The 131,255-nt window shown below is 35.0% G+C and overlaps 2 protein-coding genes across 4 annotated transcripts; both read left to right on the forward strand.

The window, feature by feature from the left end:
- The first annotated feature begins 3,378 nt into the window (after positions 1–3,378).
- On the forward strand, positions 3,379–30,260 carry Ccdc112 (coiled-coil domain containing 112). Of its 2 annotated transcripts, XM_013364820.4 has the most exons (10): positions 3,379–3,678; positions 14,155–14,276; positions 18,339–18,460; positions 21,650–21,739; positions 23,406–23,481; positions 23,844–24,234; positions 26,299–26,712; positions 28,108–28,203; positions 29,375–29,493; positions 29,700–30,260. In XM_013364820.4, the coding sequence occupies exons 1-10, from the start codon at positions 3,562–3,564 to the stop codon at positions 29,728–29,730; spliced, it is 1,578 nt and encodes a 525-aa protein (XP_013220274.2). In that variant the 5' UTR covers positions 3,379–3,561; the 3' UTR covers positions 29,731–30,260. The 2 variants fall into 2 exon arrangements, with proteins under 2 accessions (XP_013220274.2, XP_040128622.2); XM_040272688.2 differs by lacking the exon at positions 18,339–18,460 and having other exon boundaries at positions 3,380–3,678.
- A 4,259-nt stretch (positions 30,261–34,519) lies between these two features.
- Positions 34,520–94,235, forward strand: Pggt1b (protein geranylgeranyltransferase type I subunit beta). 2 transcript variants are annotated; one of them, XM_005339483.5, is made up of 9 exons: positions 34,520–34,691; positions 39,834–39,952; positions 55,193–55,260; positions 57,383–57,534; positions 58,698–58,830; positions 64,643–64,688; positions 82,369–82,553; positions 87,701–87,809; positions 89,658–94,235. In XM_005339483.5, the coding sequence occupies exons 1-9, from the start codon at positions 34,552–34,554 to the stop codon at positions 89,837–89,839; spliced, it is 1,134 nt and encodes a 377-aa protein (XP_005339540.1). In that variant the 5' UTR covers positions 34,520–34,551; the 3' UTR covers positions 89,840–94,235. The 2 variants fall into 2 exon arrangements, with proteins under 2 accessions (XP_005339540.1, XP_077904953.1); XM_078048827.1 differs by lacking the exon at positions 34,520–34,691 and having other exon boundaries at positions 39,834–39,956.
- The last annotated feature ends 37,020 nt before the right edge of the window (positions 94,236–131,255 follow it).

The raw sequence follows: 131,255 nt of genomic DNA on the forward strand, positions 1-131,255 counted from the left end.
TGTGGCATCAAATTTTTGTTCCCTGCTGGGTCATTCCCAACAGCAGACAAATACACTGAACCAATCCCCTACATGGGAGAACAAAATAGCCACAACAAAGACCCTCCTCTGATTGCACATCTTCCTCCAGCTATTACCTTATTTAAAAATATATTTTATTTATTTATTCTTTTTAGAGTTACATGACAATAGAGGATATTTTGACATATTATACATACATGGAACATAACTACTCATTCTTGTGGTTGTAAATGTTGTGGAGTTACAGTGGTCACGTATTCATATGTGAGCATAGGAAAGTTATGTCGGATTCATTCACTGTCTTTCCTATTCCCCTCCCCTGCCCTTCATTCCCCTTTGTCTAATTCAATGAACTTCTGTTCTTTCCTACCCTCCTTATTGTATATTAGCATCTGCATACCAGAGACATTCGGCTTTTGGTTTAGGAGGAACATTGGCTTATTTCACTTAGTATGATAGTCTCCAGTTCCATCCATTTACTGGCAAATGCCATAATTTCATTCTTCTTTATGGCTGAGTAATATTTCATTGTTTATATATACCACATTGTCTTTTTTTTTAAGAGGGGGGGAAGAGAGAGAGAGAGAGAGAGAGAGAGAGAGAGAGAGAGAGAGAGAGAGAGAGAGAGAATTTATTTATTTATTTTAGTTCTCAGCGGACACAACATCTTTGTTTGTGGTGCTGAGGATCGAACCCGGGCCGCACTCATGCCAGGCGAGCGCGCTACCGCTTGAGCCACATCCCCAGCCCATACCACATTGTCTTTAGCCACTCATCTATTGAAGAGTACCTAGGTTGGTTCCATAGTTTAGCTATTGTGGATTGAGCTGCTATAAACATTCATGTGGCTGCGTCATGGTAGTATGTTGATTTTAAGTCCTTTGGGTGTATAATGAGAGTGAAATAACTGAATCAAATGATGGTTCCATTTTTTCTGAGGAATCTCCACACTGCTTTCCATAATAGTTGGACTAATTTGCAGTCCCACCAGCAATATGTGAGTGTACCTTTTTTTCCCAGATCCTCGCCAACATTCTTATATTCTTTTTTTATTTTTTATTTTCAGTTGTAGATGGACATAATACCTTTATTTTATTTATTTTATAGATGGTGATGAGGATTGAACCTAGTGATTCAAACGTGCTAGGCAAGTGCTTTACCATTGAGCCACAATCCCAGCCCCTGCTACTTATATTCTTGATAATTGCCATTTTGATTGGAGTGAGATGGAATCTCAGTTTTTGTTTGGTTTGATACTGGGGATTGAACCCAGAGACACTGTACCACTGAGTGAGCTGCATCCTCAGCACTTTTTTTTTTTGTAATTGTAGGTGAACAGTCTGCCTTTATTATATTTGTTTATTTTTATGAGGTGCTAAGGATATAATCCAGGCAAGTGCTCTGCCACTGAGCTACAGCCCCAGCTCCTCAGTGTAATTTTAATTTGCATTTCTCTAATTGAGAGAGGTTGAACTTTTTTATTCCAAATATTTATTGACCATATTTCTTCTTCTGTGAAGTATCTGTCCAGTTCCTCTGTTCCATTTATTGATTGGGTTATTTGTTTTGGGGGTGTTAATTTTTTTTAGTTCTTTGTACATTCTGAAGATTAATGCTGCACCTGGGTGCAGGTGGCAAAGATTTTCTCCATTTTGTAGGCTCTCTCTTTATATTCTTGATTATTTCCTTTGCTGTGAAGAAGATTTTTAGTTTAATACCATTCCATTTATTGCTTCTTGACTTTACTTCTTCTGCTTTAGGAATATTGTTAGGGAAGTCAGTTCCTAAGCAGGCATGATGAAGAGTTGGGCCTACATTTTCTTCTAGTAGGCACAGTGTTTCTGGTCAAATGCCTAGGTCTTTGATCCACTTGGTGTTGAATTTTGTGCAGGGCAAAAGACAGGGGTTTAATTCAATTTTGTTATGTATGGATTTCCAGTTTTCCCAGCACCATTTGTTGAAGAGGTTATTTTTTTCTCCAATGTATGTTGATAGTGTCTTTGTCTAGCATGAGATAACTGTGTTTAGGTGGGTTTGTCTCCTATAATCTAATTTCTCTGATCCCCTATACCTCAAATCCATCAAAATAGTTGTCAATACACAACATTTCTACCACCTCTCCTCCACTATTTCCTCAACCCACTCAGCCAGGCCTTGGTCCTCATTACCCAGTGGGCCCTGCTCTTGGCACACCGAACAATGGCCTCTTTATTGCCAACCCCAACTCTCATTTCTCTGTTCTCTTCTCATTCAGTCTCCTGATAGGAGACGACACAGTTGACCCTTCTCTCCTTGAAACACTTTCTTTCAGAGACTGGTTTCCTTCCTCCTCACAGGCTTCTTCTAGGTCTTCTCCTCCAGCCTGTCAACATCTACACTAGATGGCCCTAGATTCCGTTATCAGATCTGTTTATATACTCCTTGGAGTACTCTCTATCTTATTTTAAGTATCTCCTATATGAAGATGAAGGCCAAATTCATATCTGGCTTTAGTCTCTCTCCTGGGATCCAGAAGTATCTATATAACTGCACTATAATGTTTATACAAGGGTTCTCTGGAGTCAGGCTAACTTCCTCCTGTGTGGTCTTGATTATTCACTTATTTGTGAAAAAGATATCAACATTACATAACTAGGTTATTTGTGAGGATTAAATGGGAAAGCACTTGAAGCATTTATAATAGGCTGGCCCAAAATAATTGCTCAGTAAAGACCCAATTTGTTTACTTGTTTAAATTTTTTCCTAGAAGTCATGACAGAAGAAATCTTGTATGTGTCATTGAGGGATGAATTCCCAAGGCCTGGAATGATTTATCAATGGATTCATTTAAACCAGGAAAAGGAAGAACCTATAGAAACTAGATGCACTGCCACAGGTTGCCTTAATTGAAGGAGTCATTCAGGACTTTTTTTTTTCAGTACAGTGTCTTTGGAATCTCTTTTCATTGACCAACTCCAAGAAATGCAACTATAGCATTTCTGCCTCTGATATCTTCTCTGGGATTTTTTTCTTAGAAAATGTAAAATATATTGCTAGAACCCATCTGCAGTGTTTTTTCATTTGCATTCATTTTCATCAGCATTTATTGTAGTAGAAAACTAAAAAGCAGCTTTGCCTTGTGAAAAAAAATATATATTGAGCATGGCATGAATAAAATTCAAGGAATACAATGCAATACAATAGACTTTCTTGGCAGATATAGGGTTGAACGGGCACTGCCAGATACCAGCATGTGAAAAGGTTATACAAACCGCAAGAGGGCAGAACGATCCCGCCCCCACAGTATACTACACTCTGGACCCACCTCTCCACGGTCCCCGCCCTTCACCCCGCCCCTTCTACCATAAACCACGCCCACACTCCCGCCCCACACCTCGGCCTCGCCCTACACCGCTGCTCCGCCCCGCGTCTCGCCCCACCCTGCCCCGGGCCCTGCCCAGCGCCTCGGCCCCGGACTGAATTCCGCCCATCCCAGTGGCTGCTCTAGGAAAAGTCTGCGGAGACTAGAACCCCCAGGCCCCAGCAGCTCCAGGAGGAAACATGGCCGCCCTGACTACGGTCGTGGCGGCTGCGGCGGCCACCGCGGTAGCTGGGGCGGTTGCGGGGGCGGGCGCGGCCACCGGGACCAGCGTGGGAGCGGCGCCCGCGCCGCAACAGGTAAATTGAGGACGGCTGGAAGCTGCTCTGGTGGCGGGCGTGGGGCTCGGGGATGTAGGCCCCGGGGGCGGACCACGTCTCTGGCCCTGGCAGAACAGGTGTCCTCTGCAGCGCCACCCGGGAGGTGCCGTGTTCTCGTCCCTTGGTGGAGGCCTGGTACGCCCGGCGGCGTTGCTCTTTGTTGTTATGGGCGTCTAACAGCCTTTATAAGCCGCCTCCCTGCAGTTTTGAAGTCGAGGAACACCGGGTCGGAAGCCCTGGGCTTTGCCGCTTCCTAGTCGTATGATAGGAAAATGTCTGGGCTGCTCAGTTTTCTCTCTAAAAATGGGTACTAATAAATAATACGCTTCTCCCTGAGCTGTGGGCATTCTGTCTGGGGAGACCCTGACATGAAGCTTGGTTGGAGGGAGACTTGGCATCCAGTAATCATCGCCAGCTCTTACTGTGCAGGTGCTAGGAACACAAAAGAGGAATAAAATGTGGGAGGATAAGAGGCAGAGGTGTTTCCTAGAATGGGCTTAAGGACCATTTTCTCCACAGCGAAGACAACCGTACCTTCCAATTGCCATCAGCTTAACGAGACTATTCCTTATCCCTCTAAACTAGATATCCCCCTTATACCCACTACACCCAACGTCTTTTCCCAGTTTTATGTTTTTCTCCGTAGCACTATTTACCATATGATATATTTTTTTTCATTCTCTCCCCCCTCCCCTCCTTGAGAATGTAAGCTCCATGAAGGCAGAAATTTTTGAAATCATTATTATATTCCCAGCACCTAAAACGTGCTCACTTTATAGTGCCTAGGACATAGTAGGCGCTTCCCAAATATTTGTAGATCAGTGCAAACCTGGAGGAAAGCTGTTGTGAACTGAGGACAGGCTCTATAGTTTTAATCCTCAAAGGAAATACGGTGTCTTTTCAGTTTTGCAATTCAGGAAATCCACCTCAGGCAAATTTTCTCCCAAGTTCTATGTGATTCTATTCTAACTCTGGATCAAGTTCATCAGGAAAAATATAAAAATGCAAAATAGAGCAAATGTTTTTAAATATGGACTAAAACATGCACGGTCCTGTTAGTTTGTCTGTGTTGCTGGCTTTCTCCATGAAAACTTTTCAGTTCAGTGTGATTTGTTCTCTAAATTCTCATAGCTTGTTTTACCTCCTGATTTACATTTTTTACAAGCTACCTAATATCTTATTGACAAAGCCAGTGAGTCTACTATAGTGATTCTCAGAAGTGGTGTTTGCCCCAGGGACTACATCAGAATCATATAACCTATAGAGTTATTTCAAACATTATATTAGTTCTCAGAGAGCACTTAGCAATTTCTGGAGACTTAGTTGTGACAAAAGGGAAGAAGTTTTGAGGTGCTGCTAACATATAATAGGTAGAGGCCAGAAGACATCCTCCCCCCCAACAGCTATCTGGTTCAAAATGTTAGTAGTACTGAGGTTGAAAAACCTTGCTTTATAAACCTTTCCACCACTTTATTAGGGAAGGCATAGTTTCATAACTGAGAATCAAAGCAGGAATGTAGAAATCGTCAAGTGTGTTTGGCTTAAAAAAATTAGAATCACTGCTGTACTAATTCCAAACCTGAATATTTGTCATTAATGAATATTTCTGCTCACTAATACTGAAACCAACTAATGTTTCTTGAGATGTTTTTTTCTGATAATCTTATGATATTGTAAGTATCTAAAAGATATCTGAAACCTAGGGTTTCCATAACAGAGTATCACAGATTGGGTGACAAAAACAACAGAAATTAATTGTCTCACAGTTCTAGAGGCTAGAAGTCTAAGAACAAGGTGTGTTAAGATTGAATTCTGGTGAGGCATCTTGTCCTAACTTGTAGACATGTATCTTCCTGCAGTGTCCTCACAGGGCCTTTCCTCTCTGGGCCTGCAGAGGGAGAGAGGAAGGGAGAGAAAAAGAGTGAGAGAGATGTATCTGAGGTCTCTTCCTCTTAAAAGGGTATGGGTCCTTTTGGACTAGGGTTCTCTTTTATCACCTCATTTAACTAATTATCTCTGGAAAGTTGCTCTCCAAATATAGTCACTGTGGAGCTACAAGTTCAACATTTAAATTTTGGGAGGAAATAATTCAGTCTATCACAGTTCTCTTAAATTATTTTGGAATAATTATCTCTGAAGTTTCAGAACTATTGTATCTTGTATTTTGTAATCTCCTTGGGGTGTGGAATGTCATAAATTTCTCACCTATTATGAAAAGTAATAAGGTACCCTATCTATGCTTTTTGATGCTTGTATATGTATGATTCAGCCACTACCTTTCAAGACTGAAGGCCACAAATCTTTTCACCTTCTCTTAAGTGCCCTTTCTCTCTTAATCCTGGAATTTGTTCACTTGATCATTTTAGTTTTGAATTATGAGTTTTTTAGAAGTACCTCTAACTACCATGTTGCTGGTTTTATACCAAGATAGGACTGTGTCTTCTGCTTTATTTCTAGTGATTTTTTTCTCTAATGACCTGAATCTTAAGTCCATTGACTGCCTAGATTAGGCTTTTAGTAATAACTACATTTCTTCTCAAACTTTAAATGGTCATTCAAAATGGACTTTCTCTAAAAGGTCATGCGTATGCATTAGGCTATGAGTATGTTCAGGTGTAGTAGGCTGAAAAATGTTTCACCAGGGCATACATCATAAGGGTCTTTGCTGATGTGATTAATATCTTAAAATAAGGAGATTTTCATGGACCTTCTGATGGGACCCATTGCGATCACATAGGTCTTTCTAAGATGGAAGCAGGGTAATCGGTAAGTAATAGGAGATGTGATAATGGAAGCAAGGGGATAGGGTGATTTGAGGAAGGGGTCACGAGCCAAAGAGTAAAGGTAGACCCAAGAAGTTTAAAAAAAAAAAAAAAAGGTAAGGAAATAGGTCCTCCCTTAAAGCCTTCAGAAGAAATGCAGCCTTGCCCATACCTTGATTTTATTTATCTTTTATTAAGATTATTTTTAATGAACAAATCATTATGTTGTAGACTTACAGTATACATTGTGATGTTTTGATATGTGTATACAATCTGGAAGTAAATCTGGATTAAATTGAGCCCATTTAAATATGACCTCACTTCATTTTTTGTGGCAATACATTTGAAAATATTATTTTTTTAAAAAATTATGTATTTATTTTTAGTTGTAGATGGGCACAATACCTTTATTTTACTCATTTTTATGTGGTGCTGAGGATTGAATCCCGTGTCTCACACGTGCTAGGCAAGCAGTCTACCACTGAGCTACAGCCCTGAAAAATGCATTCTTAATAGTTATTTTGAAGTATACATTTTTATTGACTGAAATTACCTTGCTGAGTAATAGGTCTCAAAACTTATTTCTCATTTTCCATCCTGACTTTGTACCTTTTGATCAACCACTTCTCATGCCTTTCTCCCCAGTTCCTTCCAGACTGTGGTAACCATTATTTTGCTCTTTACTTCCATGAGATCAACTCTTTTTTTTAGATTATACATTTGAGTAAAATCATGAGGTGTTTTTCTTTCTGTCTGGTTTATGTCACTTAGCATAATGTCCTCTAGTTTCACATCATGAAATTGAAAGAGAATAAATTTGTAATGTTTAAACTAGTAAATTGGTGGTAGACGAATCTATGATAAATTTGTTACAGAGGCAAAGGAAGCATAAGGATAGATCTGAGATTCTTTATTTCTTTAGGGGGTATCGAAGGATAGATCTGAGATTCTGTATTTCTTTAGGGGGTATCGGGGATTGAACTCAGGGGCGCTTGACCACTGAGCCACATCTCAGCCCTATTTTGTATTTTATTTGAAGACAGAGTCTGACTGAGTTGCTTAGTGACTCACTTTTGCTGAGGCTGACTTTGAACTCATGATCCTCCTGCCTGTGCCTCCCGAGCCACTGGGATTATAGGCCTGCACCATCACACTGGGAAGGATAGACCTGAGAAAGTCCTAAGTTCTCATCTTTGACTGACCTTGAAGTTCCATGTAGAAAGAAAGTAAAGGCTGAGGTAAAGTTGTAAACTTCCTGCCTGAGTATTGAAGGTGTGCCCCAGAATGCAAACAGACCCCCTTACCCAAAGATAGCAAAGACTAGGACTTATTGTTTAAAAGCATTTCAGGAAATTTATGACCACTTATTACTGACAACTTGCTAGCCAAACAAATTTAAGTGCTATACCCAACAAAGAATATATAATTCAGAATAGTGAGTAAACAAACAGAAACAAAACAAATCCTAGGAATCTTGTTTTCAGAGTTGCCACATTTAATTATTGTAAATGTCCAATTTTTAACAACAACAAAAATATGAAACATGCAAAGAAATAAGGAAGTATAGTTCACACAGGGGAATAAAGCAGAAAAGTGGAGGACTAAATACTGGATATACTAGATAAAGACTTCATATCAGTTACTTTATTATTTTTCCATATTTAGTTATTTTATCTTTTAATTAATTTGTTTATTTATTTAGATAGCATTTCAGTGTTCAGTGTTGCCTAGGCTCATCTCAAACTATGGCTCCAGTGATTCTTCACCTTAGCATCCCAAGTAGCTGGGGCTTGTGGTGTGCCAATGCACCTGACTCAAATAATTTATTTTAAATTTATTCACAGAACTAAAGGAAACTAAAAGAAAATATGAGAATAATATGTCACCAAATAGAAAATACCTATAAAGAGATAAAAATTACAAAGAAAAATCATATAGAAATCTTGGGGTTAAAGTACAAGAACTTGAATGAAGACTTGACTAGAGAAACTCAACACCAGGTTTACTTGGCAAATAAAAGAATCAGCAAACTTGAAGATAGGTCCATTCAGATTATCCAGACTGAAGAATAGGAAAAATAAATAAATAGATAGATAGATAGAAGAAGAAGAAAAATAAAGACTCAGAGATCTGTGGAATACCATTAAGCATACTAATATGAATAATGAGAATTTTGGAAACAGAGAAGCAAAATATACACAAAGAAATGGATATTTGGGTGATGTCAGAAAACTTCCCAGATTTGATGAAAAACATTAACCAACACATTGTTGGAGCTCATCAAAACTTTCAAATATAAACAAGAAAAATTTTGAAATCTCCAAGAAGCAATTGAATACTTAGGAGGGATCCTCAATAAGATTAGCACATCAAAAACCCCGGGCATATTATTCTGTTTCTGTTGCCATTAACAAAATGCCTGAGGCTAGGTACTTATTGAATAAAATATTTATAATTAATTCACTATTTTGGAGGCTGAAAGTTCAAGATAAGTCATCCCCAGCCTCTCCTAAGGGCCTACCAGCCTGTGTCACAGTGTGGTAGATGGCATCATGACAGCATGTGTGAGAGGGAGAGAACAGTCACATATTGAGACAGGAAGTAAGGGAATGACCGAAAATACAATAATATCACAAAGAGTAAAATACACAGAAGTGAATTTAATGAAAGAAGTATAAACTTTAAACATTTTTGAAAGAAATTAAAGGTGACCTACATAAAGAGATATTTCATGTTTATGAATCTGAAGACTTTATTCTGTTAAGAATGGTATAGTCTCCAGAGAATCCAACCCATCTGCCCTTTTTTTGCAAAAAAAAAAAAAATTTACAAGCTGATCCTAAATTACATACAGAAAATGCAGGATATTATTTACCAACTAGTAAAAACAGCTTAGAAGAAAGAACAAGAGTTGGAGTGCTCACATTGTGTAGTTTTGAAACTTATTTCAAAGCTACAGTAACCAATGTGTACTGCATAGACATAAAGATCAGTGAGAGTCAAGAAATAAAACTACATTTGTGGGCATGAGAAATGATTTTCAATAACACAATTCAGTAAGAAAAGAATAGTCTTTTCAACAAATGGTACTAGGACAATTGGATATCTGCATACATAAATTGAGCTCCTACCTCACACCATATATGAAAAAATAACCCCAAATAGAGTCCAACATGTGATATATAACTCTTAGGAGAAAACATAGGCATGAATCTTCATGACCTTTGAATAGGCAGTGGTTTCTTCTATAGAAATCTGAAGCACAAACCAAACTTAAGTAAGATAAATTGTACTCTATTAAAATTTAAAAATTGGTGCCTTAAAGGACATTATCAGGAAAGTGAAGAGGCATGGGGGTGCAGCTCAATGATAGAGCGTGTGCTCAGCATGCACATGGTCCTTAGTTTAGTTCCTAGTACCAAAAAAGAAAAGACAAATCAGAGAATGTGAAAAAATACTCGAAAATTTGTAAAGGTTTTATGTCTACAATATAGGTTTAAAAACAAAATTGCACAACTAGTTTAAAGATCATATTGACTTATTTGCAATTCATGAATTGGAAAAGTATCTTGTTCTATAAAACAAAATAAGAACTCTCACAGGGCTTCACAGAACAGTGTTCCATTGTTGTTGTTATTGTTTTTCTTTTAAGGTGGGAACTAGAAAACGAGAAAAAAAGCATATTAGTTAACATCAGGTTGCTTCAGTTTACTTTTCTTGTGAGAGTTAAAGAGGACTCACTTATTTGACTCCCTGAAGACTGGTAAAGCCTTTCTGATTGGCTGCTGTGAATGTTAGGAAAAAGTAGTCTGTTTGAGGATCTACTGCCTTCCTTAGAGTTTCAGTTTGATTATGCAGCACTTAGCATAAATGACTCCATTTTGGTTTGGTCTGGTCTTTGGGGACTTAGTGTAGGAGCTCAATCTAAAATAGTGCCCTCCCATAAAAATGAACATACATAAGCAGCTCTAACAGTTCAACAATAAAATGACATGTAGCCTATTTTTTTTTTTAAACGAGAAAAGGCAGAAGCCACTAGATTCTTTGTTTTTTTTTTTTTTAGACTCTATGCCACTATTTATTTATTTATTTATTTAAGTTATTGTTGGGCACAATACCTTTATTTAATTTATTTATTTTTATGTGGTGCTGAGGATCGAACCAGGGCTTTGCATGTGCTAGGTGAGTGCTCTACCTCTGAGCTACAACCCCAGGCTCCCCCCCACCCCCACCCCGCCACTTTGCATATGTAATGCTGCAGGAAAGCCAAAGTCACACTTCTCATGTGGCCCTTCAGCCAGGGGACTCTTCAGAAGAGAGCTGCTCCCTGGGTGGTACCAGCAGCTTTGCTACCAGCAACATTGACTTCCCCGCTGCTCCACCTCCCGGCAAAGTCTGATGCCCTCTGGTAACTACAGCTTGGTGAGGTCATGTACACTGCTGTCAAGCACACATAGGGCCAACCATCATTAAGGACTATAGTGGAAGAAATAATGCTAGGCCCTCAGAGTGTGACCTTATTTACCAGGAGTCCAGGGAACTGAGCAAGCACAACAGCAGCAATTTGGTGGCATTTGCTTTTATGAGATAAAATAGTTTGGGAATTATTCCTAGAACCAAGGTAATGTTAAGCCATTGTAATGATTTCAGTGAGGTATTGAGGCAGTGCAGACTTGCAATAGACTAATCTAATCAAGAAATTCAAATTGAAGAGATAGAAAATCAGCACTGATGACCAAATTACTTGAGCATAAAAATGTAACTGGTAGTGAAAATATCAAGTTTTCAGAATGGCAATGGAAGAGGATGTTCCAAATATATAGAGTTCATTGAGATGGTATAAAATTGGGGACTGGGCAAATGTTTGTGTGGCCACAAACCAATCATGATATTATTGTTTATGAGTTAGTTAAAGTTATTTTCTTCTAAAACAATGAGAAAAGATTTAAGTAGATAGATATTCCTCAATAGCAGTGACCCATAAGCATATGAAAAAGATGTGAAACATCATTAGTCATTAGGAACTAATCAAAGATTAACCACCTTAATGCTATTTCACAGGCATTAAAATGGTTAAAATAAAATAGACAGATAATAGCAAGAGTTGGTGAGGGTACAAAGAAATTGGAACCCTTATGCCGTGTTAGTGGGAATGTAAAAGATACAGCCATTGTGGAAAACAGTTTGGCAGTTTTTCAGAAAACTAAAACCTTGTGCATAAGAGGCATTACTAAAGACATGAATAGATAACTCAGAGAAAAATATCTGCCAATTACATATATAGTAAGATATTTACATTCAGAAATAAAAAGAATGCTTCCAACTCAATAATAAAAGGACAACCTGTTTGTTGTCGTTGTTGTTGTCTTTTTGTGGTGCTGGGGATTGAACCCAGGGCCTTGTGTGTGCAAGGTAAGCACTCTGCCAACTGAGCTATATCCCCAGCCCTCAACCCAGATTTTTAAATGGGAAATTAAAAAATAGAGCTACCTTATGAGCCAGAAATCCTGCTATTTACCCAAGAGAATTGAAAGGGTTGGTTGTGTAGCTCAGTGATAGAGTGCTTACCTAGCATGTTTGAGGCCCTGGGATTAATCCCCGGTACTACAAAAATAGGCAAGTTAAATTCACATATAGATGGTCATGGTACCATTATTTGTATAGGCCAAATAGTAGAAAGAAACCAATTGTCCATCAGCTGATGTCCAATGAGTTGGTAAACAAAATGTGGAGGATCTGTATAAAGCATCACATTTCAGCCACAAAAAGGAATGGAGCACAGATTCATGGTACCACATGGATGAATCTTGAAAACAATGTGCTAAGCAAAAGAAGCCAGACAGAAAAGCCTACATGTTGTATGAGTCCATTTAGCTAGAATAGGTAAATTCATAGTTAGAAAATAAGTTAATGCTTGCTTGGAGCTGGGAGAAGGGAGATGGGGAGTGACTGTTAATGGGTATAATACTTCATTGTGGCATGATGAAAATATCTCAGAACCACATAGTGATGATGGTTGCACAACTTTGTGAATATACTAAAAACCACCAAATTGTATGTCTTAAATGGATATTTATGGTATGTGAATTATATCTCAACTTTTTAAATATTTCCTGTGGGAGGCCAACCTTATGGGTGAATGAGTTACAATCCCCAGCTGGGTGCTGAGGCGCTCAGTCACAGAAATGGGTGTGTCTTGCTACAGCCCCATGGGTGAAGCTATGCTCACCTGTTCCTTTGTAAAATAACCCCTTGCCCTGTTTAGGATAGAATCTTCCATGGAAGTGCCTTGTGTGTGTCCCCTCCTCTTACTGTGCCCTTGGGTGTGGCCTACCCAGGTGTCAGTCGGCCTGCTGACAGTGGACATCATGAAGATAGACTCAGCCCCCTGAAACCTGACCCCTTGCCTCATTTGAATAGCTTCTTCCTCAATAAAAGGGGTCAGTGCATGCTCTCTCTCTTTCTGTGGACCCTTAAGGTCAGAGGAGCCGTCACAGAAACCCCAAAGAAAAAGGTATTTGTGTCTCTTGTGTGGTTATTTCGTGCAGCCCAGTTAGCCCAGTTTAACTAGAGTGACCCCTGAGCCTTTTAGTCTTGAGAACAGAAATCCGGCAATTTTCTAAATTCTTTACTTTGTTCTTGCTCTTAGAAATATAGAACCTGTATTTCCCTTTTTCTTCATCTCTCACATCCCATTGTTCAACAATTCCTTTTGGTTATACCTTCAAAATAAATCTAAGGTTCTTAACTTCTTTTAATTTCTGTCACCTGGGTAGTCCTGAACACTCATTCCAAGCCTGTGTTGCTTCATCAGCTACTCCACTGATCTTGCTTCCATTCGTGCCTCACCCACCCTCACACTTCCCACCGATTTATTCCCCAAAAACAGCCAGAATTTTTTTCTTAAAGAATTAAATTTACCATGCATTTCTCTGTTCAAAACCCTGCAGTAAAATCCACTCAGTGACCTAACCCATCTGTGTGTTTGGCGTGTACCTCCCTGTTGACTTTCATCTCCCATCAAGCCCCCTACGTTTACTAATCTCATGTCATATTGCCTTTTCTGTGCTTGAACTGGCCAACGTCTTTCCTGCTCTTGCAAGTTTGTACAGCTGATCTGTAGATCTGGCACACCATTCCATGCTGCTTCTGGCATGGCTGATTCCATTCTTTCTTAAATGTCACCCCCTCAAATAGAACCCCTGCAGCTATTCTAACTGAAAAGCAAGCCTAGGTTAATATTTTCCATGTTAACACTAGTTCCTTAATAGCACTTATCACAGTTGGTGCATTTTTATTGCTTGTTTCATATTTTCTCTATAAATCTGTTTCCCTTCAATAGACTTTAAGGAGGGGCCATATTAGGATGGATCATTATTGTTTCCCTAGTGTCTAATGCTGCCCCTGTCATAGCATACATAGTGTTCAGTCTATAGGTGACAAATGACTGGTAAATGAATTAGATCTTTTTTTTAAAAAATCTCTGGATTATTATTATTATTATTATTATTAATTTATCATTTTAAGATAAAAATTCCTTCTTCCACAAAAATGTATTTTTTAAAAAGTTAGATTAGCCTTAAAACGAACTCAATAAACTCCAGTATTTGATGTTTTAGTGTCGAAAAATAATTTCACATTATTTCTTACTACTTTCATTATGGATGATAACTTCTTGTTTTTTTTTATACAGAATGATGGCTGTTTTAGTACTTCGGGTGGAATTCGTCCTTTTCAGCTTCAAAATTGGAAGCAGAAAGTTAGTCGGACTAAGAAAGCAGAATTCATACGCACAGCAGAAAAATTTAAAAATCAGTAAGTATGTTTTGTCCAAATAACAGTACTAGTCAATTTATTATGAACAATATAAAATTAATTCAATTTCACCTGCTAAGTCCCATATTATTAGAAAATTTTAGTCACCAGTTAAATAGAACAAAGAAAGTGGCAGGTATGAATGGACAGATGGTAATACAATATTTAATATAAAAATTATAAGTGGAATTGTTTTATATTTTTTTACCACTTTCAATTTTTATTTTAAGGAAAATAAAACAGCTGCTTCTTTAAATTTTGTATATTAGATAAAAAGATTGAGTGCCTTTTCAATTTACAACTGCAGGTAAACATTCAGTAAACATTTTTGAATAAGTGAATAATTTGAGGGAGTTTAAAATATATATGTATGAAAGTGCTTTATAAATAAACATCATGTATTTAAATTGCTATTTTTCCTATTTTGCAAACAAGGGTGATTATAGAGAGTAAATATCTTCCCATAGGTTATCTAGTTGGTAAATGTTTGATTTAGTGACTTTTATAGGTGGCTTCAGCCACTCTGAAAGCCACTGTTCTTTTTAATTACCAGTGCTGTTCTTCAGGAAAGCCTGTTTGAGTTGTCAGTATATCTCATTGAAGAAAGCAGTGGCTAGTTTTCAAGAAAAATCTATACTCTTGAGTTAACTTTTTTTAAAAAATAACTTGTGGTCTCTGTTCCTCTCAGATCTATTCTGTACATTATGATGAAATTGAGAAGTTTCTGTTTATGTTTCTGTTTAAATGTTAGTATATACTATATGTATTTATTCCTTGAAGAAGCAGTGATATTCATTGAATATTCATTGTTGTCTGCAGCATCATGATGTAACTATGAAGAATGGTGATAATTAGAACTCAAAGTGCCCCATTCTACTCTGTAGTTTTTTTTATAAACATACTGCTTTGAATTTAGACACTATCCATTTACCAAAGAACTCAAGAAAAGGAAACTACTGTAAGGAATAGACTCTGGAACAGAATTAGTGACAGGTCTCTTCAGAAATTCTACCAGTGAAAAAAATATACTATTTGAATTTTGAAAAGTTATACCATCTGTAGCTTTGGAAGATTAAATTCTTACTACCCTTATATAATACTTGTCTCCCTCCCAGCTTTATAATTGACAAAAATAGTATATGTTTAACGTATACAACATGATGTTTTGACACATGTATACATTGTGAAATGATTGTCACCATCAAGCTAATTAACATATTCCTCACCTCACATAGTTACTGTGCACTTGCATGTAAGATCTGTTCTTTCAGCATATTATACTAAATGAAACAAGTCAAATTCTGAAAGATGTACATGGCATGATCTCGTTTGTGTGTGGAATCTAAAAGAGTTGAACTTATAAAAACAGACCAGAGGGGTAGATAACAGAGGTGGGCGTGAAGGGTAGGGGTAAAGATAATGGGAAAATGTTGTTCAAACACTATGTGTGTCAGATGGATATGTTCTGAAAACCTAATATATAGCATGTTCACATTGGTTAATGATAATATAATTTATTATTATACTATAAAATATATTTGAAAAATATAAATACCATCTCTGTAATACCAAGAATTCAAGAAAATACAATTTATTTATTTATATATTTTTTTCAAAAATGCATTACTCTAGGTAGAATTGGACTCTAGTTAGGGTTTCTGGTTTGTATTTATCTCTAGATGGCATAATGTCCACTAAAAGGTTAAGGTCTATAATACAGCAACTCAATGTATTTCTATTCAATTCTTCTTGAATATTGGGGAAAAAACAATTTGTTTCATCATTCTGTTATTTTTAGAGTAAGAAATAAATTCACATGTCTCAGAACTCTAAACAATATCAAAGGGTACTCAATAGAAAGTCTCAGTTTCACCCCTAGTTCCTCTCCCCTCAGGCAACCAGTAGTACTAGTTTTTTTGTTTATTCTTCCACAGATTTTATGTGTTTATTAGGAAATGGAAATATATATTCACATTTGTCCCTTTTATGTAAATGGTAGCATACTCTACATACTGATTTGCATCTTGGTTTTTTTAACTTCAGAGTATATCTTAGACAAAAAGGAGTTGTTGATTTTGTCAGGTTCTGTAATGGCATGGTAGTTATATATATCAAATATCCTTAATTTACAGAGATGCACATGGTAGTATGTTGGAGAAAAACTGCATAGAGGATTTACTTCAAAATACTTGAGCAAAGGAAAGAAAGAATAGATGAAAGGAGAGGTAAAATTACTGAGTCAGTGCTATGAGGGGCACAGGGCACATCATGAGTGTAAATGAGGGGTCAATTTACTCTTTACTTGTGGGCATGTTTGACATTTTTATATAAAAACATTGTTATAAAGAGGTTCTTCTTGGAGAGGTTTCCTATTCTGTACATGGGACACCTGCAGCATTATATACTGGCATTTGAGTGTAACATGACTTATTTAGCCTGTCCTAAATTTTTGGATGTGTAAGTTGTATTGTAACAAACAATGCTGCAATTAATTGCAGCATCCTCATAGGTCCACGTTATTTTGCACATGTGTGAGTATATCTTGGATGAATTCCTAGGAGAAAATGCTGGGTCAAAGGTATATGAATTCATGAATGTGGTAAATATTGTTGCATTGCCATCCGTAGGCAATTTACAATGCATGAGAAGATCTGTCTCCCCACAGTTTTAACCATTGGAATATATTATTTAAACTTGTGGTTTTTTGGCCAATCTGATAGATATGCAGTGTTCTTATGATACGTTTTAATTGCATTTCTCTTAATTTGAGTTTAAACATCTTTTCATATGTTTAGCAATCTGTCGCCATTAGTACATTTTGAATGTCTTTACACGGTAGTATTTCTAGTCTAGCAATAGCAACATGTAACTCACTATCATATTGTATCCTATGTCCTTGGCAGACGTTTCTATTTGATCATAATATTATCCCTGCTCCCCATCCAGAGCTTTCATGGGATTCCCAGTTCTTAACACACAGGACTTAGTAGTGACCCTCAATCTGTTAGAAATGCCATGTGGAATGAGTCTGTTCAACCTCTCTGTTCCACCTCTTGCCTCCTCTCACAAACAGCACAAGCTTCCTATACACACATGCTGAGATATAATCCCCTCTGCCTTTAGGGCCTGGGGCAGTCTCCTATTGTGCCTCATAAATAGTAAATTTTTCTCTGTGTAGCAAAGTGGAAAAGACTGATAGTTGCCCCTCAAGTTATATGAAATTAGTCAATGGCCAGAGATACCCCAACATTCATTAAATCCAGGATTAAGGAAAAGATATTCATATTCCACTTTGTAAGAGAAAGAAAACTAACATTAACAAAATTCATTTTTTTTTTGCCCAATCAAAAAAAAATTTTCTTAATAGTATATCTTTTGTTTTGTTTTATCCAAGGGCTCAAATTAGCAATTAGAACTACTTACTGATAGATGGACTAAGTCCAAAGAGCAATAATAAGATGAAAGAAGCTTTGTAATGAATGAAGACAATATCCTTGAAATATACTAAATTTCCTGTCTTTGTAGATTGTTTACCTCTTGAAGTTTAGTATTAATATCAGTAACTTGAATTTCCATAGTACATATTTATATATTGTACAAAAATCCCTCACATACTTTATCTCATTTGATGTTAATTATAATCCTGTTAGGTAGTAAAGAGCTGTTATTAATCCTGTTAGCCATGAGATGAGTCACATCAAATGAGGTTAATGACTTGGCTAAGGTTACAGAGTTAACAGTATCTACTACTAAAAGCAGTGACAGCCCTTTTCAGACCCCAGCAAGATTGAAATGGAATCCATAGCCAAAGTCCTGTGTATTTTCAAAGGAAATTCATATATCCACATTTTCTTAAATTATCATTTTTATAATTTAAGTAACAATTCAATACAGTTGATTTTGGTTGCACTTATTCCTATCTATTCTTTTGACTCCTTAATCTCATTAATCTAAGTAATTACATTCTTTTTAAATGAATTAATCTATTTTGAGTGTCTTCATATTTTAAACAGTTAAAATATATTTAAATCATATTTATACCATTTGTTTCTTTTCCTAAAGAGTTATTATCATAGAAAAAGATAAACACAGTCATTTCTACAACCAGAGAAGTGACTTCAGAATTGAGCATAGTATGCTGGAAGAATTGGAAAATAAATTGATTAACAGCAGGAAAACAGAAAGTAAGTTGAGTTCATGATAAACTAAAGACTGTTGAGTGAAATAAAGTTATAGTTTTTCCCTGTCTTTGTCTTTGTGCATTGACTGTATTGGTAGTAAGTTTGTCTTTTTAGGGACATGTATTTATTCTCTGAGGTCACTGTTTAGTCATTCTAACTGGATTGTTTTCTAAGCATATTTCTTCAATTTGATAGGAAAGAGAGGGTTTTGGTGTTTTGGTTGACAAATTAGTAAATGCTATTAAAATTTCCTGAAAAGAAAAAAAAATTGGTTCCTGAGCTATCTGATCTTAGCTCATCACCCTGGCATTATAAACTGACCTCTGAGAGGACTCAGTAAGTATTAGCAAATTTACAATCTGTACTTTATGAGGAGAGCATGTCACATAGTTATTTAAACCTGAGTTTCCTCATCTGCACTTTGAAACCTACCATTTCTACCTTGATAGAGATAATATGTAAGAAAGTGCCTTATAGATTATGGTGAATATGTTCTATTGTTGGTTATGAAAATTAATCATTTCAACTGTATAGTAAATGCTAGGCTTAAAGAATTCTATGAGAATACCCTGTAAAGTTAAATTTTTATGTTGAGAAATCTATTTAATAGAAAAGCTATTTAGCATTGCTTATAGGAAAAATAATGGTTATCAATCAATTAGCTAAGATTTATAACATGTTGACTTACTATGTAGAGATTAGATTATTCATGGTACTCTTATCACCAATTAAAATAAATTCCTAATAACTAACTTTTCTCTTCCACAATACAAAATTATACTATTTTTAGAAGTCATCTTTTGTCAGGTAGTGACAAATTATTCCCTTTCTTCTATTGGAATGACAACAGGATCTAATATTGAGAGCACTTTTCCAGTTCTCTCTTCTTTGAGTCATACAGAAATTTAGACTTTGCTGATTTAATATTGATTAATATTTCTTAGTTTTTTTTTTGGCAGGCAAGTGGGAAGCTAATCTTTCATGTCTTAGTTATAGTCTTTTTAAAAAATTTTATTTATTTTATTCATTTTAGTTATTGATGGACCTTTATTTTTTATTTATATGTGGTGCTGAGAATTGAACCCAGTGCCTCACACATTTGAGGCAAGCACTCTACTGCAGAGCCACAACCCCAACCCCTTGATTATGTTCTTAAGTAGAGTATCTCAATTTGTGCATTTTAAAAGGCCGCTTGATTTTCTCTTTTTAAAGACAACTTTGTTTTTATCTTTTTATTTTCCCTTTTTCTATAGTTTTGCCTTTTGTTATTAAGACTTTATACATACCTAAGAGAGGAAAGAATGGGTTGTTTTAGTATAAAGATTTAGAAACTTCCACTTTATAGATCATAGCTCAGAAATACCTATTCCTTATTACAAATATTCATGCCTCAGTTTTAGCCTGAATTTATATTTTGTTGCTCTTTGGCTATGTAGAGTATCAGTTCCAAATGGATAAATAAAATAAGGTTGTTTGCCCTGTAATGATTTTTGCTATAGTTGGTCAAGCTAATAAAACAACAAAAAATTCTTTCCTAATTATTTAAACTTACTAGAGAAGTTTCTTGGCTTAAAGTTTCAATAGTGATCAAGACTATATAAAATAAATGTGATAAAATGTCTTTTATGGAACACTCAAATGTTAATTAAAAAATAGAACAAAGCCATATAAATATTCGGAGCCTTGTTCTAGATATTAGTCCTGGCTCTAAGACTGTAGATAAACTTAAAAATTAATAATATTAATAATAATAGTAATTGCCAGGGCTGGGGGCATAGCTCAATTATAGTGTGCTTGGCTTGCGTATATAAGTCCTGAGTTCCATCCCAACATTGCAAATAAATAAAATAGAGTGCCTTTAAGGACAGAGCCTTTTGATATTTCATGCTCATTTATCAAAAGTTGCAAAAACAGCTGGGCACGATGGTGCACACCTATAATCCCAGTGGCCGTGGAGGCTGAGGCAGGAGGATCACGAGTTCAAAACCAGTCTCAGCAAAAGTGAGACTCGGAGCAATTCAGTGAGACCCTTTCTCTAAATAAAATACAAAATAGGGCTGGGGATGTTGCTCACTGGTCGAGTGCCCCTGAGTTTAATCCCTGGTACCCCCCCCAGGGGGTAAAAACAAAAAGAAGAGGGTGCATAAAGTACCCAATGCTGATAAAATAATAATATTACTGTTATATGAATATGTATCCATGAATATGAATATTTACAACATAAGCCTACTAAAAAACAAGTATTAAAGAAAATTACTACTTCAGAAAAGAATATGAAAGAAGAATCTAGTCTTTCTACTACTGATCAAGACCATTTGAAAATGGTCTTAACCTGTTTTCCAGACTTTTATTCTGGGCCTAACATTTTACTTCAGGATATTCCTTTGGTGGAGCTTGGCACCTGAATCATAGATACCACTTAATGGCACCTGAGGGACCTCTTCAGGGGCATGACAGTGACACTACTAAGTATCACTCACCTTTGTCTTAGAAAATGCATTTAGATGAATTTAAACCTCAATGGGGAGTTTGTCAGTATCCATAGAATTAGTACTGGCTAGATAGTTTTAGTATTCCCACAAGATAGTTAAGAGCAAATTCTATTTCCATAAATTACAATAAGTTAAAAAATGCTTTTAGCCAGGCCCATTGGTGTTGTCTGTAATCCCAGCAACTTGGGAGACTGAGGCAAGAGTATTGCAAGTTTGAGGCCAGCCTCAGCAATTTAGGCCCTCAGCAACTGAGCAAGACACTATCTCAAAATAAAAAATAGAAAGGACTAGACATATAGCTCAGTGGTAAAGTGCCCTAGGTTCAATCACCACTACCAAAAAAAGAAAGAAAAATTATTTTAAAGAACAAAACATGCTAAGCTTAAGCTTCTAATCTTGCATTTAAAACAATGTGTAATAACTCAGTCTCCACAGAGGGGAAAAAAAGACATTTCCTTGGCACACATGTATAATAAAATGTAACACACTATGCTTTTAAATATTGGAGAAAATTAAGAGATGCTTTATTTAGAGAAAAGGTACCTAAAGTATTCAGATGACTTTGATATAAACATCTTTTATTCTTTAATTGTTCTTCACTATCTTTTGCTAAATGATTGTGATCAGTCTTATGTGTAGAATCCTAATGCAACTACATTTGTCACAAAGTAATTTTACAATATGTATTTCTTCCTTACAGGAGCAAAAATCCAGCAACAATTGGCCAAAATACATAACAATGTGAAGAAACTTCAGTATCAGTTAAAAGATGTGAAGCCTACACCTGATTGTAAGTAAATTCAAATGTTAGAGTTTTTTATATATTAATATTTTCCTCTTGCTCATTAGAAAAATTTATACTTTTCTAATATGAAATGTCTATTTTCCTACTTGGCGTTAATGAGGCTATACCTACTTTATTGGTTGGGAATTGATAAGGTCATTTTGGAGAACTGTAGTACCTGGCATTTATATAGGCTTTTTATTTTTTTAATCCTTAGAGTGCTATCAAATCCTTAAAAATTATAAGGTAAAATACCTTATATTATTGTCATTTGTAAGGTAGAGAACTTATGGTACAGGTAGTTTAGATTGAGTTAATTAAGGGGGAAAAATAAGGCTGACTTCTGATTTCTAGTTTAGTGCTTTTTCTGTCATTTGCTTTTTGAAATAATTACCTTTCAGAGGCATTTCAAATATGTAAGAAAAGGTTCAATTGTTTTAGGGCAAATGCTAGTTTTAGGGGAAAAAGTTGTATCCTTGTCTCCTTGTTTATATCAACATTGATTTCCAAAGGTTCTAAGCAATAAAGGAAAGTGCTCAAGATTATGGACTAAGACAGATGTTGATCAAACCCTTGATCTGTCATCTGTTATGTAATTTTAAATTTTAGGAAAATTACTTAAACTTTCATTTTTTTCAGTTCTCATGGTGTTATGAAGAGTGTAGCTATTATTCATTAAATTTAATAAAACCAAAAATATTAGAATAGAACATGGTTTAACATATTTATAATCATATTATGTTTAGAAGGATAAGAACAGAATATAAAGAAAAAAGTACTTAAAAAAACTTAAACCTATAAGCAAACGTGATAAACAAATTAGAAAAGTATTAACAATATATAATTTAAAAAGCCAACATCCATAATATATATAGAATGCCAGAATTAGAGCAACCAGGATAAACAGCCTAATAGAAAAATTAGCATAAGATTTAAGGTATACAGGAATTCAAAATACATATAAAAATGCTCAGGCTTATTAATGATCACAAAAATGTTAGCTAAATCAGTGATGATAAATTTTTGCTTCATTTTGGAAATGGTTAAAAGTATATAGGAAGGGGCTCTCTCAGAAACAATGAATTGGTATAGCATCTTTGAAGAACAAGATGACAGTATCTAGCATATTGTAAACTTTTCTGTTTAGCATTTCAAGTTTTATCAGTTATTCTCTAAGAGCACTTATTTGAGCATGCTAAAATATATATGCAAGGATTTTTACTATGGTATTGTATATATTTAAAAGAATATCAATTGGAGAGTAGATTAAATGAATTACAATAGATGTAGCCAAATATAGACACAGAAAAAATGAGATAGTAATGTGTGTGAAAAGTTAATCACAATATTTTGTTAACTGCAAAATTTTATTAAATGAAAACTGCAAGTCAAACAACAGTATATTTTGAAATTTTTTTATAAAAACTAATATTAATTATAACATTTAATGCTATGGGTGCATAGGAAAATTATTTGTAATAAAAAAATTGCAATCATAAAAGTTTACTTTTGAGCAAAGGTTTATTAATTCCTTAGGCCAAGAAGTATCTTTAAATTAGGGAAACACTCTACTTTTTTGTCTTAATTTTTAAGACAAAATTCTTAATTTTCAGCTATACTGTATAACAAAATAATTTGTTCATGGCTTTGGTTTTTTTTTTTCTTTTCACAGTTGTTGAAAAGCTCAGAGAAATGATGGAAGAAATTGAAAATGCAATTAATACTTTTAAAGAAGAACAGAGACTTATGTATGTTTTAAGCTCATTTTAATATAAAATCACGGACCTTTAGTTTTCAGTAACTCACCACTAGTTGTTGTATACAATCATATTATTGTTTGTATTTTAATCTTACACAAAAGCAATATAACACCTCTCCTTTTGTCTTAGGGTTTATTTAGGAAATTTTCATTCATATTTAGATACTATAAAATGTCAAATAAGAATCGAAAGATTGTTTTTATCTTTGAGGAAACTTAAGGCTTAGATTTATAAATGTTAATAATGTCAATTAGGGAAGACGATATGAAGAATCAGGAATAATTGAATTTGAGGGAAATTGGAATATTAAAATGGTTTGATTTTTATCTTCAAACTTTTTAAAATTTTAGATATGAAGAGCTTATTAAAGAAGAGAAAACAACGAATAATGAGTTGAATGCCATATCAAGAAAAATTGACTTATGGGCTTTGGGTAATTCAGAAACAGAGAAAGCTTTCAGAGCAATCTCAAGCAAAGTTCCTGTAGACAAAGTGATACCAAGTACTCTTCCAGAAGAAGTAGTAGATTTTGAAAAATTCCTTCAGCAAACAGGAGGGCGACAAGGGGGTTGGGATGACTATGATCACCAGAACTTTGTAAAGGTGAGAAACAAACATAAAGGGAAGCCAGCATTTGTGGAAGAGGTTCTTGAATACCTTCCAGGAAGAACACAGGATGAAGTTCAGCAGCATGAGAATTGGTATCAAAAATTTCTGGCTTTAGAGGAAAGAAAAAAAGAGGTAATAATAATAGCTGTTATTCATTGTATGTTTCTCTGTTCTAGGCACTGTTCTAAACTTAACTGTCATTAACTATTATTAACATTGTAGCAACCCTGTTAAGTATGTTTGTAGTTGTTTTTACCCTATCTTACAGAAGATGAAACTGAGCTAATAAGAAATAATTTTACCTAAGTAATGGAACTACAGTTGGGCTTCCTCAAGGCCAAACATTTCTACCCCTAAGAAACCACACAAGGGGCATTAAAACTAATAACTGTAGGCAAAACACTTTGTGTCCATTTCCTGGAACTGTATAATTCAGATCTACCCAGACTTTTGAAAATCATCTTACCAGCAAAGGCCACATTATCTTGGATAGAAAATCAAGAAGCAGAGGAGAAAGTACTTTTAAGTATTAAAAGTTTCTTTGAAATTTTTTGTTTTTGCAGCCTTCAGCTCTGATGAACATTAACTTGCTTTGTTTAACAAAAAAATGCATGTCTGTTCAACAGATGACACACCTAAGGAGCAGCAAAGAAATATTGATTCATATAGCTACATTTTTCATTGTTGTTGTCATTATCCCCCCACCCTTTAAATTAAATGCATGTAGGGAGATTGATTCAGGGAGTTTAAGAAATATTTTTGAATTGTAAGTCATTTTTAGAGACTCAAGAGAAGATTAACACTTCTGTCTTCCACTTCCTTTTGTATAGCCTGTGTTTTGTGTGAATGAAGATAACTTACCATTTTCAGACATACTCTGAACTTTTTCAGTGCCCTCCAGTACCTTGTTCTTACTTTATGTGCCTCTGTTCTTTTGTCCTCAATGCTCAGCTTATCAAAATCTGTGCAGAGCAGATGCTGCCTTCTCCTTGTCCACCCAAACATAGTCATCCTCCTCACACTTTCACTAACACAGTGTTTATACTTTTTTTTTTTTTAATGATGTGCTATGGCATGCTCATGTTGTATCTCCCCAAGAATAATGCTGCTTAAACTTGGTCCATGAACTGGATATTAGTTTGTAAACTTACTGGTTTACAATGAGATAAGGTGATTGCATGAAAATCAGTTACCCAGTAAGCACATTATTTAATTTAGTTGATTTTTTTTCCATAAAAAAATTTGCTCATTGAAGGCAGAAGTGAATTGATTTACATTGTCATGAATCTCGGATTTTTTTTGGATTGTCACTTTGAGTGCATTATACTAAATGGTATTTGGTATTGTCTAATCATCTATGGATACTGTCCCATTGCCTTGTATATAATATACATTCCATATGGATTTAATGAATGAATGGCACATGGTGAGATGACAATGGTTTCCTGACTTGGGGGGAAGGTAATGCAGCAGTTATATCCTATGTGGCATTGAGAAGGCCATTAGAATTTTAAATAATCTTTCCATAACCAATATGTACAGATATTGAACTGTTTTATTATTTGTTTTTTTACACTTATGAAGCACTGTGGTTCCAGATACTGCCTTATTTAGTCTTCACAATAGCCATGCGTAATAAGTACCATCTGCTACTTTACTGATGAGCAAAATGAAAACAGAGTAGTTTAGTGATTTATCCAAGGTCACATCTAGTAAATGGCAAAGACAAGATTTGATTCCAGGTAGTCTGACTTCAGGGCTCTTTACTCTTAAACTACCTCATTTTTATTCCTCTTCTGATATTTGCCCAGGGAAAAAAATCACTCAGAATGTAGGCTAATTCTAGAAAAAGAATTTGTAAGCAGAAGTGAAATGATTAGAGGAAAGGGATTTTGCCCATGAAAACAGAGCAGGTAAAGAGGAGAATAAGTACAGTCCTTGTGAACCTAAGGATATAGACAGGAAAAGGAAGGCCAAAAGAATGACCTACTAGTCAGAGTTTTAAAATGGTAATATTTTTAAATGGAAGTAGAAAAAAAATTTTATTGATTCAAATAAAACAGAACTTAAAACTCTAAGCACTCAGCATCCTATAATTGTTATTATTTCTAGAAAGATGGAATTGTAGTTGTATTTTAAATTACTTTAGAGTAAACGTTTTTCTTTTGCTGTCTTTTTTTTTTTTTAACTATCTAGTCTATTCAGAATTGGAAAAGTAAAAAGCAGCAAAAAAGGGAGGAAATTTTCAAGTTAAAAGAAAAGGTAGACAACATACCTGTGCCCTTTCATAATAAACCAGACGATAATCAAAAGCAAAAAGAACAAAGAAAGAAACAGAAATTGGCAGTTGAAGCTTGGAAAAAACAGAAAAGTATAGAAATGTCAATGAAATGTGCTTCTTCCCAATTAAAAGAAGAGGAAGAGAAAGAGAAAAAGCAGCTGAAAGAACGCCAACGCCAGTTTAAACTAAAATTACTACTAGAAAGTTATACCCAGCAGAAGAAAGAACAGGAAGAAGTTTTGAAGCTTGAAAAGGAGATAAGAGAAAAGGCAGAAAAGGCAGAAAAAAGGAAAACTGCTGCTGATGAAATTTCCAGGTTTCAAGAAAGAGTGAGTAAATATATTTCCTAAATAATACATGGAAGTATTATTTCAAGATTCAATTAAGCAAAAGTTGAGAAAGGCTTATATATCAAACCTGTGCTTCACATTACCATACTAAAATAAGTAAGCCATGCTATCTAACATCTAGTGGGTTAGGAGATTCCACTGTCAAGTGGTAAATAGTGCAATGATTGAGGTATGGACAGAGAACTTTAGGAGGTGGATACAGGGCTGTTTCCCACAGCTATGAGAGTTAGAAAGAAGTTGATGCTTGGGTTGATTCTAGAGGGAGAAATCTTTCCTAGTCGAGGGAATACCATGAATAGCATTTTGGAAGAGTGTAACAGCATGGTGTACTATAGATACTTGATATATACTTATTCTATTTTGTCTCATCATCCCAGATGTGAAACGCCTATAAAACTTAAATTAAGCAGCAAATATACCACTTATGGTAACTTTGAAATTATATTTGCAGAATTGAAACCTTGGGACTTAATGGGTTAAAAAACTCTTAGGTTATTGCTAGTTAATAGGACTGTAGGTAATTTTCAACACATATATACCAGAAAAAATGTTAGTAAAGACAAAGTGGAATACAGTCCAAAAAGTATGAAGACAAAGCAGGGTTTTTAAAATGCAAAAGGATGCAAGTAAGATACAACTTATGCATGTAACTTATGCATTATTATGTGCATCAAAATATATAGCAGCAACATTAATAAAGCAAAATTAGTGGAAGTATAAATAATAGACAAATACATTCATATTAGAAATTTTAGTTCATTTTTTTAGTCTACCTATAAAATTCTTTCTGAATAATAAAAGATTTCATGCCTTCTCACTCCCCAAAAAGTTAATTAGGGCACATAATGAAAGACTTAGAAAAAAGAAAACTAATAATCTAAAACTAGACATATCTGTATTGATAAATGAAAATGGGCTTAACTTATGTATTATAAGAAAAGGAATTTGAGCTGGGATTGTAGATCAGTTGGTAGAGCATTTTGCCTTGCATGTGTGTGAGAGGCACTGGGTTCCATCCTCAGCACCACATAAAAACAAATAAAATAAAGGTATTGTGTTTGTCTCCAACTAAATTGTGTGTGTGTGTGTGTGTGTGTGTGTGTGTGTGTGTGTGTGTATAGAGGGGGGGGGGAAGGAATTTTAGGTTGAACCTTAAAGTGAAACAAGTTAAAGTGACACCTAAAAATATACATAAAGGATGTACATGTTATAGTTATGTTTAGAACAAATAAAGTTTTTAGCCTTTGTTGGAAAAGGTGAATATTGAAAGAGTATTGATAGTTAAGGTAATTTATTTTATTTTCCAACAACTAAATTGTAAACAAATTCAGGTTAATTTCATTTTCTTAATATAATCTTTTTTTTTTTTTTTAGGATTTACATAAACTTGAATTGAAAATTCTAGACAGACAGGCAAAGGAAGATGAAAAGGCAGAAAAACAAAGAAGAATGGCAAAATTAAAAGAGAAGGTACTCTGTACTGAAGTTAATTTCTTTTTAAAGAAACTACATGAAAATGTAAAAATTATTAATGGGGTGCCACGTGCTATTTCAGTACATATATACATTCTGTAAAGTTAAATAAGGTTAAACAGCGATCTCGAGCATTTTCATTTCTTTATGACAAAACTTCTGAAAAATTCAAAAACAGTGCCTCACACATGCTAGGCAAGTGCTGTGTCACTGAGCAACAACCCCAGCCTGAAAATTCTTTCTTTTAACTTTTTGAAATGTACAGTTATTGACAGTTACCCTACTGTGCACCAGAGCTTGCTCCTAACTATTATTTGGTATTCATTGATTAACCTTTCCCCTCCCACTCCTATCTTAATTCCTTGGTTTATAAGCATACTGACATCATATGTATTTTCTTCTTATGGTTTTTATACTTAAATACTTTAAATTTCCTGTTTATATATTAGAAAACATAGGCATATGATTTTAAAACTATCATTTGAATTCTATCATTTTACATTCTTTTTAAAAAATATTTATTTATTTTAGTTTTAGGTGGATACAATATTTTTATTGTATCCACCTGAAACTGAGGATCGAACTCAGTGCCTCACATGTGCTAGGCGAGCACTCTACTACTTGAGCCACAACCCCAGCCCTCTATCATTCTAAGTAACCTTTTTTTTTCACCCTGAAATCTCTCTCTTCCTACTTGCTGTTCTTTTAATCCTTTCTATATGAACCTGTTTTTTATACTTGTGGCAGCTGTGAGCATTTTGAATCTCAATGGTAATACTCAGAACTAAAGACATTGATGACCCCTAAGGATTAAGCAGAGGATTCACTTTATCATAAATTTATTGTCTGGCTATATCAATATTAAACTTAGCTATATAAAAAGTTATATTTTTTCTCATAGTAGAAAGAGAAAAAATAGAAAAAGAACAAAATAATAGAACTAAAAAAATAGACTAATGTTTTATTAGTAAATTGCTGTAGTCCAAATTTTATTTTAGAAGTTTAAATTAGAAGTTTACTGAACAGGTTAACAGTTTTATTACCATTTAGCTGATATCAAGTAAGTTTTTTTAAAACTGCTTTATGTTATGTTACTAAGGATCTTACTCATTGAAATACAAACTTAGTTCATATAAGTTAATTGGCATTATTTTGCTTTTGATTACAGGTTGAAAATAATGTTAGTAGAGATCCCTCTAGGCTTTACAAACCTACCAAAGGTTGGAAAGAGCGAACCAAAAAGATAGGACCAACAGGCTCTGGGCCACTTCTACATATCCCACATAGGTAAAAAGGGGTTAGAAGGGATGGTCACTTTAGAGAAATTTCATAGCTGCATGTTTATATTTTATACAATTTCTATATTATATTTAGTTATGAGGTTGATAAAGTAAATCTATACACATTTTTAGCAGTTAACATATAATTAGATGTGTTTAGGTCTTTAAATTTTTTTCTTGTATTTGTGATTGCTTTTTTCTTTTTCTTCATAGGGCTATTCCAACCTGGAGACAAGGAATATAGAAAATGTGAGATAACTGAATTGCTATTTATGTTTCGAGGATATTAGCATATTCAGTTATACTAAGAGAATAACTAACCATATTCTTTAAATATTACTAGCTTAACCAGATTGATTATTGTGCTGTACGTGAATTGAGAGATATTTTTAAGTTTCATGCAGCATTGTCATTAGTATTTCCTGCTTCTACTAAGAGGACATTTAAGGTGTATGTTGGCCTATTATTGATGTAAAAGTTATTTAAATAAGTTTATGTTCAATCTTTATTCCATTTAAATACTCAAAACATTTCAAAGTTATTTTGTTTTTTTGTCATGTGTAGCAAAATAAATTGGGGGTAATCATAGACATTTTTTAAACCAAAATTTTATAATTTTTATAACTTGAAGTAAGTTAGCTTAAGTAACAAAAATATAAAGTGTCTTTTTTTAAAGAGTTATGATATAACTTAGTATTTTTTTCTAAGTTTAACAGATTGGTAGTTTGTCAGTTATTACATTTTTGTGTAATAAACATTTTGTATTTGTTTGAAGCATGCATTGTTTTATATAGAGAATACTTTTAAAATATACCTTGCACCTCAAATTCCCTATTAATTGTATTATTGCTATCATCCTTTTGATTTCCTTTAGCTATTCCCAATTGCCATTCACTCTTTCTGAACTTCATATGTTTATAAAATCTTTGTGTCTTTCACATCTTACTGGTTAATGCAGTTTTATTTCTGCTCTGTTTGCCTCAAAATAGAAACTTTTTGTTCTGAAATATCATCTGAAATAAGCCAGCTTTAAAATACTTTTTTTCTTAGGTAGCATTTAAAATGTTTCAAAATTGCTAGGCAAATATATTGGTCCAAAGAGTTTATTTTTAAATTTCTAAACTTTTATAAATGAAAACACAATTTTACTGAATTCAACTTTTCATATTATAAAATCTTAGATCCTAACCCTAATTAGTTTTCATCTTATAGGAAACCTGCTGTATTCATAAAACTACCAAAAAGTTGTTTCTTATAATTTTCTCTTAAGGTATCTTTTTTTAATATTTATTTTTTTAGTTTTAGGTGGACACAATATCTTTATTTTATTTTTATGTGGTGTTGAGGATCGAACCCAGCACCCCATGCTTGCCAGACAAGCGTGCCCCCTCTTGAGCTACATCCCCAGCCCTTAAAGTATCTTTTAATTTTAATTTGTTACAGATGGGCTAAATGACTCATAGTGGTCAAAACCTTTTCCAGTATAACAGTTAATATTTCAAAGTATGTAGATTCCAAATTTTAGAAATACAATTCTAATTGTATAGTTATTGGTATTTATGAGAAAACCAATTCAAACAATCTTTAATTGGAAATGTCCATTGTATTTATATTATTTGTTCCACATAAGTCTTTTAGATGATTTGAAGTAGTTCAAAAATAAAATGTGAAAGATAGGGAATTTAACAACAGAACTGAACCAGCTACAAGATACATAAAAGTAAATCTTTCTTCCATTGCTTTTTGTTGTACACAAATGCAGCATTCAGTTTCCTACATCTAAGCTAAGCATTCTGATTGATGTGTTTCTTGTGGCTTTTGTTTATTTTGGGGTGTTTTGTATCAGCACTGGAGATTGAACTCAAGGCCTCAACCATGCTAAGCACATGCTTCCCTACTGAGCTATACTCCCAACCCTGTTCTATTTTATTTACCTGTTTATTTACTTATTTTTAATAAAGTATGGATGTTTCTCTGAAGAAAATCAGTCTTTCTGACTGAATTTGAAGTAAATGAGGAATTTGTTATATAGATCCCTGCATAAAGAATGTAGGATGGCAGAGTGCTTGCCTAGCACACACAAGGCTCTGAGTTCAGTCCTCACACTGGGGAAAAAAAGAATATAGATAAACATAATCTAAAATGTATTTAGTTATAGGTTCATTGATGAGATGTCAAATATACATTTCTTACCCTGGTTTAAAGTATACTAATAATAAATGGATGGAGTTAGAATATCATGCTAAGCAAAGTAAGCCAATCACAAAAAAACAAAGAGCAAATGTTTTCTCTGATGAGTGGATGCTAATCCATAATGGGGAGCGGGGCATGGGATGAGTGGAGGAATTTGGGGTGGGGCAAAAGGGAGCAAGGGAGAGGCATGGGAATAGGAAGGATGATGGAATGAGACTGATTGCATGAATGGTGTGACTCTACTTTGGGTACAACCAGAGAAGTGAAAAATTCTCCATTTGTGTACAACTAATCGAAGAGCATTCTGCTGTCATGTATAACTAATTAGAATAAATAAATAAATAGTATATTAATAAGAAGTTTAGAAAGAAAACACTAAAGAAATGTTACAAAGCATCTATAATACCAAGACAACAGTTTTCTAAAATATAACAATATGTATTTTACAACAGATACATGGAGGCACATATCACTTAATACATTATGCATATTTTCCACATAATTCTAACTTTTTTTTTTTTTTTTTTTTTTTTTGGTGCTGGGATTTTTGAACCCAGGGACGTTCTGCCACTTAGCTACATCCCCAGCCCTTTTTTATTTTTAATTTTGAAACAGGGTCTCTCTTAGTCATCTAGGCCAGCCTCAAACTTGTGATCCTTCTGCCTTAGACTACCAACTCTCTGGGTATGCACTGACACCCTACCTGGCTTCAACATTATCATTTAATGGCTAAATAATTGATTTATAGATACTGTGTCATAAGATTTGAGCTATCTGTACTTAGCTAATTATGTACAGTGGCATTTTATGTGGAAGTTAGATTCTGTCGTGCATATACCAAACATTTTGTATAGTCAGAGTCACTCATGAAAAGGCTTTTACTTACTTAGGAGATGTATTATATCTTTCAGTGAGTCCAGCATAGCAACCTTTTACTTTAATTTCATACTAAATTGCTAGCTCTTGAGCTTAAGAACAAGATGAAATATTTGGCTTCCCTAATTTAAGGATTATGTTGATGAGAATTGCCAATCATGTATAGAGCATGCACAGTTGATTCTAGTAAATTAAATCAGTGTTGTGATTCAGTTTTTAACATCTTCAGGTATCTATGTATGTGTTGTATGTCATGTGTGTGAGAGATCTTAATTGTAATAACAGTGAAAACTCCTGTCATAACTGAAGGACAGGGACTGTGAGCTCTATATTTGTAGCAAAGCACCAAGGTCAACACTGGGACCATCATGCTGTTTGTCAATGCATTATTTATTAAAGAAATACAGGAATGCCTGTGAATAAGTAGTTAATAGTAGCAAAAATCATTCAAGGAGCCTTCAATTGTTGAATAAATAAAACACCAGCCATTAGGCACATTTTTAAATAAAATATTTTCTAAGAAAGCTAACAAAAGTATACCCAAATTTCTAATAAGAAAGTTAATTTTAAAGAAGCTGTTTAGACTTGATCCTTCTCTTCCCCAAGAATGTCTCATGAATGAATCATATATATACATACATATACACATACACACAGATAATATATATATTAGGAGGACACAATACCTTTATTTAATTTTTATGTGGTGCTCAAGACCAAACCCAGTGCCTTACACATGCTAGGTGAGCACTCTACCACTGAGCCACAACCCCGGCCTCTGCCTCATGAATCTTTAAAGGAAAAAGTACATAGTAGAGGTAACTTAAACCCCCATTTTTTGAAAAATGAACCACCTTATTCTGTCTTTAGTATATGGTTGGAGAATATGTTGAGCTTATTTTGCTGTTGGGAATTGATGCAACAATGACTCCTGATGACACTTGGACACAGGTGTTAAATATGTAAGATTTGTGAAAGAAAAAAAATGCAGTCTCACAAATGATTATGTAAGTTATGTATAAGGTGTGTATAGTGCATATATATAAGTGCTCTATGATAGGATTACATTCCAATAAACCTTTTTTAATGCAATTAATACACCTAATTTGATACATACTAGCTTGGCACTACTATGAATATTACACTATGTATTTTAATACCCTAAGAGTGTTGGTTGGTCCTGACTGACTATGCCTCCCAACCCTAGGCCCAGCCTTAGGAGAGTATCCTATTACATATTGCTAAGCTGGGTTGTGGAGAGGTGGTGTCAGAATTTAAAGTATGATTTCTATTGAAAAATCATTTCGTCAAACTTTGGTAAGTTGAAGATTATACATTTACTTATTTTTTTTTAGTTGTAGATGGACATAATATTCATTTATTTTTATGTGGTGCTGAGGATCAACCCCAAGGTCTCATGTGGTGCTAGGCAAGTGCTCCACCACTGAGCTGCACCCCCAGCCTTATACATTTATTTTTAAATGATTCTGGTCATTCCAAAGAAAGTTAGGTAAATCTCAACTTCTGTAGTGCTCACAATTACATAAAAAGCATGTTTATATTCACCATTTTAATTAGGTTTAGTTTCCCTGTTAAGCTTAAAAATGTGTTAGCCCCCACGCTGCACCCCCCCAAAAATGACTCTTATTAGCAAATTTATGCTGATCCATCCCTATTTTCAGAACTACCTTTTAACATTCTCTAGGGCCTGTACTTTGGCAAAACGAACTTGAAGCTCTTGTACTTGCCCTTCCTCCCAAATATCCCACTAGGACCAAAGTTTTAACGAATTTACAGGCTGGATTCTACAAGACCTAACTATTTGCGAACCTCTGCGCGCTCAAAGTAGAAAATGCTGTACATTTGCAGTCTACAGTATATGGCTCCCATCATCTAGTTGGTCTGCGACCCAGTACATCCGGGTCATTAGTGAGGGCTTGATTACCCTTTACGAATATTGCTTCCTGGTCGCGGTGGACATCACTTCCGGGGCAGCATGGCGGCCACGGAGGATGAGCGGCTTCCTGGTAGCGGTGAGGGAGAGCGACTGGATTTCCTGCGGGACAGGCACGTGCGGTTCTTCCAGCGCTGCCTACAGGTCTTGCCGGAGCGCTACTCTTCGTTGGAGACCAGCAGGTAATTCGTGGTTACAGTCTGGAGGGCGTACAGCGCAGCCCGGCCCCTTCGGAAAGACGCAGTGGAGGGGCTGGAATGAGAACTGGGCGTCTGCAGGGGCTACACTGCAGTCCAGCGACTCTGACCGCTCCCACCAGTCTCAGGCGGAATTGCAGTCACCCTTGCACCCCCGAAGTACGGCTGAAAGTTTTGGAAAGCTCTAAGTGGAAGGTTTTTGGGAATCCTAAATTTCCGTCTTGTTACACAGCCATTTTTTTGTTTATTCTGAGCTTCCTTTTCACTCGTTTCCCAGATCCCTTGATTCAGTTTGCTTCGTTATTTATGGTATAAAAGGAAAACATAAAGCTCCTATGCTTCTCTTTCTTCTGTAGTCAGTATCGCGTAATTGGAAGTAAATGTAGTTTTGGTGTGTAGGAGCAGTGGCGAGCCTGAGTAGAAATTTACTTTCCAGGAATTGTAAATCCAATGGTAAACAAAAGAGGTGCAGTGTTGCGTGAAACATTTCGTTAAGTGAATTTGCAATTGCCTTTGGTAAAGTTAGAGTTAGCTAAGGAATGTGATTCACAGTAAAGCTGGGGTTGAGAAAGCGAAAGGAAGAGGTGATACTTGGCTCCGCATTGCTGCGTTTTAAAGTGAGGCTTCAGAACTGCATGGGACTGGATGAAAAGAAACAGATTGGTATTTTGAGTACTGTACTACTAGATTAGTTTGGGGAATTACAGATTGCTTCTGCACACGTGGTCAAAAAATATATTTATTATGGTAGGTATTGTAATACAGCTAAATAAGACAAGTTCCAGTAAAGTTGTATATTAGTGTAGAGTTCATGGGAGCGTATAGAAGGGCATGTATCTAATCCATGTTTTCTTAAGAGAGGCCTCTGTGATCACCACTTGATATGTATTTATTAGTTTATTTATTTACTAACTTTGGGTCACACCGAATTGTAAATTCATGAAGGCAGGATTTTTTTCTATCTTGTTTACCTCTATAGCACTTTGGGACTGCCCTGTCCCATAAGGGATCCACTAGACACATTTTACTGTTTTGTTTTGAGTCAATTAAGTCAAAGTTAAAAATCAGTTCCCCTATTCCAGTAACCACCACATTTCAAGTGCTCGGTCACCATATTTGCCATTGGCTGTTGTTTCTTTCTGTTTGAGCAATTTGCATCCTCTCACCAAGACCTGTGAGACTGCATTGCACTGGTGCCTTGAATGGTATCTGACATATAATAAGCAGTAAAGAAATATTTGTTGAATATGTGAGCTGAGCCTAGAAGGATAAACACATTCTTGAATGTCATTTATGTTATTTTCTCCATCTGTAGGACTGGCTAGTAGAGCCCATATCTACACCTTAAAAATTGAGATTTCAAGGGCTGGGTTCAATGGTAAGGGTGCTTGCCTAGCATGCATAGGACTCTGGGTTCAATCCCCAACCATGCACAAAAGGAAGGAAATCAAAACTTAGTCCATTTGGTAGTGATCTGAAATGTTTTAAAATGTTAATAGATCAAATTTATGGGGATTGATTTTATGAAAACTCAGAATTTGGATAAAAAAAAATTATATCCTTTTGTTACATTGTGACTTAAATAGTCCAGCTTTGCTTGCTTATAGCTCTGTGGGTTACATTTTCAAGATGCCACTGTGTTTGATCTATAAAATTCCAGCTTATACAAAACCATGCATGTTGGCATTAAGTTGTATAATTCTGCTCACAACATAAGTAAAACAACAAAAATTGCCAGACTTAATAAATTTTACAGTTTATTTAATAATTTTTAAGTAAGTTCTACACCAAACCCTTGTATGTTAGAGAATAGATACCACTGTTGCAATGGTTAAGAGGGATTAATTGTATTCTTTTTATATTTAGTGATTTGTCACTTGCATAGAATTTTTTTAATCATTCTTAGTTTTCCTATGCTCACTCGGTAGCCACATTTAAAGGTAATAATGTATCAGATTTTGTAGTTAGTTTTGGTTTTTTAGTTTCTCTTTCCTTGTGTACTGTTTTTACCTTCATTTATCATTAAGGTCTTTTTGTGATGTGTGTGATTCATAATTGATTTTAAGGTGGTTATGAAGAAGCTTTAACCTTTTAAGCAAAGGTGACTGATCACAAAATTTCTACTATGTTAGAGTTTTAAGATGAAAACAATGCATTGGGGAGCTCACAATTCTTACCTAGTATTGCACTTCAATTCCACAAACATTAATTGAATGACTACTAGGTATCTAGTAACAGGAATACAGTGTTAAGCCAATGACTGAGGTGTTCTCTATTCAGTTATTTTTTTGTAGATAAATTTGAAACTTTGACTTGTAAGGCAAATATTGGACCAGATATTTAGACATTATTTTCTGCCCCTGTATTTTGGAAAAATTATTCCATTTCCTATTTCATTTAGTATGACAAGAATAAATGATTTTTTACTTTTCTAATGACATTTACTTCATGAAAATAAGTATAGTGTTTGCTGTTTCTTCTGAGGTTTTTCTTTTAACCTTGGAAAAGTGGTAGTTTCTAGTTAAGTGACCTCAGATTAACAGCTCTTTTTTGTTCTTTGGGCCTGTCCTGGGTGTTGGAGGACTTCAGCAGCATCCATGGCCTTTACCCAACAGATGACAGTAGCATCCTCCTGTAGTTGCTTGATTAGCAATCTTGCTCTAATAAAGAACCACCTGGCAGCACATTCAAATCATCTGGGAAGTTTGAAAACAAAAATGTGCCCAGACCTTAACTTCCACCCTGAGATTCTGATTTAGTTGTGAAGTGAGGCCTGGACTTTTAGGTTATGTTGTGGTGTTTCAGCCTTTTTTGTTTGTTTAAGCTGATTCTAATGTTCAGAAGGTTTGAGAAGCACCTCTTTGGGGAAGAATACTGCACTGAGACTCAGATTTCCTTTTAATTAATTAACCAAAGCATAGAAATCTAATTTAATCCTTTGGATTTTATTGTCTTCAGTATAAAAATAAAGAAATGGTCTTGATAATTTCTGAAGTTTTTAACTTAGAAAAGAATACCAAGTTGTTTTTATAGCCTTTTGTTTTTTTCAAGATGCTATGGTTGGAACCCAGGGTCTGCAGCATGCAGGGCAAACACTAACCATTTAACTATACCCCCTTTCCCTAGCCTTTTGGATGTTTTCTTACTATATAGCTTTTACTGACTAAAAGATCTTTGTTAATTCCATTTCCAACCTCAAGTCCTTCATGGTTTTTCAACTTTTATGTCTCTCCTCCTTTTGCTTTTCTCTATAATAATGCTTTAATAAACTATACTATTCAATATCAATTTTATCTAATCATGATTATTTATGGGTTATACCAAAGCTGAAAACCCTGTTAAAACTGTCAGAGAACATTAATAGTATTTCAGGTCTTTTATTTGTTAACAATAAATATTTTAAGTAATATCACCAGAAAAGTAGACCTTTTCACATAAAACACTTACGTGATTTTCAAACTCAGTTGCTGTTATGTTAGAGGTTTCCCCAGTGTCTAAAGAATCATTTGGTTTTGGAAAAGAGCCTGCCTTTAAGGGAAAAGATTGCCAATCAAGGACATGGAGAAAAGGCTTGTAACACAGTGTGATTAAATCTTAAGGTTATTATTATTCCTTTCCCTCCGTGTTAGGATAGACATCAATAATGATGGTTTCTATTTATTGAGTGCTTGTTGTAGACAGGTAAGCCCAATAACTCTGTGATGTGTAATGATGATTTATATCATTACTGGAAGCTAAAACTTAGGAAAGGTAAAGTATCCTGCCCAGAGTCATGTGACTAGCTATTGGCCAAGTTAGAATTTGAATGTAACTCATTTGACAGCAGAGTTTGATCTCTGAATTATAGCATAGCACTGTTTCCTACACAAGAGGGATCCACTTCCCTTAATTTAATCCTGATCTTATGCAGGTAAATAACCTAAATTAGATGGATCTCAATGGGTTGTTAGATTCAAATTGATACATTAATAATTTTCTAGTTCAGTATCCAATATATGGTAATAGTTTCTAAATAATATTAGTTTTCCCAAATGTGTATTTTTCTTGAGTATGTCAGTATCCTTGGTTTTAGTTTTTGCCTGTTAGGTTTAGTTGGAATTAAATTATTGTGATTTCTTCTCTTACCTAGTAGATGCCAGCCTTTTTTTTTTTTTTTTAAAAACCAGGGATCAGAGAGAGAATTACGCTCTAAAAAAAAGATGAATATTTTCTCATTTCTCTTAAAGTTGGTAATACCATTCTAGATAATTCTATCCTAGATGCATAGTTAATGTATTACATACAGAGGGCTTATGGCATGAAGGCTTAATTTTCTCTTGGGACCTTCCCAAAATGTTACAGCATGCATCAGATGGCTTTGGTATACAATATTATACCAGATAATTTGAAATAAACTTTTATAGAGATATTAAACTGTGGAAATGAGTTAATGGTGCTCAATCAAGCAACATTATAGACTTTCTCAACTTCAAAGGAATTAAATTATGTTAAAAGTAAACACTAACATGCTGACTTTTATACAAAAGCACAAGTTTTAGAGTCCTGATTTAGTGCACAATCTTGAAGGAGAATGACGTTGCCGTATAGTTTTTTATTCTATCAAATAATGTTCCTTGCTGGAAAAATGGAGTTGAAATGCATTTGTATTTAAAATATTTCTTCTTTTCCAAAATTCATATTTTTTCACAAGGAATCACATTTATAATTGGTATATTCCTTAAGAAGTAAGCCTAAGTTATAAAGCACATTTCTGCTTGGCAAATAGTAGAAATTGACCTTTTTATACACTTTCCTAACGTTTTTGGCTTATTCATACTAAATCTGCTTAGTCTTTGTGCTGTTTATATACTAGATTCACTTGTGCTTCAATTGAGGATTGGTTTCTTTAGCCCATAAATGGTCCCCTTTTTAAAAAAAAAAAAACTAAAGATTTGACTGATACTATTTAATTATTAAAGGTAAACTATGTGGAGGGGAATTTATCTTATTATTTTACTTTAACAAAGTGAGAGTACTGCTTAAATTGTTTAAATGTTAAATGAGGTTTTTTTTTTTTTTTTTTTTTGAGCCATAAAGAGTTCAGTTGTTTGATAGTTAAGGTGGAATCTTACATTTTTTTTCTTTTAGGTTGACAATTGCATTTTTTGCACTCTCCGGGCTGGATATGTTGGACTCCTTAGATGTGGTGAACAAAGATGATATAATAGAGTGGATTTACTCCCTTCAGGTCCTTCCCACAGAAGACAGTGAGTGAGTTTTTAGCATTTTATTTTTAGTGTGACTAGTTGTACCTGACATAACATGTGTTGAACTAGTAAATTTTATATTCACTCATATAATATTAACATATTTTATACACCTGTTTCCATTATAATGTGGCATTCATTCCCATTCTGTTGAGATACAACACCTAACAAGTCTAATCAGTAATCTCTGGAGAGAACAATTTAGAGTCGTCAGAGATTAGAGAGTCACAGTTGTAGCTCTGCATTATTTCGTACACTTCCATACTGATGACTGCTTGCCAATTATTTGTATTCAGTGTTTATGTATGATTAATTCTGTAGCCTTCTCTGTCTTCATTCCTAGCCATTCGTTTTGTCTCTTCAGTGAAAAACTCTGCAAGCAAAAAGTTTTATTTCAGTCTCTGGTCATGTTTAACTAGCATTTTTAAATGGTTTCTTAGAGCTCTTACTTATATGTCATTCATTTTTATACTTCTTAAAACAAAAAAAAATTGATTATCTTTTCAAAATTCCTAAATTACATGATCAACTAAATATACCCATTTTATAAACTCTATTAGATTACTCTCAAGTATAAAAGAAAAACCCTAACAGATGTAACTTATACATTTTAGAAAATGTAACCTTAAAATGATCCAACAGGGCTGATAATGTAACTCAGTGGCAGAATGCATGCTTAGCTTTTGTTATCTCCAGCATCATATGTGTACCAAAAAAGATTAAGCAAATAAACTTTCAGGAAATCATGCAGTTTGTCAGTGATCACCACTTTACTTGTGGAAGTAAGCATTTATCAATTCAAAATATGATTCATTGATTGAAGTACTTGTATAAATCTCATCCAATGGTCTTTGGAGAAGTAAGCTAAAATTTTATTTAGAAAGAGGTTTGGAGTGGAAATGTGATTCAATAATAGATTGCTTGCCTAGCATTTGTGAGACCCTGAGTTTGATCACAACGCTGACCAAAAAAGAGAGAGAGAGATGACCTTGAACGTAGCTTGTGGCTTTCTACTTTGTTCTAAAAGTTCATAGCTTTTTTTTTACATAATTTAAAAACTCAATACATATTTACCAGTTCTTGTTAAAAAATTAAGCATTTAGAACTAGATCTTTCAGAATAATATATAAATAAGTCACTTTCCACCAACTACATGAAGTATATGTGATAATTTGGTCAGTAGTTATAGATTTCAACATGTTGGTTAGTTAGATTTACTGAATTTTTTGTTAAGAATACTCAGCTAAATCTATAGAAGAGTTTTGTGATAAATTACAAGATATAGTCCTTAGTTTCTAGGAACCTGTGGCTGAGACCAGTCATACTTAGTCTTAGTAACTTGCATAAAGAAGTAACTTGTGGATTTCCATTTTTGCCAGGATTTTTTTTTTTCTACATAGTTTTAAGTGCAAGTCTAGAATTTTTTTTTTTTAAGTTCAGTGTTACACAGATGTAAGATAATATTACAAATTCAGCTTGGTTTTTTTCCCCCTAAAATTACATGCCATAATTATAGACTACAGTTTCTTTAATGTATGTTACATAGTGAAGATAAGTAGTTACACTGTAGCACATAAAAAAGCTATTCTGTGACTTTTTATTGAAACATACTTTAGTATTGCTTTTGTTTAAAAATCGGCTGATTCATTCTCTTGAAATAAAGTGACAGTTGTCTCTATGTAGCATAACATTTTAGTGAGAGAATTTATGCCATCCGTTAGTTTCCAGATAATTAGTCACTTACTTGTCTTGTTTCCTATCTTCTGAATTTATATTTTCCTCTGATTTTAAAGATTATTTGGTGACTCCGTGATTGACCTGGTTTTTGATCTGTTATTTAGTATGTTTACTTCCCCCTAGCATTTTATTAGTGAAATGAAGTGGTTTTTGTTGTTGTTGTTAATATAACACTTTAATACCCACTTTTTAAAGACTGCATGTTTTTTTTTCATTTTTTTTCATTTTCATTTTTTTCATTTAATCTTTGTTCTAAGAGATTTACAATTATTTAGGTTTGACATCTCTAGTAATTTTGCTTGTTCCATTTCTATTAGAATAGCTTAAAAAGGGAAAGATGAAAAGTGTTAACAAGAATACCACAAACTGGAACTCTTAGATTGTTGTAGGAGTTTTATAATTACTTTGGAAAACTAGGGCTAGAATGTAGCTCAGTTGTAGAGCTCTTGCCTACCATGTACAAAGACTTGGGTTCAATCACTAGTACTACCAAAAAAGAAAGGAAACTATTTGGCAGTAGTTATGAACATTATACATCCTGTGACCCAAAATTCCACTCCTAGTGTATTCTCAAAGAAATGAAAATGTGTTTACCAAAAGGATGTGTGCTAGAATGTTTATAGCAGTATTTTTCATAAAATCCCTGAGCTAGGAACCATATAAACAACTATCATTGGTGTAATGATAAACTGGCCTCTTCACATAATGCAGTAAGGGAATGAACAACTATAAGCAGTTCTTGAAATGAGTGTCACAAATGTGTTTTGAGAGAAAATGCGTGGTTTTCTTTTGAATGCTTAAAATCTTTTGAAGTTTGAGTTGCAATTTACTGTGACTTAGAAGACCTATTAGAGAAATTCTGTTTCCTGTTGTATTGTCATTTTCATCTGTTCCATCAGTTTGAAGCTCTTTGCTAATTTTTTTCCTTTAAGCATTGCTACTTAAAATATTTGTTATTTCTATCTGAATTATAAATGCTCAGAGCATTATCTGGCTCCTCAAATATTTTCTCATTCATAAAACATTTGCAAACTGAGTAAACTCTGCAATTTATAGTTCTTTATTTGTCCTACTTTGTGATGTCACCAAAAAAAAAAAAAATAGGGAATTTAAAAACATAAATGTTACACAAAACCTAGAGATCCCAAAGGAAATTTTGGTCGATTTGACTAAATAAATATTTAGAAATTTTCTGTAGTGAAAGTTAATAATTTATATAAGTGACAGACATGGAGGAGATTGTGGCTATAACAAAATTAGTAGCCACACCAGGAGGAATTCTTAAAGAGCAAAGAGAAAAAGGCACACCATCCTTTAGAAAATGACAGAACTTACAGCTTGTTAACAGAAGAAGTACAGATAATCAGTAAATACATGAAAAGATGATTAATATTGCTAGCAATTGGGGGTATGCAGATGAAATAATGGTATTACATTATTTTTTACCTACATCAGTTTAGCAAAAGTTTTTAAGAGTTGTCAAAGATGTGGGGTGGAGGCACTTTAATGTTCAGTCGGTGGAAATAAAAATTATTACAGAATTTTGAAATGCAATTTAGCAGTTTAATTCTTTTTTATCCCATCTGACATATTCTCATGTATAGTGGATTGAACGTTGGCCTGATAAGTTCTGTTCACCCAGAACTTTACAATGTAACCTTATTTGGAATAAAAATCTTTGCAGATATAATTATGGTACAGATCTGGAAATGAGACTAGTGTCTTTACAAGAGAAAGAAAAGGGAGATGAAACCACAGGGGGAGGCTATTTAAGAGAGGTGGTTTAGAGTAATGCATCAACAGCCTAAGGAATGCCCCCAGCCACTAGTCAGAAGACATGAAACTATTTCTCCCTCAAAGCCTCCAGAAGGAAGCAACACTTGATCTTGGATTTCTGGGCTTTACAACTGTGAGAGAATAAATCTTTGTTGCTTAAATCACCAAATTTGTGAGAATTTGTTACTAACTTTGGGGAAACTAAGAAGAGTGTTTATTTGATATTTTGTTACAGTAACAAATTAGAAGCAAAATAAATGTTCATCAAAGCAGAACAGTTAGCCAGACATGGTGGTGCATTCCTATAATCCCAGCAGCTCAGGAGGCTGAAAGAGGATTGCAAGTTAAAGCCAGCCTTAGCAATTTACGGGGACCAAGACCCTATCTCAAAAAATAAAAAGGGCTAGGTATGTGGCTCAGTGATTAAGTGCCCTGGGGTTCAATCCCTGGTACAAAAAAAGGTGGGGGGGGACCATTAAACTTCACTCAGTGAAGAATACTGCATAATAGTAAAATAATTGAGATAGATCTGTATATGTACTGATAAAATTCTGTCCATCATACATAGTCAAATCCTAATTTAAAACATGCACAAGAGCAGGGGGTGGTGGTCAATACATGAAGGATCATGTGAGCCTAGGTGTTTAAGGCCATCCTGGGCAATATAGAGACCCTGTTTTTTTTTTTTTTTTAAAGAAAGATGTGTTTTTTTAATAATCTATGAGTATAAATGTGTAGGAAAACAAAAAAGTATACGTAGAAAAATTTTGTGGATGGTAGGAAGATGGGCGCAGAGCCAGGATATAGCAAGAGAAGATACTTTAATTTTTTCTATATATTTGCATTGTTTGTGTACAGTGCCTTTTTGTATTTAAAATTTTAAGTTAGAAAAAGCCTTAGCCTGGCCTCTCTTCAAAACAATGAAAATTAAACAGGTAGAAACTAAAAAATTATGTAGTTATAGACAAATACTCATTATTTTGCTAATGGCAGAAATGATGTACATTTTAAAATATTTTATCATTTTCATAGCACTGAAATAATCATATTTGTTCTTTCACTCACTCAAAAGAGGAAATTAAGAAGCTAAGTAGATAGATAACTGCCTAAGACTTTTCTTAAACAGATGTTGAGATAGACTTGAATTAATATCTCAGGATCTTGACTTGAAGTCTCAGTGCTGTTTTAATTACTGTTTAAGCATGTAGGTCCCTAGTTGAGACTATTATATATGACACCTTCAGACATTGTCAATATTTAATAAAAATGAACCCTGGTTTTCACTTAACTCCAGGATTATAAAGATCCTCCTAGCAACCTGGTAATAAGTGTGAGGTTAGACCATTAGAGCATCGGGCCTTCTTATCAACCTCAGGAGAAAGTTTTAGGAAACACAAGGGATCAGGCTAGAAATTGTGTGTTCCCGTTAGTATATCTTCACAAATAAAGATATTTTCCAGAGGAAAATAAAGATATTATCCACAGTAACACAGCTAATTAATGTCAGAAGCAAGACTGGAATGAAATTTCTATTTTCTAGTCCTTTGGTATTTTTATTAAATGCAGTAGATGTTGTTTATTTTTCTATGAGATGTGGATTTTATCATGAGAACTCGGTGTCTTATGGCTTTAAAAGAAAATAAATCTGATATCTTTCATTAGGAAATCCCATAATATACTAGTATTCAGTGATTGTAAATAATGGATAAGAAGGTTGAATATTAAAAGGTAAATGTTCAATTTTTCTAGTTACTCTGATGGGACATCCCACAGATCCTTCACAGCCCACATGCAATTCTAAATTCTCAATGTGCTATTTTGTTGAAGGAAATACTTTTTTGTCACCTACCTTCTCTTTAATTGATCTGATCCGAAAATTAATCTTTGAATATCTAGAAAATAAGATATGGAAAAATATCATTTTTTTAAAATTAATTACTTTATCTGAGTCTGTCTTGCCATTCTTAAACAAGGAGTTGAGTAAGATGTGTCCTCTTACTAAGAAATCTTGGGGCTGTAGCTCAGTGGTAAAGCACTTGCCTCGCATGTGTGTGAGGCACTGGGTTTGAACCTCAGCACCACATAAAAATAAATAAAGATACTGTGTGTTCATCTACAACTAAAAAAAATTTTTTTTTAAAAATATTATGTTTCTGGGGATGTGAAGAATTATTTATATATTCATAAAACATTAATGTTCATTTTTAAATTACATTGCCACATTCCCCACTTGAATTCTTTTTGCTTAATGCTAACTTTTAAATTAGAAATCAGAAAGTTAAGAGCATGATCAAATCAGGTTTTGAATTACATTTAAACAGCACAACCACCATTTTTAATAGTGTGGTGACATTTTAGACCAAGAGTTCCCCTTTATTTATTGAAATACCTAAGTATAATTTGAATGTGTTTTTATTTTATCTTTCTTTTTTTGTTTTAATTTTTATTGTTGGTTGTTCAAAACATTACATAGTTCTTGACATATTATGTTTCACACTTTGATTCAAGTGGTTTATGAACTCCCATTTTTACCCCGTATACACATTGCAGCATCACATCAGTTACACATCCACTGTTTTACATTTGCTATACTAGTGTCTGTTGTATTCTGCTGCCTTTCCTATCCTCTACTATCCCCCATCCCCTCCCCTCCCATCTTCTCTCTCTACCCCATCTACTGTAATTCATTTCTCCCCCTTGTTTTTTTCCCCCTTTCCCCTCACTTCCTCTTTTATGTAATTTTGTATAACCCTGAGGGTCTCCTTCCATTTCCATGCAATTTCCCTTCTCTTTCCTTTTCCCTCCCACCTCTCATCCCTGTTTAATGTTAATCTTCTTCTCATGCTCTTCCTCCCAACTCTGTTCTTCGTTACTCTCCTTATATCAAAGAAAACATTTGGCATTTGTTTTTTAGGGATTGGCTAGCTTCACTTAGCATAATCTGTCCTAATGCCATCCATTTCCCTGCAAATTCTATGATTTTGTCATTTTTTAATGCAGAGTAATACTCCATTGTGTATAAATGCCACATTTTTTTTTTATCCATTCGTCTATTGAAGGGCATCTAGGTTGGTTCCACAGTCTTGCTATTGTGAATTGTGCTGCTATGAACATCGATGTAGCAGTGTCTCTGTAGCATGCTCTTTTTAGGTCTTTAGGGAATAGACTGAGAAAGGGAATAGCTGGGTCAAATGGTGGTTCCATTCCCAGCTTTCCAAGAAATCTCCATACTGCTTTCCAAATTGGCCGCACCAATTTGCAATCCCACCAGCAATGTATAAGTGTACCCTTTTCCCCACATCCTTGCCAGCACTTGTTGTTGTTTGACTTCCTAATGGCTGCCAATCTTACTGGAGTGAGATGGTATCTTAGGGTGGTTTTGATTTGCATTTCTCTGACTGCTAGAGATGGTGAGCATTTTTTTATGTACTTGTTGATTGATTGTATATCCTCCTCTGAGAAGTGTCTGTTCAGGTCCTTGGCCCATTTGTTGATTGGGTTATTTGTTTTCTTATTGTCTAATTTTTTGAGTTCTTTGTATACTCTGGATATTAGGGCTGTATCTGAAGTGTGAGGAGTAAAAATTTGTTCTCATGATGTAGGCTCCCTATTTACCTCTCTTATTGTTTCTCTTGCTGAGAAAAAACTTTTTAGTTTAAGTAAGTCCCATTTGTTGATTCTTGTTATTAACTCTTGTGCTATGGGTGTCCTATTGAGGAATTTGGAGCCCGACCCCACAATATGTAGATCGTAGCCAACTTTTTCTTCTATCAGACGCCGTGTCTCTGATTTGATATCAAGCTCCTTGATCCATTTTGAGTTAACTTTTGTGCATGGTGAGAGAAAGGGATTCAGTTTCATTTTGTTGCATATGGATTTCCAGTTTTCCCAGCACCATTTGTTGAAGATGCTATCCTTCCTCCATATCATGCTTTTAGCCCCTTTATCAAATATAAGATGATTGTAGTTTTGTGGATTGGTTTCTGTTTCCTCTATTCTGTACCATTGGTCCACCTACCTGTTTTGGTACCAGTACCATGCTGTTTTTGTTACTATTGCTCTGTAGTATAGTTTGAGGTCTGATATCACTATCCCACCTGATTCACACTTCCTGCTTAGAGTTGTTTTTGCTATTCTGGGTCTTTTATTTTTCCATATGAATTTCATAATTGCTTTATCTATTTCTACAAGAAATGCCGTTGGGATTTTGATTGGTATTGCATTAAACCATTTTGATGATGTTAGTTCTGCCTATCTATGAACAGGGTATATTTTTCCATCTTCTAAGATCTTCTTCTATTTCTCTCTTTAGGGTTCTGTAGTTTTCATTGTATAAGTCTTTCACCTCTTTTGTTAGGTTGATTCCCAAGTATTTTTTTTTTTTATGATATTGTGAATGGAGTGGTTGTCCTCATTTCCATTTCAGAGGATTTGTCGCTGATATACAGGAATGCCTTTGATTTCTGCGTGTTGATTTTATATCCTGCCATTTTGCTGAATTCATTTATTAGCTCTAATAGTTTCTTTGTAGACCCTTTTGGGTCTGCTAGGTATAGAATCATGTCATCTGCAAATAGTGATAATTTAAGTTCTTCTTTTCCTATTTTTATGCCTTTAATTTCTTTCGTCTAATTGCTCTGGCCAGTGTTTCGAGAACTATGTTGAACAGAAGTGGTGAGAGAGGGCATCCCTGTCTTGTTCCATATTTTAGAGGGAATGCCTTCAGTTTTTCTCCATTCAGAATGATGCTAGCTTGAGGCTTAGCATAGATTGCTTTTGCAATATTGAGGTATGTTCCTGTTATCCCTAGTTTTTCTAGAGTTTTGAACATAAAGGGATGCTGTACTTTGTCGAAAGCTTTTTCTGCATCTTATCGAGATGATCATATGGTTCTTATTTTTAAGTCTATTGATGTGGTGAATAACATTTATTGATTTCCGTATATTGAACCAGCCTTGCATCCCAGGGATGAATCCTACTTGATCATGGTGCACAATTTTTTTGATATGTTTTTGTATCCAATTCGCCAGAATTTTATTGAGGATTTTTGCATCTAGGTTCATTAGAGATATTGGTCTGTAGTTTTCTTTCTTTGAAGTGTCTTTGTCTGGTTTAGGAATCAGGGTGATGTTGGCCTCATAGAATGAATTTGGAAGTTCTTCCTCTTTTTCTATTTCCTGGAATAGCTTGAAAAGTATTGGTATTAGTTCCTCTTTAAAGGTTTTGTAAAACTCTGCTGTATACCCATCTGGTCCTGGGCTTTTTTTAGTTGGTAGTCTTTTGATGGTTTCTTCTATTTTCTCAATTGATATTGATCTGTTTAGGTTGTCTATATCCTCCTGACTCAAGATCATTTGACTTAAGAAATTTATCGATGCCTTCACTATCTTCTATTTTATTGGAGTATAGGGATTCAAAATAATTTCTGATTATCTTCTGTATTTCTGAAGTGTCTGTTCTGATATTGCCTTTTTCATCCCGTATGCTAGTTGCTGCAGTCTCGCTGGGCACAATTCAGGAGCCACTTGTCGAAAGAAACTAACTTTATTTTTAGAACTACAAACGCCAAACAAAACAGCTCCTCAGGAAAAAACCCTCAGAGCCCAACTGCCACCACCGGCTTCCCACAAGCCTCTCACCCACACAAGCCTCCACACAAACCTCACCACCTCCCAATATCCTCCTGCTCTTGAGGCCGATTGGCTGGGTCGCGTGGGCAAAGCCAAAGAAGTCCCCCAATGAGCAGCTCCGTGGTCTGAAAGGGCAGGGAAACAGCCTAATGAACATCACCGCAGAGGAGCCAATCAGCTAGATGTTGCTGGGGCCGCTGTGAGCCAATCATCAGCCGGCAGCTGGAAGTTTGCTGGGGCCCCTTTGGCTGTGGCTCTCAACACTAGTAATTTGAGTTCTCTCTCTTCTTCTCTTCGTTAGCATGACTAAGGGTCTGTCGATTTTATTTATTTTTTTCAAAGAACCAACTTTTAGTTTTTTCAATTTTTTCAATTGTTTCTTTTGTTTCGATTTTATTAATTTCAGCTCTGATTTTAATTATTTCTTGCCTTCTACTTTTGCTGTTGTTTTGCTCTTCTTTTTCTAGGATTTTGAGATGAAGTATGAGATCATTTATTTGTTGGTTTTTTCTTTTTTTAAGGAATGAACTCCAAGCAATGAATTTTCCTCTTATAACTGCTTTCAATGTGTCCCATAGATTCCAGTATGTTGTGTCTATGTTTTCATTTATCTCTAAGAATTTTTTAATTTCCTCCTTGATGTCTTCTATAACCCATTGATCATTCAGTAACCTATTGTTCATTCTCCAAGTGATGCATGATTTTTCTTCCTTTTTTTATCGTTGATTTTCAGTTTCATTCCATTATGATCAGATAAGATGCATGGTATTATCTCTACTCCTTTATATTGTCTAAGAGTTGCCCTATGACATAATATATGATCTATTTTTGAGAAGGATCCATGTTCTGCTGAGAAAAAAGTGTAACTGCTTGATGTTGGGTTGTATATTCTATATATGTCAATTAAGTCTAGGTTATTAATTGTGTTATTGAGTTCTATAGTTTCCTTATTCAACTTTTGTTTGGAAGATCTGTCCAGTGGTGAGAGAGGTGTGTTGAAGTCTCCCATGATTATTGCATGGTGGTCTATTAGACTCTTGAACTTGACAAGAGTTTGTTTGATGAACATAGCTGCACCATTGTTTGGGGCATATATATTTATGATTGTTATGTCTTGAGCAGTATGTAGTGTCCCTCTTTATCCCTTTTGATTAACTTTGGCTTGAAATCTATTTTATTTGATATGAGTATGGACACTCCTGCTTGTTTCCGAAGTCCATATGAGTGATTATTTTATCTTTCATAGAACAGTTGTGAGAGGGTAAATACACTACTTCTTAAGAAAAGCAACTCCTTTGATTGAAATAAATCTTGTTTAACTCTCATTAAATTCTTATTCTATAAGTGTATAACCATTTTCTTTTTTTTAAGAATATCTACATGTACTACCTTATAATGCATGATATACAGTGGAGGTTATTATTTAAAACTCTTAAGTTTTAAAGTGAGATATGACATCAGGCAGGAGTCAGCTTAATAATTGTCCTTCATGTGCAGACTTGATAGCTAAAATCATATTCTTCAATAATACACCCCTCTATTTACACAGAAGCACACATACTCATGTGCATCCATGCATAAATTCTCAATTTTGTTGCTTCTTCCATTTACCCAACTTTCTCTTAAATCACTTGGATTATTTTATTTTATTTTGTTTATTGCACCAGGGATTGAACCCCGGGACACTTAACCACCGAGCCACATCCTCAACCCTTTTTATTTATTTATTTATTTTCGAGATGAGGTCTCCCTAAGTTGCTTAGGACCTCAGTAAGTTGCTGAGGCTGGCTTTGAATTTATGATCCTCCTGCCTCAGCTTCTGGAGCCACTGGGATTACAGGTATATGCCACTGTATATTACAAGTGTCTGGCAAGTCACTCAATGATGGATGCCACGAGAACAACTTCCATGTTGCATGAACTAGTTTATAAAGACTGGAAAGTAGAGAATGCATTCATTAAATCAGTGGTTATTGATTGTTTCTTAAAATATGATTCTCCAGGCCCCACATTTGTAAATAGAACCCAAAAATCTTTTTTTTTTTTTTTTCAAAATCTATCATTGATTCTGGTGGGGAGAGATCCAACAGAAAAGAACTTTGTTTTGCTGCTGTTGAGTAGGAACACTAGATGGTGCTATTAATAACCTCCAAAGAAGTTTAAACTTAACCTGGAGTATGCATTCATTTAAAAATTAGAATGAATTGCTTTTATACCTTACTCAATATCATGAAAAGGTAAGATTACTAGAATTTTTGCTAGCCCAGTAGCCAACAGAGATTGACAGGAATCAGGAGTGCTTAATGATATTGAAGTAGCAAAAATGTTACCTCTTGGGCTGGAACTGGGGCTCAGTGGTAGCGCACTTGCCTGGCATGTGTGAGGCACTGGGTTCAATTCTCAGCACCACATATAAATAAATAAAATAAAAGTCTATCAACAACTAAATATATATATATATATATGTATATAATATTAATTAAGGTGACCTCTTAATGAGCACCATTACAAAAATATTTAATTAGAATTAATTAGGAGTAATCAATATTTTTCATGGGTTCTTAGGTATTTAGTCAAATTCCCTAAGTGTTAAGATCTCTTTTTGTTGCTGTTATTTATACTGAAATAAACAATTTCATTTTTCTAGCATTGTAGTCCAAAGACAGTTTAGAAGAAGGCAAGAAATATACATTTTTCCCATGTACCATGACTGGTGCTTAAGATTATAAATGCTTTTTTTATAGTGTTAGTGTGTACTCTCCTTTTTTGAAAAGAAAAGGCATTTTTACTTTCAAGATATTTTCCTTGATAAATTGTGATAAAAGATGTTAATTCCCATTGGCTCAGAAGGCTGAGACCGGAGGATTGGGAGTTCAAAGCCAGCCTCAGCAAAGTGAGACACTAAGCAACTCAGTGAGACTCTGTCTCTAAATAAATTACAAAATAGGGCTGGGGATGTGACTCAGTGGTCGAGTGTCCCTGAGTTCAATCCCTGGTGCGCGCGTGTGCACACACACACACACACACACACACAAGCTGTTAATTCTTCCTGTTTCAGTTTTGATAAAATATAATTGATATTAAATGGATGCTGTTTATTAAGCCTTGGTCACTGCTGAAGTACAATCTAAACATGTTCTTTTAACCCTTGCAAGAACCTTGCAAGAGTTATATTTGCAATGTTCCTAGCTCAAAATGGAAGAAACTAACTCAAAGAGGTTGTTCTACATGCCCATAGAACATAGTGCTAGGAAAAACAAGATTCTGAGTTTGATTCCAAGGGTCCACACCATAGTCTCTTACCCTTATGATGGCATTTTGAGCATTACCATTTCTGCTTTTCACAAATGTTATTAGTGTAAGCAAGCTCGAATTCAGAAATGAGCAAGCAAATGCCATTATTTATTTACATCTAAAGAAGTGATATTTTACTCAGAAATATTTTATTGAACTCTTATTGTATGTCTGCCTCTAAAACCCCTTGCAGAATTGTCAAAACCAGAAGGGAAATCAATATAAGCTTGCTAATGAGAGCATAAACTCATACCCAAAAGATGGAATTAGAGATTTCTTCCATCAAAAGTAGAAATGGGATCATATTTTTATGGAGAAGTTTGAATAGGTTGGTAGCTTGAAAGGAGAATCTTTAGAAAGGCAATCCCAAGTGGCATGGGGTAGGGGGACTGATTTTATATCGTATAGGAAAATACACTTTTTGACACTGCCCCTCATTCAACTTGAGAGTGATTAAAACAGAAGTATAAAGGGACTCAACCTGGGAGCTGTGTTAGACTACATTCTAAAGATACCAACCCCACAAGATTCTTTTTCCCGGTTATTCAGTCAAACAATAATCTAGTAACTGCTGTAAAGGAACTTCGCAGATGGGAATTAAGGTAATACTAATTAGCTGACCTTGAAATGTTAGATTATTCATGGATGATGAATATATACAGATAGGCTCAGTATAATCCCATGAGCACCTGAGGAGTCAGTCATAGAAAATGTAGTGAAAGGGAGAAGAGAAAGTCTAACCATGGAAAGGATTTGAGTTTTATTGCTGACTCTGGTAAGGACCCATTTGCAAAAAATGGGAAGAGGGTCTCTAGGCACTACAGGGGGTCCCTAGCCCATAGCCAGAGACCTTACTTCCACATCTGCTAGGAACTTTCTTCTGCTAACAACCTGAATGAGCTTGAAGGCAGATTGTTCCTACAGAGCCTCCAGTAAGTAATTTAGCCCTGCCAACACTTTGATTTTAACCTGGTGAAACCTATGTTGGACTTCTACCCTTCCAGAACTGTGAGATAGTAAGTAAGTGCCTACAGTTGCTGAGTTTGCGCTGATTATGGAAACAGTGAATAATACAGAGGACAAAATACACCCTTGTTCATATCATCCTACGCAGTTAAATTGTGTTGTTTATTCCCTTCCAGGCTTTGTTGAAAAATTTATCATTTGCTACATTATAAAAATAATAATGCAGACACAGTTTTGTATTCTTTTTCTCTTACTTTGATCATAGACATTTCTCCATGTTGCTGTATAGTTTTATTAATAATTGTTTTTAATAGGAACATAATGTTTCTTTTAGTAGATAACAGCATGATAGACTTGATATGTTGGACTTTTATGTCACTTTTAGATTATCACCATTATTACACTACAGCAAGCATTTCTGTGCTTATGATCTTATATTTGAAGTAGGTTCACAGATATAAATCATGACTTGGTCAGAGTGTATAGTTGTTTTATAAGACTTAGTTACACACTGGCAAGTCTTATGGCTTACCAGTTTAAGTCATCAGCAAAATAAGAGAACCATGTTTACTAAAGTCATTATCACTATAAATATCTTATATAAATAAAAAGACTAATGGGGAAGATAGTTGATGTAGAGTTTTAAATTTAGTGGTTCCTAATTTGTCCAAAGAATTTATAAGTGACTAGAAAGCTGGATGAAGTACAGTACCTGATTTGAAGAAGCAGGAGAATGAAAAACAGTTATTCTGAATTAGTCAGGTACTAGTTATAAGAGATATGAAAGCAGTTTCTCACATCAGAGCTTATTTTAAAATCAGCTTAGTTTTTTATTATTCTTAATTATCTGCTGATATATTTTGTCAGAATTATTTTCTAATAGCTGTCAAAACCATAATTATTATGGATGCAATTGTTTTGTTAAATTCCCAACTTATATTCCATTGATATCTTGAAAAATGACAATGTTTAGTCAGGAAAAAAATTGTAAATAACTATATCTTGAATGAGTAGAGACTTAAGTGTTAACTTATAGTATTTTATATGCTTCAGAGCCATAACCTAGAACAGTGGCCTAATACTAAAATACATAGTACATATTTTTGCTCTGTGGCTCTAAAGCAGTTTGTACCTTTAGCTTACTCTTATGTAAATAAACAGTTAAAGTAAAAGACACTGAGCTGGATGTAGTGGCTCGTACCTATAATCCCAGTGTTTCAGAGGGCTATTACAAGTGGATCACAATTTGAGGCTAGCCTCAGCAACTTACTGAGACCCTGAGCAACTTAGTGAGGTCCTGTCTCAAAATTTAAAAAGGACTGGGGCTATTGCTCAGTGGTAAAATGCCCCTGAATTAAATTCCCAGTCCTGCCTGCAAAAAAAAAAAAAAGGCAATTCAACATAGAAAAAGTAAAAGACACCGAGTGTGAAGTTAGGATTCTAGACCTGTTGTGTTGATCTTGAATATGTCTTAACCTTTGGTCTTCTGTTTTCTTTTTCTATATATAGTGGGATTGAATATGTTGAGAAGATGAAAAATGGTCATACAGAAGTATGAAAGTATTTTATATGCAATGAAATAGGCTATAAATAAATGGTACATACAAGGAAATCACTATTTTGTCTCTAAGTGGTATTTAATAGAATGTCCTCAATGCATTCCTATAAAGCACCTAGAAGGGACAAGGCATATGGTAAACATTTAACGTTAGCTAGCATGAAAATGGAGACAGTGACAAAGATTGGTATTAAAACACTCTTTTACTAAAAGATTGTATAATTAAACTGCTTTAGATTCTACCAAAATAAAGTGTATTTAAAATGTTTTATTTTCTAGGATCAAATCTAAATCGCTGTGGTTTCCGAGGCTCTTCATACCTGGGTATTCCGTTCAATCCATCAAAGGTTAGTTCTCTTTGGGTCAGAAGATAGGAGAAGGGATGTAGGGAGATTTTAGTGAGAAAGAAGACTAAGAAATTATTCAGAAAGAACCAGGCTTCCAGGTTTTAATCAGGCTAAATGCTATTTAATAATGTATATTATAAACTGAAACCTCTTAAAGGAAAACAGTATCCCCCTTCCTGTAAGAAATGTCTTTTTTTTAAAAAAAAAAAAAAAGCCTCTCTTATTATTGTAATTTGTGACTGCTTGGATTTAAAGTTTATTAAACAATATACCGACTTATTCTGTGTGGAAACCATAGAAAGTTGTTATACAAGAAAGTCATCTAATTAAGTCATGGTGTTAATTTTCTAGTATTTGAAGCAGTACTAACAAACAAAAAGGAGACTATGGGAAGGTGAATTAAGAATATACTTTCATTCTACCAAAACATAAACCTTTTTTCCTCATCTCCTGCTTTTTTTGGGTCCTGGGGATCAAGCTCAGAGTCTGAAACTTGAAAGGCAAGCTCTCTATAAATAATTTATACCACCACCCTCCACCCAGACTCAAAGGAAAACTTTCTTAAATTTAGAAATCAAAGGGAAACTACATTTTTCAAGTGAAGTGTTCTTTTTAAAATAACCAATTAGTAGGATCATCTGAATATTTGAAATTAATTATAAAACTGTATGTGTATTGTGGCATATAGAATTATTTGACATAACTTTTGGGGGTTGGGGTATACCAGGGATTGAACTCAGGGGCACTCAACCACTGAGCCACATCCCCAGCCCTGTTTTGTATTTAGCAACTCGGTCTCACTGAGTGCTTTGCTGTTCCTGAGGATGGCTTTGAATTTGAAATCCTCCTGTCTCAGCCTCCCAAGTTGCTAGGATTATAGGCATACTGCACCTGGCAATATAACTGTTTTTTAATTCAGATTTTATCTATCACAATGCCAAGTCTCAAGGTCTTTATAGGATTTCTTATAAGGAGTCACGCATTTTGTATTTGATAACTGTTCATAGTTACTTTTATTGAAACAGTTCAATCAGGTCAAATTAATTCCACCCATATTGTGGTAATGAGTCTCTTAAGTCTTATTTCTTATCTTTGTCCAATTATTAGTCTAATAATTGTCCTTGTGTAAGAACGTAGGCTTCATAAAATGCTCTTTGCAAGCAATACCCATTTGAACTCTAAATATCTACATACTTCAAGTTAACACTATTTCCAGTTTTTCAATTGTAGTACTTTGAGTTTCTATTTGCATTTCTTTGTTTTTTGCTATCCAAAGGGCTAGTGTTTTAGTAGAGGTTCAAATAATTAAACTTTATATAGGAACAGAATGATTTAGTTTTTCAGGTATATTTTTTAAAAATCTATGATTGCACTTTAGTATTTAATTTACATTTGTGTTATTTAAAATTTTTATTTCTTTTATAAATCTTTTCTGTTTAAAAGACTATGTGCAAGCCTGGTATGGATCATTGGTTTGAGGCCAGCTGGTGCAACTTAGCAAGACCTTGTCTCAAGATGAAATAAAAAGGGCTGTTGATGTAGCTCAGTGGTAGGCTCTTGCCTGGCATGTGGGAGGCCCGGGTTCAATCCCCTTCCCATAAAGACTTAAATTATAAATAATAAAATTGATTAAATATGAAGTTCAAATAATTTGGGTTATTCAGAATCATAACTACTTCCATAAAGCTTTTGAGGGGTCTAAGATAAATTTAAATATTGTGTTGCCTGAAATATATGTGATCATATTTATATTGAGACTTATATAAAAATGGAGGTTTGCTGGGCACAGTGGCACACACCTGTAATTCTAGTGACTCAGAGGTCCTGGACAGAAGGATTACAAATTTAAGGTCAGCCTTGGCAGTGTAGTTAGGATCTAGTCTTGACCCTGCCTCAAAATAAAAAATAAAGTGGGTTGGGGATATAGGTCAGTGGTAGAGTGTCCCTAGGTTCAATCCCCAGTACTGGAGGGGGAAGATTAATGGAAGTTTATTTTTCTCAGTTGTGTATACAAATTGGTATATATAACATTCAATTTTACTGTTTATTAACACCTCATGTCAAACTAATTAATTAAATAAGTTTTAATTTCAATTTATTAATTAATATATTTTTAATTTAGAATCCTGGAACGGCTCATCCTTATGATAGTGGCCACATAGCAATGACCTACACTGGCCTTTCATGTTTAGTTATTCTTGGGGATGACTTAAGCAGAGTAAATAAAGAAGCTTGCTTAGCAGGCTTGAGAGCCCTTCAGCTGGAAGATGGAAGGTATGAGTCATGTCTTGTTATTTTTTTGTTTTGGAATTTAAAAAGACATAATACTAACTAGACCTTTAGAGGATCGTGTAGTATTCTTAGAACTACTTACAATTTATTGAATACATTGTTAAGTGCTTAATCAAAAAAGTAATCCAGGAATTTTTTTTGTGAATGAAAATAAAAGTAATTTTATAATAGCATAACTCTTTTATCTCTTTATTTTTAATTAATTTACCTATTAAAGGGAAAAATTGATATTTGGAGGCAAGTATACATTTATCTGAATATTTCTTAAAAATATTGATATAGGAGAAATGGATGAACATGATATTTTCAAAGGCTAGAAAAAATAGTGTACTATTATTTGGTAGGTTATATAGTGTATCTGAAGAATTTTCCAAGAGTTTTAAATCAAAACAGTTTTTAAGTCTGCAAAAGTGACAAAGTGATGCAGTTTAAGGAAGACTTTGCAAACAAATCCTGATGTATTATTACATCTTTATGCTCATCTACTGATATTTCTTTTCCTGACAGTATTTTTTAAAACACTGCTCCTTATGAAGGAAAAAATTAATGTAGACCTATAGAATAAAGTGAAATTTGTTGGAAATACTACAATACTTCAGCCAGAATGTATGATAAATATTTCACTATAGAACTCAATTACTGATACCTTATCTTTGTTTATAACACATATTATTACATGTCAGAAACTAGCTGTGTAACAGTTAAAACAATATGATCAATCAATTAATAATTATCTGTATGTACATTTAGAAGAAATTTCCCAAAGCAAAATATGGGCTTGGAAATAGGACTCAGGTTTTCCCTTCTACTTTTTTTTGCCATTAATTCTCAAAATAGTGTATTGCAGCTTGCCTCCTATTGGAGTATATAAGCTTATTCTGAATGGTGGCATCTGGGAAAAAGGTAATATGGTAGTGTATAATACTACCCAGGAACCAGAACTTTGAGTAGAATGTTGATTTTAGAGATCATTTTATTTTATTCAGGTTAGTAATCCTTTTATGTAATACATGTAGAACATGGTTTCTGAATGAGTGATAGATATTTCTGTAAGACACAAGAGTAGGTGTTTCTAACTCCCTTGCAAAAAAAAAAAAATTTAGTCTAGCATTAATAGAATATCATTTTACCGGTTTTATTTTCAGTTTTTGTGCTGTACCTGAAGGCAGTGAAAATGACATGCGATTTGTGTATTGTGCTTCCTGTATTTGCTATATGCTGAATAACTGGTCAGGCATGGATATGAAAAAGGCTATCACCTATATTAGAAGAAGTATGGTGAGTTATGTTGATGACACTGACTAGATTATTATTGGTAGTGTATGAGAACTTCCGTAATAATGTATACCTCATCTCTTCCATCAAGAATTTGGAAATAAGGGCAGTAAGATTGATTTCTTGATACTTCTTATATCAGAACACTATATAGAAATAATCTTAAAGAGCAGATCGACTCCTTGACCATTAAAATTTAATACGTGTGTGTGTGTGTGTGTGTGTGTGTGTGTGTGTAACACAAGGTTTATTTTAAGGCTGATACCAAAATAAAAACGCTGTTCTTTCACACAGTGTAATTTAATCTTTTTATTGGTGATAATAAAGAATGCTTAGTCTCAGCCATAATTATTCTTTGTTCTATTCCATCTCAAATATAAAATTGAAGTCTGAATGAAATAGTGAATTTTTTAATATATTGTTGATTTATTTAAATTAAATTAAAATTAAAAAGAGAAGAAACAAACTTGAAGGAAGTAGAAGTGCTGCTTTCCAGGTTTCCATAGTTGCTTCCCAAATATGAAGATTTTAAATTTTGTAAATTAGAATTTTCAAGACCGTTAATTTAACTTTTAGTTGGCATTTTAGTATTTTGTAATGAAAATTTAAGTTCTTAGAGGAATGGAATTGGTTTTAACTGAATATGTAACTGTGGCTCAGATTTTATAGGATCTACTATAGCACAAATTTTTAAAAGGTATGGATACAGAAAGAAAAGATCCTTAAAGGAATTTTTTTAAAAGGAAGAGAGATTTATATTAGGAGGTTAGGTATATGCATTTTGGGCATGAATGGTACAGAAATAATACTGTCTTCGCAGTGCATTGTGTTCAGAGGTAAGCCATGTTAATTTGCCTTATTTCTTCCCACTTGGTTTCTCTGTAAAGTTAACATTTTTCTCTTTGCAGTTAGTATTTTATCCATTAATGTTGTTAGTATGCATTAATGGTTTTCTAGCCCTAGTATTTATTCTGTAAATAGTAATTGAAATTCTCTTGGGAAAAATCTCCTCACTGCCTTTGTTTATTTACTACTTCAAGAAGGCAGTGAAAATGACATGTGATTTGTGTATTGTGCTTCCTGTATTTGCTATATGCTGAATAACTGGTCAGACGATAAAAGGCCATCACCTATATTAGAAGAAGTATGGTGAGTTATGTTGATGACACTGACTAGATTATTATTGGTAGTATATGAGAACTTCCGTAATAATGTATGCCTCATCTCTTCCATCAAGAATTTAGAAATAAGGGCAGTAAAATTGATTTCTTGGTACTTCATGGACTCTAGATTCTTATTTTATTTAGTGAAATATAATTGCTACTACCATTATTTACTTTAATGCTCGGATTGTCTTAGATTTGACTAATGAGAACCTTTCAGGCTGACTCATTTTCGATGCCCTTTTGACATGTTTCCTCATTCTTCAAGGACCTTTTGCTTTCTGACACAGTTATTCCAAGTTTACTTTCCCAGTCTTAGCCCTGAAATCAGTAATTTCTTCATGGACCCCTGGTTTGTATTGGGGGGTGATATTTAGGGATATGGATACCAAGTATGCTCATTAGTATTGTGATATCGTTGCTTTTAGGCCCTCTCTCACCATGCAGAGTTCATACATGAATACATTTAGTTAAGCATATGTAGATACTCTCTGTATACACATTCTGTGTCTTTTTTATCAGTTTATTAAAAATCAGAAGTTCATATAAATACTTCAGATTCTAAGCTAATACCAGTTAAGTTTGTTTCTGTTTGGATTCCTCCCATTCTGCACCCTGCCCTCCAATTTGTTGGTTTTTGTTTATTAACATGAAGCATTAATTTGGTTCTGAATATCACAGCAAAAAGATGCAGTCATAGAAGGTTGACTCATTATTTCCATCTTCCAAACCCTTCTTAACCCCTAGATTTAACATCTTATTCCCATTTACTATAGGTAACCATTCTCATTAATATTTGGATTTTCTTTTCTGTCTCTGCCTTTGATGAAAAGACGTGTATATTTTCTTTTTTCTTTTTATTTTTTTTAACTGGAAGTATAGTATACTATAGTTTGTTTGTTTTGGTAGTTTATTTTATAAACTGAACAGTACACCTTAAAAATCATTTGTCAGTTCATCGGGATTTTCCTCATTCTTAACAATTTTATATTACTCCAGTGGGTAAATATGTCATAGTTTTTTCAAACAATCTACATATAGAGCACTGAACAGTGCTATAATTAATAACTTCATGCTTGTATGTTTATTATTTTGTTAGGAGTGTATTTTTCAGGATCAATTTGTGATTGTGGAATTGCTTGATCAAAAGCTAAATACAAACTGGGTGCAGTAGCACATGCCTATAATCCCAGCTGCTTTGGAGGCTGAGGCAGGAGGATCACAGGTCCAAAGCCCTTCTCAGCAATTTAGCAAGACCCTGTCTTAAAATAAAAAATAAAACAGGGCTGAGGATGTGGCTTACTGGTTACACATCTTTGCATTCAATCCCTGGTATCAAAAACAAAAACAAAAGCTAAACAAATATATGTGTAATTTTATTAGGTATATCTCATTTTCTCTCCAAAGCAGATGGACCAGTTTGTATTCCTACCAATGTAGACAAATGCCTGTTTTCATACAGCCTTGCCAATAGAATGTATTTTTATCTTTGTATCCTGGTGGTTGAAAATGATGTCAGTTAATTTTTAATTTGGTTTTGGGTGTTTCTTTTTCCCCTTGTTCTCATTTTTTGGAAAAGAAAAAAAAAAGTGAGGGATTTCAGTTTTATGTATGTTCTTTTGTGTTTAGTAATTTCATGGATTATTTTTCTTAAAAGAATTTCTACTTTAAGGCTACATACTTTTTAATACAACTAAGTATGATTTCTGAAGTGGATGACTCATTTTAGTAGCAGGGAAAGGGTTGTATGTTTTGTGCTCTTTCTGGCAGAAAAGAGATTCTCTCTTGTTTCTCGGGTTCTTTTGAGTTTTTCTTATTACCTGATCTTCAGAGGGCCTCTCATCCTTTTTGACTTTCTTCACCAAAAATCATGCCCTTTGAGAACTGCCACCTTGACTTGTGAACCATTTTAAATCCCTTCGCTATATTCAGTGCTTCATTTTACCAGGCCTCTTTCAGATAGGCTGTCCGTGATTTGCATAGAAGTACCAAACCATAATGATAACCATGCAAGCTGAAATTATGCAAAGTGATTTTAATCATCAGTAGAGAAAATGGTAATTGTTCTATGACCTTTAAAATTTTTTGCCAAAACATGAAAATCTTACTGTCAGGAACAAATGTATGCAGAATTTTTAATAATAAAATGAATATTTATTACACTATAATTTTAAAACATTAGAAATATGAGAATTAAAATGTTCTCTTTGAACAACACTTTGCCTTCTCATTACATAAGTAATTATAAGAAGTAAGCAATTTTTAATTTGTCTAGGCCAACAGTCATACTCCCTTCCACGTTTCAGATAGTTTTAAGTATGTTCGTTGTGTTTTCGATGTTGTGAAATATCTCTGAGATTGTTGCATTTTTTCCAGCAGCAATTCTCTAGAACATCTTTATCCTTTTCATCTCAACCTCTTTCCTTACTCATGTTGATATTTCACTTGTTTCTTGTGATTGCATATCTAGAACCTCTCAAGCAGTAGCATTTTCAAATTTTGAGTGACAACTATTTCTTCTGTAACTGTTTGATTTCATGTTTATTTACAATGTTATTGCTTTTTATTTCTTTGCTGTACTTTTCATCTTTTTTGTGGGTAATCCTTTCTTTTCATTATGCATTTTTGTAAAACAGCATGTGAGTTTGTCATCGAAGGATAAAAATCAGTACAGCCATATGCTCACTATGTGAACTGAACAGTATGCAATGACCAATTACTAACAGACTTCGAAAAGGAGGATGTAATTTGCCACTGGTTATGATATATATCTGTTATTTATGTAATGACATGTGGACTAAAAAATTTATAATTTATGCAGTTATAGTTAATACACTTATTGAAGTTGAATTATTTTTAGTTTTAAAGGTATGGTAATTGGAATTTGTATATATTGGAACTATGCAAAGCAAGAATTGTTGTGTTTTTGGTATTAGGTGAACCTTCTTTTTTAGGCAGTGATTTTTTTTTTTTTTTAGGCGAATTTCAGGTCTATCATAATCCCCCTCTACCATCCCCCCCTTTTTTTTTCTTGTGATTTTTCACAAATCACTCTTGCTTTGTAAATCTGTGAGGTGAATAGAAGCCTACATTTTGAGAGCAAATTTTCACCCCTCACACATCAGATACAGCACCAATCTCTAGTGTATATAAAGAACTCAAAAGGTAAACATCAAATAACCCAATCAATAAATGGGCCACAGACCTGCACAGACACTTCTCAGAAGAGGGCATACAATCAGTCAACAAATATATAAAAAATGTTCATCATTCTCTAGCAATTAGAGAAATGTAAATCAAAACTACTCTAAGATTTCATCTCACTCCTGTCAGAATGGCAGCTATTATGAAGACAAACAATAATAAGTGTTGGTGAGAATGTGGGGATAAAGATATACTCATACATTGCTGGTGGGACTGCAAATTGGTGCAGCCAATATGGAAAGCAGTATGGAGATTTCTTGGAAAACTGGGAATGGAACCACCATTTGACCCAACTATCCCTCTCCTCTGTCTATACCAAAGGACTTAAAAGTAGCATACAACAGGGACATAGGCATATCAGTGTTTATAACAGCACAATTTGTAGTAGCTAAACTGTGGAAACAAACTAAATGCCCTTCAATAGATGAATGGATTAAAAAAATGTGGCATATATACACAATGGAATATTACTCAGCAATAAAAGAGAATAAAATCATGGCATTTGGAGGTAAATGGATAGAGTTAGAGAAGATAATACTAAGTGGAATTAGCCAATCAAAAAAAAATAATGTTTCTCTGATATGAGGTGACTGATTTATAGTGGGATAGGGAGGAGGAGCATGGGAAGAATAGACAAACTCTAAATAGGGCAGAGAGGTAGGAAGGGAAGGGAGGGGCAGGGGGTTAGCAATTATGGTGGAATGTGATGGACATCATTATCCAAAGTACATGTATGAAGACACAAATTGGTGTGAACATACAACCAGAAATATGAAAAATTATGCTCTATATGTGTAATATGAATTTTAATGCATTTTGCTGTCATTTTTTTAAAAATCAAAAAATAAATAATTTTTTTAAAAAAGTATATCAGGGATTTGACAGGTGGGTTGCTGAAATTTGATATTTCTTTTTCTATAGACAATTGGTAATCTGTAGCTTAAGAATTTCTTGTTGCTTTGCTAAGGTTTAAGTTTTGTAATTTTATTCTTATTCTGTTTTGATTTTTGTAACAATATGGGGAGATTGAAATTTAGGCAATTCTTACCCTTCAGCAAGTCCAAACTGTCCCAACAGATTTGTTTCATGCTTATAAAGTTTTATGACTCTAAAATCCTTATATTTTCATTCAACTCTTATGTAGTTGCAAATGGGAGAGAAGGAGGGGTTTGAGCTTTATTAGATAAAAACTGAATATGTAAGTACTATCTTTGAACAATCTAGTCTCAGAATTATATGCATTTAGTGATTTGACTTAGTGAATAAAAGATCAGTTACTTGGAAAATGCCTACTTCTACTTCTCTGTGGAGAAAAGTGCAAATTTTGAAAGTTATAAAGGAAAAGCGAGGATAAAAGATTTTTAAAACAAAACCCACAATGGCAACTTTTAGTCATTTATTATTCCATATTTTTTCCTGTTAAACTAAATAATATTTTTCTTTTTCAGTCCTATGACAATGGGCTGGCACAGGGAGCTGGACTTGAATCTCATGGTAAGACATCTTAAATGAATGTGTAGTTTCTTTTGTTTCTTTAAACAGCATCATGTTATAGCCAATATGAAAGGTACTATATTTGAACAATCTGAAATTTGTCTCAGACCTTGATGTAGCCTTATTATCTTCTTTGTCGCTTTCCTGCTTCTTTCTTTAGATACAATTGTACCTATTTGAAGCCTCTTGGGTCAACATTCATTAAGGGATCATTCAAACTAGTGTTCATATAATATTTTCTAGTGACTTATTCAAGTGTTAGCCGCACGAAAATATCTTGGGATTATTTCTTGACCTTTGTTAGAAAACAGCAGGTTATTTTCTCGGGCATAATGTTAAAAGACCAGACCAAAGAACATGAATCAAATTCAATGAAAAGATGAAAATTTTGTTCCTTAATATAATTATCCATAGACATAGCCATAAAACATTTTGCTATTTAACATAGGTTTAATAACTACATAAATAGTCTCTTCTCTCAAATTTTCCTCACTTTTGGCAGAAGTCAAATAGTGAGATGATAGTCATTAAGTTGTCAGCACATCAATAGTTTTAACTCTCTGAAATTGAAGTTGCCATTCAGAAGTAAATAAACTTGCATTCTCCTTTTCTAAAAAGGAGTCGTCCAGATTTCTCTTCATCACAGCAGGTTTTTGGGTTTTTTTTATTTGTTTTGTTTTGTTTTTAAATATGCTCATTTGTTGTCTCCATCCCTCTGCTAGCATAATAGAATAGGAAGAACAGATCAGTCTTTGGGCCATGATCCTGGCACCAGCTGTGTGACCTTGGCTCCTTTCTTCAACTCAACAGAGTGGAAATAATTGTCTTTCTTTAGATTATAAAAAATAAAGGGGAAAGTTGCTTGTAAACTATAAAGCATATATAAAAATTTTATATTCCTTGACCCCATGACCTTACATATCTCCCAGGATGTTGTGCTATCAGATATCTCCTCCTTCTCTTTCATCTTTACTCCTTCCTTCAACATAGATATTTGTAGGTATGTGTTACTAGGGGTATGTGGAGGACTATCTTGGATTTTCCTCTGAAATCATACTGTAATTTTGGCACCATAATTCTTGTGTGTATTGAAGTTATACACGATTGCTTGTAGGTGGAACTGGTGATAGATATACTAAGCAGCAAAGGCTCACTGGCCTAAGCACATAGAATCCCATCTGATGGCACTAGTTATTGCAAAAAGAGTGTTATTGCACCGCCAACAGGGAGATCAGGAGCGATAAGCTCAAATCTGCTTCCCTGGTCTGGTGGTAGGTATCAGAGAAATTTATAGGAAGGGAAAGGGAAGAAGCTGCTTATGATAGAATATCAAGGGGGAGTTTTAGGGTGCTTTGCACAGGTATAGATGGTCATCATGCCTCTTTATAGGTCACATGTTTCTTTTCTGGAGGGAAGTATCTTGAGCTTGTGATGTCAAAGGTCATAACTAGAGAGCTGATTTCTTCAGCACATGATCATTCTTGACAAGCTGGTATCATACTGTCCTTGAGACTTATCCTACAGGAGAGAGCTTTGTTATTTTAAGACTTAACTATTTAAGTTATTTTTAACAAAGTTAAGTCTTTAATTTAAAGACTCTGTCCAGCTGGCACGTTGGTGCATGTCTGTAATCCCAGCAGCTTAGGAGGCCAAGGCAGGAGGATCATGAGTTCAAAGCCAGTCTCAGCGACTTAGCAAGGCACTTAACAACTCAACGAGACCCTGTCTCTACATAAAATATTTAAAAAGAGCTGGGGATGTGGCTCAGTGATTAAGCACACCGGGGTACATTCCTGAGTACCAAAAAACAACAAAAAAAGACTTTGTCCAGGAGGTCTTAACCAGTTTTCTTTTTTTTCTTTCTTTCTTTTTTTTTTTTTTTTTTTTAGAGAGAATGAGAGGAGAGAGAGAGAGAGAGAATTTTTTTAATATTTATTTTTTAGTTCTCGGCGGACACAACATCTTTGTTGGTATGTGGTGCTGAGGATAGAACCCGGGCCACACGCATGCCAGGCGAGCGCGCTACCGCTTGAGCCATATCCCCAGCCCCAGTTTTCTTAACAGTTACATTGCTGGTTCATCCATATGATTTGTAGTGATACTAAGAGAAAATAGGCTGACTCTAAAAATTTCAGAAAAGATAGCTCACAGCTGTAATGCTCTTTGTAACACTCTAGCTGGGCAAACATTTTACCAGCACAGGAGACCTGTGGGATAGACACTTTCATTTCCAAGAAATTGGAATTTTGTCTTCTGGGATATGAAAGAGGGGCTGCTCAAACATGATACTCTTGGAAGGCTCCTGTCAGGATAAAAATCTTCCTGAGGCATATAAGTCATTTTTTTGAGTTGGTTTGACCAGAGTAGGTTGTAGCCATCAGGATCATCAATGATGTGCTGCAGTTCATGCCAAAAAACTAATATCTGCCTTTTATCTATATGTTTGTCTTGGTAGGTTCGAGACTTAAATCCCTAGAAAAAGAGTTTCCTAATCAGAATGCCACAGTATCCTGATACATCTCCATAAATTGTAGGTATTTTCAAATACTTTATATATTGTGAGGTGAGTGAGGCTGAAAGGAGTACTACCCTAGAGGACTTTGGCGTAGCCTTTCTTCCGTCTTTCAGCACTATCTATGCTAGCAAATGAAACTTTTTCCTAAAACGAAGCCCTGCAATTTGCCAGACCCATCAAGTGATTGCTTTCTCCCATTTTTTTCTTATTGTTAATCTTTTTTTTGGAAAAGTGATCCAAAAATACTATTTGCTCATATTTGCAAATGGCACTTATTTATTTATTTATTTATCTATCTGTCTGTCTGTCTATTTATTTATTTAATTATTTTGGTGCCAGGGATTGAACCCAGGAGCACTTAACCACTGACCTACATCCCTAGCCCTTTTTTATCATTTTGAAACAGGATCTTGCTAAGTGCTTAGGGCCTTGCTAAGTTGCCGAAGCTAGCCTTAAACTTGTGATCCTCCTGCCTCAGCCTCCAGAGTAGCTGGGATTTCGGGCATGTGCCATCACATCTAACTTACTCTTTAATTTTCCATGTAAGCCTTCAACAACTTAAGAAGTTTGTCTTTTAAAGTTTACTTTTCAAATTCAGTATGTCTTGCTTATTTCTCATCTTCTGTTCTTTGAAGCATTGAAAGATGTTTATCTCCTTGCTTGTTTCTTGAAATATCATCTTCTGTTTGTACAACTTTCTAATTAATTGTATGTGGTTTCTTCACCATCTTTGTTTTTTCCTCATACCTCTTAACTTCAGTTCATTTTTCCTTTTTTCTTTTTAACTTCCTTTCTTTAATAAAATTTTTTGGTTGTATAGATTGATGGGATTTATTGCAATATATCCATAAACACACACACAGTAAATTGATCATATCCATCCACCTTTCTACTTTCTCCTAGCCTACGTCTCGTGTCCCCCATACACTTGCCAGTCACCAGTAATCCCTTTTCTTTCAGGACTTTTAAAGTGAATTTATCTTTTTTTTTTTTTTTTCAGTTTCCATATGAGAGAGAGAAAATACAATACTTGTCTTTCTGTGCCTGACCTATTTTGCTTAATAGTGAAATAATGTCCTCCATTTCCATTTATTTTCCTGCAAATGACAGAATTTCATTCTTTTCTATGGCTGAATAATACTCTCTGTGTTATACACACACATTACATTTTCTGTATCTGTTAATGAGTACCTGAGCTGCTTCCCTTTATAGCTATCACGAAAATAACCACTATAAACATGGGCATGCAGGTGTCTGCTTTATATGCTGACTTCATTTGCATAGTAGCTATTAGTTCACATTCCCTCTAGCAGTGTTATAGGTTCCTTTCTCTCCACATCCTTGCCAGCATTTATTATTTTTTATTGTTAATAATAGCCATTCTAACTTGATGAGATGGGTATCTTATTGTAGTTTTGATTTGAATTTCCCTGATGGCTAATAATATTGAGCATTTTTCATTTATTTTATTGGCCTTTTGTACTTTTTTTTTTAAGAGAGTGAGAGAGAAGTTTTTTTTTGTTTTGTTTTGTTTTTGTTTTTTTAGTTTTTTTTTTTTTTTTTTTTAGTTTTCGGCAAACACAACATCTTTGTATGTGGTGCTGAGGATCGAACCCGGGCCGCATGCATGCCAGGCGAGTGCGCTATTGCTTGAGCCACATCTCCAGCCCCTTTTGTACTTCTTCTTTTGTAAAGAGTCTGTTCAGATCATTTGCCCATATTTTTAATTTGATTACTCATTTTTTGTTGTTTTTTAGTTCTTTATTCTAATATAAGCCTTATGTCAGATGAATAACTGGCAAATATTTTTTCCCATTCTGTAGGTTCTCTCTTCACTCTTGTTTCTTTGCTGGGCAGAAACTTTTTAGTTTGATGTAATCCTGTTTGTTAATGTTTGCTTTTGTTTCCTGAGCTTTGGAAGTTCTGTTCAGAAAATCATTGCTTCTACCAGTATCTTTTAAGTTTTTCCCCTGTGTCCCTTCTAGTAGTTTCAGAGTTTCAGGTTTTACATTAAGGACTTTGATTCAGTTTGAGTTGACTTTTGAATAGGGTAAGAGATAGAGGTCAAGTTTCAATCTTCTGCTTGTGGAAATCCAGTTTTTCTAGCAGCATTTGTTAAAAGAGGCTATTCTTTCTTCAGTATATGTTTTTGGCATCTTTGTGAAGACTCAATTAGCGATAGATGTGTGGATTTATTTCTGGGTTCTCTATTCTGTTCCATTGGTCTGTTTTTATGCCAATACCATACCATTTTTGTTTCTGTGACTCTGTAGTATGTCTTGAAGTCAGGTATTGTGATGCCTCTATCTTTGCTCTTTTAGCTCAAGATTGTTTTAGCTATTTGAAGTCTTTTGTGCTTCCATATGAATTTTAGGGTTTTTTTTTTTTCTAATTAGGTGAAGAATGTCATCAGTATTTTCATGGGGACTACATTCAGTGTGCAAATTGCTTTGGGTAGTGTGAACATTTTAAACAATATCCTTTCTTTTCATGAACATGGGAGGTCTTTTCACCTTTGAGTATCTTCAGTTTCTTTCTTCCTTGTTTTCCACTTTTCATTGCATAGGTCTTTCACTTCCTTAGGTTTATTCCTAGGTATTTTGTGTGTGTGAGGTTATTGTAAATGGGATCACTGTCATGGTTTCTTCTTGCTAAGCCAGTATTGGTATATAGTAAAGCTGTTGTTTGGGTGGTTTTTGGGAGGGAGTTGGGGGATGATGGGTATTGGGAATTGAACCCAGGGCACTTTGCCACTGAGCTACATCCCTAGCCCTTTTTAATTTTTTGAGACAAGGTCTCACTGAGTTGCTGTGGCTGGCCTTAAACTTGAATTCCTCTTGCCCCACTGGGATTTCGGGTGTGTACTACCATAACCAGCAGCTGCTGTTTATTGTATGTTGATTTTATATCTTCCTGCTTTATTTGAATTAATTTATTCTATGAATAGGCTTTTGGTGGTGTCTTTAGGTTTTTCTGTGCAAAGAATCTTAATATTTGCAAACAGCTCATTTGACTTTCCTCCCTTCCTATTTGTATGCCTTTTACTTTTATTTATTTCTCTTGCTTGGTTAAAACTTTCTCTTGTCTAGGTAAAACTAGTACTATACTGAATAAGAGCAGTGAGAGTAGGCAGTCTTGTTCTCTCATATCATATTTATTTATCAGAGGAAATGCTTTTCTCTCTTCATTGTGACGTTGGCTGTGTTTGTCATATATATATATCATTTATCATGTTAAGTTTCAAATCTTATGTACCTAATTTGTTAAAGGATATTGAAATTTATCAAAGGCTTTTTTTGCATCTATCGAGATGATCATGTAATTTTTATCCTTTATTCTGTTCATGTAATGTATTAACATTATTGATTTATGAATGTTGAATAATCCTTGCACTACTGGAATGAAATCTACTTAATCATAATATGTAATAATATTGTATGCAGTTAATTCTGTAGGTTCTCTCTTCACTCTTGTTTCTTTGCTGTGTATTATGTGTAATGAGGATTTTTCTGTCTGTTATTCAGGAATAATGGTCTATAGTTATATTATTTATTTTTGAATGCTTCCTGTTCAGGTTTTGTTAACAGTGTAATGCTGGCCTTACAGAATGATTTTGAAAGGGTTACCTGTCTTTGAAATCTGTGAAATAGTTTGGGGAACATTCATTTTTTAAAGACACTAACATGAATGTTCCCCAAAGACAATTATTGGTATGTTCCAGTAGTGATGCCATCAAGTCCTGGGCTTTCTTTGTTGGGAGTCTTTAATATTGATTCAATCTCCTTATGTGTTATTGATCTATTCAGACTTTTTATATCCTCTTGGTTCAGTTTTAGTAGGTCATATGTGTCTAAAATTTTGTACATTTCTAGTTTTTCCAGTTTGCTACCATATAGTTTCTCAAAATAATCCCAGTAATCTTAAATACCTGTGGTATCATGAGAGATTTTATTTATTTGGGTCTTCCTCTCATTTGTTTAGTCTAGCTAAAGATTTGTCAGTTTTGTTTATTTTTTCAAATAACCAAATCTTTCAGTGATCCTTTATATTCTTTGAGTTTCTATTTCATTTATTTCTGCTCTGATTTTTATTTCCTTTTACTAGTTTTGGGTTTTTTCTTGCTTTTCTGAGATCTTGAGATGCATCATTATTTATTTGAGATCTTTCATTTCTTTCTTTCTTTTTTTTTTTTTTAATGTGAACACTAGCTGTAAACTACCTTCTGAGTACTGCTTTTGTATATCCTACTGGTTTGGGTATTTTATGTTTTCATTTACATTTGATTCAACTATTTCTCTAATTTATCTTCTTAATGACCCACTGTTCATTCAAAACTGATGTTCAGGTCTCTGTTTATATGTAATTTTACAATTTCTTTTTTTCTGTTTTCTTTCCGTTTTGATCAGAAAAGATGAGCATTATTATTTCACTTTTTTTGGAATTTTTTAAGATTTATGTTGTGGTCTAATATATTATCTATTTTAGAAAAAGTTCCATGCACTACTGAAAAGAATGTGTATTTTGGAGCTTTTGAGTGGAATGTTCTGTAAAATATCTGTTAAGTCCATTTGATCTTTAGAATAATTACTCTGGTGTTTTTGGTGTTGTTATTTTGTTTTTGGTCTGGATGATCTATTGGTGAGACACAGGGTATTCAAATCCCCCAGTTATTAATTTCAAGCCTATCTCTCTTCTAGGCCTAACAGTATTTTGTTATAAAATTGGGTGATACTCTGCAACAGCTAAGCATGGAGCCAGTGTAGGTGCCCTTCAAAAGATGAATGGATAAAGAAATGTAATACATGTATACACAATGGAGTATTACTCAGCCATTAAGAAGAATGACTTTGTGACATTTGCCCATAAAGGGATGGACCTGAAGACTATCAATGCTAAGTGAAATAAGCTAGTCCCCAAAACCCAAAGGTTGAATGTTTTCTCTGTTATATACAAGCTAACCCATATTAAGGGGGAATTGGGGAAGAATAGATATTCAGTAGCTTAGACAAAGGGGAATGAAGGGAAGGGAGCGGGTATAGGAAAAGGAAAGACAGTGGAATGAATATGAAATAATTTTCCTAAGTTACACATATGAATATACCATAGTGAATCCCACCACTTTGTACAACCACAAGAATGAGTTCCTAATTAGAATTAGATATATTCCATGCTTGTATAATTTTATCGAAATGAATTCCACTGTCATGGAATTCATGACATTAAAAAGAACCAATAAATAAATAAATTGGGTGTTCTGACAGTGCATAGAGATTTGTAATTATATCTTCTGATGATTTGCTCTCTTGATCATTATATAGTAAACTTTGTTTCTTTCTGCTGTTTTTGTCTTAATGTCTATTTTATTTTTTATTGGGTAGAAGTATAACTCGTCTTGCTAGCTTTGGAATTCCATTTGCTTGGATATCTTTTTTTCTTTTTCTTTTTTTTTTTTTTTTTTGGTCCTTTGTCTTCAGTCTGTATATTTGTGAGTAGTGAGTAGAGTTTCTTATAGGCATCATATTTGTTTTGCCTTATTTTTTTAATCCATTAGCCATCTTGTCTTTAATTGGAGTTTTAAAGCTATTTATTATTCAGGGTAACTGAAAGGTATGGACTTGTTATTGACATTTTTTAAATTTTCTTCTAGTTTTATTTATTTTTTTATTAAACTCTGTGGTTTGATGGTTTACCGTGTCAGTGTAAGATTTCTGAGTTCTTTCTCATTTGTGTATCTACTCTTCCAATGGGATTTATTCTTTCATATACTCTCATAATGGTAGTTACCTTTCTTCCACTTCTGGGTGTAAGAATCTCTTAAGCATCTTTTGTAAGACTGATCATGAATGTCCATAGTTTATGATTATATTAGAAAGTATTTCTTCTTTAATTTTGAAAGGTAATGTTGCTACATATAGTAAAGTTGGTTGGTAGTTATTTTCTTTCAGGACTTGAAATTCATCATGACCTGCCTGCTGGCCTTTAAGAAATCTGCTCTTCGTCTAATGGGTTTGTCTTTAAATGTGACTTGGCACTTTTCTCTTGCAGATTTTAGAATTCTTTTTTCTGTAATTTTGAAAGTTTGACTTCAATATGTTATAATGAGGTTTTTTTCTGGTCATGTTTATTTTGGATACTAAAGACCTCCTCTACCAGGTATCTGTGTCTTTCTCATGATATAAGAGATTTTCTGCTATTATACCATTCTGCTATTACATCATGAACAGATTTTCTATACCCTTAAACTTTATTTCTTCCTTTTCAGGTATGCTGATAATTAGATATTTCACCTTTTAGTGGTTTCCTACAGATCTTGAATGCTTTCTTCATTTTTTTTATTCTTTTTGTCTTAATGCAATATTTTAAAAGGTCTATCTTCAAGTTCTGATATTCTTTCTCCACTTAATCTAATCTGTTGTTGAGGTTTTCAAGGAAATTTTTTCTTTTAACCAGGACTTCATTTCCAAGATTGTGATTGGCTTTTTTTAGAATCTCTTTTTGACCGAATTTTTTATTTATCGACTGCATTATCTTCCTTCTGCTGTCATGTATTAAAAAAATAAAATAAAATGAATTTTAAAAATTATTTAACTTTTTATCTGTGTTGGATATCATTGAGTTATCTACGAACTGTTATTAGAGAGCTGTAAACCATAGGAAGTGTCATATTACCTTTTTTTTCATATCTTTTGTGTTTCTGTGTTGAGATCTGTGCACCTGTTCAGATGAATTTCACTACTACTTTCACAGGATGTCCTTCTTAATAAACAGCTCTCTTCAGAAGATGTTACCTGCGATATTGGTTTGTTGTGTAATGTTGAGTTATTTCTAGCTGGGTAGCATAGCTTTTTTGGTTGTGATTAGTGAGTTTGGTCACAATATTGTATCAGAGTCATAGAGACCCACTGTCTTTGCAGGTTTTGCAAGTGTGGGAACCGTCAAGGAATTCAGGCAGGTATTTGTTGGCAGCAGTGTGTATGAGGTGGTTAGTCTCACAATAGGAGTGGTGGCCCCATCAGGTGATTGGGGTTTCTTCAAGGCACTCCTGGTATTGGTTCTGTTACTTAAAAATGTTTCTGTTACAGGATGCTCCAGTTGTGGTTAAAGGGCCTGAAGTGTTTGTCTTCTGACACTGGCATGGGTCAGGTGCTTCACAAGAGGGGGCAGAACAACAGCCCCCTTCTGTGGTACTCATTCCCAGTGGTGTCAGCAAGGCATGATCAAACAAGGTACAGATCAACCAATGCAGAGGACCCGTGTAGGTATAATATTAGCAAAATGTGTGTTATTCTACTTCGCTACTACTGAGCACATGTGTGCATCAGACCTCAGATCCCTCCTAATTATGTAGCCCTGAGGATGGCATGGGGCTTTTCTCCTCCAAATTCTTTTTTTTTTTTTTTTTTTTTTTGGTGGGGGGTGGCGGGTACAGAGAATTGAACTCAGGAGTGCTCAACCACTGAGCCACATCCCCAGCCCTGTTTTATATTTTATTTAGAGACAGAGTCTCACTGAGTTTCTTAGCACCTCGTTTTTGCTGAGGCTGGCTTTGAACTCATGATCCTCCTACTTCAGCCTCCCAAGCTACTGGGATTACAGGTGTACTTCACTGCGCCCAGCTCCCCCCAATTCTTTACCTTGAAGTGCCCACCAAAGCTTTGTGTGAATGTGGATCAGAGCTGGAGCTGGGCAGAAATGCTCTCAGCTAGACTGGGAACGTAGCTTAATAGCAGAGCACCCACCTAGCATGTGTGAGGTCTTAGGCTTGATCCTCAGCACTGCCAAAAAAATAAAAAACATAACTAGATCCTCTACCAACAAAATGACAACAGGGGGAAAAAAATTCTTTCAGCTGAGAGTATCCATGTTTAAATGAAGTAAAATTTCTCTCTGGATTTGCTTGGGCTGAGCATCTTGTGGGTGGGGCATTGGTCACCCCTTTCCCCCCCCCCCCCGCCCCACATACCTTTCAGTGTCCACTAGGTGTAGAATGGTAGTGACTCATGGCTGAAGCCCATTGAAATTCCTCTCAGCCAGGTGCCTGCTGAACCATTTAAGATAGAATAAAGACAGTGCCTGGCAATTTTCTCTACTAATCTTCTCAGTCTCTGTACCCCAAGAGTTATTATGTATGGTTTATTTGTGATTGCCACAGCAATCTTCTGTGGGTGTCCAAGTAGAGGACAATAGTGGACCTCACAGAGTTCTGTGCTGGGAAAGGGATAGCAGGATCTGTGAGGGCACACGTGCCCTCCATCCTGGCACCTATGGGAAACCAAGTGTGACTGTGCTATCTGATCTTCTGTTTGTAGAGGGTGGCACCCTCCACTGTTTTCTGAGTTGTATCTCCTATTCCTCACCATTTGTCACTTTCAGCAGGTTTGTATCGTTTACTCCACTGAGCCAGGTCTATCTCATAATCACCTGCTGGGCAATATAGTGGGGTGATCACAGGGTCCCAAAGATAGAAATATGTAGGAATTTCTGACCTCCAGAGTAGCCCTGACTTAAGCAGAGGTCTTTTCTCTATATGGCAAACATCAGTGGCACCCTGGGAATTCCCAGGGAAATATAATAGTGAATTCCTTCTCCAAAGTCAACCCACTGTGCAGACACCATACCTCTTTGTGTCACCTGCCTTGTGCCAGCTGCTGCAGAACAGAACTTGCTGGGACTATCTTTCATCTTTATTTCTGGATAGGGGAGATTCCCCTCCCCCATGGAGCCAGGCTGCTAGTGCTGTGGTATTTTGTTTCTCTTATGCTCTTGTCGCCAGTCTCTGGATTTTACAAAGTTTCTACTCTTCTGATGTTGGATTCCAATAGTTAGTATCCCACAGTCACTGAACTCGGTATACACCTACACACCTGTTACATTGGTTCTATTCCACAGAGGAACCAAGGAATGCTGGGTACCTCTGTCTTGCCATCTTACCCCTCCCTATCCTCATCTTTCTTATCTCAGTGCTTTTGTTCTTGCTCTTCTAGTATACATTATCTTCCAATCCCATCCCATGTACCCAGCATATTCCTGGCCTGCCTTCACATCCTTCAGATCTTGGTTCAAACTATATTTGTTATAAGCCCCTTATTTAAAATTGTTAACCACCCACATACACATGGTCTATTTAGAATTGCAAGCCAATTATGTATACCCCATTCTTTTTTTTTTAATGTTTTTATTTATTTAGTTAGTTAGTTTTTGGCAGACACAACATCTTTGTTTGTATGTGGTGCTGAGGATCGAACCCAGGCCGCACGCATGCCAGGCGAGCGCACTACCGCTTGAGCCACATCCCCAGCCCTACCCCATTCTTTAATCACTTTTCTGGCTTTATTTTTTTCCATATCACTAATATTTTATGACTGACCTGTATTTAACTGTTTATTGTCTGCCTTTTGCCTCTTAATATGAGCCTTAGCAAAACAGATTTTTGCCTGTTTTTTCTACTGATACATTCACCCAGCCTATAGCACGCTGGGCACATAGCGAAGGAGGTACCTTCATCAATCCTTTGCATTCATGACACCCAAAACTGTTTCCAAATCTGCATTTGTTGCCTCTATGCTGCATGGTCCCCTTTCTATCTGCTCACCAGGCATGTCTTCTATACTATCATTTTAGCATCTTACACTGGACACTTTGAATTATTAACATATTAATTGTACAGATTATTGGGTTTGACTGAAATTTCCATACATGCATACTTTGATTGTATCTACCTTCCCTGCCACCCCTTCTACCTGTCCCTTTCCCTTCCCTAATAATGCCTCTTATTACTTTCAGGTCTGTTTGTTTCAGGACTAGTTGGAGGATAAGAGAAAAGTCACCTACAAGTAGTTTTCATAAAAAACAGAAAAACGTGTACTTGTTTTTCTGTGTCTGACTTATTTTACTTAACACAATGACCTCCATTTTGCATTTTTTCTTTATGATTGAATAATACTCCATTTGTATGTGTATGTGTGTACACACATGTATGCATTATCTCTTCATCCATTTTTCTGCTGTCAAGTACCTCAACTGATTTCGTAACTTGTCAATTGTGAATAGTGCCACAATGAACATGGGTATATGGTATCTCTTTTGTATATTGACTTCATTCTCTTCTGGTGTGTAGCTAGGAGGGGTATAACTGGAACCATTATACACTATAGATGGAATTATAAATTAATAAAGCCACTATGGAAAACTGGGGAGGTGACATTTATAATCACCATCATTCTTCTCTTCCTCACAAGCCTGTTAGTGCTAGACAGGAATGCGGAATAACTAACCACCAGATCTATTGACTTTTTTCAGAGAAGCCAGCAGTCCAGGATTTGGGGTGTTTATTTTCTAGACTTTTTGTTTTCAATTTGCTGGCTAAGCCAGTTGTCACCCCCATAGGTCACTAATTTACAATCTCAGATCTATAGATTAAGAGCAATATTATTTATAAAGCAGGCAGTTACTGTTCTGTATTTTCCATTCATAATCCTCACACCAGCTTTCTAAGAGTAGGTATTTCAATAATGAGTTCAATTAGAGAAACAAAACCACTATTAGTATTAAAATATAAAGGAGGGCTGGGGTTGTAGCTCAGTGACAGAGCACTTACCTAGCATATGTGAAACACTGGGTTCAATCCTTAGCACCTCATAAAAATGAATAAATAAAATAAAGGTATTGTGTCCATCTACAACTTTAAATTTGAAAAAATAAAAAGGGATATATTATAGGAATACAATTTTACACAATTATGGAAGAAGATGGAGAAAAGCATACAAGGGGTAGTTAAGAGTCTGGATTATAGAAAAGTTACCTACAAGCCATCATGAACACTGGCAGAGCTGGACAAGCCAGACCATACAGTGGAACCTAGAAAGCCAGATATCTACACTGCCAGGGTATGAATATAAGTAGAGAAGTGTGGAGGGCTATTACTCCTGTATCTGGCCCTGGTATCACCAGGGCAAAGAAAGAATTTGGAAAAATAAAGCCAGCACCTCTGCCTTTGTTGTTATCTCCTTCATCTACAACTTGTGAAATGACTGCTGCTTCATTTCTGCTTTACATATCTCACTCAGATTTTTCTAACTTCAGATCATACAATGAAGGGGTTTCTGGAAGAATAATTCTTGCTTAACAAAGTTGAAAAACCACCACAGTAATTATAGTCAGTTTTCTTAGAGATTTTGCTATTCCAGAGTGTCATAACCCACTTAATAAACCCATACTTTCCCATCAGCAGTGTCCTACCTGTGTTCAGGTCCCTTAGTTTAGTCCAGAACTCATTTTCCTTCTAGCTTTACAGACCCATGTATGAATGATCCCTCCAGGCACTCTAGGCTTAGAGAAAATGTATTCTTTAAACATTTGCACATTTTTCAACTTTGCTAATATTCTTTTTCCTTTCCTTCTCCTTGTTTTTTTTTCCTTAATATTCAAGAGTTTGACGTTTCTATGCCTTATTCCAGTGTCGCCTTTATAAAATTCCCATTGTCTTTTGTCCCCAACTGCTCCTGAGCAATTATTCCCTTTTTCATGTCTGTAGCACTTGGTCCATATCATGTTTATGGTACTTTCATTTGCCTCATCTTTGCTGCTAGATTGTAAGGTAATCATGTTTTATTCGTGTCTTTCTTTGTATATCCCTGTACATTATAGTTGTCCAATTGGCATTCGATGACTTGGTCATCCTGTATTCCACTTTGCATCACTAGCCTGGAATGTCAAATTCAGAAATTATCTGCTACAGTTTGATAATAACCTAGTTTCTTCATGTGCTTTTCTTCCTTGTTCCCCAATAATTATTTATGTTTGTTTATTTTGTTTTCCTCTTCAGCTTCTCTTGTCCAACTCACTTAGCTATAGTTTGTCAGTAAAACTTAAGAGAGCTGGTGTGGTGGTGCATGTCTGTGATCCCAGCAACTCAGTAGGCTGAGTACTGGAGGATTTCAAGTTCAAGGCCAGCCTCAACTTAGTGAGACCCCTCTCTCAAAATTTAAAATAAAATAAAAAGGGCTGGGAATGTGGCTCAATTTTTAAGCACTCCTATGTTCAGTCCCCAGTAACCCCTTCCCCCAAAATGGAACAAAACAAAAAACTAAACAGACATATTATAACCTAGACCATGATCATCAAATCTGGTGATTCTAAATAATGTTCCTATGGTAGAATAGTTTTAGAATTCCTTAATGTGCTTTGAAAGAATTGGATTTTAACTACTTTCTTAGGGATAAAATTGGTTTTTTCTTTCAAGATTTATAATAGAAAAGTTCAGATAAATTAATTCATGGATTTTTTATTATTTATTTATTTATCTTAAACATTTATTTTTTAGTTGTAAGTGGACACAATACCTTTCTTTATTTTGTTTTTATGTGGTCCTGAGGATCGAACCCAGTGCCTCACGCATGCTAGGCGAGTGTTCTTCCTCTGAGCCACAACCCCAGCCCTGATTTTTTTTTTTAATCTCTGCTTTTTAAGCTAGAATAGAAATGTGGAATCTCTTTGTTCTTAATTTTATCTCAACATTCAATTCCCTTGAAATTATTTCACTTTACATTTTTCATGTGGTGTTTGAGTACAAAATGATGTACTTGTTTATGTGTCTTATTTATTTCATTTTCTCTAGCCATTTGATTGTTGACTACCCTAAATGACACATTTCAGAGGATATGGTTTCTTTTCAATATCTTAGTATATGCAAATGCTATAAGAATGCTTAAAACTGAGCTGTAAAACCTTATGCCAGCAAGTTAACCTGTAACTGTTAACACTGTTAAAATGTCAGTAGACCATAGAATGCAGAACTAAGGTCTGTAGTTCCTACTTCACCCTGCACCTGGAAGAACTGGACTAGATGTTTGTTAGGAGAAAACCTGTGGTTCCTTCCAACTGAAACATTTTATTACTGTGGTATTCTTCAAATTCTCCACAATTGCAGCATATCACTTCAGATGGCAAATTTTAAAATTATTTCACTTGGAGAAGTTTCTTTTATTATTCGTTTACTTATGCATTCTTTAATATTCTCTTATTGTTATGTGCCTTAAAGAAGTAATTTTTAATGTCTTCAACTAAGGCAAAATGAATGAACAGAGCATAACCTTTCCTTAATGATTAAGATCATTGTTATGAGACATACTGTAGTATTACACTTTTAATGATAGTATTATACTCTTAATGATATAATCTTGAAGTATTGTGAAGTATGCAGAGTTTATTGACCTATGTAAGTTCTTATGCTTGTTTTTAATAATATTTCTTAATCTACTTATTAATGTGATGTTACTAGTTTTTGTTTTTTTCTCTACCATCTTCTAATGTTCTACTTTTAAACTACCACTTTAGAACTAGTTTTTCAGAATTTTATGTGAAATGAGACTTTTTAAATTATTGGTTTATAATTGTACATATTAGTGGGATTCATTATGCCATATTCATACATTTCTTAACATAATTTGATCAGTCTCATTCCCTAGTACCTTCTCTTTCCTCTCCTTCCTTCCTCCCCGATTCCACTTGCACTTCTTTCCTGATTGATCTTCCTTCTAGTAGTAGTAATAGTAGTTGTTGTAATGCATTATGATTATATGTATAAGCAGGGTTCATTGTGGTATATTCATACATAGACATAGCATAATTTTGTTCACCATTACTTCAGTACACGTACCATCACTATCGCTTTTCTCTACCAAATTGGTCTTGCTTATTATCTCACAAAAACAAGAGACCCTTTTTAAGGGAACGTGGCTTACCTATTGGTAAATGAATTTTAGCTTGAAGCATAGACTTTGTAATAATTGCATCTGGACACTTAAAGCCCAAATTTACTTCTAGAGTTACCATTTCCAAAAACTGAGAAAAATAAAGTGTTCTTATTTTGAATTGTGACTGTTTTCATTAAAGAATCCTAAAAAGTAGTTTAGAGAGTAATACTTAACGTGCCTCTTTTTTCCTTTTGTTTAAAAACTATGCACTGTCATTTAGAGGCTTTATCTTTAATAATAATACTTGAAGAAATTAAAATTCATCATTGAAAAGGAAATATGATTGTTGGTTGTTTGATAGAAATTATTCTAAAGTCTTATGATAAATTTGTTTTGCTTTTCTGTTTTAATTCACTCAAGACTAGATCTCTCAACTAATTGGGGAAGATTATAAAGATTAAATAATTGTTACTGTCAGTTATTATCATATAAGCAAGATTCATTGTGGTATATTCATTCATGGACATAGCACAGTGTAGCAGATTTTGTTCCCCATTATTTCAACACACACACCATCACTATCACCTTGGATTTTCTAGAGGTGATACTCACTTTTCCTTAGAGAATATATCCAAGATTTGAAAGTTAAGAGATGAGACATATTATCTATTTAAATTTTTGAAATTAATAAAAAATCACTAGGTAAAATTAGAATAAATTGGAAAATAAGTATTTTCAAATTGTTTGGAGTTAACAAGAGATAATGCCAATGGAAAGTGTTGCGTCTTTTCTAGAAAAGTACTGACTTCATTTCCTAAGGAAAGTACAGTCATCCTTAGTACAAATAGGGGATTTTTCCAGGATCTCTGCAAATGCTGATGCTCAAGTCTCTTATATAAAATGGTGTGGTAATTGCATATAATGCTTTCCTGTATACTTAAATAGTCTACACTATAATACCTAGTGCAATGTAAATGGCTATATAGTTTTCGTATTGTTTAGGGAATAATGACAAGGGGAAAAAAACCTGTACAGGCACAATATTTTTTCAAATATTTTTGATCTTCATTTGGTTACATCCATGGATAAAGAACTCACAAATATAGAAGGTTAGATATATTTAACCAAGTGATTAGTTGGACAGGGACTTTGTAGCTCCAGATTTTAGTTCCAAATTTGCCATTAACCATGTAATTTTGAACAAGTTTCTTATTCTTAGAAATTCTGAGTCTTACTTTTTCTCATAATCAGAATGATTCTTGTAGCTTTAAATTATTTTAAATTCTCTCTGTTTCATCAAATTAACACTAAAGACTTTAGTGTTTAGTGATTATTTTGAAATCAATTGTCACTTAAATTTTATTTCACTGTTTTCTAGAATTATTTAACCTTCCCCCCCCCCAGGCATTTTGTACTGTTTTTATAGGTATCTAATTTGAAGTTTTTAGCATTGTGTGGTTTTGATTAACAGGAGGATCTACTTTTTGTGGCATTGCATCACTATGTCTAATGGGAAAACTAGAAGAAGTTTTTTCAGAAAAAGAATTGAACAGAATAAAGAGATGGTGCATAATGAGGCAACAAAATGGTTATCATGGGAGACCTAATAAACCCGTGGACACCTGTTATTCTTTTTGGGTAGGAGCAACTCTAAAGGTAAGAAAAATAATAAAAATGAGAAACCTGGACATGTTCATGTTAATTTAAAAATGTTTGATCTTAGTCATGTGCATTAAATGCTATTAAATTTAGACTACTGTTTTACTTGAAATTTTTCCATCTTAATAAAATTCAAGTGATAACAACTTGAGTCTATTACCTACTTAAAATTTAGTAGCATTTGTTATTTATCACCTTTCTAGTAATTACAGTGTCATAAAAAGACTTGTTATTGAAACTGACTAGAGGTCCACGTAGTCCAAGCATCTGTCTGAAAGTGGTATCAGTAAAGATTGTATGGAAAGTTACTAATCTTAAATGGTTTTTCAAGGAATGAGCTGTAATTTATCTTTTTAAAGTCTTTCTGTAATTATTTTTGTCTGTCTTCCAAGACTCATTGACATGCCTCTTTTTAGTTTTTGTTAATATATTAGTTTAATATATTAATTCCATGAAGCTGTTGAGCCAATAAATATTTAAGTTTTATGTATCTTAAAAATAGCTTTTTACTTTTAAGAAGTATTAGCTAGTTCCGATAGTCTAGAATCTAAATAGTCTGTATTCATCTTCTATGTAATATCCTAATTTTTTCCCTTAAACAAAATTTATGTATATGACTAAAACAAATTTAGAACAGAAAATTATTTAAAATGAAAGAAATAATGTCTGTTTCTCCTTCTAGTGCTACTTCTCACATGTGCTAGTTTTATTTATTTTTTAATCACGGGAAATTTCAAAAGTAGGGAGAATGTTTTACTTGAAATTTTTCCATCTTAATAAAATTCAAGTGATAACAACTTGGTATGGTATTTGCATATAATGCTTTCCTGTATACTTTGTATAAATATCCATCAACCATTATCAATATTTATCCCTAAACTAGTCTTTCTTTATCCATACTTGTCCTATTTCTCTCCCATTCAGCATATTATTTGAAAGAAAATCTGAGATATATTAACTGGAAATTCTTTAGTATAATCTCTGAATGAAAACAGCTTTTTTAAAAAACAGACCCTTAGAGCTGGGAATATAGCTCAGTTGGTCGAGAGCTTGCCTCGCATGCATAAGACCCTAAGTTCAATCCCCAGCACCATGAAAGAAAAAAAAAAAAAAAAAAAACCAAAACACAGAACCTTAGTAGCATCACATCCAAAAAATCAGCCACAATTGTTTATTATCATTAAATATCCAATCCATGATGGTATATATTTCCCATTACATTATATCAAGAAGCACATATCTGGTGGTTTATCCTTTTATCAGAGGGCTTCAAAATTGCCATCCTGATTTCTTCCATTAAGTTTCCATCAATTTTTTTTTGTTTTTCTATTCGTTTTATTGTAAAATATATATACTTGTCAGTTTAACAATTTGTAAGTATGTAAATCAGTGATATTTATATCCACAATGTTGTAAAACCATCACCACCATCTGTACTGACTTTTTGGTCACCCACAACATAAATTCTGTATTCATTAATCATTAAACAATAACTTCTTATTCTCTTCTCCCAGCCCCTGCTAACATCTGTTCTACTGATTCTGTGAATTTGTCTGTTTAGTTACTTCATAAAAGTGGAGTCATACTACTTGTCCTTCTGTTATCTGCCTTATTTCACTTAGCATATGTTTTCAGGGTCCATGTTTTATAGCTTATATCAAGTTGTTGTTCCTTTTTATGACTGAATAATATTCCATTATATGTCTATGCTACATTTTGCTTATTTTTTTTATGATCACTTGGGTTGTTACCACTTATTGGTTGTGTGAATAAGATTGCTATGAACATGCTGTACAATATATGATCAAGTCCTTGTTTTCATATTTGGGAATGTTAGACCCAGGAGTTGAATTGCTGGGTCATACTTTTTGAGGACCCACCAAACTGTATCCCACAGCAACTGCCCTGTTTTGTATTCCACAATCCTCACCAACATTTTCTTCTATTTTGTGGTGGTTGTTGTCATTCAGTTGGTTTTTTGTGGGTCTGATGTGGTTATCTCATTGTGGTTTTGATTTATTTTTCCTGAGTAATTACTGATGTTGAACATTATCATTGTTACTGAGTTACAGGAGTTGTTTATTCTACGTGTTAGTCCCTTAGCAGATAACATGGTTTGAAATTTTTTTCTTCCATTTCTCAACTTGCCTTTTTACTCTGTTCATAATATCCTTTAATGAACAAAAATTTTTAATTTTGATGCAGTCAAGTTTAATCTTTTTTAATTTGACATCTATAAAATTGTTGTCCAATCAAAATCATAAAGATTTTTCCTAGTGTTTTTTTCCTAATAGTTTTATAGTTGTAGTTGTTTATAAATAGTCTTTTTGTCAATCTTGAGGTAATTTTTATACATGACAAAGTAAAATCCAATGTCATTCTTTTACATGTCAGTTTTCCCAGCACCTCTTTGATAGTGTTGGCATCCGTGTCAAATCAATTAACCGTATAGGTGAGGATTATTGAAACTTTGTAATAAGTTTTAAAATCAAGAAATGTACCCCTTCTAACTTCCATTATTTTTAGGATTGTTTTGGCTGTTGGGGCCCCTTGCAGTTTCATATGAATTTGGTGATTGAGTCCATTTATTAAAAAAGAAAAAAAAAGCTTCTGGAATTTTCATAGGGATTGTGTATATATATATAGATATCCAAAGGTTGTACTGACATCTTTTTTTATTATTGGTTATTCAAAACGTTACAAAACTCTTGACATATCATATTTCATACATTTGATTCAAGTGGGTTATGAACTTCCATTTTTACCCCAAATACAGATTGCAGAATCACATCGATTACACATCCACATTTTTACATAATGCCATATTAGTAACTGTTGTATTCTACTACCTTTCCTATCCTCTACTATCCCCGCTCCCTTCCCCTCCCATCTTCTCTCTCTACCCCATCTGTTGTAATTTAATTCTTTCCCTTGTTTTTTTTTTTCCCTTCCCCCTCACAACCTCTTGTATGTAATTTTGTGTAACAAGAGGGTTGTATTGATATCTTGACAATGTTAATGAGCATGGGATGTCTTTCTATTTATACAAGTGGTCTTTAATTTCTTCCAGAAATGTTTTATGGTTTTTAGTGCATAGGTTTTTCATCTCCTTGGCTAGATCTATTTCTAAGTACTGTTTAATTATTTTATACTTATAAATAGAATCGCTCTTAAAATTTGCATTTCGATATTTATTATTAATGTTTAGAAACTCATCAACTCTTATGGAGTGGTTTCAGCAGCTATTGAATATATCACATCACGTGTGTCAGTAAGGGATTATAAAGAGTGATAGTCTTATCATTCCTTCTAAATTTATTAACATTTCTTTGTAAATAATTTTACCTTAACATGCGTATAGTTTGTACAGAAAAATGCAGATTATTTCTTTATAATTTTAATAGTGTATGGCATAGTAGGTTGGTTCCCTAGTATCCTCTCAAGTTTTCCAATGAAATGGGGTGGGGTTTTTTTCCTTTTTTTTTTTTTGTAATATCTTTGTGAACTCATATATTTTAATGTTTTCATTCTTTATGTTTTTCAATGTTTCAGTTGTCCCATCTGTGGTCTCTTGAAGATTTTTGCTGTGACTTCAGCAACTACTTTTAAACATTTCTTTTGTAGTTTTTGTGGACATTGCTGTAACTTTATAAGCTGGTTTTATTTATTTCTTGTTTTGGTACCAGGGGTTAAACTCAGGGGCGCTTAACCACTGAGCCACATCCCCAGCCTTTTGTGTAAATATTTTATTTAGAGATATGGTCTCACTAAATTGCTTAGGGCCTAATCATATAAAAGTTGCTGAGGCTGGATTTGAACTTGTGATCCTCCTGCTTCAGCTTCCTGAGCCACTGGGATTAGAGGCATACACAACCATGTTCAGCCTATGCTGATTTCTTAACAGCTTTAAACGTTTTCTTTTAGCTATGAAATATTTAGGATTTAGGCTCCCTTTTTTTCCCAGCATATTGTTGTTGACTACATTATATTTACTTCTGAAACTTTTCTTCTACCCTCTAAAACTGTCACGTTCAGTAACTATTCGTATGGTGTGATTACTATCGGATCTTTTGTGTTTTCCCTATAAGTAAAATTCTACACTTTGGAAACCAGTAATAAACACCTATTATGACAATGTAAATATTGTTCATTGTTGAAGCAAGTACTGTATTGGATTATAATTTCTTGGACTGGAGATGTAGCTCAATGCTACAGCACTTGTCTAACATGCACAGACCCAATCCCCCATGGTATAAATTTCTTCTTTTAGGTAATATGGGAAATGTGTCAGTCTTATGCCACTGAATGAGAAATGTGTCAGTCTCTTTCCTTAAATTCTATTCATTGAATCAAAGTATGTAAGTTTGTTTCTTATTTGTATTATAATTTTCTTAAAGGTAATTTTTTGAGAAATAATCCTTGTTCATCAGACACTAATATCTTTCCTGGTTCTCTGATTTATGAGTACACTTTACACTTGAAACTACTTACATCTTTAGAAATTTCTTGAACCCTTACCTACTGTCTACCACTTCTTTGTGCCTGTCAGGTTTTTTTTCTTTTTAATGGTTCTTCAGAGAGAAGATAAATACATGACATAAGTCATTAAGCTACAAAGTTTTTTATGTTGCAGTCATATTTGTCTCACTTTTATCTTTCCTAACTATAGAGCTGTAATTTTTACTTTTCTCATATAAAACTATCTCTAGCATCTGGTTAATGATTTTGCTTTCTTTTTTTTTTAATATTTTGAGTTCTAGTTACTATTTGCAACAAATAGATCAAAAGCCTATCAGAAAAGTTAAAATATGATTAGATAAAATAGTTCTTTTTTAAATGGCTGATTATGTTGAGTAGATTGAGGAAGTTATGTTTTGAATGTAGCTTAATGTGGTACAAAGAGCCTAGTTGCACCTGGTTCAGAGAAGGAAATAGCAAATCAATAAAAGGAGAGTAGACTTTGCAAAGAAGATTTAAAAAAAAAAAAAAAAGATCATGTAGCTAACTAATTTTAAGTGCTGAAAAGTCCTGAGATTTCCTCTGTGAGCCTTAGCTAGAGAAAAACATATCTAAATGATGCATACCTGAAATGTGAACCAAAGACCAATATAAAAGTTCTATATCAATTAATTTTGTCATTTCAGCTTCTGAAAATTTTTCAATACACTAACTTTGAGAAAAATAGAAATTACATCTTATCAACTCAAGATCGCCTTGTAGGGGGATTTGCCAAATGGCCAGATAGTCATCCAGGTAATTATTTTCTGTATGAATACAGAATAGTATTTATTTGTTGTGTAGATCTTTAACTTCTTTTCTACAAAGATCTGTTGTTAACTTGGACATTTCTGTAAATATTTAAAAATTTGTAAAACTATTGAGTTTTTTACAGATAGATTATCGTGTCTCTGATTACAGTTTCTCTGGAGCCTCTACACTAGAGAGTTCTAGTAAGTCTAGTAGCAGATGTGACATGAGGAGATTTTTATATACTTTTATGGAAGGAACTTTTGTAAAAAGTGACTTTTATTATGAAGTAAATACATCTTTACCATATTAAGTTAAAATAGGTAGTGTCATCACCTACAGATAAGATTTTTTTAAAGAAACTATTTGAGATTTGAAACAAGTTCTGTTCTTTTTGACTAAAAAAATTTTTGAGGGGAAAAAAAAGCTTTACTTCATCTGTAAAGATTTTAATTTAATTAATATAAGATTCTATTTTTTATTATTCTATATGTATATTATGCCTCTTCCCTTACTCCTCCTTTCTGTGGTACTTGGAATAGAATCCCAAGGTACTCTACACTCTACTACTGAGCTATATCCCCTAGCCATTTTTATTTTGAGACTGGGTCTCCTTAAGTTCCCCAGGCTGGCCTCAAGCTTGAAATTCTCCTGCCTCAGCCTACAACATAGCTGGAATTACAGAAATGTGAAGCTGAGCCTGACACTTTTATGCTTTCTTTTTCACCTTTTTTCCTGGAACAATTTTCTAGTTTCTAAAAAATGAACCTCAATGTTGCTTTGTGCTCCTTATAATTTTAAAATAACTCTATGAAATAACATAACAGTACAAAGGAAATTAAGCTAGAAATTAAACTAGAAATTAATATTTCTAGTCTGAAAGTTATAGGAAAGAAAGCCAGAATAAAACTAAGCAGTAACGCTTAATGAAGTTTGATTTGGTAAGATGTTTTGAAGTTTAATAGATCTTGATGTCATACATGCTGGCCAGTTCAAAAATAAGAAAAAATCTTGGCCACTGCAAAACTGTTCTTTTATAATGTTCCCACAACAACATAGTTCTGAGCTTTTCAGAATTTTTTTTTTTTTAAGAGAGAGAGAATTTTTTTTTAATATTTATTTTTTAGTTATCAGCGGACACAACATCTTTGTTTGTATGTGGTGCTGAGGATGGAACCCGGGCCACATGCATGCCAGGCGAGCGTGCTACCGCTTGAGCCACATCCCCAGCCCCAGAATTTTTTAAATAAGGCTCCAGGAGACAAATGATTTCAGTCTCTACACTTTTTTTTTTTTAGAAGATTGCTGTCCCCTTGAAGATGGGAAAGTGTAGTGAGGCCACTACAAAAGAATTGTTATTGTAACCAAATAGAATGTGAGTTTGCTTGTTTGTTTGTGGTCATGTCAGATATTTTTAGAATGGCTGACATTATCCTAAATAGAAGAACTAAATATGAGGGTAAGCTGTAGTGCTTAGATTCAGAGGTAGGTTTATTTTCTTTTCTAATATAGAGTGACAGGCATTTGTTTCCACTTTGTGTAATAAGCAAAAGGAAAAACCCACTAAAGTGAGAGGTCTTTTATATTACTGCTGTTCTTTCTTTGTCCTCAGAGAATATTGGTAGTTGCATCTTCTCTTGTTGTAACTGTTCTTCTTAGTTATTAATAATTTCATTAATAAAATATTTTAATATCTGATTTGTTTTAATTGGTTTTTGAAACTGAGAAAGTAAGCATTTCAAAAACTGTATTTTGCCTTTCTTAAAATTTAATTTTAATGTAGTTTTTTTGTAGCTAAAACATTTGTAGCATGTATAGATGCCTGTTAGGATTTTTAAAATGTCTTCTTTTCAGATGCTTTGCATGCATACTTTGGGATCTGTGGCCTGTCACTAATGGAGGAAAGTGGAATTTGTAAAGTTCATCCTGCTCTGAATGTAAGCACACGGACTTCTGAACGCCTTAGAGATCTTCATCAAAGCTGGAAAAACAAGGACTCTAAACAGTGCTCAGAGAATGTACATATCTCCACATGACTGATTTTATATTAGGGGGGTGGGATTTGTAGCCTAACTGTAGCTCAAGGTTAAAAGCCATGTATAACCAAGTGTGCTCTTTTTTTAAGGGATAGAGTCTTACAATCAAAACTCATACTGCTATCACTTTGGAAAATGGTCTTGAGCCAGTAACCTTTGTACTAGGTTTCAAGAAAATCTTTGTTGAAGTTTGAACCACATTGGATTCTGTTGTGGTTCTTAAATGTTTATACAATATTTCTAAGAAGTTCTTTGAGGTAAATTAACTGTATGTAGGTAGGTTATCTTTTTAAAAACTCTTAGTACAAATCGTATCTTATATAAAGTGAACACAAATCTTCAAAACAAGTTTATACTTCATATAGCATTGATAATCTTCAGTTGAGGACTTAGTGATCATTTAAAAATCTTGACTGCTGATGTTAAAAAAAATTGCTTTAATGAATTAAGTATCTGGGATTAGTCTTTGAAAACAGATGATCCCATAATTTTTTTTTAACAGAATGGCTTATTTTATCTTATTCTGAAGTGTGCCAATTAAACGTATGTGGCCAATATAAATGAAATTAATGACTGGAAAAAAGTAAATAAGCCTAACTAATAAGATAGTTTTCTAAAGGGAGATTGTTTTAAGAAGACTATTATGTAACTGAGGAAAGAGTAATTTAATTGTGATTATGAAAGAGAAAGTTTTGTGCTGTGTGGATCTTTATGTATATGTAGACATTGCTGGTGTGACTACCAGTTATGTTTTATTTTAATCTCATATCATTAGTTGTCTTTTCTAGGGGTGGGGGAGAAAACATTCTTATATAGAAGGAAAAGCATTCAGTGTTTCTGTTTATATTTCTAAGATTCATGATACTGAAAATTATACTTTTCTAATAGTTACTTTTAGCCATTTAAAATTTTTGTTGACACCAGTGTGTTATATTAGCTGTTCTTATTTCAAACTATCTGGTTGCGAATCCCTAATCCAACAATCTGAAATCTAGAATAGTTCAAAATCCAAACTTTTTGAGTGCCAACATGACACTCAAGTAGAAATTTATCTGACCTCTTACGACAGATTACAGTGAAAATGTAATAAACACAGTAAAAATGTATAAAATTAGCTTCAGCTAATTTTGTAAGGTATATATGAAACAAATTCATTGTGTTCTGACTTAGGTCTCATTCACAAGATATTATGTATATGCACATATTCTAAAATCTGGGGAAACAATGAAAATCTAAATCACTTCTGATCCTAAGTATTTTGGATAAGGAATATTCAACCTGAAATAATTTTCTAGCTTTTTCAAATTCAATAAAAAATTTAAATGCAAAAACAGAACCTCCCAAATAAATTCAATGGTGCAGCTCCATACATAGTCATAGTAGTTTATATTTTTATATTTTCAGGTAAGTGGCAGGGGAATGTAACCATTTAGAGGGTGGTAAGAATTAGAGTTGCACTTTTGTTCATTACTTCATATTAATTCAGTGAACTAGCTAATCACAAAGGTGATGTTGTAAAGACTCTACATTAGTAATCAACCTGTCAATAAATCACATCTATCACTTAGTCACTTTCAGAGATATGAGTCTGATACTGATATGGAGAAGGAAATCTCACTAAAGGAGCTAGATTTAAGTTAATCTTGGTAATGATAAAAGTTGAATCATTAGTTCTACAGACATCAGTATAAAAACTAAGTTGTGTTACTCTTTAAGAATTACAAATACTTTCAATTTATTTAATTTCTTGCCTAATTTCAAGAATATTCTAAAATAACCCTTCCCAAGGGAAACCTAGCATGTACTTGGAAAAATGATTCGTTTATTAGAATCATTGGTATGTTTAGTTTTAAACTGGAATTTGCAAAATCAGATGTATTTTATTAGAAATAAAATAGTGCTGGGGGTAGCTCAGTGATTCAGTGTTTGTCTAGCATTTGTGATGTCCTGAGTTCAATCCCCAGCTTCAGAAACAAAAGGAAAAAAAAAATCTTCCAGTGGTAGGGAAAAAATTAGACTTATCCAAAGATATTATTCTTCCAAGAGTTATTCAAGTTGCTTTTAAATCCTCACAATTTAAGATATCCCTATCTCAAATTCAGTCGTCTATTAGAGGTTGAGAGTTAAAATAACATGTATATAATGGCTTTATGAGTATGTAGAAATCCCACATTTTTCCTGAGTCACTAACAAGGTTAGAAGATAAGAAAAGTACTAATAGTAATTATATTCATAAATCAAAGTTAAGTGAATTCTAATGTAAAAGTCATTCATAAAACTGTTAGATATTTTTTAACTCCTTGAATAATTTAATAGCAAAAGAATATTAATAATAGAATGATTCTAATTGATACACACTGAGAGACAAAGTTTCTTGTGAAATTTTAGAGGCCAGTGAATGTTCACTTTTCACCAAAACATACTGACCAAAAAATCCTGGGCTGTTGTGAGTTTTGGAAAGTTATTTCTAACTTTTCAAAAATAATTCACAAGAAGAGTATTGATTAATAAAGTAAATTATATACAATATTTTACAAATATACTTGGTTCTTTAGAAGTAGTGGTGTAATGAGAAGAAAACTATGAAGATCAAACTCAAATAACTGTTCCCAGGGTCTAAATTTTCTCCTCTCTAGCAGTTTTTGGTTTGGTGGGGGGTTTTTTTGTTTTTGTTGTTTTTGTTTTTTTAGAAGATAGTAGAAGTTACTGTTAACCTGTTTACTGTCTATAGTGTGTTAAATTTGATTTGTAATATGTATTGAGGATTTTTTTAGACTCTTATTCATAAGTAACCTAAATTCAAGTAGAAATTTTGCTAATAGAGGTATGTAGTTTGAAAATTCTTGGACCTGATCATATTGGATTGTTAATGAGAAGATGATCTGGAATCAGGTGGTTTGGGTTTATATCTCAAATCTGCCAGTTCAGCAATATCTTGGACCCCAGGTACCCCATTGGTAAAATGAGGAAAATATTAAAACTTAATTTACAGGATTGGTTAAGAATTAAATGAGGTGTTACATGTAAACACTTAGCATAGTGCCTGAAATCCAGCATATTCTTAATTATAGTGTCATAATCACAAAATTATTTTTAAAGCCTCTAATCTATAATAAAGGTCTTAACAGAATGTAAACTCAGGGAAGATGATGGCAGCAGTGTAGTTTTTAATCTCTCCATAAGAAGACAGAGTAATTGGGGTAGCCACAGACACACTGTCTACAAAACTAGATAGCAGGGAATTCCTCCTATGAACCTGAAAATACAAGTAAAAGAATAAAACGCTGACTCACGTGGTTTCACCATCTGTGAGGAAGGCAGCTGGTTTCTGAGCCTTGCAAGTTAGAGAACTATGACAGTATGCAGAGCTGCTCACTACAAAGTGCAGTGGGCCACCTGAGAATAGATGCTGAAATGGGGAAGAGTTCTACAGAGTCCCATCTGCAGGTGAGTCTTAAAGCAATATGATAAGGTCTGATGGTTACACTAGAGCAGCCTGGGTTTTATACTGTGTACTTTTTGAAAGTAATAAGACAACACTGCAAAAAACTGCTGAAATTAGAATCCAGGGTGGACAAGACAAGTACAATAGGATAAAAAAAGAGAGAGAGAGAGAGAGAAGTAGTCAAGAAGACCAGTAGATTGGGCTGGGGATGTGGCTCAAGCGGTAGCGCGCTCGCCTGGCATGCGTGCGGCCCGGTTCGATCCCCAGCACCACATACCAACAAAGATGTTGTGTCCGCCGAGAACTAAAAAACTAAAAAATAAATATTAAAAATTCTCTCTCTCTCTCCTCTCTCACTGTCTCTTAAAAAAAAAAAAAGACCAGTAGATAAAAAATATATAAACACGGAAACACAATCATTTAAATCAATGTGGGATGGAGAGGGGAAGGAGTTCTGGGTTTGTGAAGCTGAAAGAGTTAACCTAGAGTATCCCTTCTTCCCAAAAGCACAGGAAAACTTACTTTTTAAAAAAACTAAACAAGATTGCTGTCCATTGACATTCAAAGTTAGTATAAGAAATAGGAAATAAGTATATTAACATCCCATAGACAATGAAAACACACCAGAGAGACATGATTTCAAGACAAATAGAAACCTAATGCTTCAAAACAAAAAGCAGTTATGAGAGCAATTATAGTGTCTGTATGGTATCAGTAGTCTTAAAAGCTGAAGTAAACACAATTAAGGAATTAGTAAAGATAAAAGCAAAAAGTATTGATCCCAGCATTGCAGAGAAAACCAAAAGTAATTGGTAGAAAACCAGAACAGTAGAGCCAATAAACTGACAAGCTGATTCTTTGGGTTGGGGGATGAAGCTCAAATAAATAGACAAACTATCAACTGATTTATTTTTTAAAAAGGAGGGGGAGAGGAAGCACAAATAAGGAAAACTTAAAATGACAAGGGGGAATAACCATAAAACAAGATTTTTTTAGCTGATTTTTTTATACAAGTTAGAAAGCTTTATAAAGAAAAATGTAAATTGCCAAAATTTAATACATACAGAAAACCAAACTAGGTATAGAAGAAACAAGTAATTAAAGGATCTCCTACCAAAAATAAGCATTTAGACCCAGATTGTCATTCTTAGCATTCATTTAAGATCAGATATTCCCAGTGTTGCTTAAACAAGTCCAAGGAGTAGACAGAAGAATCTTGAACCTTAAATTGCAAAAAAAAAAAAACAAAAAACTTTCCAAGTTCATTTTGTTAATGAGTATAATAGCACTTATTAGAAAACCTGACAAATAGTGTACCAAAAATAAAATACTAGTCCAATGAACATCAGTGCATAAAGTTTAATGATTTACTAGCAAACAATCCAATAGCATTTTGAAAAAGTATTAATCATGACTGAGTTCAGTATATATTAGGAAATGCAAGGATAATCCAATATTAGAAAATATATTACAAGCAAAAGAAAAAATTATGGTTATCTTTGCAGAAGACATCTGATAGAATTAAGTACTCAAGGTGTAGAAACTGATTAATATCTCATTAACATTGTATTTATGCCCCAGAGTGGCATTCCAACCGAACTCAGGAACAAGACATGCCCACTGTCTCCTCTACTGTTTAACACTGTGTTCATAATTTAAACAAAGGAAGTTAAACAAAACAAAGCATGAACTAATAAAAAGGTAAAGCTGTTTACAGATATGATTATATGTATTGGGAAAACCCAAAGCAATTTTTATATAAATTATATATACTATAAAAGAACTTAATGATAGCTATTAAGTACAGTTAACAAATAATTAGCCTTCACCAGTCACAGAGTGTATATTATGATTCCATTAATTAAGTTCAGAACAGGCAAAGTTCATGTGTGTTTTAAGAAATCACTTCTTTCAGCTTCTACCTCCCTTCTGAAAGGTAAGTGCTACCGAGACTTAATCATCAATTAATTTTGCCTGGTTTTGAACTTTATATAAGTGGACTCATGTTGTATACTATATTTTTTTACCTGGCTTCTTTGGCTCTAAGAAGAGAATACAAGGAGGCTCTATGGTGCTGGTAATGTTTTGTTTTATGATCCTAGGTGCTGGTTACATAGGTGCATTCATTTTATGAATATTAAGCTGTACACATGATTTCAGCACTGTTCTGTATGTATAATTATAGATAAATAAAAATATCTTAAAAAAGAATAAAAGACTATATGTGTGTATATGTATATATACACACAAACCTAAATTAGATTCAGTTCAAGACCCCCGTTGTGATTGCAAAAAAAAAAAAAGTATAAACCTGAGGTCTAAAACCAATATGAGAAATCTTTTTGTTCAAAACAGTAAGACTTGAAATACCCTCTCCCCAAAAAAATAGACTTGAACAAGTAAAAAACTATACCATATTCTTAGATATGAACATTCAATATCAAAACAGGATTTTCTCCTTAGCTTAATTTGTAAATTTAATGACATCCCATTAATGTTATGTATGTTTTCATTTGAGATAACATTAGAATAACCTGGAGGAAAAAAGAATGAGAGGGCACCAACTCTACCAGACATTAAAATATACTCTGAATTCTCCTCTGTAAAAAGCATCAGAATTTAACATGTGCACTCTTTGTATTTGTAAATTAGCTTAAACATGCAAATGGGCAATGTTACATTTTCAAGGATATTACAGCAATATTTTGTAAGTTGTGAGAATTGCACTGAAGATGATGCATTTATGCAGTGCAATACTGTGCAATAAAGTGTGAACATAAAGACATATGGCTGAATGAATTACGTTTGGTATAATGTGTTACACCAGACATATCAACAGACAGTCCGTGGAACAGAAGAAAATCCCAGGAAAGTCTCAATAGCATATTATAATGCAGTAAGAGACAAAACTCAGATCAGTGAGGAAAATGAACTTTTAAGTAATACTCAGGTTTTTTTTTAATATATAGCTTAATTCACTTCAAACCATTGCTTTTTACACTGGAGTCTTAGTTTTATAATTTAAAAAAGAAACTGATAGTCCTCTTTATCCTCATCCCAGCCTGTACTTCCTAAAACAAATCCTGCAGATCTCTTATGTGTATACAGAGGAAGAATATGTTAAGTGACTGTGTTTAAGCATTACTCATCCAATACTTCTTCATACATACTAGACAAATACACAGATGTATTGATGCATACACACAAAGATCTGAGATTAGATTATGAGTCCGTAAGATAACTTCCATTCAAATTATTATAATTGCCTTATAATATCCATATTTTTAATATTTTTGTAGTATTGCATTTCATAAATATCAGTGCCTTATTTTCACAATTACAAATATGTTGCTATTAAGATCCTTGAAAATATGTCATTACCTGTGTATTTTTAAATTTATAAATATGGAATTGCTGGAGCAAAAAAATGTACATTTTAAATTCTGATAGTTTTTCCCATGCTGCTTCCTAAGAAAGGCATACTAGTGCATGTGTGCCTTGACATTGAGAGCTTAAAAATGTCAAAAATAGTCATCTAGTAATAAAACTGCATCTACTTGAAACTCAGAATTGTGGCTTTATAAAAGATTTTAATGGCTTAATTTCTCACTCTTTTTTAATTATTTATAAATCTGAACCCCAAGTATGAAGTGACTTACAAGATGTGTGTGTGTGTGTGTGTGTGTGTGTGTATGTGTAAGTGTGTGTGTGTGAGAGAGAGAGAGATTAGTAACCATGCTACAACTTGAGTGTGCATTTTCTTTTTCCAGCACAGGGTACTTTTGGGTTTTTTTGTTTATTTGTTTGTTTGTTTGTTTGTTTGTTTATGCCACATTTCTCTTTCATGCCACATTTCTTTGAGGTGTATCCTCATCCTCTGCATTTTTTTTCACATTTTTCCTGATGTTCTACTAATTTTTATTAAAGCCCTAACTAAATTAAGGGTTGCCATTAAAAGTGTTTGTGTGATTTCCTGAAGTGAATAAGTGGTTGATATTGTACTACAGCTTTTTGTTGTTGTTGTTGTTGTTGTTAATGTGTGGGTTTTTTTTTTAATAGATTGAACCTAGGGGCACCCAACCATTGAGCACATCCCCAGCCTTTTTTTAGATTTTATTTAGAAAGAGGGTCTTGCTAAGTTGCTTAGAATATGCAACTTTGGAGGATGTATTTATTGAAGAACACATGTGAAAGGTGTGTCTGCAACTTTTAAGTATGTCAAAATAAAAGGTTTTATAAAAGTGTATGCTGGGGATATAATTCAGTGGTAGAGCACTTGCTTAGTAAATATGAATCCCTATATTCAATCCCCAGAACTGGCAGGGGGAATCATAAAATGGTATGCAGGGCTGGGGATGCAGCTGAGTGGTAGAGCTCTTGCCTAGCATGTGTAGAGCCCTGGTTTCCATTTCGAGCACCACCAAATATATATATATTGCAAAAGTTTATGTGGGGACATGAAAATCATGTAAAGCTCACTGGAGAAACTATAAAGTGAAAGTAAAAGACGCATCACAAGCTTTGGCGCAAATTCAATTTCTCATTTAATCCTACATGAGTTAAGTCAGGAATTTGATAGAGCTTTATTAAATATCAAAGGAATGAAGGAAAATATGACAATATTTGATAAAGTGCACATGAGTATCAGGTTTCTAGAATGTTAATATATTTTTTAATTTAAATTTCAGCAATTGAATAACACATTAGAATATTCACTTTTTGTTTGTTTGTTTTGTTTAACTGGGGACACGGGGCACTCTACCAGCTACATCCCCAACCCTTTTTTGTTTTTTTGCTAAGTTGCTGAGGCTAGCCTCTTGCAAACTTTCTGCCTCCTCCCAGGTTACTGGGATTACAGACATGTACCACCAAACCTAATCACAGATGAGATTTTATTGCAGGATATCCTTTTTTGCTCCAGAACATACTGTAGGAAATCAGTAGTTAAATTATGGAAATAGTCATATGATTTTTGAGGCAATACCTTTTGCTTTTATTACTCTTAATACTCATTTTAATAGTTCTATATTAAGGGATTCTTAGGTTGTTTTTAACTCACAAATGTTGCTCTGAACATCATTTATTTCATTTCTGTGGAGTTCCTAAAAGAAAATGGACTAAAGGATATCTGCTTTTAAAATATTGGTAGTTACTGCCAAATTGCCATCCAGAAACAGTAAAGCCATTTCTTAACTCACCAATAAGGTAATAGAATATAGTGCCACTGGATTTTATCAATCTTGAAGTGTTTTCATTCTGAGTAAAGGAAAATGTATTTATTTGTTGATAATGTGTAGAAAACAAGTTCTATTAAGTTTGAGGGAAAGTTCATTTTTTATTATATGTTATATGTGCCAGTTGTATGTTGAGAGAGTGAAATCAGACTATTTTCTGTGCATTAGCTTAGGACTTACAACATTAGTTTTTTTTTTCTTTTTATAAGTTATACATGACAGAAAAAAATATATATATATGTATATGCAGTTTAACTCCCCATTCTTGTTCTACATGATGTGAAATTACACTGGTCTTGTATTCATTCGCATATGCACATAGGAAAGTAATATCCGATTCATTCTACTATCTTTTCTATTCCCATTCCTCCTCCTTTCCCTTCATTCCCCTTTGTCTAATCCAAAATACTTCTAACCGCCACCACCCCCATTGTGATTTTTAGCATCTATAATATCAGAGAAAACATTCAGCATTTGGTTGTTTGGAATTGGCTTTTTTGCTTAGCATGATAATCTACAAATTCTATCCATTTACTGGCTGATGCCATATTTCATTTCTCTTTATGGCTGAGTAGTATTCAGTTGTGTAAATGTACCATATTTTCTTTTTCCATTCATCTGTTGAAGGGCACCTAGGCTGATCCCATAGTTCAGCTCTTGTGAATCGAGCTACTATAAACAGTGATGTGGCAGCATCACTCTAGTATGCTGATTTTAAGTCTTGGGTATAAACCAAGGAGTGGGATAACTGGGTCAGATGGTGGTTCCATTCCGATGCACATTCAAATTTCAGAATAGTCACTGACTGATAAAAGGTAGCTTGGGTAGGAAAAAGAAAACACTCTATTTGCAAATAAAGATAGGATTTTTACTCAATGGTGAACTGAATATAATTCAATAATGTAATTTTTACCCCACCCCCAAAAATGCTGCAATAATCTTAGCCTGTAGTGTTGAAATTTTAATATATAACATTTATTTTTTCAAATACACCAATAGTCTTCATTTACCCATGTCTCTGGACATCAAAGGATAGGGGAGGCTACAGAGGTGGCACATGGGGATTTTTGAATATGTCAACTAACAATCTCAGTCTCCACAGAAATCAAAGAAGCCATTCCCTCTCCCCACCCCACTTCTTGCTGTCTTATTATATAAGTGACTCCATGTCTGGAGTGGGGAGCCTCTGTTGCAGGTTTCTGCTGTAATCTGATCCTTGGATTAGTGCCTTCTGAAGTATCTGCTGCAGATCCAGTGTGGCTTTTCAAGGTGGGTTGCTGGCTATTTGCTTCTGGTTTTACAGTACCAACATTATGACTTCATATGAATCCAAGACCTCATTGTATCTAATTGATGTTAGTGACTTGATCTCTTTATCCTCCACCTACCACACATAAACACATTCACTGCTTTCAGCAATATGCAGAAATTGCTATATGATCGTCATGCCTGAAGCACTCTTATCTTTTTCATATATATAGTTCAGTGCTACCGAACCACCCTGGATATCAGGTGAGCCTTACTGAATGACCCTGTACTGAAGGTAAGCCTGTTTCTCTGGGCCTATACTTCTGTATGCCAAACCTGGAAAAGATCACTGAGTCACCCAACCTACTGAGCCACATCCTCAGCCCTCTGAGACAGAGTCTAAGTTGCTTAGGTCCTTGCTAAATTGCTATGGCTGTCCTCAAACTTGAGATTCTCCAGCCTCTGCCTCCCAAGCTGCTTGTATTATAGGCATGCACCACTGCACTTGGCACAAGTCTTCATGTTTATAAGTTATAAATCAGACTATCAAATTATTAAGTTCTGTTTTCCTAGGTTGACAAGTACATCTTCAGAATTACAGAACTGAAAAAAACAAGTCATACCAAATAACTAAATAGCACAAATTTAAAGTTAACTCCATTTTCCACGCCAGGCTGCTGCTGTCTGGAGCAAGGGGAAAGGAAAGAATTTCTCTCTGACTCACTTGGTTTGCCAGCTCTGGCTCCCTGTAATCACTAGGGATAATCACAGGATAAACATCCAGTTTCTCCTCTTGGAATGTGGAGGAAGTTGTGGTTCTTTCATGCCTGCCCAGTCTCTTTGCCCACCTATATGTACTCTTTATTGGAGCATAAATTTTCTTTCAAAAGAAAGCAAACTTCACCCTTTCAGTTTCCTCAAAGAAGTCTGAAGCTGTAAGGCCATGTTCAAATTTGAAATCTCAGCTTCAGGGTTCCCAACCCATAGTCTGCCCCCCCCCCCTTTTTTTCCTTATAACCTGAGGAATCCAATTACCCTTGTGGAAGATTCCTTGCCCCGTTTGCTAAGTTTCCTGTGACCATTAGCTCCACACACAGCTGCTTATCACATCTTGGGTCTAGGGCTATATAACCTGGTAGTACAGTCTGAAGAGGACACAGGGAAGGAAAGCCCATAAAGGCCCTGGGAGTGAGCTGGGACAGGGAAGTACAGAATTTCTCATACCTAGGCCATGGCCAAAAGTGGCCTCACAGGTTTCTCTAATGTGTGGGGGTCCCCCTTGCCCGGATCTAAGGACAGTACTGAAAGGCTGCCAACCTCTCTGTACTTAATTTCTTTCATACCTATCTAGATCTTGCTATTTCCACACATTTCTTCTGTCCACCTTTTTATCCTTTCTGCACATTCTTAGGGCTGGGAGTTATCGGGTTTCCTTGCTTCATCTGTGGCAGGGACTTACCTTTCTTCCTTTCCTTAGACTTTAATAATTGGAACTTTAGAAAATTCAAGTGATAAAGTCAAACTATAATTTTGTGCTGTAAATTCAAAAGCTGCATATTTCCTCCTGTTACCTTTGCTGTAATGGTCTAAACCCCTCAAGGTAAATGGGTGCCTCTGGTCGAATAGGAAAAGCAAAGGAAAAAAATGTACATTTTTCAAATTTATTTTCCCTATATAACCTAGCAATACAGTCTGAAAAGGACACAGGGAAGAAAAGCCCAAATTACTTTAATAGAAGTAGGATGGCTAAGACAGATCCTTAGCTGAGTTCTAGAAGATGAGAACTAACACTAGTCTCTCAGATTATTCCATAAAATTGAAAAGGAGGGAACACTTCCATATTCTATGAAGCCAGTATAATCTTGATACCAAAACCACACAAAGACACATCTAGAAAACTACAAACCAATATCCTTGATGAACACAGATGCAAAAATCCTCAATATATTCTTAGCAAATTTTATTCAAAAACATATCAAGATAATAAACTGTGATCAAGTGGCCTTTGTTCCAGGGATACAAGGTTGGTTGTATGTGCAAATCAATAAATATAATTCATCACTTAAATAGAATTAAGAACAAGAATCACATGATTATTTCAATAGATACAGAAAAGGCCATTGATAAAATACAACCACCATTCTTAAAACTGAAAGCTTTTCCTCTAAAATCAGGAACAAGACAAGGATGTCCACTCACCACTTTTTTACAATGTAATTCTCAAAATTCTAGCCAGAGAAATCAGGCAAGAGCAGGAAATAAAGGGAAACAAATCAGAAGTCAAAACTATTACTGTTTGCTGATGACATGATCCTATATTTAGGAGACTCAAAAAAACTTCTGCCAGTAGACTTCTAGAGCTGATTAAATGAATAAGACCTAGAGTACTCAAAGCAATTCTGAACAAGAAAAGTGATACAGATGGTTATCAGAATATCCAATCTCAAATTATATTACAGAGATATAGTAGCAGAAACAGCATGGTACTAGAATCAAAATAGACATGAAGACCAATAAAATAGAAGACACACAGAAACCCAACTACAGTTATCTGATAGCTGTATATAGAAAAATGAAACTAGACCCTTATCTCAACCAACACAAAAATCAACTGGATCAAAATCAAGTGGATCAAAGACTTAGGAATTAGACCAGAAACAATGCAACTCCTAGAAGAAAATGTAGGTTCAACATTCCAATATAGGTACTGGCAATGACTTTCTCAATAGGACCCCTAACGCTCAAGAAATAAAACCAAGAATCAACAAGTAGTATGCCATCAAATTAAAAAGTTCCTCCACAGCAAAGGAAAAGATTAAGAGTGAAGACAGACCCTACAAAATGGGGAAAAAAAGCTTTGCCAGCCACTCCTGACAGGATTAATATCCAGAATAGATAAAGAACTGGGGGGGGGGGGACACCAAGAAAACAACCCCATCAATAAATATGCAAAAGAACTAAAATTTCCCGAAAGAAGAAATGCAAGTAGGCAACAAATGTATTTTTTTTAAAGTTTAACATCCCTGTCAATCAAGGAAATACAAATCAAGACTAAGATTTCATCTCACTTCTGTCAGAATGGCAATTGCCAAGAACACAATAATACTAGTGAGACTGTGGGTGAAAGGTACACTCATACATTGCTGGTGTTTTCAACAAGTCACTGGCATGAGGAAAATAAGATACAATAAACTATTCAAGATCAAAAGAAAGGTAAGAATCAGCAATCAAATGCAACATGTGGACTTTGGGTTCTAATTTGAACAATTTTTGAGACACCTTTGAACTAATTAGGAAATTTGAATATATACTAGCTATTAGATAATATTTAAGAACTATTTTTGTTAGCTGTAATAATGGTTGTTAGATAAGAAAATTTCCTCATATTTTAAAGACATTAAGAATTCGGATGATGTAAAAACTTTGCTTTAGCCAGGCTTAGTGGTGCAAACCTGTAATCCCAGCAGCTCTGGAGGCTGGGGCAGGAGGATCACAAGTTCAAAGCTAGTCTCAGCAACTTAACAAGGCCCTTGGCAACTTAGTGAGAACTTGTCTCAAAAAATAAAAAGGGATATACAATGAAAACTACAGAATACTACAGAGAGAAATCAAAGAACACCTTAGAAGATGGAAAGATCTACCTTGCTCTTGGATAGGCAGAATTAATATTGTCAAAATGGCCATACTACCAAAAGCACTATACAGATTTAATGCAACTCCGATCAAAATCCCAATGGCATTCCTCATAGAAATAGAAAAAGCAATTCCATGAAATTCATCTGGAAAAATAAGAGACCCAGAATATCTAAATCAATCCTTAGCAGGAAGAGTAAAACAGGTAGCATCAATATACCAGATCTTAAACTATTCTACAGAGCAATAGTAACAAAAATAGCATGGTATTGGCACCAAAACAGGCTGGTAGACCCATGGTACAGAATGGAGGACACAGAGACTAACCCAAAAACTACAATTATATTAGACAAAGGTGCCAAAAACATGCACTGGAGAAAAGATGGCATCTTCAACAAATGGTGCTGGGAAAACTAGAAATCCATATGCAACAAAATGAAATTAAACCCCTATTTCTCACCATGCACAAAACTTAACTCAAAATGGATCAAGAACTAGGAATTATACCAGAGGCTCTGCATCTAATAGAAAAAAAAGTAGGCCCTAATCTCCATCATGTGGGATTAGGCCCCAACTTCCCTTAATAAGACTCTATAGCGCAAGAATTAAAACCAAGAATCAACAAATGGGATGGAATCAAACTAAAAAGTTTCTTCTCAGCAAAAGAAACAATCTGTGAGGTGAACAGAGCCCACATCTTGGGAGCAAATTTTTACCCCTCACACATCAGAGCACTAATCTCTAGGATATATTTAAGAACTCAAAAAGCTAAGCATCAAAAAACAAATAACCCAATCAACAAATGAGCCAAGGACCTGAACAGACACTTCTCAGAATAGGATATATAATCAATCAACAAATATATGAAAAAATGCTCATTATCTCTAGCAATCAGAGAAATGCAAATCAAAACTACTCTAAGATACCATCTCACTCCAGTCAGAATGGCAGTTATGAAGATAAAAACAAGAATTGGAGAGGATGTGGGGAAAAAGGTACACTCATACATTGCTGATGGGACTGCAAATTGTTCAGCTAATATGAAAAGCAGTATGGAGATTCCTTGGAAATCTGGGAACGGAACCACCATTTTACCCAGCTATCCCTCTCTTCGGTCTATACTACAGGGACACAGCCACATCAATGTTTATAGCAGCACAATTCACAATAGCTAAACTGTGGAGCCAACCTAGATGCCCTTCAGTGGATGAATGGATAAAAAAAATGTGGCATATATACACAATGGAATTTTACTCAGCATTAAAAGAGAATAAAATCATGGCATTTGCAGGTAAATGGATGGCATTGGAGAAGATAATGCTCAACAAAGTTAGCCAATCCCAAAAAAATAAATGCTGAATGTTTTCTCTAATATAAGGAGGCTAACTCAGTCGGGTAGGGAGGGGGAGCATGGGAGGATTAGATGAATTCTAGATAGAAAAGAGGGGTGGGAGGGAAAGAGGGGGCAGGGGATTAGCAAGGGTGGTGGAATATGATAGACATCATTACCCAAAGTACATGTATGAAGACTCAAATTATAAACATACTTTATATATAAACAGATACGAAAAATTGTGGTATATATGTGTAATAAGAATTGTAATGCAAAAAAAATACATGTATAAAGGCATGAATTGGCATGAATATATATACACACACACACAGATATGAAAAATTGTACTCTATATGTGTAATAAGAACTGTAATGCATTCCACTGTCATGTATTTAAAAAATAAATAAATAAAATCAATAAAACTAAAAAAAAAATTATAAAGGGGGGCTGGAGTTGTGGCTCAGTGGCAGAGCGCTTGCCTAGCATGTGTGAGGCACTGGGTTAGATTCTCAGCACCACATGTCAATTAAAAAAGATCCATTGGCAACTAAAAAAATATTTAAAAATATTTAAAATATATTATTATATTTAAAATATTTTAAATATAATAATATTTAAAATATTTGGGGATATGGCTCAGTGGTCTGCCTCTGGGTTTAATCCCTGGTACCAAAACAAAGTTGGCTCTAAAAAAGACTAGTGGCTGGTGGACACAGTAGCACATGTCTGTGATCCTAGCTATTCTGAGACTGAGACAGGGGATCACAGGTTTAAAGCCAAACTCAACAACATAGCAAGACCCATCTCAAAAGGGTTAAGGATTTAGCTAAGTGGTAGAGCACTTCCCAAGCATGTGCAAGGCTGTGGCTTCAATCCCCAGTGCTGCAAAAAGCCTACAGTGGAATTTCCACTTCATACCAAGAGAGTAGCAGAGACTAGCTTTATGTTCCTCCTGAATAAACTAAAAACTTGGATGAAATAGATGAACCAGTGGTTATCTAAGACATTGGTCATCAGGCAATGGAAAGTAATCCCTGTGAAATGAACAAATTAGGTAAGCAGTTGCCCTAGTTTATTGCCTTGTTTATCTCTAGATTACCATACAGGGAAGAGGGAGCCAGATAGAGAAAGTAAAGGTTTCTGGGAGATCAAGATGGCAAGAGTTTGTAGGTCAAAGTGCCAGGAAAGAGCTGCACAGAGATCAAATCTGAATATGTACAGGGGATTCTCTTCCAACTAGACTAAATAGAAGACTTCCAGACTTGGAGCATTGAATACAGAATTCAGAATGATTTTACCTCAGTGGTAATAGTAATTAGCCCTTCTTTACATGCTGCTGAAGTTGTACCTAACTAATCTTAAAAATTAGACCCCAAAGGATCTAACTCCTTCCAAGTAACTGTCCCAGAGCAAAGCCCAATAATAGTTGTAGAAATAAAATAATATCCGGAATTCAACAGAGTGAAACAATGTCTCATTCAATCAAACTTATCAGGCATACAAATTATAAAAATATGACTCCAATTGAGAGAAATCAATCAACAGAAACTGGCATAGAAATAACAGATGTTAGGATAAGAAGAGTAGACCATAAACATAGCTATTTTCGTATATTCTATATGTTCAACAAGTTAGAAGTATTAAATATGTCAAGGAAAGACATGAGAAATATGAAAAGAAGCCAAATAAACTTTTAGATAGAAAATCTATAGTCTAAAATGAAAAAATACCCTGGATGATATTAGCAACAAAATAGACTTTGCAGGGAAAAAAAAAGATCAGTGGACTTGAAGACATAACAGTAGAAACTATAAAATGAAATGCAATTTCATTTTTGAAAATGAAGCATGAACTTCAGTAGACTGTGGGACAGCTTCAAGCAGCCTAATAAATGTACAAGCAGTTGGAATCTTAAAAGTGGTTAGAGGGGCTGGGATTGTAGCTCAGTGGTAGAGTCCTGGCCTAGTATGTGTGAGGTACTAGGTTTGATTCTCAGCATCACATAAACTAAAGGTCCATTGACAACAATTTTTTTTTAAGTGGGTAGAGGGGGATGCAGGAAAGAATACTTGAAGTGGCCAAAATCTCCTCATACACAATAAAAAGTCCTAAGTCCACAGATCTAAGAATCTCAAGCTCCAAATGCAAGAAACATATTGATTAAAACCAGTGGTAAAGAGAAAAATCTTAAAATCCAGAGGAAAAATACCTTAGGTATATAACTAAAGATAAAAGTATGACAGCAGATTTCTTTTTTTTTTTATTATTGGTTGTTCACAACATTACAAAGCTCTTGACATATTTCATACATTAGATTGAAGTGGGTTATGAACTCCCAATTTTTACCCCAAATGCAGATTACAGAATCACGTCGGTTACACATTCACAATTTTACATAATGCCCTATTAGTAACTGTTGTATTCTGCTGCCTTTCCTATCCCCTACTATCCCCCCCTCCCCTTCCCTCACATCTTCTCTCTCTACCCCATCTACTGTACTTCATTTCTCTCCTTGTTTATTTTCCCATTCCCCTCACAACCTCTTATATGTAATTTTGTATAGCAATGAGGGTCTCCCTTCATTTCCATGCAATTTCCCTTTTCTCTCCCTTTCCCTCCCATCTCATGTCTCTGTTTAATGTTAATCTTTTCTTCCTGCTCTTCCTCCCTGCTCTGTTCATAGTTGCTCTCATTATATCAAAGAAGACATTTGGTATTTGTTTTTTAGGGGATTGGCTAGCTTCACTGAGCATAATCTGCTCTAGTGCCATCCATTTCCCTGCAAATTCCATGATTTTGTCATTTTTTAGTGCTGCATAATACTCTATGGTGTATAAATGCCACATTTTTTTTTTTATCCATTCATCTATTGAAGGGCATCTGGGTTGGTTCCACAGTCTAGCTATTGTGAATTGTGACAGCAGATTTCTTACCAGTGAGAAAATAGGTGTAGCATCTTTAAGAAATAAATTGTCAGCCTAGAGTTCTATACTCAATGAAAATATCTTTTTTAAAGAAGACCATAGAATTAGAAGAAGAGGAAAAGGGAGACAAAGTAAGTATGGCAAAATGTGAAAAGTTCTGAGGTCTGAGTTAATGGAAAATCATTATGTTATTATTATTGTTTGAAAACTTTGATACTACAGAGTTTTAAAAATGCTAATTTGAGTGTCTCAGACTGCAAGCTCATCATTCCCAGTTATACCACTTCCTTGGCTTTTTATTTGTTTTTGAACTCTTAGGGGAATTTTTTAAAACTTATTTTAGTATTTATGTTTTAGTTGTAGCTGAACACAATACCTTTATTTTATTTATTTAACTTTATGTGGTGCTGAGGATCGAACCCAGGGCACCACACGTGCTAGGCAAGCGTTCTACCACTGAGCCACAACCCCAGCCCCAGGGGAATTTTTTTAAAATTTCTTTCCACATCTTTATTGGTGCATTATAGTTGTACATAATGACGGGATTTCTTGTTACATATTCATACATGCATGCAATATAACTATATAATTTGGCCAATACCATTCCCTAGTATTTTCCCCTTCCTCCTATCTTCAGGCTTCCTTGGCTTTTATGTGAGGCTATGTCCCAATTCTGTTACCTAGCTGGCCCCAGAAGGTATTTAAATTTGTATGACATTTAATAGAGCTTGAAATGACTATTTCTAAACACACTGAAATTTAAATTTCATTATAATAACTAGTAGTCCTATAAAACATTTTGATTGCAAAGACTTAACCCTAAAGCTTTTTGTTTTTATTCAGAAGGTTATGGTGGAGACAGGCTTGCTTTTTGTTGTTTGCTTGCTTTTTTAAGTTTCCATGGATCACTATGATGATAAACCAGGTTTAGAAATCACTATATTAAATAACTCATAAAATTCTTTCTAAAATGAAGGGTATAAGTCTTAAGATGACAGATTAATTGTACTGTCTCTTAAGCAATAGTTTGGGGAAGTGTGTTTAGCTAAATTTTTAGTAAAATATTTTTTTGGGGGGAGGTTCATCAGTAGTAGGAAGAGTGAAGAATAAAAAGAATAAAGACCAAGCATCTCTTTACCTTGTACTTTAGGCCTAGTGCCTCAGTAGGTCGTGCTCAACACCAAAGAAGGAAGATTTTTTTTTGAAACAATTATGAAGTAATTTATTATTTTTAAAATGTATTTTATCTCTGTCTCTCATAGATGAAAGTTTAAAAAGTAAAGATTTCTAAAAGACCTATTAAATGTAAGTAGACAAATGAGTTTTGGGAAGCATTACTTTTTAAGTCTTTATGAACGAGGTTGTACTATCCACTTGGAGAGGAAATAGTACAGAAAAATAGAGCCCCACACCAAATCATTCCCTCTCTCATTAGTACAATAGGCATATACCAACATAACTTTAGAGTCTGAATGAGTTCAGAGAGCTCAGTCCAATTTATTAAAATGAGGTTTTATGTAAGTCATCAGAGATTGCAGACTAGGTTATAACTGTTGAATGTTTAATACTGATTGTATTTATGGAAGATAATAATGCTTCTATGCTTATAAATATATAATAGCATAATGGAAGCCCTCCATTAAATGTTACTAGTCTCTATAGCACATATCTGGAATGTGCTTTGTCCCAGAATTCTATGATATGGTGGGAGGAGAGAAAGTGAAGAGGGGCATCAAAGAAGATACTTGAACACCTGGAACAAATGTCTTTTCCTCCACTTCCTTTGTATTTTGTAATGCTGCAACTCATCTCAGTTGTTTAACTATTATCTGAAAAGGGGACAGAAATTATCTGCTGAGGAAACTATTGAAAAAATCTAACTTATGGGCAATATTTTATCTCAAAGACTGATTTTCTTATTAACATTCTAGGTAATTTAGCAACTTGGATTTAAACTTCAGGACACCTAAAGTCATTAACCTTTTCCCTTTAAACACACACTATAAGATCACAAGTTCAAGGCCCGCCTCACCAACTAAGCAAGGCTCTAAAGCAACTTAGGGAAACCCTGTCTTAAAATAAAAAACAGCAGGAGATGTGGCTCAGTGATTAAGCACTCCTAGGTTCAATCCCATGTATCAAAAAAAAAAAAAAGGTGGAAGGGGGTGGAGCTGAGATGTGACTTAGTGGTAAAGTGCCTCTGGGTTCAATCTTTATTACCACCCCCCACCCCCACCCCCCCACCCGCACCCCGAAAGAAAAAAACACTACCTGCCTCAGCCAACTGAGGCCAAGTGAGATACTAGCCCATTTTCAAGTCTTACTTCCACCCTGTTGCAGTACTTATCACATTGTACCATAATTCTCTGCTTTACCAAAAGAATGGAAATGCTTAGAATATATGACAGTATATGGCTTGTTAAACCTCTCATGGGGGAAAAAAAAAAAAAAAAGTGCCAGGAAGTATCTCCCAGATCTGGTTCACAGAAAAAAATGCCTCAGCCTTATTGTCAAAGGGTCTAAGAAAATGCCTTTGAGCTCTATTATCTCAATTCACTAACCAGTCCTAACAATGTATAATCAGTTCTAACAATGTAAACAAAAATTTAGGGCTATCCCCATTCTCCTGGGAATGCCAACATGTTTTACAGTCCAGAAAATCTTGCAAGTTTCCTTTCTCCATTCTCGCCTCAGAGAGACAGGAGTAAGCCAAATTACTTGGACTGTGATTTTGGCTGTCCGTGTATACCAAAGTCCTTTCATGATCTCACAAAAACTGGGCCACTAAATATAAGATTTATGCCCTAACAAGAAAACTGGCTTTGGAGTTGTACCACTACTGGTACCAAGTAACTCTTCAAAAGAGCCCCTGAGTCTGTAAGAAAACAGACACACCAGAGTCCCTACAGAACTAAGACACATTTTCCCAAGCCAGGATTCACCTGCAAATCAGGCTTAGATTTTTACCTAGAACTAAACAACCATTTCCTGTCTTTGAGGTGCCTTCCTCTGAGCTCCCTCAACGTTGACACACTTTGCTTCTCTATATTGAAATTGCCTATTGATAATATTTGCCCTGCCAAACTGCACCATGTGATTCCTGAGCAGCAGGGAACTGAATCATTTTCTGTTTTAGATTCCCAATGCTTACATGGTAGGTGCTAGCTAATATCTGTTGCATTGAACAGAACTGAATTCTTCTAAGCAGATTTCTCTGCCCAACCTCTCAAGGCACTGGAGAAGTAAACAATCAAGACGCCACACCCAGCAATGACCCTGTTCTGGTAACCTTTATCAAGCCATTCCCTATGCTGGATCTAATTACTATGTATCACAGGAATCATAAAATTTCCACTCAGATCAGCAGAAACAATAAAAAACAATGTGTACCTTTCTATAAAGTGTCCAAAGCTCTTCAGAAGAGAGGAAGGAATGTTCAAGCTTTCTATAAAAAGGGGGACAGTATATCAGACAGCTGAGCAGAATCTCACAATTGCTCATGCTTGCTTTTTTTAAAAAAGTAAACTTTTTACATTAGAACAGTTTTAGATTTACAGGAAAAAAAAATGCAGAGTTCCCAAATACCCTGGGTCCAGTTTCTTCATTATTAACATCTAATATTAGTGTGGGACATTTACTATAAGTAATGAACTCATATTGATACATCATGATTAACTATATTCATATTTCCTCAGGGTTTTCCTGGTATTCTTTTTCTGTTCCAGAACTGCATCTAGGATACTAGCAGCTTTCAGTCATCATGTTTCCTCTTGGCTAGGAGAGTTTTTGAGATTTTCCTTGTTTGGATGCCTTGGACAGTTTTAAAGAGTACTGGTCAGGTATTTTGTAGAATGCACATCAACTGGGATTTGTCTGCTGTTTTTCTCATGGTTAGATTGCAGTTATGGGTTTGAAGGAAGACAATGACAGAAGTAAAAGGGCATTTTCTTCCTTTCTGCCTACTAAAAGTCCTGTGTCAATCCCACCCCATGCTCCCGTCCATTGCCCCCAAAGCTCTTATTATGTCAGTAGGACCTGCTAGGATCCAGGACAGAAGGCATTATTGCAGTGTATATTATGGAAAGTCATGCTTACCCTGTCGGATATCACTAGCAGCAACGCAATCCTCAGAAAAACTTTCCTGAAGGGCTGACCTTAGACTCTCAGGCCAGAGGTTCTTCGTGGCTTTTGATAGTGAGCTGAGCTGACAGGCACCTCAACCAAAGGCAACAAGCCTCTGGCAAGGAAAACCGAGCAATCCTGCTAACTAAAGTGGTAGAAGACAAGTGATGTAAGACTGGAGTGTGGAGTAACAGGGACATTAATATGACCACAGTCAAAAGCACCTGGCAAAGAAATACACTCAGGTGCAGCAGAGTGGCAAAGCCTTGAAAAGTAAAGGCAGAAAATTTAAGGATATACAGGGGAAAACAGGTGGTGTCTAAGAACCTGGACTCCGACTTGGCTCTGCCACTGCTTTATCCAGTTTCTGAGTCAGTCACTTCACTGTTTGGGCCTCAGGTGACTAGCTCTGAATAGTGGGTATAATAGTACCTTTGCCTTGTAGAGTTTTATGAGGATCAAAGAGATAATAAGGAAGCACTGACAGGCTGCCTCATGCCAGTGCTCAATACATATTAGTTGTTATCATGATTATATTAAGATTGGAGTAGAGCTAATCTCCAAGGCATGATAGAGTTAAAACCCTAAGATTCAGAAGTTTCTAGATAAACTAGCTGGGGGAAAGAATTCAGATCTCTTGAAAAAATTCAGGAAATTCATTTTAAAAAACAAAACACAATCAAACAAAAAACTTCAATTATAACCCCCACACACCTGCTGACACACGGACTCAGTCACTGGGAGAAGGCAGATGCTTGGCATTTCTTGGATGGCTGAGTCATACTTCCTCATGTCCCCTCCCACACAATTTCAATTTATAATCATATTTACAGGGCAATTAAACAGGGATAAGTATGCTGCACTGTCGAGGGACATGAAACAGATCCAAGCCAACTTGGCCCTTCTTGAAACAGTGTACTTGGATTCAGACTGTAGAGCCAGCCAGCTAATGATTTGCCACTGCAAACAAGCTTCTACATTTACTTTCATCCTGGAAAGGATTAGACCAATTCAGGTATATTAAAGTGCTTGTAATCTGTGAAGTAATTTTAATTGAGAAACACGGTAGGTTCTGTTAAGATCTCTGGCCAGGTCTGGGACTGAAGAAGATGGTAAGAAATGTAGTGACTTTTTTCCCCTCTTCATATATCTTTTGCAAATTTGATAAAAATAGTAAAGAGGACTAACTGAGCCCTCAATTTGTGCTGGTTACAGTTCTATGCTCTTTACATGTATTAACTCATTTAATTCTTGTAATGACTCTGAGTCGATACTGTTATTATGCCCCTTGTTAAAAATGTAAATAACTGGGGTGCAAAAAAGTTAAGTGAATAGTTAAAAATCAAACAGCTAAATGCGCTATTTCAGCTGGGACTTGGATTTGGTTGTATGTAACAGCAAACTCAACATGGCTTAAACAACTTATAGTTTAATTTTCTCTTGAATAAAAGAAGGAGGGAGGTAGGAATCAAGAGTTAGAGTGGCAGCTCCACCAGTTACACTCAGACTCATGTCTTTCTTCTCTCATCTTCTTACTGCATGATGTCCAATTTTAGGTTCTCCTCAGTAGCCCAAGACCCTGTGCCAAACAGCAGAACTGTATGTCAATTGAAAGAAAGAGGGAAAAAGAGGGCCTCTTGGCTTTTCCACAAATCCCACCTTAGAACTTCCCATAACATCTCATTAACTACCCCTCTGCAAAGAAGACTGGAATATACATTTTTAAAAGTTGGGCACATTTGTCAAGGTTCTGTACCAAAGGAGGAGGATCCATGCACCATAAAACACTGCTTCTCAGACTATAACTGTGCTTTTGGTTGGCAGATGAAGAGAAAGCAATATTATTATCTTTACTTCCCACTTGGAGTAGTCACTTTGAAAATACAAACAAGGTAGGGCATACAGTTTAAAAAATTAGAACTTTCCCTTGTCCACAATTTACTCATAATTGATTAAATTCTGTAATTTCATAGAACTTAAATGGTCACTTTAGAGTCTTACAACCAAGATTAAAGGAAAGACGTAATATAGCCAGATGTGGTGGTGAATTCCTATAATCCCAGCAACGCATGAGGCTGAGGCAAGACAATCTCAAGTTGTAGGCCAACCTCAGCAATTTAGGAAGAACTTATATCTCAAAATATAAAATAAAAAAGGATTGAGGATGTAGCTCAGTGGTAAGTGCCCCTGGTTTCAATCCCTATTACTACAAAATAAATGTATTTGTGTAAAATTATTTTCCCCCCTATTTTTATTCTGAAATTTTAATCTGAAGCGTACCACCCCTGCAGACATTAGTCTCAGATTTCTCTTTCAAAGAGTAATTGTCCAGTTTTCATTTGTCTTTCTAAGGGAGAAAAAGGAAAATAATATTTGGATTATATATTTAGAGAATTTCCAAATTGAGTTATTCTAAATTATGGCTAAAACCTTTCTTTGACCTCAGTTTCTTCAGTTGTAAAGTATATATATTCATTTGTTCATTCATTAATTGAATAAATACTTGTTTGGAACTTTATAGATATCAGATATTTTATATTTGATAGTCATTTTTGTTTCACCGTTAACAACATAATGGGGTAATGTAAATAAAAGTTTGTTACTTCTATAAGTATTTTATGGTTAAATAGAAAGTATTTCTTTTCATACAAGTAAACCAAACTGGTCTTGATGGTACATTGAAAAAAGAAATTTAAAATTTCTCTTGAAATTATATGACATAAATATTTCAAATATTTTTACCCAGAAAAAGTATATTTTATATTATGAATCTTTACATATTAGAAGATAAATATTAACAATTTTCTTTTTTAAGAGTTAACATGTTAACATACTGTGAAGTGCCTTTCTGAAACACAAAGTTTTCCTCTAGCGAGCTGATGCAACTCTAGAATAAATATATTTGCAGAAAACAGTTTTCTCATTTATACTATTATAGCCATATTTCTTCTCTAAGGAAATATAAATATTGCTACTATGTGCATAAATGTATTAGGAAGAAAGTCATAGTAGAAGAGTTGCCTATGATGGAAAATATAATAAAAATGTTTCCCCTGATAGAATTAAAAACTATGCATGTCACTGTAAATGAAGAGAGAGAACTTCAGAATCAAGAGTTTGGGGCTATGGCTGGGGTGCTGTTGATTATTCTTAGTTTGTTACTAATTCTGATTACCTTCTGACACTAGGGTAGTCACGCAAATAATTGAATGCACCTTTCATTTGCAGAGTTCACAGTTCACAGTGACTGTGGGAAGAACTCAGAGCACCTGGGTACTGTCATACCCCAGCCAGAGACCTATGACCTGGTGTCGGCATTGGGGGAATGAGTCCCATAAATGGTTGGTGTTCTTCAAATACAGCATGTTCGCTTCAATTCACAAAAATCAAACCCCCCATTTCAAATGTGGATTCAAAAAAGAAGCAAATATTGTAAAGCTGAGTTCATGAGGAGGAAAGCTTTCTTGTAGAAAGGGAACGAGTATAGCAGTTATTTTTTAAAAAAGCAGACACAGGTTAATACAATTTTCAACATGTCTTTCCTTTGTGTCCTTCATATTATTCAGAAAAAGGTTATTTAAAAAAAAACCATACCATAGCTCTTTATCTTGCCTTGGCTGACCCACTTATAGTTTGTAAACAGGTGAAAATGTGCCTGGCCAAAAGCTTGTCCTTCCTGTTCCTCAAAGTCAGTATTATTTTTATGGTATGATGCTTACAGACTCCCTTTCTTAGCACTTTTTCTGCTTTGTGAATTTCTTCCCAAATATTTCTCCTTCCTATAATGAAAGAAAAGTCCCCAAGTCCTACCAAATACTCGGTTTAATCAATGAATCATTAGCCTGTATTGGTGGTGGTCTTAATTTTCACTTAATGGCAAGATGAACCATGTGCCCTTTGTTGGGGAGCTCTGCCACAAGAAGGAATTTTTAAAAGTATGTCTCGGAAGTAAAATAGAAAAAATAGTCATGCTTAATAATGTTTGCTCCAGCTAATGAATTCCATATTTAATAAGTAGACAGTAGCCAATCTTTTACTAATCAATACTTCCTAATATATCCCATCTCCTTACTTAATGCCCACTAAAAGTATTACTAGATCTGAATCTGAGATATGGTAAATTATCCCTCTTCCCTCCTCTCCATAGCATCCTTCCACCAACACTTACAAAGCAAACAATATTCTAAAATAAATAAAGAACAACCATAAGTGGGCTCCTAAAATCAGCCCATCTGTCTGATTCCCAGCACTTGTAGGTAACTTCCTTTATCTCTGGTTTAGAACTCGCAAAGCAACAATGCCAAAATACTTCAGAATGATTTTTTTAAAAAATGATGCTTATCTATTAAGCAGCAGAAGTAAGAAGTAGACCAAGTAAGACTGTAGACCTTTGTTCCAGGAAGATGACTGAAGTTCTGCTGGAAGATTCTTCAGTCTTGTGGAGTGAACTTTTGTGGCAGTAACACAACCAGGCCTGATGAGAAAAGCAGATCAAAGAAACTAAAAGTGGAGTCTGTGGTTCAATTATTTATGATGATGCTGTAACTGTATTGATCAGAGGCAGTTTTCTCTCTTGCCTTCCAGAAGCTGTCTACCCAGAGAATTGTGCCCCAGTCTGCAAATGCAGGTGGTAGCAGAGAGGTGTGAGTAGCTAACCAGGGCCTTAGTTACAAGAAGACGGGTTACCCAATATAGTTCTACCATATCTAATGACAAACAAACTGAAGATCTCTCCACATATCTCATTTCCTAAGAAAGAAATGGTATATCATTTCACCTTGTACCCTGCAGGAAAAAAAGGTTCTGCCCTACCTGCCAAGATCATATTACCTCAGCATCAAAAAGCTCAATACAAAATAGAAGCTTTCAAAACACAACATGGGGGCTGGGGTTGTGGCTCAGTGGTAGAGTGCTTGCCTGGCATGCATAGGCACTGGGTTTGATCCTCAGCACTGCGTAAAAATAAAAATATTGTGTCCACCCAAAACTAAAAAAAGAAAAGCCCACAGCTTGATATTAAAAGGACAGTAAGATTTTGCAAATTTTATTTATTATATTCCCTGCTGAACCTCTACTGCCAGGCACACAGTAGGTGGTCAGCCATGTTTAATTAACTATTTATTTAATGAACTATAAAGAAATGTTGTTGGAATATTGAGATTTTAGGCACTAAAGGCCTAAATCCTTGTCTCACAGCTTGTCTTAGGAGGCCACTGGCTTAGCTACAAGTAAACCAAACTGGTCTTGATGGTACAATGAAAAAAGAAATTCAAAATTTTTCTTGAAATTATGACATAAATAATTTTTTATCCAGAAAAAAGGCATATTTTCTATTATGAATCTTTACATATTACAAGACAAAGGATAGCTGTCCTAGCCTTCCTCCTAGGCAAAGTCCTACTTGCCAGAGGAATAACTTACTCCTGCAGGCTGAGGATGAATATAGGATAAGTGTACACAGTTTCCACTTTGCCATTTCAGAAACCTCTAAGGCAGGGATTGATCCTTTGCATTGATACAAACAGTCCCAAGGAATTTGCTATCCTCTTTGAGCCAAAGATTGGGATAAACCTCTGAAGAAAGGGAAGTATTAGAAGATCCACTGTCCTTTTCATCTCAAGGGAAGAGGGTTTTGAAAACTTTGTTCTTAATGCTACTGAGGTGATTAGCATTCCATTATTCTATTTGGAAGGTGAGGTTGAGGGGAGTTCCTGTTCTGAAATAGAAGAAAAAAAAAATGTTGGTAGCTGACCAAACAGATTTATTCCAATAGGGAATTCTAAGAATTTACCCCAAATGATTTTTGGAAAACCACCTAGGGAAAGGCATATTGTGACATATTTCTATTATAGACAACTTTGGCTAATGTACTGCCTTTCTTCCTAATAAAAAGCACCTTATGGAGTTAAATAAACAACTACATTATAGAAAGAGGAAAACATAGGTGTTCCTGGTGTTCTGATAGAATTTAAATTGAGTTAAGAGTCCAAGAAATAATCAGTTTCCAACAAAAGCCTATAATGGCATAAATTTAGGATCTTGAATCAAGATGACCGTCAAAGTTCATGCTAATATCTCTGCCTCTCCCACCAAAATTTCAACAATTGATGGATATTTAATTTTTAAATCCATAGCAGTACTAGAAATGCAAATGGAAACACTGGTTGGGACATAAATTTTACAAGGAATCCCTAAAATATGTGAGGCAGATGAAATAATATCAACAGATATTAATATATAAAAATAATATGTAATAATATATAAAAATAATAGATATAAATTAATATATTTTAGGTGGATATTAATAATACCCACCTAAAAGTGGTGGTGCTGACTCAGAAAGGGTACAGACAGAAAACAGCAAGAGCCCTGGGCTGCCAGAAAGTGGTCTCTAGACATTGAAGCAAAAATGCTCCGTCCATCAGATTGAGGAATGTGTTATAGAATTAAAAACCAAGAAGGATATAAACCATGTGAAATTACCACTGGAAAAATTATCAATATAACACATTCTGTTTTTAGATTAAAAATGGAAACCATACAATCATGTAAATAGATGTTCCAAAAAGACATTTGATAAAATTCAGTATAATAAAAGTTTCGTTCACATACTAGGCTTACAAAGAAACTTCCTAGCCCCCAAAATTAAATGAATATATATTTAAATATATATTTTTTTAAAATGGTATACAATTTTACCCTATGTTCAGCAAAGAACCGTTTCCATTAAAGTCAGAAATAAAACAAAAATGGCTACTATGGCTTCTGCTATCCAACATTATATCAGAAGTTCTAGCAAGTAAAATATGGCAAAACATGTCTTCAAATATTGGCAAAGAGGAGGAAAAAATGGTCTATATGTAAATTCAGATTATATAATTGTCTTTTTTAAGAATTTCCAGTAGAATCAACTAAAAACCACTAGAAATAGTAAGATTCAAACAAGAGGACCACAAACCAGATCAGCAGACAAAATCCAGAGCTTTTCTAACCACTAGCACTTTCCATAAAGCTACATACTCAAAAAAATATCCTAGTAAGTTGTAAATACTAATACTTAAGACCTTCCCTAAGGGTTATTATTATAACAGATGACCTGAATAAAAAGATATACAATGCTATGTTATTGGATAACAAGACACCACAGAGCAAACATCTATCTTCTTTTGTTTAAATCTATAAGTCTAAGATATTTAATTAATTAATATCTCCCTTTCAGAAAAAAGTTTGCTGATTCCCACACTATACCATTAAAAGTCTCAGTGTTTTAAAAAATATTGAAATCATCCAAAAGATGGTCTTTGTTTAAATGACTGGGTTAAAAATCAACACAAAAAATATAAGAAATCTAAAGAATCTGGAAAAATTTGGAAATTAAACAATGCACTTGTAAATAATCCATGTGTCAAAGGAAAGATCACAAAGAAAAACTAGAAAATATTTCTAACTGAATAAAAACAAAAACAAAACCTATGAAAGTTTATGGAATATAGCTTAGCTACATTCATATTACAATATGTAATAATAGAGAATGAATGCTTTTACCCCAAGTTTTCGAATAAGGCAAGGATCTTGCCACATTCACTCAATATTGTACTAGATGTTCTAACCAGAGCAATAAGGCAAGGAAAATAAATTAAAAGCACCCAGATTAGCAAGGAAAAAACTTAATTTTTCTTTAATCACAGATGATATAATAATCTACATATTATTTACTCCCAATAATATTTAAAAGAATAAAATAACTAGCAATACATAAATAAAAGAAGTGTAATATCTGAACACTAAAAGCTATAGGTCATTGCCGAAAGACAGTAAATAAAATCTCAATAAATGGAGATATTCCAATATTTAAAATCAGATTATGAGATTGCATAACTCCACAATTTAATTATAAACACAAAACCATACACTTTCAACTGATTAACTTTATGATAGTAAATTATATACCTCAGTGAAACTGTTAAAGAACAGAGAAATATCTTTTAGCTTTTATAAAAATATTTTTATTAGTGCATTGTAGTTATACATTATAGTAGAGTTCATTTTGGCATAATCATACGTGAATGGAATATAGTTCGCTCCATTTCGGTCTCTTGTACTTCCTTGTTCTCTCCTATACTTCCGAAGCTCCTCCATTTTCTTGTCCCTCCTCCCTTTTCCTCAAGCCCCTTCCTCTACTCCACAGGTTTTCCCTCTATTTTTGTGGCATCTACCTCCCTCTTTTTCCCTCTTTGCTCTATCTTCTGCATTTGAAAGAGAACATTTGACCCTGGACTTTCTGAGTCTGGCTTATTTTACTCAACATGGTAGTTCCACTCATTTACCAGGAAATGCCATTATTTCATTCTTCTTTAAGGCTATATTTACTACATTTTCTTTATATATTCATCTGTTTATGGGCATCTTGGCTAGCTTCATAACTTGGCTATTGTGAATTATGCAGTTATAAACATTAATGTTATTGTATAACTACAGTACGCTGATGTTAGCTCTTTTGAATAGATATCAAGGAATGGGATAGCTGGGTCATATGGTAATTCCATTCCTAGTCTCTTGAGGAGTCTCCTTATTGCTTTCCAAAATGGTTGTACTAACGTTCGTTTCCACCAACAATACATGACTGTATTTCCCCCCCACATCCTTGCCAGCATTTATTATTATTTGTATTCTTGGTGATTGCCATTGTATCTAGAGTGAGATAAAATCTTGATGTAGTTTCAACTTGCATTTCTATGATTGACAAGGATATTGAACATTTTTCATATGTATTTTAGCCATTAAATAATTTTTATAGGTACTAGAATGTATTTATATTTTGAAATAAAAACTGCAGTAAGTGTGAGGGTTTATGAAAACTAAAATGTTTTAAGATTTCTTGTTTTAATCTCTTTAAAAAGCTAAACATTGATCATCATAGATTTTAACTTTAAAATCTTCATAATACAATTTCTTCATTTGATGAAATTTTCTTCATTTGATGGAAATTGTCAAGTAGCAGATTTTCCACAGCAAGGAACCCTTTAATATTTTGGTCTGCTCAGTGTGAAAAATTCACACATCACATAATCCCTCTATTACATATCTTCCTCTTAAGTGGGAAGTTCCCTGTTAAGCAGCATCTGTCATGTTAATTTCATTGTTTCTGAGGAATATGAATTTACTTTGGGTGAAATAAAATAATCTATATGATATTAATTTTTGTTCTTAGAAGAAAGTGAAATTAAAAAGCAACTTTTATTGAATAGCTATTGACTGACCCTATGTCTTTGAAATCCATGCAAAGAATTTCAGGATAGATTTCAATGTGGTCTTCATTTTGTATGCCTGTCTTTATTTTTTGGTACCAGGGATTGAACCCAGGGGGGATTAACCACTGAGTCACATCCCCAGTCCTTTTTATATTTTATTTAGAAACAGGGTCTCACTAAATTTCTTAGAGCCTCGCTAAGTTGCTTAGGCTAGCTTTGAACTTATGATCTTCCTGCCTTAGCCTCCTGATTTTTGCTGGGATTACAGGTATAAGCCACTATGCCCAGCTACCTATCATCTTTGAAAAATCTCTAATGCTGTATGACAAGACACCACCTGGTATCTGGGTAAATGCTCAGGACCAAACCTGTAACTTCTGGACACTGGCATAGACAATTTTATTGGCAATTTTCTGACACTGCAGCAACTGATTCTAAAACTTTCTTGGCCTGGTGGAAGAATTTAGGCAACTGAAAAGGATACTTTGCTGGAGTATTTCCTAGAAGCAAGTGATTAAGTAGACGGTCCTTTTGTAATAGCATCTTCTTCAGAAAGGAGAGTGGCAGCTAGTGCTGCCAGGTGGCAAAGGGAACTTCAAATCAGATATCTTAGCATTAAGAGCAGGAAGTGGTTAGGACTAGTCAAAACCAGTCATTTTACAGAAGAGAACACTGAAACTTACAAAGTTGAATGAACTTCACCCAAGGTGCAGCAGAAACTAAAAGTTTCCTATCCAATGTCTATATCTCCTTCTTCCTCACTAACCTAATCGTTGATGTTTCAGAGTGGCAATATTCCCAGAGTACAATAATTACCCTTGCAGCCTTCCTTGCAGCCAGGGGTAGATGTATGACCCAGTTCTTATATTGAGGAGATGTAAGATAAGGTTGGATGTGGTTTGGGGGAAGTTTTTTAAGGGGAAACACTTGACCTGTGTGTCCTTGTGTCTCTCCTTTCCTCCTGCATGTAACGTAGGCATAAGAATAGCTGCTCAGATCTAACACAGTGTCTTTAATGATGTGTGAGAATTCATTCTGGGTGTGAAAAACCTTTGCTTTTTGAGCAATACCTCTTTCTGATAACCCATCAAGTATTGCTAATATTGGAAAGAAATCCATTTCATGGATGCTACAGATTGTTTATGTTTATGTTTTCCTTATGGAAGCAAGAGCACAAAATTTGAGAAGGACAAGAAAGATCTAAGCTCTAGTCCAAGAAACATTGCAATTGTGTCTTACCTTCCACAGGGCCCTAATTGTGAACATCCAGCACACTAACTGTTGTTGCTTGCTCTAAGAGGCTGTCAGCTCACAGAGGGGAGTAGCACTCTGAAGATGCAAAGTTCTGGTAGAGCATTTGAGCAACATTAATGGAGCATTAAGTAGAAGGGTACTAAAGGGGTGAGGGGGTAGGAGGGGAGGAGAGGAAAAAATATCTGGGCCAGAGAGGGGAAATTTAAAAATTACCAAAAGAAGAAGCAAAACAAACAAAACCTATGATTTATTGAGCCTAGAAAACTCACAGGTGCCTGTAAAATAGGTCGTTTCCACACACTACCTTGCTTTCTGATGCCCAGCCCAGGGCAAACTCTGCCAACCTGCTTAAGAAAAGTGGTTTCACTCTTGTAGTAAATCTTGCTCTTGTCTAATCTAATTATCGCTGGCAGTTTTTTTTTCCTTTTAATTAAAACTCAAGCCCTTATCCTTTTCTCCTTTTCAAGAAAGATAAGAGACTGCCCAGAGCAGAGTAATAGACTAGGGTTACTGTGTTTAGCCTTTTCTTTTCAGGAGAGGCAAAGATTGGCAGGTATGGTCTAAGAGGATATTTCAGCTGTAGTCATCTAGGGAAGCTGCTATTATAAACAGAAGTATAAAATATAAGAAACTGCTTTTTAACTTAATCAACAAAATGATTAGAAAAGTGAGTGGACAGTAACTGAAGGTGAGAGCGTCTAGGAGCTTTGCAGTCATGATTTGTGTGTGTGTGTGTGTGTGTGTGTGTGTGTGTGTGTGGCTATTGTCAAGAGAAAGTCGAGTATCAAGAGGATATGGAGATACTATCGACCTTACACACTTAGAGTGTTTAAAAAAAATACAGTCCTTGTATTTGTTCTCATCTCAGAAGCCCTGGGCTTGGTCTTTGTTACCTATTGGATTTCAGGAAGGTTGACTTGAGATGCGGTGTTGCCATTTCCTGAGCTTTTTTTTTTTTTTTTTCCGGAGCCAGCAGCCAGTTCCTTTGTTGTGTCTCCTCTGCCATTCATTTTTCTCTGCCCTCGCACCTCCAGACAGTGTGATGGAGATGTTTCCTGATCTTTTCGCTGGGAGCCCAGGACCATCAGCTTCTCTGGCATTCGATAAAGGACCGCTTTTAAAAGCCAGTGAATGTCTGGGGCTGGGTGCGCGCCACGCCGGGAGCCGACCCGCTTTGTGAGCGCGTTTGTTTGTCTCCACCGCGGTAGGACCGCTGGCGCTAGGCGCGGGCCGCGACCCCCAGGAGGCGGGGCCTCTGCGCGTCCGGCTCCGCCTGGAGAGGGTTTCGTAGTCGTCGCCGCCCTCATTTGTTCGGTTAGATCGCGCTGCCCCGACGCTTCACCTACAGCCTAGTACACCGGACGAGGCAGCCCTGGAGTCCGCTATAGCCTACATCCCACCCGACCCCTCTTCGGACTCTCGTCCTCCGCTTCTTCACTTTTCCTCATTAAAAGCATACTGGAGGAGCGCTTGGCAAAATTCAAAGTAAAAACAGAGAAAGAAGAGGGAAGAGAAAAAATTCGATGAACCCGTTTTGGTTCTCCAGAGTTTGTGAAGGGTCGTAACCATGTCGGAGTCGGGGGAGATAAGTGAATTTGGCTACATCATGGAATTGCTAGCCAAAGGCAAGGTGAGTGCTCGGGGGGCGCGCGGTGTCACGCCACGGGTCCCTACTCTGGGTACTACCCGGCCTGTAGCCTGATCCGTTTCAGCGTCTGGGGAGGACGGGGGCTAGATCCCATGGTTCGCGCCCACAGCCCGGGCGTCCCAGCTGCTGCAGAATGCAAAGTAGCAGCCTTTTCATTAGTGAGAGGCGTCTCTGAAATGAGCTGTGGGATACTTTAGAGCGCGTTAGGAACCAGCTGGGCGATCGCCCACTGTGCGAAGATATGGGGACGATGACCACACGTTGGTCAAGGGGACTCTCCCTTATGCACCCAGGGCTGCCCAAGCGAGGTGAGTTCGAGTGGGTGACCTAGCGGGTCCAGGCGCAGAGGCGGAGGGAGGGTCCGAATAGGCCGGGAAGGCGGGGTCGGGCTCAGCTCTCCGACTGTTGTTGTGGAGGATAAACAGCGGCCAGCAACACAGTTCTCCCTTCCTTGGCGTTTTCGGCGCTTTTCCCACGTCTTTAGGCACTGCCCCAGGCAGGGAACATTTCAAACCGCCTTCTTTAGTGGGGAGAAGGGATGCTGGAGGAACCAGATGTCAGCCCCGCACCTGTCCTGAAGCCTTTTGGGGCCCTGGCTGGCGCCGTGGGTGGCGCTCCACGACCACGCCCTCACCTCCGCCGGGAGGAGCCTGCCGTGGGGTAGAGAACCTTGCGAGAAACCCGGCTCCCGACAGTATGCGAAAAACTGCCCAGAGAGGCTTCTAAGTCGTTTGCACACTGTACGCGTCGGGAAATACCGAGGCAGCACCGCTCAGTACCCACCCGACTCCGGTGACAAGAAGGTGGTAAATGGCGTTTGCTGAGAGAGGATTCTGTAGCCCTGGTCTGAGCCCTTGAAACTTCAGTTCCACACCCTATCAACTCCAACAGCCATTACAGAGCAGGGAGTAGTTTTAGTTTTAGACCAGATAGTCCTGTGGGCTCTTAGCCTAAAGAGTCCCAGGTGAACCAACTCCTCCCCACTTCTATTCTTCAACAACTGAATACAATCATCTGAAAGGTGTCGGGGGAGTGCTTCAGGGCGCCGCTTCAATTTATAGACCGGGCAGAGTACAAATGGAGGATCCTTGTTCTACCTCTTTTCCATCCTGAATCTCAATCTGCGTGTGCATGGGAACACCCTGGCCCGTCACAAATAACCTTTTGACCATCTCCAGACCTAGAATGTATGGCAGCCCCCTCCTCCCTCTAGGGAATGGACCCAGGGGAAAGAAGTACAGAAGAAAGGGTTGGCTCCCAGCGAAGAGGAGCACAGCCAGAGGAAGGCCAGAACGTGACCCTCTGGAGAGCAGGATGCACAGACGAACCCTGGCTGCCCAGTTCTAAGTGCTGATGCCTGACAGGAACATCTGCTTGGGAGTCACGGGTTGGAGGATTTCTTTTTTTTTTTTTTTTTTTTAATCTCAGACAAACCACTCATGATGAGATGGGGAATAGGATGATAAATTGGTGAATTTAGGTTTGTGTTCAGGCAGTCTTCAAACGAAGCCAGAATTGTAGTAGTTGGTTAATTCCATATAATTGCATCCAACTAATCAATTGCATCCAAACCCAGAAATTCTGAGAGAATATTTCTGAGGAGGGCCTAGGGATGGGCATGTTGACAACACCCTGGGTGACTATGAAGCCGCTGAGCTTACCATAAACATTAAATGGAGAGGTAGGGTGAACCATTTATGAATCTTGAAACTTTAGAATAAATTGAGGTACACAAAAACAGAAACAGACCCCTCAGAATGGCAATGTGTTCATCACAATATGCTCTTTGTAATGAAAACACAAAATAACTTTCTAGTTTCCTGCACTGGATTCCTCTGCCTCTCACTCTTGACTAATTAGAGCTTCTCCAGGCTTTAGCAGTGAGCCTGTATGAACACTGTCGTCTGCCTTCCATAGGTGGAGAGGCCAGGTGTCCCTTGGACATCTTACAGGTTTTCCCAGTAAGAGCACTGGTGGGTTCAAGAGATGACTCCTAACCATCTCCATTTAAAAACCCCTATTTTGTGTATGATTATATAGACTTTGGACACCTAATATTAGCCATGAAATAACAAACCTTTAAGACGCACTTTATTTTCCTCTGGGGAGTTAGATTTCACTTTGTAGTTCAGGTTTCTAATGTAATGAATAATATGAAGCTGGTCTAATTATGAAAGTAAAAAGAGATCAGAGGCCTGTAGTCTGCCAATGTTCTCCTGAGTCTCTCAAAGTTGAGACCAGTGCCTGACATCAGCATAATTTCCTTTACTTTCCCTCCAGATGTTGTTTAATCCTCATAGGACTTCTCAAACTGTACATAAATTAATTTAAAATACACCTGGCTTTAAAATCTTAACAAAATTAATACATGCTTCTAGCAAAGTATCCTAACTTTTGAGAGGCTTTACAAGAGGAAACACTGGAGGTTCATTCCCACTTCCAATCCCCTGCCCAATGGCAGATATTTATGTGACTATTTCAAATAAATTAGTTTATCATGAATTCACTGATATGGGAGGTGAGCCTTTCCTCTTAGGGTAACCTAAAACCCACACACTAAACTTGATCAGCTGATTTTACTCTTATTGTGATATGCTTACTTTAATATTTAAAGTACATAGTAATCTCTATCATTGCAATCTTTCAGCTCATCAAACAATACTCTATAGGCACACAGTAGAAATACTTATTTTTCAAGAGTTTTAAAAATCAGCATAAATGCATTTCCTTGTATTTCACTATCAGTGAAACTTTTACCATTTCTGAAATCTGTTTCTTTTGCAACTCATCTCTTTGCACTAAAGAAGAGCTTTTCAAATCTGTGGTCAATATCCAAGATTACTCAGGCAGTATTTTCAAACTGCTTTGATCTCTTCAAAGATTTGCCTCATTAATTTTTTATCATCTTCATATACCTCTTCTCTTAGACTATCACGCATTATTTCAGATTCAAATAATGAAAATTTGATGATGAAGAATAAAGCAATTTAAGTTTAATATACCTCTTTATAATTCCAGTATTTATCATATTTATCTTTACATATAAATGTCCAAAAATACTTCTTGTATCCTATAGTTTAATAGTTACTGTTTGGACACATTCAAGGAGTAGAATAGTGTGAACAAAATTAAGGGGTTTTGGAAAGCTCACATTTAATTTTGTTAGAGAAAAACATGGTGAATTATTAACTTTGAACATCTTTGAGGCACATAAAGTTTAATAATTTTTATAAACACAATATTGACTCTAGAACAAGAAGACACTTATACTCTGAAAGAATTAGGTTTAGGATATTCGTAAATCCAGAATAATATAAAGTCTTAAACATCTCCTGGGACCAAAACAAAAATACCACCAAATGAGCTGTGTCAGAAGGCTGAGTAGATAGGCGCTCACACAACTGAAATTTAAACTGGGGTGATAATGGTAAGATTGTCTCCACTGTAAAGTATTCTCCAAAATATTTTTTTAATACGTTGGGATTGAGTGAAATGTGGAGGGTAGGGAAGAAGATTTAGAGTTTTGCAATATAATTTGAAAATAGCTAATTTCATGACTATCATAATTTTTCTCTTTTTAAACTACATTGTTCTAAAAAGTTTTGAGGAAAAAGGGATCTCCTAAACTACACTGTAAAAGAATGAGCCAGATATTTTGTGAAATTATAAATTACATATTTTATACATACCTATGGGCAATGCAATAAGGATGCTAGAGTAACATCCAGTTTTCATCCTGGGTGTTTGATATCTAGCCTTGCAATTGTGAGCATATTACTTAATCTCTGGGTAGAGGTGGGGAGGATTGGTGGTTGTTACCTGTACTCTCTGAAGAAAAGTATGCCTGTTTCCACAGGATTATTACAAAGATTAATGAATATGTTATATGACCTTCCTATTATTGTTATTGGCACATAATAGGCCCTTAGTAAATAAAGGTTGTTACCATTAGCTATTATGATAACAGTGTTATATCTTGAGATAACTTATATCCAAATTGCATGATCATTATTAGCAAGTGGAGGTAGAATTTCCAGATAAAATACAGAATATAAAGTAAAATTTGTATTTAATATCAACAACAAATAATTTTACTACTACAGATACGGTTCATGCAATTTCTGGGATATACTAAAAAATTTTATAACATCTGAAATTCTAGTTATACCATGTGCTTTGTTTTTATTTGCTGACTCTACAACTCTGAGGAGGGATGATAAGATTTGGCGAAAGGGGACCTTCCAGACAACCTTAAAATATTACCAATGTTGTTCATCTCAAGTTCATCAAGAGACCCCTTTGCCTACCAGTTATGCAGCAAGTACATACACTCTCGCGATTATCAGAAAAAAGTCTGCAAGAGCAGCATTGTTTCTTCCATTTTCCCAATTTCAAATCTGGTCTGGTGCTACTGTTTAGTAGCTAAATGCCTACTGGATTTTGTCTTAAATAAAAGCTTAAATGGTTAGAGAGATGACTTACAAAATGTCAGATATCAGTGATATGAAATAAAGAGTATGTAATTGTGTTAGCAGGAAGACCCTTAAGTGCTAAAGGGGTTACATTAAGAGACAGTCAATGTAAACCAGATTAATGAAGGAGGCTCTAGAATCGTAGCTTGAAAGATGAGTGGAATTTGGTCAGGCAGTGGAAATCTGAACTTCCTGGCTCTCTGGACTCCTCTCCCCTGATTTTGTTCCCATAGAAACACTTTATGACCGGTTAGTTGGCATGTCAGAGGTTTGGGTCAACAATTGATAGACAGTGCCATTCATTGTGCCTTCACCTCTAACTTCCTAATTCCCAGCAGTATGAACAGTCTGTGTGCCCACCTACTACAACCCTGTGATTTACTTAATTTCTATTTTCCTTATTTCCCTTAAGAATCACAAGGACAGCATTGCCCATATAGGAAGTCATCTGTAAATATCTAAGAGTCTATTGCCCTCTAGGCATGCAGAGAGGAGGCTCAAGTTGGGCAGGAGAAGCTCTCTTGATTTTATACCAGTGTTGTGGAATAACTAGGGATTCCTAACAGGGGCAAAGTGTAGGGGTATGTAGTCTTCTTACTTTGCTTCTCTTTCTTGCAGGTTATATTAACAGAACGGTACCCTGATTGTCTGATCTCAGACCAAACAATTCATATGGGAAGAGACTAGGTTAGTTTAGTGAGTAGTATATAGCCTACAAGGTAACAAGTATGTATTTTAAATAACTGAGCCTCTGTTTTACCAAAAACTAAGTGGTGTGTTTATGTTCTAGGCCTAGAGGCCTAGAGGGGCTTGTTGACTTTTTGGACTTCATGAAGAGGTAGATGTGAGACAGCTCACACCCCTGTGATGGAAGAGTGAATAAGTAACACCAACAAGTAAAAGACATCACAGTAAATTCAAAAGTTGAAAGTCTGTGGACTTGGTGAGTGATAGGAATGGGTTAGGCTACCTTCTCATGAATTTTGATCCAGATTTAAATTATAATCTATTGGGGTAAAAGGTGCTAGAATACTCCTAACTGGGAAGGGGTAGTTGCCAGGGGATAGCCATTTCTCTGTAAAAGCCTTTAAAATCTTCAACATCTACAGAAATCATGGTATTCCCAGCCATCTATCCTTTATCAGACTTATGTTATTGCAAGTTTACCATCCCTCCTAAAAACTCTGCCACCAACATACATCTATACACATACTATATATATCCCTCTCCTCCTTAAATTCTGAAACCAAGCTGCTTGTGGTCCAGCACTATAGCTAATTCTGCCTCTGCCTGATTGGAATCATAAGGACAGCATTGCCCATATAGGAAGTCATCTGTAAATATCTAAGAGTCTGTGGCCCTCTAGGCATGCAGAGGGGAGGCTCAGGTTGGGCAGGGGAATTAGGAGGATGAGAAAGAACAGAATCTGAAAAGAAACAGTATGATTTGAAGCCTGACTAGAGGTAGACAGGAAAAAAGAAAGGATGTTCACACACGCACACAGGATTTTAACTGAGGAACTGGGAAAGGTCTTGGTGCCTGTATGTGGGAAGCTAGATTGTATGGCAGTAGAGAGAGAAGTTGATGAAAGCATGGTAGACTGTCAAGCAGGATAGAAACCCTGAGGGAACTGGGAAGTGGAGGTTTTAAATGGTTGTTTTCATATTTGCTGTCATCTTACCAATATATTCCTTCACTTTTTTTTTTGGCTTTAAAAAGTATATAGATTAGCTGGGCTGGGTGGCTCAGTGGTAGAGCGCTTGCCTAGCATGTGTGAGGCACTGGGTTCAATCCTCGGCACTACATATAAATAAAATTTAAAAATTCATCAACAAATAATAAAAATATTTTAAAAACCTTTTTAAAAAGTATACAGATTAGGGACTGGGGCTGTAGCTCAATGGTAGAGCACTTTCCTTGCATGTGTGAGGTACTGGGTTTGATCCTTAACACTACATAAAAAAATATAAATACAACTACAACTAAAAATTTTTTTAAAAAAGTATATAGATTAAATACAAAGGATTTTTATATAAAATGTTTTAGAAGCTAGCCATGCACATATTAATGCAAATACAAAAGTAAGCCCTGCACTTCTGACTCCATTCCCTTACTTCTCTGCAATAATGTGAATATTTCTTGTGCTTTAGAGACACTTTTATTTTTATTTAGCTGCCCTGTACAAACATATATACCTGTCTGAATGTTTTTGTCAAGAGCAGGAGAATTCATATGACTTTTTATACAGAATTCATATGACTTTACATTTTTAAAACACTGTATTTTATGCATTCTTTATCATTGGTACATTCATTTTAACTCCTGTATAGTATTTCATGGTGTGGATACTGATTACTATAAGTCCCCAAAATAAGATCTTGTATGCATATTTATGGGTACACATGCAAGTATTACAATAGGAACATTCTTAGATAAGAATAACTTTTGTCAAAAGAGTTAAGTATTAACAATTTTTGCAAAATTTCCCTTCAAATAAGCTGTACTATCTAAACTATCATGAAAAGTTTGAAAGTGCCTAGTTCCCCACATTGTGGCAAGTTTTTTTTTTTTTTTAAAGTTGTTCATGGACCTTTATTTATAGGTGATCCTGAGAATTGAACCCAGTGCCTCACGCATGCTAGACAAGTGCACTTCCACTGAGCTACAACACCAGCCCTTGGCAAGTGTTTTAACATAATTTTTGGAACTTGTAAATTAGGTGAAAATGGTTCAGTGAAGTTTGATTTGCATAATGGAAGGCCTTTAAAATTTATTTCCACCAAGTATTGTCTATACAAGTTTATCTTTAGTTCATTACATGAAATCCTCTAATCTCTTTTACCTTTAAAAT

The sequence above is a fragment of the Ictidomys tridecemlineatus genome, chromosome 1, assembly GCF_052094955.1.
Source record: "Ictidomys tridecemlineatus isolate mIctTri1 chromosome 1, mIctTri1.hap1, whole genome shotgun sequence".
NCBI lineage: Eukaryota > Metazoa > Chordata > Mammalia > Rodentia > Sciuridae > Ictidomys > Ictidomys tridecemlineatus.

Excerpts from the sequence above, each read along its gene's own strand:
- Ccdc112 (XM_013364820.4), top strand. The coding sequence starts at position 3,562 with ATGGCCGCCCTGACTACGGTCGTGGCGGCTGCGGCGGCCACCGCGGTA. Across the intron at positions 3,679-14,154 it reads CGGCGCCCGCGCCGCAACAG|AATGATGGCTGTTTTAGTAC; the intron begins GTAAATTGAGGA and ends TTTTTTATACAG. Across the intron at positions 26,713-28,107 it reads TTTCCAGGTTTCAAGAAAGA|GATTTACATAAACTTGAATT; the intron begins GTGAGTAAATAT and ends TTTTTTTTTTAG.
- Pggt1b (XM_005339483.5), top strand. The coding sequence starts at position 34,552 with ATGGCGGCCACGGAGGATGAGCGGCTTCCTGGTAGCGGTGAGGGAGAG. Across the intron at positions 39,953-55,192 it reads GGTCCTTCCCACAGAAGACA|GATCAAATCTAAATCGCTGT; the intron begins GTGAGTGAGTTT and ends TTTATTTTCTAG. Across the intron at positions 55,261-57,382 it reads TTCCGTTCAATCCATCAAAG|AATCCTGGAACGGCTCATCC; the intron begins GTTAGTTCTCTT and ends TTTTTAATTTAG.